The sequence below is a fragment of the Carassius carassius genome, chromosome 48 (genome assembly GCF_963082965.1).
Source record: "Carassius carassius chromosome 48, fCarCar2.1, whole genome shotgun sequence".
Lineage (NCBI taxonomy): Eukaryota > Metazoa > Chordata > Actinopteri > Cypriniformes > Cyprinidae > Carassius > Carassius carassius.
The window spans coordinates 7576265-7720443 of NC_081802.1; the positions used below are offsets into that span (position 1 = coordinate 7576265).

The window sequence follows — 144179 nt, forward strand, 5'->3', positions numbered from 1 at the left end:
AATTACAGATACATATAGTTATAAAGATAAGAATCAAAATAAATAAAAGTGCCAACTTATAACTATATATATATATATATATATTTTTTTTTTTTTTTTTTTTTTTGTGTATATACTGAAGAGTTAAAGCACTTAATGCTTTATTATTATATATGTATACACTTCTTTCTTTTTTTAGCATTCAGGAATTATTATTTTTATTTTTTATTTTTTTACATTTTGGTGTAAAATGCCAGCAAACTACTTGTTTCTCTCAGAGATCAATATATAAAAAGAAGAAAATATTGCTCCATAAAATCATCCAGAAGAACAATCACAGCTTGCTCTTCATTTAATAGTGCCTCATAAACTAAAAAGGCTCGTGTAGTGGGTCTCGTAAAAAGCCAGTAATTATGCTTATGATAATGGCAGTTTTCCTACAAGACCAGCTTCATTGTCCAGCGCCCATCTTCAGAAAACACAATTGATTTTGCACACTGCTATATTTAAAAGGTATTTAAACATAAAGAGATTAGCGCCTGACGCTTTCACATCTGTGCATCCTCCAATACATTCTTGCCACATTTTCCCATCTAATTTTTCTTGTGACTAATACCGCTTGCCTACGAGTGCTTATGGGTAATCACAGTTGGCAGCCTCAGCTGTGTTGTGGATAATCTTTTTAGCTTTTTTCTTGTTCTTGTTCAATTTGTAGGAGTGCTGTGGATCCAAACCAGCCAATAAGCAGGCCAATATTTGCAGAGATGTTTTGTGAGGGTTTGTGAAAGCTTGGCTCGGTTTTATCATTTATCAATAAATGTAAATTATTAAAGTGTTTATGGCTTGCTGACACTCAGTACGCTGCACCCCAGTCTGTAACATCAGTACAGTGCTGCCAAGCACAGAATATGTTTTGTCAAGGCTTTTATGAAAGTATTTTTTCATTCTGCGAATGCAACTTGGTATGATGTGCGGAGCAAATACTGCATCGTGGAAAGAAAAATATTGCTCATAATAATCTATAAAACATAATCTGCTTTGAAAAACTGGCTACTTTATGAATGTTATGCATGGCTATTTCAGTTTATTTGTAATTTTTAAATGATTGGTTTGTTTCTGGTTTATAAGCCGTTTGTTTGATTACGTAATTTACATTTTTTTGGTAACACTTTACTTGAAGGGGTGTGCATAAGACTGACATGACACCATCATAATCATGACATGACAGATGCCATAAATGTGAAGGAGGTCTTATGCATGTTTATGACAACTGTCATTAAGTGTCATTCGCTCAATTATGACATTTTTAAAGCAAATATGACATTGTTTGAGATGTCTTTGTTATGACAACTTGACATAAACCAATACATCATAACCTGTCAGTGTCTTTGTCATTACAACTTGACATTACCAAGACAACATAAATTGTCATAAATATGTCATAAACATGACATAGCAGATTAACTATCAAATTTAAAGGGATAGTTCACCAAAAAAGGAAAATTCTGTCATCATTTACTCACCCTCAAGTTGTTTCAAACCTGTATGATTTTTTTTTTTCTGCTGAACACAAAAGAAGATATTTTGAAAAATGTCGGTAACCAAACAGTTGATGGACCCCATTGACTTCCATAGTAGGAAAAAAAAAATACTATGGAAGTCAATGGGGTCCATCAACTGTTTGGTTACCGAAATTTTTCAAAATATCTTCTTTTGTGTTCAGCAGAAAAAAGAAACTCATACAGGTTTGAAACAACTTGAGGGTGAGTAAATGAGAACAGAATTTTCATTTTTGGGCGAACTATCCCTTTAAGAAACCACTAGCTTTATGGGTTAACATTACATAAAACTGTCATGTGATTGGTTTTGACATTGGCTGTCATGAGGCCATTATAACTGTGTCATGAATGTTTTTCTTGACCTCAACTACAGTGGTACAAATTTAATTTGTCATTAAAATGTTATAATGGCTTCATGACAGCCAATGTCAAAACCAACCACATGACAGTTTAATGAAATGTTAACCCATAAAGCTAAGTGTTTGATAATTAATCTGCTATGTCATGTTTATGACATATTTATGACAGGTTGTGTTGTCTTAGTAAAGTCAAGTTGTCATAACAAAGACATCTCAAACAATGTAATGTTTGCATTAAAAATGTCATAATTGAGCGAATGACACTTAATGACATTTGTCATAAACATGCATAAAACCTCCTTCATATTCATGACATGTGTTATGTCATGATTATGATGGTGTCATGTCAGTCTTATGCACACCCCTTCAAGTAAAGTGTTACCATTTTTTTAATATGTAATTTTATATTGTGTATGACGACATTAAACGTTTGGGGGGGAAAGCCTAATAATAATAATAATTATTATTATTATTATTTTTATTATTACTATTCATTTATTTATATTGTATAACATGCCCTTGTGTGTTTGAAAAGAGCCACATTTTATTTTTTATTTTTTGTGTGTGTGTGTGTGTGTGTGTTTGTAAGGAGACATTCATTGTTTGAAAATAATAATTATTATTATTATTTAGTTATGTAATTTTGAGTGTCTCAAAAGAGCCAAATAATTTAATTTGTATACGTCCTTCAGTGTTTAAAAAAATATTTATTTATTAATCATTTTATATTTATTTACTTACGTGATATAATATTGTGTAATTGGTCCTTAAATGTTTGGGGAAAAAAACAATCTATTTTATTTGTTTGTTTGTCATTTTATATTGTGTTAAGTGTCCTTGAGTGTCATGAAAAGAGCTAAATAAAAAAATATATTTTTTGTTTATTATTATTGTTATTTACACCTTCAAGTGCACAGGTTTAAACATGACATAAAAAGGAAACTTTTTTGTTTTATGTTTCATGTAAATCAGGTCTCTTCCCATTTAATTGGATGGTTTTTTGTCAAATAACCTGCAGTGGACCAACCTCAAATGGATGTACGTACTGTATAGTACGATTATAATACCAAATACACTTCACTGCTTCAGGTAAATGCAGTATGTTATTTGTGGCCTGATATTTTGTGCTCTAATATTCCTGTTTTTGTCTAATTCCCAGTGCTGCCAAATACGATATTGCTATTGGGTATGCATAATATTTCTGACAACACAGAAATGGTTTTGTTTTCCCACAGATGGAAAGTGGCAGACTTAAAATCAGTCTACAGAAATGTCATAGCACTGAGAGCACGGGTCAGTTAATTTCCTGGAGCACATTTTCATAGCATATTGAAAATTTGTGCACCAACAATACTGCCAATAGGCACCCTGCAGAGGATACCAATGACTTAGCATCTCTAGAGTCATATGTCAGCTTACGTTTCGAAGCATGCTGCAGTATAAATGTTGGTTATTAATTTCAGCCTAACAGTCATTCTAAATTTCCCCTCGGGGGTCAATAAAGTGCCTTTATAAACAAATCCAGTCTCATTGGAGGAGCCAAATTCAAAGGAATTTGTAAAATGACCGATATGTGCCTGCATGGCTGCACCTCGATTGGATTTTATATTAATATTCCACGGCTGCGACAAACCATTAGCCTCACAAAGATATATGCAGGTCACATTTCTACCCAAAATCCAAAGCAGAAAAACTTTTTTTTAATAAGATATTTTTTGCATAATAAAATAAGCCCCTTTCCCACCCCCCATCATGACAGTTAAGGGTTATATTCTCCTTAAATTCTCATTACAGTAATGTGACAGGGCATTTTTTACTTTCAAGACCATTCATTAAGCATAAATGCATATTTATATAGATTTTCATATATATTTATATAAAAAAATATTGTATAATAATTTTGTGCGGAAGTGAAAGTTTGAGGTGAAAACGTACACAAAATAATAATAATAACCCTCAAAGGGATTAATTTTCCTCGTATAAATATGATTTCAAAAATAATTAAGATTATATACATTTAAATTATATACAAAATTAAAACAATACTATATGCTATAATAAAAAAAATTCAATTTCATTACTAAAATGTGTGTATATCTAATTTTATTGTATTATATGCAATGAGAATAAAAGGAAATTGAATATACAAACACACAATGACACCTTCTCATTACACATAAGTGACACAGTAACACATAACACAGAACGCAAGTGATTTTATAGCCATGTACGGTGACTCATACTCAGAATTTGTGCTCTGCATTAAACCCATCCAAGTGCACAAACACAGTAGTGAACACACACTCTGTGAACACACACCCGGAGCAGTGAGCAAGCATATTGCTTCAGCGTCTCACCTCAGTCGTGGTATTGAGGGTGGAGAGAGCGTTGGTTATTCACTAAACCCCCCACCCATAATATATTATTCTCATAATGTTTTAAAAATTTTGCATTTAATATTTTATCCAGTATATTAAGACAAATATGATGGGAGACGTGAGAATACTAGAAAGTATGAGTCATTTCATCAAAAACTTTTTCAACCTTTCTTTCACCTTCAAGGAGGTAGAGCTTTTTCACATTTGGCTCCCAAACTCTGGAATAGCCTTCCTGATAATGTTCGGGGTTCAGACACACTCTCTCTGTTTAAATCTAGATTAAAAACGCATCTCTTTCGCCAAGCATTCGAATAATGTATCTCTTAAATTGTGAGTGTAGTTGCATCTGCATTTTTATTCTTTAGCTTGGGTTAAACTAATTTTACTTTGTTGGATCAGCAGCTATGCTAATGATGTCTCTATCTTGTTTCTATGTTTTGCCACGGGATTTACATCCCGTGGTAACTAGGATTTACACAAGCTCCAGTCTGGATCCAGAACACCTGAGAAGAGATGATGCTGACCCTCAGAGGACCCCAGATGATCCTAACCTTGAATCAACAAACAGAACTAACAATTATTGCTACATGTGTGACTGCATCATATAATTACTATTAATTAATAATATTGATAGTTCATCATCTAGCTGACTACGTCTTGTATTATTATTATTATTTTTAATTTTCTGTAAAGTTGCTTTGTAACGATTTGTATTGTAAAAAGCGCTATACAAATACACTTGAATTGAATTGAATTGAATTGAACCTCTGATGCTCCTAGATACAGCTCCAGTCCATATCATCATCATTTAGCACAATTCCTCAACCACACGATTTTAATTTCTAATGCACTCCTTCTGACATTATGTGACGCAAATTGAATTGAATCCTGTCTTCCCATGCATCTTTTTCTGGCCTTCAGGGCAACTGATTCGTTCTCTAATTAGAGGAAGTGGGAGGGGTTCTTTGGCTTTGACGAAGCCTCTTGGTGCTTTCCATATTGACAAGCAATATAGATAAATATGCTCGGGACTGCGCATTTTCATCAAGATCCATATCCCATCCAATTAACAACATCAGCACTAACTGAATTACACTCATACATGTGTAAATGTCTTAATATCGCTTATAAATTATCGCCAGGGTGCAGGATATCATGAATATGCAACATCCGTTACACATCTAACATTTGAAGCATGACACTAAAGAGGTTGTGCATGCAAATGTTAATAATTCATGAACGCACAAAAGAGTAGCCTTTTGTTCTCATCAAAAACTTCAAAAGTACAAATATCAAAACTTTTAAACCCAATATGGGATGTAACGCGTGACCCTGAGATCAAGACATCAGAGTTCAACTGACTGGGAAAAAAACACTAAGGCCTTTTAGAAGCTGTATTCAAACATTGTTCTAAAACTCATTCAAGTTAATAATAAATGTGAGGCATGTGTTTAAATGATGGTTTGGATAAAGAGGTAATTTAGCAACAGTAGATCAATCTATTTTTATGCAGGCAACTGAATTCCCACCAGGTTTCCATATGCTCCCGGTGATAAAAGAAACTGCTTCTGTTGCAGGAAGCTGTGTAGAGTTCAATGATATTAAAGTATGCATAAAAGTACAGAATAAAAGTCATTAGAATTGTAAACTAGCCACTTTATTGCAATTCAAAAAATCCACTCAATGCAGAAGAAAAACAATATTGCACATCAATATTTCTATCAAAATAAAAATTCATTTTTGAACAAATCTAAAGGCTGCAAAAACAAACAATAATAAGATAAAAATACCACCCCTTAAAGTTAACTTTATCAAGTTATATCAATGCATGTACAGTTTACTAAAGTGTCATGAAGATTTAGTCAGATTTGTTTGAGTCTTCGCTAGTGTGGACGATGAGCCAATATCATTTTTTTTCTCTTGGGTTGTGGACTTTGAAGAAGGACCAGCATCTGTAGAAAGAAGAATAAAAGGTACTTTACAGTGGGTATGGAAAGTATTCAGAAAGTATTTGCTCTGACATGCACTGTAAACTGTAAGGTCTTATATAGACCGGTGTGTGGCTTTCCTAATCAAGTCCAATCAGTATAATCAAACACAGCTGGACTCAAATGAAGGTGTAGAATCTCAAGGATGATCAGAAGAAATGGACAGCACCTGAGTTAAATATATGAGTGTCACAGCAAAGGGTCTGAATACTTAGGACCATGTGATATTTCAGTTTTTCTTTTTTAATAAATGTGCAAAATAATTTCTGTCAATATGGGGTGCTGTGTGTACATTAATGAGGGAAAAAATGAACAAATTATTTTAGCAAATGGCTACAATATAACAAAGAGTGAAAAATTTAAGGGGGTCTGAATACTTTCCATACCCACTGTATATGCATGTATTCAGATTTAAGCAAGGCTTCTGCCTACAACTTATTCGGAAATTATGTTCATTTATTTGTTTTTTGTGAAGAACTGTCTGTAAGGACCGAAATTAACATGATTTAATTTAATTTACAATATTAGAGGCCAGATACAATGCTAAAGGTGAATTGTGTCATTTGTACAAAATTGCTTATGATATATGTGGTCTTATATAAATAATATTTTATGTATATTATTTAATTGATACTAAAACAATTGTCAAACATATGTTGTTCTGTTGTTGTTGTTGCTGCTGTTTTTTCAGTTATCTTACAAACCAACTGGTTAACCAATCAATTTTGCATTCCATTAGCCGATTAGCTTAGCATAAAGATAGCAATTTAACTTGCAAGTATAACAGAATAACTAATTACCCTGCATTTTTAAGATACAACTAAAAAGATTACATTGCTAGATTAGTATCACTAGCCAATTAGCCTGCTATCTTATCAGAACTCAAAAACTGGTTAGCTGATTAGCTCGATCACTAGCTACCACTTCACTGCTACAAATGGGAACATTGGTTTTCTTCAGTTAGTTAACCGATTAGCTTTGCTTGCTGTTAACTGATTAACCTTGTATCCTAACATACCCGTAACAGATTAGCCTGAAAGATTAACCTATCACTAGCCAATTACCCTGTCAGCTTATATTTCACTGCTACAAACAGGAGCATTTGGTGTGTTTTTCTAGTTAGTTCACTTGTTAGCTGATTAGTTTGACAGTTTAGCATATCATTAGCTGATTAACCAGCTAGCTAAGCTTTTACTGCAACAAACAGTATCATTTGTTGTTTTTTTACATTCTGTTAGCTATTATTCTGCTATTATATTAGCATATCATATATTAGCCACTTAACCTGCTAGCTTAGCTTTGACTGCTTCACAAAAAAAAAAAAAAAAAAAAGCCTTGGAAATTTTTTAGTACAAATTTGGGACAAACAAATTGAATTGAGGATATATGAAAGCTTAAAATAGATTTTGAAATTGATATTTTCTCCAGGTCTGTTTGACCTTCTGAAGTTTGACAAATGAAGTTATATTAAAGGTCCCATGACATGAATATTTCACTTTTTACAAGGTTTTTTAACATTAATATGAGTTTCCCTAGCCTGTTTATGGTCCCCCAGTGGCTAGAAATTTCGATAGGTGTAAGCCAAGCCCTGGGTGTCCTGCTCTGCCTTTGAGAAAACGAGAGCTCAGACGGGCCGATCTAGAATCTTCCCCTTATGTCGTCATAAGGGGAAAGGTTACCTCCCCTTTCTCTGCTTTGCCCACCCAGAGAATTTGGAGAAATGGATTACATTTATTTTTTACATTTAATTCAGTCACAATGTCAGCACAGGCGTTACAGACTCAATGCTATAATCAACACTTCCACGATTCGTTAATCTCGACAGCTGTAATAGTAAAAAAAAAAAAAAAAAACTTGTAAAAGTATTTGAGAGGGGTTCCACATGTAATACGCATTTTGAATGCAAAGATGTCAGCCAATCACAACAGCTGGCGTTTACTCTGAGTCTCACAGCAGACACGCCCCTTCAAACAGAGCATTCAAGCCAGAGGACTAAAATCAGGATATAAAAATTCCTTTTATTTCTAAGTTTTAAATGTAAAAATTATACTAACAATATAAAGTACACCTCAGGAAACATTCAAAATCCACATAATGGGACCTTTAAAAGATATCTTCCTAGCTTTATACACCTAGGATGGCTCGAGGGTGAGTAAATAATGGAGTTTTTTTACATTTATGGTTGAACTACCCTTTTAAGTAAAAAAATTAATGACAAAAACTGTTCAAAGACAGTCGCTGGTCATCTTTACCTCGTGAAGTCTGGTTTTCTAGTTGAGCCTCAGGTTGATCCACCCACAGTTTGTGTTTTGGGTTGTTTGGGAACCTTTTGGTCAGTCCACAGCTTAAACATCGCACAATAGTCTTACGTTGTCGCCTCGGTCCTCCTTCAATAAGAAGATTTAATATACATTGTTGATGCTTTAAATATATAGATCGATAGAGAGACTTACTTTTTTGTCGTACAGTTGATGTGACACCTGGTATTAGTAAAGTGCAGCATTTTTTGCAAATGGTTCTCTTTACTGATGGATCTCTGGAAGGAAACGAAGCGTCGTCGTCGTTTATATTTGATTATTTAACATCCGCGATATTAAAGAGAAAAGGCCACTCACTGTCTGAGCACCAGTCGTTTGGAGATGGTCTTCTGGGTGAAGCAGTAAAATCTTGCCAGTTCGATGTTCTCTGGATTTTGACCCAAAACGCAGTGAGCAGCCTGGGATCCATCGTGAGAAAATATCATGAGAAGATATTTAACTTAATTAAACAGAACACGACCTCACTTACCTGATAGAGGAAGTTCAAGCGTTGATATGCTTCTTTATCTTTTATATTCCCGGCCATGTTTCTTTATAGACGTTTTTCTGTGTTTAAAACTCCAAAGTGTAAACTTGTGCTGAATAACATGACAACAGCATGCTGGTTTTATTCCTTCTGCTTCTCAGCGGCCGGTAAAATCACTGTATTTTTGCGGTATATCGCCATCTAGTGAAACAGCGATGAAACGATATATTTTTTCTAATGCAACATGAGATAACCAAACTGCGCCTCTGAGCGGCTTGGCAATTCTATTGCGTTTCTGGTCTTGGAGTTTGTAGCTGTATGCATAGTTAGAGCTGAATATTAAAATTATAGCATGACATGTATGTATAGCTTATTATTATTTATCTGCTGTATGCACGGTCTATGTGTTGAAAATGTGCATCATTGATTTGTTTGTATTGCTAGGAGAGCATTTAATATTCAGTAGACAAAATCGAGTGGTTGTTTACACCTATTTTCATCTATTTCCCATTTTAATTTTATTAAATCAATGTTTTCAAACATTTTGTGTGAGGATTGAGGAAAAGTATTTATGCTTTTGGAATTAGGTGTTTAAAAAAAAAAGTAAAATGTCCAAAAGTGTTGTAACCCTTTAACTGCCCCACCAAGAAAAAGGCATTTGAAAAAAACAATTCTCCTTCTCTTATCTCCTTATGTCGCTCGTTACCATACTCACCATACTTTTTAACACATCCCATAATTTTTTTAAATATCGCACTCTACCTAAAATGGTTGATATGTCACTTTATGGTAAAATTACCGGAATTCATACACATACTATGGAAATCAGAAAATATTAACTATAATACTAATTTATTTAACAATATAATCAAAATAAAATAGTTTTGTTTATTGAATCTTCTTTATATTCTTTATATTGCAAAAGAACAAAGAAAAGGTTCACATGGCAGGAATGATTTCTTTCTCTCTGACATCCATCAAAGAAGGAGTGTTGTGACAAGTGCTGTTGATTCACACTCTGACAGATATAGTTGATTTTTTTTTTTTTATCTATCTATCTATCTATCTATCTATCTATCTATCTATCTATCTATCTATCTATCTATCTATCTATCTCTGTCAAAGGGAGGGGGTCTGGAGTGGGTGTTGGGCGCACAAAACTACCATTCAGAAGTCTCTTTCTCCACATTGGGAGAGAGAGAGAGAGAGAGAGAGAGAGAGAGAGAGAGAGAGAGAGAGAGAGAGAGAGAGAGAGAGAGACCTTCCTCACATGTCTCCTGACCATTCTGTCAAATCACGCAACATGTGAAGCCCCTGCGATCCAACAGCCCGTAAAACGTTCTCTCTGGATACTTAATTAAGCGGCTTTAAATGTGCATCTTTTCCGGATAACACTTTTGACTTGTCTTGGGGGCTTTTTTCTTTCTGATACATTGGCTCAGAGGGCTTTCTGTGGACTGAGATGGTGCAATGCTCCGCGGGACAGCACCGCGTGTATGTTGGCTGTGGATCCTGCTCTCCAGTGTGTTGATCTGGAGAGTTCACTGCGCCAGCGCGCAGAGCTGTCATGAGGTTAAAACCGCTTTCCAGCTGCGCCAAGTCGGTTCATTAAGATTGGTTCCGGAGACCGCAGCAACAGGTTCGTTTATAAATACCGAGGGTTACTGTGAGAAGCAGAGCAGCCTATTATATATCTGACCATTCATATTCTCCATACTATTTACAATGGTTTATTTGTTTCTTTATTGTTTCACTCTACACAATTATTGCCTAAGAAAAAAGTTACAGCCAACTTATCGCACTGACCAATAGAGAGGGGCATGTTGTCACAATGGTTTAAGCGGTCGTAAAGTTAGACATTAAAAAGCTAACTAAATGTAAGCCGTTTAATTATTACTGGAATGCAAAACAATGCATGGAAATAGTATAGAAAAATAACAAAACGTTACATTGTAATTAAGAATAAATGTAAATGCATGGGTTGCCGCAAACTTACGTGTCTAAAAAAAGCACGTGACCTTTTCATCAAAATATAGCTAACTACTTTAAAAAAAAAAAAAGTTTATACTGTGACTTAACCTTTTTTTTCTTTTTCTTTTTCTTTTTTCTTTTCTTTTTTGTGGCCGTTTTGACCACCTTTTCCATTTAATTTAATTTAATTTAATTTAATTAGTTCTGTTAGGTGGTTTAGTTTTTAGGTCATCTTAACTGCATGTAGGTCCATAATGCTCTTAATAAAGAATAAGAATATTTTGTTTAAAAATGTGAGTTCGTTTATATGAGTTACAGGCTCTCAGAAAGTGGCATTGGACAAAAATGATCCAGAAAATATTTACATATCAATTTATAAGTATCCCTGTAAACATTTACATACATTAGACATGTTGTACTATGTCAACTGAAAAAGTCAAATAAGTCATTTTGATGACAGAGCATAAATCAGAAATGTCAGTGTGTTGACAAAATTAACGTGACTGTAGGATAGGCTGTCAAATGTTTTTCATGTTCCACATTTCTTGTTAAATCAAAAGCACATTCCTGAATAGAAGTCATCTAAAAAATGTTTGGGAGTTGCTATGAAATTGTAAGCTGGGCATATATTCGGTTTGTCTCAAGTTCTTGTTTATGGAAAGGATACAAGATTTATTCTTAGTATGCAAGTTTCAAGGCATGGGTCCATGCTTATTGAGAGGTGACAGAGTTCAGCAGAATGCCGGTAATCACAGTCAGCTGTTCTAATGCATGTCTTATGGGGTCCCGTCAGTGTAAATTTGGTCACATAGGATAGGGCATGGTAGATATCGTCTGTCTTTATCACATGTGCTGTGCTCTCTTACATGCACTTTCTTACCATACAACCACTGTTATTTTGGACACATATGATTATTTCAAAGACAAAATTTTTATTGTAGTTTTAAAGAACTTATTATAGTAGCTGTAACATTTTTGTTGAGTCACTTAGTTTTTTTTCCCCTTAATTTGAGTGTTGAAAGGTCACTAGGTTCATCTATATTTTAGCTTTTTCTTTGTAATAAAGTTGCAAAAACTGTTAAAATCAGGGAAATTGTCTCTTTGTAACTTTTTTAATGGTAACTGCCATTAAACAGCTAAATGTCAACTATATTTGAACAATTACAATATGCAAAACCTAACCTGAAATGCCAAAAATGAAAAAAGATAACATACCAAAAAGCAAACCAAAAACTGGTACCAGTGAAATCCATTTTCACAACTTTATCGCAAGACAGACATAGTTTGGAAAGGTTTTGTTAAGGTTTCAAGTAGTCAAAAATGTCCCTAGAATTGAATCACCTTCTATGATCAATCCTCCATAGATGCAGATCTTCTCATCTGCAAACACCAGGGTCCCACGTGCTGCACCCGCAAGATGGAGGAGAGCTACTACGCTGCTGCCCAGAGAGACACACTCCAGAACATTCTCTCCTACAGCTTCGAACTCAAATATCTCATCCTGGGCCATGCCTCTTCCTTCCAGGGTACATATAGATATCAAGTGAAGCTTACTGGTTGAATAAATACTAGGCTGTGTGCTGTTTGCATTTGTTACAGGAGAGGTCATGGGATCAAGTCCCTGCCACAGCAGGTTCACACGTTCACTGCATGCTGTTGCTTTGTACTCATGTATGGGAGACACTGGGGTGATGTTATGAATCGTACACTGTGACTTTTCCAAGGGTTGCATTCAAACTTGTTTTTTGTCCACTGAATGATCCTTTATCTGTCTGAGCTCTCCTGTGAAGCAGTACATGTGCTTTTTAGAGGTTGATTGGCGCTTTAGGATTAGGGCCTTTTTTAGAATCAGTGTACAAAAAAAGATGTTTCTCTCACACACACACACTTAGACCGACTCCATGCATGTCATTATTTACTCCAGTGCATGTTTATGTATTACATAAGACGTTATAAACCATAATAGCTTCAAATTTACAACTCGAAGTCCTAGCCCAACCAAATATTTAAGTTCATCCAATTTGTCCACCCAGACTTGCACAAAAACCCTTTCAGGTTCACAAGGAAAGGGCACTGTTGCCATCCCCACTGTCTTTGCTGCCAGCCAAGTGAATATTTAACAAGTTAAAAGCAAACAAAAAGAAAAATGTTAAAATTCTTGGCGTATCCGTGGAGATCCGCCTCAGTGCACTTCAATGTATTGCTCTATAATGAGAGCTTTTGAAAAGATCAGTTGTTCTTTTCTGCTGCTTTTCGCATGGTTGTAGCTGGTGTCCAGTTTAAAAGAATGAAGGTCTGCAAAGTGTTTTTCATTCCCACGTGAAGGAGGATTTTTAATGTAGACCGCTTTTTGTCTATATGCCTGTGTGTTTAAGGGTAAAGTAATAATTCAAGTATGAATCTTGTGGACTCTCTTGGTAATGTGTCTAAGAGTTAGTTCACAAAAAACTTCTATTCTTATCAGTATGATTCTCTTTATTCCATGGAGGACAAAAGTAGCTTGCAGAATATCTCTGTCTCTCAGTCTTAATGGGGACAAGGACTGTCTGTCAAGGTCCAAAAACTACGCCAATGATGAGACATGTGAGAACCAAAGATGTTTAAGATTGCTGACATCAAACCTGCCCTAAAATGCAGGTAGGATGATCTCTTAAATATTTGAGAGTGAGTACATGTATCGGTGAACAATTTCTTCGAAAAGTTCTCTCTATTTCTTTGAAAACTAATTTCACTGTAAAGCAAATCCAACATATGGTATTCACATACCATCTGTCCCATAAAGCCCGACTATCCTCTCCAACCTAAAATGCACTAAAAATACTGTGTGCTACCTTCTCTTCATCTAAATTCAGTCCTGGACTGGGTACAGTCAGTGGAGTTATTCTGACACTGATCTTTTTTTCTAAATTAGGACCTACATCAAATCCAGTAGGGACTGAGTTAATAAAATGATCAGGGGTCTAGTCATCCTAGTTGACCCTACTATCCATCTTCTCAGAACATCCTGCTGTCTTAGAGGTGAAAGGTCAATTGTGGGGGATCATGGGCACCCCCTGTGACCCCTGTGATCTGCATGACCTCTCCCCACATGTCTTCATGGCCCAGAACCATATGAGAAGAACCCCATTATGCAATCTGGTCACAATCCCTTGCCATGACACCTGATACTGAGGTGTTTGGATGTATTTTTTAAGATACACCCTAGTCTGAATTTTTAGCCATGTAGTGCTACAAGGGTTTGATTTGAACCATTTTTAACCTGTAATGCTTCCTAATCATTCATACAAACCACCCATCCCGACTATTATGTATGGGGCTTAATTGAAGGGATCTAGATACAGTTCTTGACCTGAAAAGGTTACTTACATATTGTTGTTGGAGTTACAGATCCCAGAATGCCACCAAGAGATGTGAATACCAGCACTGACGCAATATTTCAGAATCTCTGCAGCAAAACCTCAAAGGCTTGTTATAGAGAGATTCTTATGGGTGTCTTTTAGTATCGTAAGCCATACAGGTGTTCTATTGTTTCTCCATCGATAAAGAGCAATCATAACTTTCAGCTTGCATGCATGTCATTCACAGAGAAACAAGACAGAGCTGGAATGCTTTGGTCGTTATGAATGAGATGGCATTAAAGCAAACTGCACTTTAAAGGGTTCTACCATCAGTCAACTTAAGTACCCGTCTGACACATGTCACACAAAAGTTAATATGCCATTGTAAATAATGCATATAGTACAAATGACTATGATCCTCAACTTCCATTTGCAACCCAGAGGCATAGTGAAGTATAAGATGTCGCCCTGACTGCTAAAATTGGTGATAAGCTAGTCGCATGTGTCACATATCTCCAAACTAACCTTCAGCCCAATAGCGCCAGCCCAAAAGATCCATGGATTAAGTGTTGTCAACTCCCATTAATCCAATGGAAAGAGAGATTAGATGTATAAGAAAGAGTTGTAAGCAATGCCAAACAAGGCAGGGGTGTACATTGATGGACTAGTATGTTTGACCCTTTCATAAATGTAAAAAAAAATGACAGCAATTGTTGGTCCTATCATGTTACAAATGTTTATATCTAGGTTGACTATGAAATAGCTGTTTAGGGATATAAAGTTTAGCGCTCGTTCAGTCCAGAATTTCTCTATTTCCTCTTCCTACAGATACCTTCCATTCCCTGCTCTCCTTCACACTAAATCATACCTACTCGCTCTTCGACAGCACATATCAGACAATCTCTCACGACGCGAAACCCTTGGTGTCTACCCTCTTCTCTGACCTTGAGCTCTATCTCCGTGGTGATGCTAGGATCTCTGTGGAATACTCAGTCCAAAGTTTCTACGACAAACTTTTCCCATTGGTATACCAGCACCTGGTCAATCCTGGCTTGGGCTCAAATGTTTCTACCTGGTCCTCTGAAGGAAGCAAGTGCCTACGTGCCACTCGGCATGACGTCAAGCCCTTTGGCCCTCACCCGCAAGAACTTGCTCAGGGACTGTCTAGGGCACTAGTGGCTGGTCGTGCCCTCAGTAGGGCACTGAAGGTGGGTGCTGAGGTTCTGAATGCTACCGAGTTGGTGGGGATGGCGCGGCAATGTGGACGTGCACTGGTGCGGATGCAGTTCTGTCCGCACTGCCGTGGATTGACCCTCATCCGGCCTTGTGGAGGCCTGTGTCTCAATGTGATGCGGGGTTGCCTCGCAGGATTTGCTGAACTGGATGGGCCCTGGAGACGTTATGTAGCATTAATGGAGCGGCTGAGCGGGGCACTAGCAGGAGGATACGAACTGGAACTGGCACTTCTACGAATCCGGGAAAGAATTAATGATGCCATCCTTACTGCGCAACTCCATGGACCGCATCTCAGCGCCGTGGTGAGTCATGCTTCTTTGATTCATAGAACATGTTTATTTTTATTCCACAAACGAGCTGCACCATATGCTGGACTAATCAGTTCTAGCATGCAAAACGCTTCCAGCAGCATGTTCAGTGACTGGTGCATATCAAATGTCTAGCCCAATCAGGCTGCACAGTTGCAAGGCTACAGTTTTGCACATGCTAAACTCTTATTTTTGCATGTACTTAAATCACAAATTGATAATTATAAATTAGCATTTAGCCTAAAAAATATGGTCTGTTCTCAATGGTGTAATGAAGCCCTGCAAAGAGTTTATTATTAGCTCAGTGATTAGGAGCTTGATTATGTGGTAATATGACACGTACTTTAAAAAATGTGTCAGTCATGACAGTGTGACTATGGCTGTCTGTAAGTGAATACCCAGCCGCCCACCCTGAATCTATTCATACCATCAATGCCAGAGTCTGTGTGCACTACAGAGGACGACCGTCAGCCGGTCTCTCTCACTCGATTCTTTCACTGGAATCATGGCTAAATGGACCACAGGGGTCAAGGATTTTGTGACCGCTCGGCTTTGCACCCGTCATGTCCTGGTGATAACAGCTCTGTATGGGTAGGTCAAGTTTGAGACCGCATTCCCACAAATCTCTCTCACAGAGCATAGACTTAACAGTCAAAATGGGAGATATTATTACTTAAGCCCACAACTGCAGCCCCTATAAACTCCTCTACTGCTCTACAATGAAGGCTGCTTGTGAGAGTTTGACCGCCCCTTAAATGCTCCTTCACTGGCTCAAATCATTCAAATCACTGATGCCATGATGGGTTTGTGTTACCTGGTCTAGACCCAGGCTTAATGGACAGAGCACTAACAAAGTTGTTTGCTGCAACCCTAAACAAATTTATCAGTAGAGTGATCACTGGAGTTATATTTGGCTAAAACAAAAACTACACCAGTGCCTCTGCTTTGTGATAACGAATTAAGGCCTACATTGGACATCAAGTGGCAGCCCAACAACGATGCAATGTTACTAAAATTTGTATTTTGATTTGTGTTTTATGCTATTAGAAGCCTTTAATTCACTGCACAGACTATTTGTATCATCATTGCAAGTGACGTGGTCTTTATTTACCTGCATTCCATAGATCTGTTCATTGTTTTTGAGGACAGGGCCCAAAACAGGTTATGCTACTTGTCCATGGCAAGCTTCTGCTAAGTTATGGATGAATTAGCAAAAATTGTGCAGAGCAGTTTTATTCACCACATTGCTATATTTACTATAACTCACCACAGCAATTATTTATGCTAATGTCGCTAATTACGATAATCATTTAAGAAATAATTATGCTAATGTCACTATATAGGGCCCCTTATGCAGCGGTCAGAATGTAATTTATACCAGTGTTGTGTTACAAATTGCATTCAGTAACATTTCAGAACACAACAACGTACTGAGCTTGCGTAGCTAGAAGCATTTCCGCTAACATATTAGCATAGAGTAGGCCTATTTTTGGGGTCTTAGAGGTATGCTTTATTGTTGACGCTCTATAAATGGAATCGGGTTCGTTCCATGTTGTTGCTAATTGTAAAAACAATGAGATTTTGAAGAATAACTTGTGATATCTTTATTGTTTATAAGATGTCTATATGTGGCGCCCAGCTCTGGCATTGACATGGAGGACTATAGGGCCTCTCGAGTCTCTCACGCTGCATGTGGTCTGGCGCTATCTTGGTGGTGCTTGAGTTGTTTGGGTGTTGTCTAGTCCCAATCAGCCTGATGTCCTGCATGCAAATTCACCTCTGGACAAAGACGGCTTCCGTGAACCGGCCGGCCCCTTCCCAAAATGCAGTGCAGCTAGTGAGGGGCCAGAGCAGGGGAATGAGAAAGCTCGGCTAATCCTTAGATAAATAAAGCTCTGTATGAGATATATATATACAAACACATTTACACATGCTCGCATAAATAATGTTTTCAGTCCTTATTCCATTTTATAATTTCTGGAATATAGCTGAAATATGTCAACGGACTATGATTATCCTTTTTTTTTTTTTTTTTTTTTGAGATGATGAGAGGCTGAATAAAATAAAATATATATTTTATGTATATAAAGAAGTTAATGTATAATAATTCAGCATCCAGTGCAGTTAAATACAGTGAAGGCTTATTGTACTGTTAGTTTCAATTTTAAATCAATTATATTGTAAATATTACTAGAGTGATATTATGCCACTTATTAGTGGCCACTAGATGGAGTAATCTCTTTGAATTGGTGTGAGTCAATTCAAACTGGCCTAAATTGTCATTCACCATGATTTTTTTTTCTCTTACATATGTTTTCAAACCCATAATAATTCCTCATCTCTATCTTTCAGGTGGGTAAAGTTTGTGGTTCCTTGACTGAACCCGTTTCCTCCACTCCAGTCAGTCCCACCTCTAGAAGTTTGAGTCCTTCACTACACCCAACCATCGAACTCCAAACCTCAGTCACATCTTCCAGTCCTACAACGCTACCTGACACAGACAACCAACATGAGCACATTACACTAAAAAGAAGGTGAGGAAATCCCATGTATCCACTGCATATATAATTGCTGACCATATCTTGAACCTTCAAGATATTCAAATCCTTACGAATCAGATATTTCAGATCATATATATAGTAACGGTCCTGCTTTTTGCCTTTCTTTCTTCTGTTTTCCTTCCTCCCAATTCTTCACCTGTCAATGACCTCAGGTCTCTGCCTCTGAAACCATCCAAAAACGACAAACCCAGAAGCCTGAAAAAGATTTCAAAGTAAGCGTGCATTAGCGAAGACTAACATTTTAAAGCAGTAGCAATTCAGCTACCAGGTTACCAATATTTATTTATTTATTCATGACATTGGCTGTCAGCCTAAGAATGTTCTAAAGATTTAATCCCACATCAAATAAACGTGTGCGAGCAAGGAAGAACACTATCAGCATTAATAATCATAAATAGTCACAAACAAGTACAGAAGGCCAATCTGCCGCTTGTGTCTATCAGTGTTTAGGCATGTTTGATTAGAGCAGTGTGATGAATGGGGCAGAACTGGTTGTACTGTATAATTAGGCCTGGTTTGATGGTTTTTGATAACTTCCTGAAAGCCTGAACTTCCTGCAGGGAGTTCATGGGCTACATCCAGCGGTACAAATCATTCTTCTCCACGCTGCCGGTGATGCTGTGCGAGGGCGAGGTGGTGATGGATGAAAACACCTGCTGGAGTGGAGAAGATGTGGTGGAGAGGTAAGCTTGTCCTGTCAGAGGAGGGCTTGAACTCAAATTTATGTATTTATGCATGGACTAATATGGGTCTATGACATGGCACTCATTTTTTTGTCCAAATACCTTAAAAGTGCACACAATGCTAAATGATTTGACAAAGCAGTTTTAGCTTGTAAATTAGTCATTTATTATAATATAGATAAATATTAAACACATTCACATATTTAAACTATGTAAAAAATAATGTTTTAAAATTAAAACTTATTAAATTGCATATGGCTAAACCAATAAATAAATAAAATCTGATAATTTCATAAATATGTATACATCTTTGAGTGGCTCTTTATATTTTCAGGCTGGCTGAAGACTTGTTCTTCACAAACATGAGAATGTTTCTGTTTTCCCACACAAATTGATTGTAATTGAAGGCATTCAGATCAGATATCTCTCCAGAAAGGTCTCTATTTACTCTGTGAGGTCAAGAGGTTCATAAGATGGCCAAGAGGAGTGATGGTTGCCATGGATTAGCGTGGCTTTTCTCCAGTCCTCTTCCGGACAGAAGCTTCGTTCAGAAGGTTCTGGAGCTCTATTGTGACACAAATGAGATTCCCTGAAAAACATACACTCAAAATAAATGTTTACATATCGGCGGTTCTGCTATCAGCATATGTTCATTTATTCTCTTTTGACTTTTGCATCACAAAATGACCATGATCACTTTGCTTGAAAGGACATAGGTTTATAATTCCAGATATATCCCAATTCTGGCCTCATTTGCTGCTCAGCTTTGGCTCAGAGGTTAGAGATCCCACTCCCCATCCACCCCCTGGACAAATTGCCACATCTCCGTCCACACTACGGCAGTAACACAGGGCGGGCACCATCCATACTTGGGGCCCCCAATGGCACAAACACTGGGTAGCCCTGGAAACAGGCCATTGTTACCATGGAGCAAACTGACTAGCTTGCTAATCCTTTTTTTGGTTTCTGAAATCTCTGTATTAAGACAAGACCAGTTTTTATCATGTCAACCCTGCTTTGTCTAAAAGATAAATGTTTACTGGTTCCCTAAATGTCATCAATTGGTTGCAGAGAGGTCCAATACAAAATGTAAACATTAAATTTAGAGAAAGCCACATTTTGGCCACATGGCATTTAGGTGACCTCTAATCTTTATCTTTCAGACAAAGTAACTCAGTTTGACATTATAAAAACTTGCTTTGTATTTTCTAGTACAGAAATTCCACAAACAAAAACAGATTAGCAAGCTAGACCATTTTCTCTACGGTAACAGTCACAGAAATCAATGGTCACACTCTTCATTTGTTGGTACAAAGACTATTGGAACAAATTTCTGCGCAGTATATACTGCCTTCTGTTTTAGAAATGTGAAACAGAACATGCGAAGTGTCAAGATTCAAAATGGTAGTATACTACATTTTGTATTAGCTTTCTATGTAGCCTACTGAATAATGCTAGCACATGCTGAACACATTAATCAACAAAACATTTTTCAAACAGTAGTACACTATATTGCTTGTAGTGAGTTGCAAACACTTTTCTTAGAAAATAGGCCTAAACATCAGTTTGCTAGTATCCTTTTTGTGTAAAATGTCTTAAAAATAATAAGTGAAGAAAGAGATATCATAATATACTTCATTCATCACATTGAAAAATGGAGTCAAGTTAAGTGCAGTGCATTATTCGATTCCTTGCTGTCCGCTCTGATGTATAGCCCCTTGAAGTTTTGATGTAGGAGGTATGTAGATCGTTTGCATTCTGTGCTCAGTATGCTATACAGAAATATTGAAATTAGCATATTAGCATGCTATTATGGGCATAGCATATATCCCTGTGAGCACAACACTCTTCAAATAAGTTAACACTGCCCCCTTTTGGACAATGCATATTTGCATATTAAACCATGTTTTCTGAGGCAAAAATCCCAAATAGCCATCTACATATATTCTGCCACTTGGTCATCATAAACATTTGGGTCAAATAAACACACTGAGGAAAACATGTGTTCACAAGATGACAACGCTTTCACCCCGAGTTCAGTCCAAAACATGCATTTTTTTTTTTTTTTTTAGAATTTTTAGGTCCATTTGGATAGCTACGTAACATTTCAAATTGAGCGAACAAGGTGATTTAAGAAGAAGCTTAGCTGACTTTGTGGTTCGCCTCCCACTGCACAGTGAAGTGTATGAATAGATGTTTTAGGATGGTGGAGTAAACCAAGGAAATGTTAGCATGACTTATAATTGGTGTCAGCCAGACTCCAAACGACTGGATTACTGGTTACTGTGGGAACCGTTTGTTTTTGTTTTCAATTTTAGGCGACTGCCGTCTGTGGTCAAAGTCCTTTTGGGTTGTTCTTAGTTTCTTTCTTTTTCTCTCTCACATTTTATCCATTGCTGATGCCACTGTCGAACCTTAACCCACATAAAACGGTGAACAGATTGGAAAAGTGTAAATCGTCACGAAACACTTCTCAGTTGTGTCCATGACTGATTTTACATGCTTAGTTTTCCTTTACTCTGTGGTCTCTGCTACTCTGTGTTTTCACTGAGGACTCTCCCTTGTGCTCACTATAACACTTCATTTGGTTTTTAAGAGCTTAAAACTGAACATGCTACAAACAATGGTAGTTTAAAGTGGTTTAGCTGGTCTCCCAGCGTGATTAAGCTAATGTTTAGCTGTATGATTGGCCTTAAACTTGTAGCTATGTTTCAGAATATGATAACTTGTTTATATCCAATCTAAGATGGTTATTAGTTAGTCCAAGTATTAACTAGTTCCATCTGATTAGCTAATTCAACATGGTAAACAAGCAAATGTTTCAAAAACCACCCTGACCGCCTTAAACCAGAATGAACAGCTGTTATCTGGATTCTTGCTAATCTCAGATTGTCTACCATGTTCAAAAACACAGCTACTATCTTAAAATGGATTTTCAGATGTTGCAAAAAACCTGTATATGTTGGTTAGGTATGTTTTGAAGCATGGTTTGAGCAGGTCATGAGCTGGTTTAAGATGGTCATATGCTAGTCCTTAGCTAGTCCTGAGCAGGAGTTTTTTAGGACCATTTTAGGACCAGCACATGACCAGTTTAAACATGCTAAAGACCATCTTAAAACAGCAGCCATGCTTCAAAACAGGGAAGTGACTGAAAATGGTGAAAAAACTTTTAAGTAGACCAGTGAAAACTGGATAATTGTGGCCATTGCTGCTTTGTTTGAACAGGATTTGTTTAAAAACATTGGTTTGAGCCACCTCAGATAGCACACATACAGTACAGTATGTCTGCGAGATGTCTTCATCTGGAAAGCATCTGCTGTGTACAAACATCTGATAGACATCTCAACGATATCATTTTAGATCACAAACATCTTAAGACATCATCTAAATCTGATAGGAAACGTTCTATAGATGTCTTGCAGATGTAAATGCAGATATCAAAAAGACGTCTCCGTGATGTACCTGTGCTATCAGTAGATTCTCCACTTAGGCCAAAACCTATAGAACTATCTATCTAGTATTTCATTGATGGGCTTAGTGCTGTCTAAATAGGTTTCGATACATAGCATACAAATACTACATAATACACTAATATTTGCAGTATTTATAGTGGCTGACATGAAAACCTGTAATAGATACTGTAACTGCATATAGGATATCCAGTGCTTGTATTAATTAATAATAATAATTCATTATATTTATATAGCGCTTTTCTAGGCACTCAAAGCGCTTTACATAGTCAGGGGGTATCTCCTCATCCACCACCAGTGTGCAGCATCCATCTGGATGATGCGACGGCAGCCATATTGCGCCAGAACGCCCACCACACACCAGCTTATTGGTGGAGAGGAGACAGAGTGATGAAGCCAATCAGCAGATATGGGGATTGTTAGGAGGCCATGATGGTCAGAGGCCAATGGGCGAATTTAGCCAGGATGCCGAGGTCACACCTCTACTCTTTTCGAAAGACATCCTGGGATTTTTAATGACCACAGAGAGTCAGGACCTCGGTTTGACGTCTCATCCGAAGGACGGTGCTTGTTGACAGTACAGTGTCCCCATCACTACACTGGGGCGCTAGGACCCACACAGACCACAGGGTGAGCACCCCCTGCTGGCCTCACTAGCACCTCTTCCTGCAGCAACCTAGTTTTCACAGGAGGTCTCCCATCCAGGTACTGACCAGGCTCAGCCCTGCTTAGCTTCAGTGGGAAACCGGTCTTGGGCTCCAGGGTGATATGGCTGCCGGCAACTTATGGCAACTTATTACAACTTATTATTGAACCACTCCATTCTAAACAGCTGCTTTAATATACAGAAAGCGCTGTAAGCTCTGTGCAACTCCAAGCTGAATAGATATATTACAGCTGTCCTACATAAGCATGTGCCCTTCCTAACTTCATAGACCACAGACAATAAATAGGATGGAAAACTAGCAACCAGAAGGCCTTACACCCAATTATTACACACATGAGAAGGCACACAGCTGAATTCATGCTGACGTAAATCAGGATAGCATAGTTTACTCCAATGCTATACTCAAGAGTTGTGTATTCTATAGAAAAGGACTTGTTGAAATATTAATATTATCCGTTTAGGCTGTCAAAAGGCAATAACTTGTGGAAAAGCTGTTCTAAAGAAAGAAAAAAACTCTAATGCTCAGTTCATGAAGAACAGATATTGCTAGCTTATTAGGCACTGAGTTTCATAACCTTGTGAGCAAACAAATGAGCTAATCCAATATAACAGATGAATTTAATTGGAGCTTTACTCCTCACAGGGGTATGTGTGTGTGGTTTCTAGGGGGAAATAAGCAGCGTTTAGTCAAAGGGGAACTCCAGACTCTATGGTCTTGAGCTGGGTAATTATTTTTCTCTGACTTTTTTCTGGTTTGGATTCGTTTAGCTGCTAATTATTGTGAGAAATGTGGGGGACTGCAGTGACAGGCCCACCGCACTGCAATGTAAGACCCATGTTCTCGCTAACACATCTGTTTAAAGAGCCTGATGTTCTTCTGTAGTTTATTTGAAACAGTTTGTCAGTGTCATAATCAAAGTAATTCATTAGGTGGCTTGTTTGTTGTGGTCTTTCTTTTGTGTAAGAAATCTTTTCAGGAAGAACAGGACTTGATTTTATGGGTATTTGATTGGATTGTGTAGAGATGAAACGTGGTAGGTTATGCTTATATTAGAGACAATTTGAATTAACAATTGCTTATATTTGTGCTAAAGCACACTGAAGTATTGATAGAAAGTTCCAGTCTTGAACTGTGTCTAGAATCTTATGAAGACTTTAGAGTGTGTTTTTTCACTTGGTCCAGTACACAACCAGTACAAAACTCTAGCAACACTAAATTTAGTTAGTTTAATTAGTTTGGTTAGTTTAGTTAATTCAGTACTGACTTCACCAAGACAAGGACATTGTTGTTGATCTTCCATCTCTTCTAAGGAGTTTCTTGAGTCTGGACTTTACTTGGTTCAGAACACAATCACCCAAGCCAAGTACAACCCAACTGCCTGCAGCCAGTACCATCTCGACCACTGGACCTGTGTCACAGCATAGAGGATTGGTGTCCAGTGTGGCCACTAATACATGCATAAAACAGTATGCAGTACAATACAAAAAATGCATTTCATAGAAAGGTCTGGCTATAAATTAATGAAGTAATTTCCTATGGGCAGTATGTGTCTGTTTCATAGTGACTTCCAGTGGGGTGAGGTGAATACCATTGGGCCATAAAAGCTATGAAATCTTGCTTAGGTGTACAGGCTGCCATTGTAACTAGTGTTTTGGTCTGTCGTTCACAGACGTCCCAGCACCCAGTATGATTGTTGAGTGAGAGGTCTGTTTGATTATTTGTTAAATATAAAAAAATAATAATATATCTGATTTGTCCATCCATTACACTACACTACACTACAAAGGCCAGGCTCAAACAAAAGGTGAACTAACAGACACAACAGGAACAGGGAAAATGCTTCAACAAAAGTCCAACACCGACACAGGGAATATATAACAAAATCTAATTAATTCAGTTAATGTAGTTCATTCAATGCTGACTGTAACAAAATTTTGAACATTTAAGACACTCAGCTATTCAATTGATATTTGAGGCCACTGATAGACTTGTAAGTGAAAGTGAAGTGAAAATCGTGACATTTGCCAAGTATGGTAACTGTTACGGCCTAAGCCTTCTGAGTGTTGTATCTGTATGTTGTGTGTATTTGTTTGTGATCTGATTAGTCTTTTATCTTCTGAGTGTTAGGCTCCGCCCCTGCACACCTGTGTCCTGTTGCTCTGATGGCTCATCTAGAGTATATAAGAGAAGTGTGAACCAGAATGAGATCATGCAGCGGTGAATTCCGTGCACATCATGATGTCCAGCCAGCCTTTGAAGAAAGCTGTGTTCTATGTGATGTTTTTTTGGTTTGATCTATTTGTCAGTGTCTGTTAATTAAATTCTTTGACTTTGGTATAGTTTAATTGTTATTGTTACATGTGGAGAGTTGAGATGAATGAGAGATGTGAGATTGAGTAATCATTTATTAGTCCTATAATAAATGGTTAAATTGCTGTTGGCCTCACAATTCATTCATGTTGTGGACCCCTTTCTCAATGAGCATCTTATAACAGGGGTTCGTAACAGTAACCCATACTCGGAATTGGTGCTCTGCATTTAACCCATCCAAGTGCACACACACAGCAGTGAGTAGAGAACACACACACTGTAAACACACACCCATTAATGTCTCATCAAAAATCCAATACGCTCAGAGAGAAATAAGACTAGCAGCCATTTCAACAGTGCTGCTATAGAAAATTTCCCTAAAATCTATCTTTGTAATGATCAGGGTCTTACGGTTGGCTATATGTTTATTGAAACACATCGAGCAGATTATTTCCTCTTTAATTATGTGCATATGGAGCACATTTGGCTCACAGAAGAAAGAATGAGCCAGTAAAAATGACAGTATCCACAGACAGCTCATTCTTCTTTTAGATAAGCCACATAATCCACTCCTCTTATGTAATGAATACTCACATATTTCATCTCTACTGTAACTGCCGCCCAAATGCATTTACTCCTGACAGCTAAAAAGCACAAACCAGCAAACAAGTCTGTCTCACATCGGTTCCTAACAAAAAGTGCTTCCACCTTGCAAAGTGAGATGTGTGTTCGAATGCTGTTTGAATGCAGTATGAGGTGTCTGGGGTCATGGTTTATTCACTTAGGATAGCTGTGGTGAAAACAGTGGGGCAGTTCTCAAACAAGCACTCATTTATTGATGCGCGTGCACACAGCTGCATTATTCTGCCCTCCTGCTGTGCTTTATCTGGCCTCCACTGTTAATGCTTTGATCCGTCTGTCTGACTGTCTGTCTGCCCGTCTGTTTCAAGGTCACTGGTGCTGGAAATCTAGCAATTGCAAAAAAAAATTTGTGTATCACATTAAGTCTATATTTGCATTTTGCACCAGAAAGTTGCCACCTAGCAACACCCTTGCACCCACAACCAGCAACATTTTAGATATGATACATAAAGTTTTTAAGTGCCTTTTGGACATTTTAATTGTGGGCTTTAAAATTGGGTTCACTTGACTTGGACCAGAAAGTAACCACCTAGCAACCACATGGCAACATTCTATATATGATACATATCATATTAAGTTTTATGGGAATTTACTCAGAAAGTAACCACCCTCTCAACCACATAGCAACATTCTGTCAACCATCATTGCATTGAGTTGAGTTGAGTTGTTTTTCATTGAATACTGTTTAGTGGGTAAGCATGTTGTGTGGCATGCCTTGGTTGCACTGACTTGGTCTTTGTTGAAGGATGCCCTCCATTCACCTCCTTTAAAATCTCTAATGAAAGGATGCAGGGTCAATACCTACATTTGCAGCAAAGTTGTGTCTTCAGGCTTCCCCGCAGGCTTCATAATGAATCATTTATGTGGGTGAAAAGGCTGTCTGAACATCCGATCAATCCTTGGTCCTGTTTCTAATAGATGAGCGTTGAGCATTCCCTACATTTTTAGTACTCCAGAACTCAGAATTGGGAGATCATTATGATCAGTCCAAAGAGTGCTTGATTTATGTACTGGTAACTAATCTCTTGATCTGTTTCCACCGCAGTTATACAGGTCATGTGGTGGGGAATGGACTGCAAGCCCAGAGGCACAACCCAGAGATAAAAGTCAGAAGTGTGGATCCAATCCTTATCAACGTTAAGGAAAAGCTAGAGCACTTCAACCAGGTAGGTCAAAAAAAAAACCATCAGAACAATCATCCTTCGACATTTAGAACCAAACATAGGTTTTTAACCCTTACCCTCTAAGCTTAAGCTCAAACCTTAAACCTAAACCTTAAGTTTGCTGAGATATTGGTGACAGCTGTGAGGAATTTGGATGAGATTATTTTGGACATCAGGATCGTTTTAATCAGGACGTTTGAACACAAATCAGTTGAATTGACATTCCTTGATTGTCCAAAATGTTCAGGTTAGGTTAAAGATGGTGGGAGCTTGTAATACACCATACAAATGTACAAGTTTGAACAATTTCCACCTGATTTCCTTTGAAGCGAGAAAAAAAAATCAGTTGGTACAAGTCAGTTTAGTCAGTCAATTTTATTGGGACAAATCGATAGAACTAAAAACTTTAGTTTTAACTAAAGTTAAAATCGTGCATGTACATCCATCTTTAGTGATAAGCTTTACAATGAATCTTAAGGAAGATCTTACAATCTGACAGGGTGTGAGTTCTGCACAACAATTTCTTACAATGTTTCTACAACAACTTTCTACCAAGGAACCAATCAGTGCACAGCAAGCGCTTGTTTGTATTTTCGTGCTAATTTTGCTTGTCAGTGAGGCTGTCAAAACACAAATGATAAGTCAATGCTTTCAGTCATGACTTTAGTTTGAACTATAAGTCCTAAAGTCAAAGACCATTAATACTCTGTTTTATCTTTAACCAAAGTTCATATCGTACAATCTGACAAATGGCAATCAGAAAGAAAAAGTACAGCTATGGCTTGCGTGTTAATTTTTATAAAACTATTCATGAATGTGTGCTTTCTGAGCCAAAAAGAAGACATTAAGAACCACCTGAAGTGCTAGTTTCAAGCTTGCCCACCAAACAAAAATATTCCAACTAAATGCCAGTGCACAAGTCAAGAGTGGTGAGATGGTGTCATTAGTCCAAGATTTGCTCTGTGATCACACTGCAGCAAGATCAAACCCAGCATCCTCAGCGGGAGTGTTGAAGACCTCTTTGGCATGACGACAAAGTCTGTCGCTACTGCAGCTGCGTTTGGGAGGGGATGGAGGGCAGCTCAGTTGGCCCTCTTTGCTCTATTAAAACCAGACGTTTTGGTTCCACATTATGTCCAAACCCGACTCAGCCCTGGCCACATTGCTTTTCTGTGAGAAATTTCATCACTAGACATCAAGAAAGCTGGGAAAGTACATTAGATTTTTGTCAGGGGATGAGGAGTAGGTCACTTTGAACTTCTTGTGAACTATTCCCGTTATTTCCTTAGGTCTCCAGCCCCTGGTGAGGTCTATTTTGCTTGACCTGTGGTAGTTTTTAGTGGCTGATTGGTATCTAATTAACCTATCCTGTGTAAAACCTGATAGATAAAATACGTCATTGGTGTACAACTAATGGCAATGCATATAACCTTGAGATGCTTGCAGATGGAATCAGTTATTGATTAGATCTTGAAAAGTGATGAATGAATAGAAGCTTGGGCACGTTTTTGTGGATAGGTTGGAAAATTTACTTAAAACATAGTATTCTTGCTGTATAGCAGGAAAAGTATTATGCTAGCATGTTATTATAAATTTAGCCATATTCTACGCAAGTTCGCCTGCTTGATTTTATGCTAGTTGATAATGCAATGCCAGTACATTTTATGTATTTCCGCAAAGGGTGCTATAGCAAGTAGCTATTAGTATAAACTGTTTTTTCTTTTGTTTTTCAGCTTAACTATTGTCATGCTAGAAAATCTTGCTAAGTCAGTTAGATAAAATGCTAATATTTTTATCTAGGTTAAAGTGCCCCTATTATGCCATTTTTACGGTTCCTAATATTGTTTTGGTAGTCTCCTACAACAGGATCACATGCATGCAAGGTCAAAAAAGACTTTTCGTTTTCTCAAAATATGCATTTAATATCACATAATTTTCCAGCTATTCTCAAATGATTCATTCAAAGCAGTTCAAAGACTCAGTCTCGCTAAACCCCTCCTTTCCGTGAGCCTGCTCTGCTCTGGTTGGTCAGATTGCCTAGTCTGTTGTGATTGGTCTACGGCATACAACGCATGTCAGAAACGATATGCCTATTTCAATAGTTCTGTATTTTGAACGCCCTATAGAAAATATAAACATTGCAGTGTTCTGCATGTTGTTGCCATTACGGATCCTTTTCAGAAGTCTTTTATATGCAGCTCATATAAAGTGTCCTGAAAAACTAGGACATGTGTTGGACACTGAATAGCACAGAAAGTGTGACAGGACGTCATGACAACCTGGCATCTTAAGTGTCACTTTATGTCTTCAGAGGTGTGTGAGATCTCCTGACCAGCACTGATCTGATGACCAGCACATTTCAAGTAAAAACCACAGCCTTCAGTCCGTCTCTGATCAAGGCTCATTGAGAAATTCATATTGCAACGCCGTATCCCAAGAGTGAGTCATCTAGCACTATAGGAAAGATTTATGCGTCTCATGGTTGAATTTGCATCAAAGGTCATCTTTTTTTCTGAATCTTCTGTGCATCCTTAGCTTTGAGCAGACAGTGTGATGTACTCTTTTACATGAAGCCAAGTAATTTATGAAGCCTCACTGCAAAAATGGCGAATGAAGAAAACCCCAGGCTGGACTTGCACAGCTCTATAAGCAGAGATGTGTCAGGCACGGATGCTAATAATGAGTATGAATGCCTTCATAACCCGCTATCTAATGCAAACATACATCAACACACAAACACTAACACAACATATAACACATGCAAGTGGATTTGTGCATCAAATTTCAATGCAATCTGAAGACATCCAAGTCCGTGTTGCTCATTAATTGTTATAGATAATTCACCAAAAGATTTTTGAAGGCATATTTTTTTCAAATAGCAACAAATGTCAAGTGCCAAAATAGTCCAAAAAACACTACAAAAGCACCATAAAAGTAGTCGACATGACTTGTGTGCTATATTTTGAAACTTCTGAAGTCATGGGATAAAATTTGCAAGGATATTCATTTAAATCTTCCCCTCCATGTAGCTGATAATTAAAGTTCTACATTGTGCATATTTGACCTAGACTGTGGCATTTGCTTGCAAAACAAAATCAGTGGCATTTTTTAGTCTATGATATCAAGTATTAAACAACGCATAAAAGGTCCAATTTATTATGATATTAAATTAATGTGAAACGTGAGTATCTGTAAATAACGACTACAATTCCGGAAAAGAATTCTGTAAAATCTAAAGAGGGTTTCTACTTTTGCATTCTAAATAAAAATAAATTGCAAACAAATTTGGAACGATACAATAGTGATTTTTTTTTTAATCTATTTAAATTTCTTTACAATAGTGTTTGAATGTTTGATATACAGTATGTCTGTTTTTTCTGACTAGACCTAAACAAAAATGTTATTTAAACTTTTCATTAATTTCAGTTAGTTGCCAAGGCAACATTTCTTATTTTCATTACTAAAATGACTAAAATTGAAATAAAAATAATTAAATCTAAATAATCAAAGACAAGACAGAAATAAAAATGACAAAAGCACATAACAAAATTACTCAAATTAAAAAATGTAATTACACTGAAAATATAAAAATAAAAGCTGTAAATAAATAGTATGTCAATTCTGATTTTAATTTTCTCTTTTAGAGGCAGCAGCTGTAATTCCTTTGCAGTTCTGTCCAGATGTTATTGCTCTGTTGCCCTGCCAAACGTGCTTCTGTATCGCTTTCGCTTGACCATTAGAGGTGTATCTCAGTCCAGTTGATGAGCCTGATGTCAAGGAGACACGGTTTGGCAACAAAGACCCCCAATGCATCCTATCGATCCGTTTACATGAATGGGGTCTTAAACCTGCCCCAGATATTAGGGAATTTGTGTCCCAAATGACTCAGAAAATCCTGCTGCAGAAAAGCAAGCTTTTTGGAGACGTAATGAAGACTGACCATGGAGAGCTCTGAATATTAATATACCTGTTGTTTCAGACGCTGTGTTTGATCAATCGCTTAAAGATTTTAGTATGTGCCCTATTTTGCACTGCAGTTGATTGCATAAGAAGTGGATGCCCTCTGGAGAGAAATGAAATTTTATATGAAATCATGATGGGAATTGTAACTTTTTTCAGAGATAATATTCTCACTCCATAGAATCCTAAAACAGGTTTTTGTTTTAGCCAATCAGAAATGCTTTTTGCCTGTCATTTATCATTTTAGTTTGCTGACAGGTCTTTTAGAGGCAGGGTTTAGTAGAGGATGTGGAGAAAATGCCCGCTTTTGACAATCCAGTCCAAAAGCCAATCCAAAATGACTTTTTCTTTAATTGTTTATGTTCTCTTATCATAAACAAAACTATTAAAAATTAATGTGCAGCTAAATTGAATAATGAACCAGGTAAGGCAAAAAAGAAAGCACTAATAATTATGTTGCTATTGTATCTTAATGAAAGGGGGTGTATGCACTGGAAGAGGACAGTCTGTTCTGTCTGTTGTTGGCATGGTGTTTGCCTGATGCATGGCATATTTAATTATACGGTAGTTAATTAACAGTCCCCTGGGGGGCGTTTTCCACAGTCACTGTGGAATTTAATTGCATTGTGTTCCTCCCGTCTGGGAGGAATGGAATGCCATTGCAAGGAAATTTAATTCAGAGTGTGCTTGAATATAGTCAATGTAATCTGGCAATATTTGTCATTCTGACATTCTGACATTGACATTTTCCTATATACTATTTTTTTTTTAAATTATTAGTATTATTATTCAACAAATTATTAATTATTTGAATAATATTACATTTGAAGAATTATTAAAATATTTTTTGTTTAAAACTTTTTATTGTTAATGTTTGTGTGTGTGTGTGTGTGTGTGTGTGTGTGTGTGTGTGTGTGTGTGTGTGTGTGTGTGTGTCTATATATATATATATATATATATATATATTAGTGGTGGGCATAGATTAGTTTTTTAATCTAGAATAATCTCACTGTAATCTAGATTAATCTAGATTAAAATGGCTAATTTGAATTCTGCCAAAGGCATTCAGCATATGTGGGCTACCCAAATAAAATATTGGACAAACAGTAAGTCTTTGAGAAGGGCTAGTAAGTCTTTGAGAAAAGCTAGGTGGTGCATTAGACCAGGGGCTCATCTCCTGTTTCCAAAATGCATCACAAACTGCTTGAGAAAGTGGTAAACTAATTCCACATTGCACAAGGTGCAAACAACCTTATGCCTGTTTCACACATACTCCGTCTGCACTGCGTATGCATTGCATATTTTTTACGCACCCATGTTAACGGATTCCAGTTGTGTTCCAGGAGCGTGGCGTCTGCAGCAGTGCAGCGATCGTTTATGTACCGAGTAGCGGACTGCAAACGTGTCCTGTGTGAAAGCACATCGAGTCCATGCTGCACCACAGTCTTGTCGAGGTTTCCATTGGGAAGCTTCTTTTAAAAAAAAAAAATCCCTGAAGCAAACCCAGCGGCTTCAGCTGCATCCATGTTAGCACGTCTTCTTCTTCTTCTTTGATTTTAATGGCGGGTTGCATGTTAGCACGTCACGTTTGATGTGGTAATTTCACAGTAGGCATACACACAGGTTTAAAGACTCGTTCTTGCCCCCTACAGATTCGGCTAGGTATACATCCGCGCTAAGATATCAAGGTGAAAGTCATCATAGCTCGCCTAGTATAGACCCAGCTCCCAACCCAACTTTGAGAATATTTTTTTATCGCCGGATAAGAGTCTCCCGTTAACGCAGCACGTTAACGGCGATAACGGCCCACCACTAATATATACAACCCGAATTCCGGAAAAGTTTTTTAAATTTTAATAAAATGAAAACTAAAGGAATTTCAAATCACATGAGCCAATATTTTATTCACAATAGAACATAGATAACATAGCAAATGTTGAAACTGAGAAATTTTACACTTTTATCCACTTAATTAGCTCATTTAAAATTTAATGCCTGCTACAGGTCTCAAAAAAGTTGGCACGGGGGCAACAAATGGCTAAAAAAGCAGGCAGTTTTGAAAAGATTCAGCTGGGAGAACATCTAGTGATTAATTAAGTTAATTGATATCAGGTCTGTAACATGATTAGCTATAAAAGCTTTGTCTTAGAGAAGCAGAGTCTCTCAGAAGTAAAGATGGGCAGAGGCTCTCCAATCTGTGAAAGACTGCGTAAAAAAATTGTGGAAAACTTTAAAAACAATGTTCCTCAACGTCAAATTGCAAAGGCTTTGCAAATCTCATCATCTACAGTGCATAACATCATCAAAAGATTCAGAGAAACTGGAGAATTCTCTGTGGGTAAGGGACAAGGCCAGAGACCTTTATTGGATGCCCGTGGTCTTCGGGCTCTCAGACGACACTGCATCACTCATCGGCATGATTGTGTCAATGACATTACTAAATGGGCCCAGGAATACTTTCAGAAACCACTGTCGGTAAACACAATCGGCCGTGCCATCAGCAGATGCCAACTAAAGATCTATCATGCAAAAAGGAAGCCATATGTGAACATGGTCCAGAAGCGCCGTCGTGTCCTGTGGGCCAAGGCTCATTTAAAATGGACTATTTCAAAGTGGAATAGTGTTTTATGGTCAGACGAGTCCAAATTTGACATTCTTGTTGGAAATCACGGACGCCGTGTCCTCCGGGCTAAAGAGGAGGGAGACCTTCCAGCATGTTATCAGCGTTCAGTTCAAAAGCCAGCATCTCTGATGGTATGGGGGTGCATAAGTGCATACGGTATGGGCAGCTTGCATGTTTTGGAAGGCTCTGTGAATGCTGAAAGGTATATAAAGGTTTTAGAGCAACATATGCTTCCCTCCAAACAACGTCTATTTCAGGGAAGGCCTTGTTTATTTCAGCAGGACAATGCAAAACCACATACTGCAGCTATAACAACAGCATGGCTTCGTCGTAGAAGAGTCCGGGTGCTAACCTGGCCTGCCTGCAGTCCAGATCTTTCACCTTTAGAGAACATTTGGTGCATCATTAAACGAAAAATACGTCAAAGACGACCACAAACTCTTCAGCAGCTGGAAATCTATATAAGGCAAGAATGGGACCAAATTCCAACAGCAAAACTCCAGCAACTCATAGCCTCAATGCCCAGACGTCTTCAAACTGTTTTGAAAAGAAAAGGAGATGCTACAACATGGTAAACATGCCCCGTCCCAACTATTTTGAGACCTGTAGCAGAAATCAAAATTGAAATGAGCTCATTTTGTGCATAAAATTGTAAACTTTCTCAGTTTAAACATTTGCTATGTTATCTATGTTCTATTGTGAATAAAATATTGGCTCATGTGATTTGAAAGTCTTTTAGTTTTCATTTTATTAAAATTTAAAAAACGTCCCAACTTTTCCGGAATTCGGGTTGTACATATACACACACACCAACTTACACTTTATGTGAGGAGGAACTTCCCCCGGAGGAAAATATATTTGTAAATAGCACAAATAATAGAATCAATGTTTGGGAAACACTGTGTTGTGTGTCTGTGTGTGTGTGTATATATATATAAATAGAAAGCGAGACAGAATATGAGATCAGAAACCATGAGGGAGCCAGAAACTAACTTAGTTAAAGGGTTAGTTCACCCAGATAGTAAAATTATGTAATTAATAACTTACCCTTATGTTGTTTCAAACCCGTAAGACCTCCGTTTATCTTTGGAACACAGTTTAAGATATTTTAGATTTAGTCCGAGAGCTCTCAGTCCCTCCATTGAAGCTGTGTGTACGGTATACTGTCCATTTCCAGAAAGGTAAGAAAAACATCATCAAAGTAGTCCATGTGACATCAGAGGGTCGGTTAGAATTTTATGAAGCATCGAAAATACATTTTGGTCCAAAAATAGCAAAAACGACGACTTTATTCAGCATTGTCTTCTCTTCCGTGTCTGTTGTGAGAGAGTTCAAAACAAAGCAGTCTGGATATCCGGTTCGCGAACGAATCATTCAGTTCACCAAATCGAACTGAATCGTTTTAAACGGTTCGCATCTCTAATACGCATTAATCCACAAATGACTTAAGCTGTTAACTTTTTAATGTGGCTTACACTCCCTCTGAGTTCAAACAAACCAATATCCCGGAGCAATGCATGCACTCAAACAGTACACTGACTGAACTGCTGTGAAGAGAGAACTGAAGATGAACACCGAGCCGAGCCAGATAAGAAGAATCGAGGAGCTGATGATACTGCGCATGTGTGATTCAGCGTGAAGCAGACTGACACACAGAGCGTCTGAACCGAACTGATTCTTTTGGTGATTGATTCTGAACTGATTCTGTGCTAGTGTTATGAGCGCGGGTAAACCGAAGGCTTGAGTCATGGGCAATCATCGCAAATGACGCCATTACGTAGAGCGCAAAAGAACCGGTGAAACGTTTTCTTCAACCGGTTTATTGAATCGAACTGTCCGAAAGAACTACTGGTGATCCGAAAACCGATGCAACTGGTTCTTGACTCGTGAATGAGTCAGTCTTTTGTTCGTTATCAGTATACCGTACACACAGTTTCAATGGAGGGACTGAGAGCTCTCGGATTAAATCTAAAATATCTTAAACTGTGTTCCAAAGATAAACGGAGATCTTACGGGTTTGGAACAACATGAGGGTAAGTTATTAATTACATAATTTTGCTATCTGGGTGAACTAACCCTTTAAGATGTTATGAATTACGCACTTTTGCAATTCCCTGAGCTGTTTTTCTAAACAGTTTTTAAATGCCCCACAACTGCACGTGTTTAATATTCTCTCGCTGTGAGAGTGGAATGTGCACTTGAGTGGATCCATGTTTAGTGTGCTGGAATGCTGTTGTTATGAGCCTTGACGTCTTGCCTGGAAGCCTTTGTAGGAACACAAGGGGCTATTTGGACGTGATGGGTGATCTCCGCTCACTTCAGAGGGAGTCATTTCAGTACAATTCCACTATTACAGCTTGAGAATTTGAGAACCGCTGTAGCTGTTATGCTGGCGCAACTCCAGCATTATCAGATCATTGCTAGGAAAAAAGGGAATAGTATAGTGTTAGTGCTTTATATTAACTTCCGATTTGTATTTAGAAACATTTCAAATAAACTAGTAATTAACAGCTATTATAAGATATATATATATGTGTGTGTGTGTGTGTGTGTTTGTGAAAGTGTGTATTTTATTTTTTAATTTAATGGTTTCATTAAATGTACTGTAAACATTTATATTTGAAATATTTAATATAATTTTTTATATACATTTTTTTCTAATTTACTAATTATTAAGTTATTAATTAAATTGTATTGTTATTCGGGGTATCATATAATTAAACTTTTGATGGAATCTCATAAGAATCTGTCTACTGTCGTGTGATTTATGTTTCGTTCCAGGAGATGTGGGGAGACGTGGGTTTGGGAACAGATGGTGGTGAGGATGTGGAGACCAGCAGCGGTGATGCAGCAGAAGGCAGCGGTGAGTGCGATGATGAAGACGGCTGTCAAGGATCGGGCCATGGTGAAGACAAGACTGGTGAGTTCATTCGTCCACTACATCTCAGCTCAAAGACAACTGTCTCTCTGCGTTTACCTGATCTACAGTTCCCAGGAGAGACATCAGCCTCATGATGCTTAGAAACCCAGAGCCATTTACTGTCTCGTGTTTGTTTTAGGAGGTCGGTCTCTTCTTGTTATTAACACTGCCGATCACAACACGGCCATTCAGACTGGTTTTGTCGCATTCAAATGATCTGCTCCAGATCTTGTGTGTCCAGATATCCAGTTCTTTGTTTAAATCAGTAAATGTAACTTGCAGTAATTTTAATAATAATCCCTAAAGGGCAGTATGAATTAATTTGCCAAAAAGTATAAATCAAAGCAAATTTGAATGAGGTTTATAACAATAACAAACAAGCAAAAAAACTAAAACATATAAACTATTTTCCAGTGTGGTATGAAAAAGGAATTTGTTTTTACTTGTTGTAAGCATAAATCAAAACAAATTTGAATGAAGTTTATGGTAAAAACAATGGAAAAAGCGACCAATTTCCAAATGCGTTAAGAAAAATATTTTTTTTCTTGTTTTAAATTATTTTAAAGCAAAATTGAATGTAGTTTATCTTAAAAACAAACAAGCAAACAAAAACAATTTCCCAGTGTGTGGTAAGAAAAATAAACCTGTTTTTCGTTGTTTTAAGCATTAATCAAGCTAAATTTAATAAGATTTATGTTAGAAAGAAAGAAAGAAAGAAAGAAAGAAAGAAAGAAAGAAAGAAAGAAAGAAAGAAAGAGAAAAATTTCCAATGTGGTACGAAAAATAAACTTTTTAAGCATAAATTCATGCATAATTGAATAAGAGTTATGTTAAAAAGAAACAATCAAACAAAAAACTTCTCAGTGTGGGAACAAAAATGAAAATTTTAAGCATAAATCAAAGCAAAATTGAATGAGATTTATGAGAAAGAAAGATCAAACAAACATCAGTTTCCCAGTTTAATAAGAAAAAAGAACTTGGTTTTTCATCTTTTAAACATAAAACTAAACAAAACTGAATCAAGTTTATATAAAAAAAGGTTGCCAAGTAAAAAAAACCTTCAAAATTCAAAATACATTCTGTGAAAACCAGTCTTGTCTTACAAAAGTTTGCTTCTACACAAAATAAACCAATGAGGTTGTTTTCAGTTTACTATATTATTTATAATTTAACATTATATTTTATCAATTATAAAAATTATAAAAATTGACAGAGCCAGATATGTCTAGTTTGGTATTATTTGTAGATCTGCTGCACTAGCATGCTGGATGCACTCATGGGTTTGGACAAAATAGTGGATTTCACCTATTTTGGCTAAGGCTGTGTGCTGTACTTTTGTTTTATTATTCTGTATAATTATTCCCAGTCCTTGATTAAATGTATTTCTCCAACTATGGACACTCTTTGCCTTTTTTATTTATTTATTCATTTATTTATTTAGTTATTTTACCATATTTATTAATGTATGTGTTATTTATACATATTTATATTATTTATTTATTAAATTTCTTAAATTTATTTTTGTGATTTTTTTTTTTAATTTATCAAGTGATTTATTTGTATTTTAAAAGTGTATATTTATTTTATGACACAGTTTTAGTAAATGTTTTATGTTCAAAGTTTTAAAAAAAGAGTTCCATAGTTCAAGATTGTAAATCTGGGTCTGGTAAAGAGTAAATCCATAAAGTCAAACTTTAAATGCATTTGCAAAATAATAAACCAACATTTTTTGTAAATAAAAATGAAGACTTGAAAAAAAAAACACCAAACAAAGAATAAATGACTCTGATCTGACCCCAGCTCCCTTAAACATCTTTTCATTTCACATTTGACTATTGTCCTTCCCCTGTCACCCATGCTGACTTTTTTTTTTTACAAGAGCTGCTGAAGAGGAATTACAGATGTTAACAATTCAAGAAAAGTTATCGTTACACTATTTGACACTTTTACCTCTTCAGGTAGCCTAGTGATTTTTTGAATCTGTTTTTCTTTTCCCAACACCAATTGCCCACTAAAATAAATTCCTGGCCATGCCGTTTTAAATCCCTCAATTGCCAAAGTTGATGAAAAACTGAATTGCTGAATGACAGTGCGTCTCATCCGGGGTCACGGAGGTATAGTTTCCCCTACAGCAACCACAGAGCTGGTCACAATCAATCAATTATTCATTTGGCAGGAAACGGTTCATTAACAGAGACCAGAGCGTTATGATACCCACCGCTCCGTCTCCCTCGTCTTTCTCCTCATGCTTGATGTCTCTGTCCAGTGATGTGGAGATAAGCACACAGACACAAGACGTGCAGTTCGCATTGTTTGTTTTCATCAAGCAAACCTCGACTCAGTTGACCGTGACTGCGACACACACAAATAAGCATTGCTGCAGTTTCAGCTCGGCCTCGGATGGATGAAGACCAAAGCCGATGTCTGTTCTCGGATGTGCTTCTGAGCATGGCACGGGAATGTTCTTTTTGGGGGATTTTTGCATGCATGCGCCTCCTTCGAGATCCATTAAATCCCTCATTGATCGTTTCCTGCAGAACCCCAGAGAGTCAGATCTGAGGCGTTTGCAGTCGCTGTCTGTGCCAATAATCTTAATAGAGTTTGTTGAGGATGGAAACTGTTGTGTTTAGACTCGAAGCCTGTTTTCTTGAACTGTTTCCCTGGTTGCACTCCAAATTATTGTGTTTGGGGTCAAGGTGGGCTTTATCTTTCAATCCATGATGTTTAAAATTTGAAGCAAATCTCAGTTTTGTTCATACTTGGGGCTAAGGATAATGGAAATGGGACATGTTGCATGTCAGAACCATGTGGATCGCTTATGCATAATGGCCTTTTATATATATATATATATATATATATATAAACATCAAGAATTATGATTAAATAAGATACGAATATGAGAATTAGGTGGTATATTTTTTGTAACTGGCCACATAAATGTGTTTTGAAAAAAAAAATTATTCACCTGTTTGGTGATCATGTGATGTCAGAAATGTAGTTTTTAAAAAACTACAAATGTTTGATGTAGACTCATTTATATGAGGTCATTGAGGCTGCTTGCATAATGATCATAAACGAGAGAGAGAAAGATCTTAAACCATTTAAAACATTAGTTACTATTTATAAGCATTATATATCTTATATATATCTTTAAAAATATATATGTTTTATTTTCATATATAATATTTAGAAAAATTGCCAACGATGTTTAAAATGGTTTTAGATGGAGTATAGCGTATCACACCATAGGACACACACACCGGACCAGTTTATCTGTTTTCTTGTTGATTTATTTCACTTTTGTCCCAGTTTTGTCCTTCCCCGTCCGTCAGTAGACCTCTGACTCTGCAGTGATGTGCTGTTTGAAATGTAACTCTATCCGGTTGTTTATGGAACCAGAGTCTGATAAGCACTTGCTGAGGCTGTAGGCAGCCAAATAAAATGATATCTTGTCAAACAGGTGTGTGTGTGTGTGTGTGTGTGTGTGTGTGTGTTTACTGTTTGTGTCCCCTAATCTGCAATGTGTGAGCTTACAAAGTATAATATAGAAAACAAAGCCAGTAAAACTTATTCGATGATGCTACTTTGAAACTGTAACTCTATCTATCTATCTATCTATCTATCTATCTATCTATCTATCTATCTATCTATCTATCTATCTATCTATCTATCTATCTATCTGTCTATCTGTCTGTCTGTCTGTCTTACTGTCTGTCTGTCTGTCTGTCTATCTACTGTATCTGTCCATCTACTGTATCTGTCTATCTTTCTGTTTGTCTGTCTGTCTGCCGATCAGGGTTTGCGCGATATATCGAAATGATCAAAATATCGCAAATGTTCACTAAATATCACGATATGTGTATCGTAACGGCATGCTTTATGTGAATTATTTCAATAATAGGCTTTTTTTTTGTTAAGTCAATGCATATAGTAGAGAATAGACTAGGCACTCGACTGTTACTTACGTGACTTGCTTGAGGCTAAAAAGAGTTGCAAGAAAACAACTCCTTGCGGTCTCATGCTTGTGTGCACAAGCAGCCTCTCTCTCGGACAGCGTCTGATCCGTTCAGTCTTCCTGTGCACCTGATTACTCTCAAACAGTCAAATACACACACAGTTATGTCAAAATGTTAGTTATGTCTTAAGTAGGTCTGCACAATTAAACAAAACTGAATCGAAATCATGATTAAATAGTCCGGTTTAGTGCGATTATGAAATCTTGAAAGCTGTTATGCACAGCTTGTCAGTGTGGCATTGTGATCCATTTTACAATACTTATTTTGTAATATTTTATTTTATTTTTTACATAATTACAAAAATGTATGCAATTTTTTTATGTAATAATGATTTTATATGTTTAATATATATTTTTATATTTTGTAAGTATAAATTATTTCTCTTTTTTTTTTTTAGATTATTTTTGGTCTTGTGCATTAATTAGGACAATTGAAACAGTGACAGGAAGTGATAGGAGAGGAGAGAGAGGAACAGAATCGGGAAAGGGGCGAAAAATGAAGGTCTGGGATTGTGCTGGCCACCAGACCGTCCTCCAGTGTGATTAATTAAGTGACATCTACACCCTCGCTATTGAATGGCTGTTGTTGAGAGTGAGCGAAGGCTCATTACTTAATCTGCCAACTCAGGAGCCCAGTGAAGCAGATCACTCCAGCGTAATATATCAGTCAATGCTGTTAATGTGCACGGATGAATTACAAAAGCAGCGGTTTGGCTTGGTAATGCACTCAAGCGGGTATGTGTTGGTTCTGTCGTGGGAACCGTGTTTTGGGTAATGAAGGACTCATTACTGATTCAAGAAGGACTGCGAGAGATACCTTTACACCCCCAACCTCAAGCCTCTAGTGAAGGTCAAACAATACCAGAGTGTGTGTACGTTTATGCAAATTATCATCCTTTTTAGCACGACAGTGTGCGATTCAACTCATTTTAATTCTATAATATGAGTTTTTAAAATGTGAGTGGTATTTAATTGTATCTATTGGTAATCACTCACCCCAGACACAACCTATTAGCACGTCTCCCCTCAGGCAGACACTATAGATCTCTGTGCAGAACATCTAGACATAAAAACAGAGACTTTTTTCCCTCATTCCATCTCCAGCTTAAACAGCTAACACATGAATCATTACCTGTGTTCTGTAATTCATTTACTTAAATCATTCTACATCTTAAATTATTGCCTTTCTCAAGTATTATGTAAATACATGTACATATCTCATAAAGGTTAAAATCTGTACATAAATCAATCTACTGTTCCAGATTCATACAAATTATTTCTTGCGAAGTCTTGCTAAATGTATTTGTATTTTTTGTTCTCATGTCAGATGTGTATGTAAGCATGTACCAGGAGCACCTTAAAAAAAAAAATCCTTGTGTGTTTGCGCACACCTGGCGAATAAAGCTAATTCTGATTCCGCTAAAGCTAATTCTGATTGGGTTGTGATAAGTCAATGGTAAAAAAAAATGTCAGAGTCGAAATAAAAGGGATTCATGATGTCAGGTGACAAGGAAAGTCATTTTGGAGGTTTATTTATGTATTTATTCTTATTAAACATTGAACACTGGTACACAGAATGCTCTCAAGCAGTACATATGACAAAATCTATTTATATTATTTAATATTTGAGTAATCATTTTATATTATTTTTGTAATATTTTACTTATTTCTATTATATTATATTATATTATATTATATTATATTATATTATATTATATTATATTATATTATATTATATTATATTATATTATATTATAGAGAAATTCATGATGCCATAGAAGAGGATGTTTTTTATGTATAGTACATAACATGGATTTTACAACTTTATTATTCATTTTTCTATATTTGTTTCATGTCATATTAGCAGATGGAGCATTTTGGTCAAATATAACAAACACTTTTTTTTTAGATGTAAAATAATTTAAACCAATAAATTTTACATGTAAGGAAAATGTATGGAAATGTATTATAATTTAAAATTGATTAGAAAGATCAAAAGATTTTTGGGTATTGCAATAATTTATAATTTTTGTCTCTTGAAAACTGTGTAAATGTAAACATCCACAATACAATACAATATAAATATAGTACAAATAATGCAATACTAATACAATCAGGTCCAGGATGAATTGCAAGTGAAAAAGTTTATTTAAAAATCATGACCGTTGTTTGTTTGTCACACACTGGCAGTTGCACTCATGTTACTGCACTGGCATTCATGCGTGTCTGGGTACGTAATTATCAGATTAGTTTCCCAGAACCAGACATTGGAGCAGGCAAGCTCTGACAGCTTGGTAAACTCTGATTAAGGTGACCTGATCTCATGTGAATGTGCTGTCGCTTGTTTGTCAGCACCTGCTTCTTTCTCCTTTATACAGTAAATATCTGTTTTCATATATTACAATCACAAGCAGCATTTTCTGGACTAGATGTCAGCACAACTAATGCTAACATAATTCCAGATCAATTGCTTTTCTTCACCCTTCCCCCAGCAACACAGGTAGGGCAGAGGGGATGAAGATTAGATTGACTCCCAAAGGTAAAACCAGTTTCCACCTCCAGCTGCAGGAGATATTGCAGGTGTTGTGTCAGATAGAGTAGGTTTACTTACCTTTAGCCCCTCTTAATAAAAACATTGTTCCTTTGACAAGGTGTTGGCCATGTCAGTGTTCGCAGGGTATTCGATCAGGCTTGTGTTTTTATTTGTTATATTAAGTTGTGCTACAGTATACTTAGTTTCCCAACTTACAGTTTATGGCAAGAAACTAAACAAGTGCATTAGCTACTAGGGATGCACAATCATGATTTTTCATGGCTGATTCCGATACGGATTTCCTTTTTTAAACAACAAACAAGAAAGAAGGAAAGTGTGCATAAACAAGATGTTTATTTAATAGCCCAAACTGGCTTTTGGCTATTGAAAACAATAACCGTAACCATGTGAAATTAAGGCAGTATCTGCACAGTAAGTAGCCTACATTCAATACAAACTTAGATGATACAGACATCAGCATTTAGCTTTTGTATTTGATTTGGGTTGAAACTACATAGAACTGGCCTTAAATGAAAAGATTAACTGTAATCATGTGAAATTAAAGGCAATAACTGCATAGTTCTGCAATCCAAACAACACAGTCAACACACATTCATAATAAGAGGTTTCTTAATCGGCATTCAGTATTTTAGTTTTTACATTTGGTTTAAAAAAAAAAGGTCTTTACCAATGAGACTAAATAAAAGTATGCTATATAAATAAATTATTCCAAAATGTTAAAATCAAATAATGTTGGTACAAAAATGCAAAGTGTTTCATTCATCCAATTAAAAAAAAATTAGGGCAATGATTCACATATTTTTTTTACTTGAGCCAGTGAAAAATTAATAACTTTTGTCTCAAGTTAAAAAATATATATGTCCCAAATTTGTTTTAATTGGATTAATTAAACACTTTTTTTCAGTGTGCTACAGCAGGTGATTTTAAAATAAAATTAAGTCGATGTAATTTTAAGGTAAACTAAAAATAATAATCCTATACAGAACTGACGTTTACTTCTGGCTTTTCAAACGTGTATGCAAGTTCTAATTTACAAAAAAAAAAAAAAAAAAGGCGCGGACAGGTACAGATCATGGTACAGATACACTCGCGCAGCTTCAGTGAGCGCTGGAAAGGGACTCTTATTTTGTGCAGTCGGCTGTTCGCTTCCTGCTATCTGTGCCTCAGACGTGTAGCTCTGCACTTCCAGTGCTGATCGCTTGCCCGTGTCCTGCGCACATATTTCGAAGTACTTCCACACAAATGACATGATAGCGAATGATTACTATGTAGTCTGTGCACGCTGGTGCACTTCCGGGAAAATCGGCCGAAAAAAAGACCAAAAATCGACCGATTGCCGATCGCGTATTTTAATCAAAAACCGGCCGGTTCCGCATCCCTACTAGTTACAAGGATTATCCAGAAAAATAAAAAAATTTCCCACTAAATTTATGATGCCATTATTTATAAATTTCAATCTGAATTTTAAATGCATTATGTGAACATAAACTCAACAGTTTTGGTGATTTTAGTATTTCGTGGTATTTCCCCATGTTCAGTTAAATACCCAGGTAACAGGGAACATTCTGACGACTTTTTGTAGTTATATAAATGTTAGGACAAAAAGTTCTTAAAAAAATGTTTATGGAACATTCTTATAACATTAATATTTGCTGTACATTTTCATAACGTTCTGAGATCAACATCCTTGGAACGTTTTTGAAAAGTTTTTTTTAAAACCTTTAAATAATGGACATGTTTAATGTTCTTAGAATATTAAAAATAAAAAAGTGAAATAATGTTATATTTTGGCTGAAAATAACGTTAGTAGAACATTGTAAGAAACGTTTTTGTAACCTTTAAATAAAGTTATAAGCACAGCAAGAAAACATTTGGACATTTTAACGTTCTACTAAAACTATAAATAAATGTTTAAGTAATGTTATATTTTGGGTAAAAGAATGTATACAATGTTCTAAGAAACGATTTTGTAACCTTGACAAGAAATATCTTGTGAGTTTTCATGACAAGAAAACTGGATATTTTAGAAACCTTTTGAAACAATTATAACCTGAATTTAATACTCTGTGGCATTTACAAGATGGCCGCTGGGCTAGGACTTTCAGCAAAGTCAGGCTTTTTGAATATAAAATTTATTTGCGTACTAACCCTATTATAATTTTTTTACACCAGCACTAAACACTTTTTCGGTATGTGAACATAACTTTATATTCTCTAGACACCATGATTATAAAGCAATGTTTCCAGAACCAATTTTTTTTTCTAGTTGGGACTACATACTGATACTATATAAAGAAAATGCAAATGTTTCAACAAATTGTATGTTGCTGACACATGGCCAGTTATTTAAAAATTTTATCTAAATTTTGAGTAAAATGACGACATTTTGCAGTTAGATCTTAAAAATGCGATGAATAAAAAATTGTATATTCTCGATCATTCATCACACTGAAAATGGAAGCTCACGTCAAATGCTTACAGAAAATTAGCATACTGTGCGCATTAAAGTTACAAGAGTAGTATGTTAGCTTGCTCTTCTGAAGACTAGCATTAGTGCACCATTAACACAACTAACATGAATCGTTCTCAAAACGTTCTGCCAATGTTTTCTTAAACATTCTTCCAGTAAAGTTAGTCAAATTTACGTGGTCTTTAAAAAAAATTCTCAAAACGTTATGATCCGTTTAAACATTAATTAACCATAATTCATGGAACATTTTTTGGAAACATTAAAACATTTTTAGACATTACTGATGGTGGAACATTCAAAAGTAACATTCCCATAATGTCTGCGCATTGATCAAATGGAACGTTCCCTTAATGTTTTCTCCAACATTGACATAACCAAGAAAAGCTAGACTTTCGGGGAACATTTAGACTAAATGCTTTCATAACTTAATGACCTGCGGAAGCGTGTTCCTGCAACAGCTAGAGGTTCATGGGAAAAATTCATAAAATGCAATCATTCTTTCTGTCATGTGTGGTCATGCTTCACCTCCGTGTTTGATAGACAGAAGGTAAACGGTTTTACGGAGGCGTAATTATACTGTTTGCCTTAGTCTTACGAATGAGCGGCCACATGCAAAGCAGTTACGGGTCTAGGTACATTGTGCCGTTGGCGCATGTTGGCCTTTATCAACTCACTGAGAGTAGAAATTGTATGCATATTTACTATCCGTTTGATAAAACATTTAATCCTGAGATATAGTTATAAAGATGTCTGTCAGATTTTTGACTTTCAGTATAACATCTGCTCCACGCTGCAGCTTTTTCAGAGCAAGAACCACCAGTTAAACAGTAATATTGAGAAAATGTATTGCAATGTAAAATAACTGGTTTCCTTTTGATTGTTTTTTTCATGTAAATTATTCCTGTAATGGAAAAGCTGAATTTTCAGCAGCCACTACTTAAGACTTCCGTGTCACATGATCTTTCAGAAATAATTCTAATATGCTGATTTACTGCATATTATTTACTTACTTTGAAATAGAAATCTTTTGTAATATCATAAATGTTTTTCTGTCATTTTTGATCAATTTAATGCATCCTTACTTAATGAAAAGATTAATTTGTATTTCAAAAATCTTACATAGAGTAGTGCATGTAAATGTTTTATGCTAATTTTGTCCTTATTTATTTAAATAAACATCAACAATAACTCTTTATGTTTCTGGTTTCTTACTTGCTGATATAAATAAACTTTTACACTGATGTAGCAATGATAATATTATGTTTTTTTTTAAAATGATGTTTAAACTATTTCACAAATATATTTCGTTTTTACAACAGGTGATTCATGTTGAAAATAAAATAGTATTATTTTATTATTTCGTTTAATTAATTAATTATTTAATATTTTAAAATTACTAATATTTTAAATGCCTAAATATTTTTATATAACATTATTTTATATAGCATTATATTTTTATTGAGATGTTTTTGTGTATATATATATATATATATATATATATATATATATATATTTATATATATAGTATTGAATTATATATAACTTATGTCTATTTATAAAATAACATTTAATTTATATTTTATATTATAATTTCATTTATATTTATTTTGTAAGTATTATTTATCTTTTTTATATTATTAGGCATTCAAAAATGTACATATTGCCTAACACCATAGCACCCTGCTAATGCTGTTGTTTCCAGAGGCAAATGAAAAAACAATATGCTAAATAATTTTTTTATATTTAGATTCTCTAACATTTTCACTTTCAGCATCAGCAAGAATCCTCAGTTTTATATGACTGCTACATATAATGTGTTTGATATTATTTAACAATTGTGATCATTCCCACACATCTTTCCTGTCAATGCCAACAAGCCTGCAAGTGTTCTCTCTCCAGTCACAAATCAGATCAATTTAACATTTTAATTGACATGAATAGATCTCCTCGAGGTGATTGTAAATAAATGAACACTTTGTGTATTGTACACATGGCACAATGGCTATTGTATGAGAATCTCAGGTTGGATTTCACTGGGAACAGGTGTGACTGTTGTTTTCGTCTTGCCTTGCCTTGTTGCGTCTGGGTCAATTTTGTTGTAAAATTAGATAAACTGATGCCTCTGAAACATCAAACAATGAATGTGTTTGTTTGGGCCCAGACATCCTCGCGTTAAATCATTTGTTTGTGTCCGTATGGACACTATGCATCATTTCATTGTGACACGTTAATGTGTTGCCGTCTGTTGGTTTGTGTTCGCAAGCGCGGCGGCTCTCGGCTCGTAGCCTGGTGCTGATATATGGCCCTGCTCATCTGCTGTGCAATGCACATATGCTCAACCGAGAACATTATTGTGTGTGTAGATGCACAAAGTGCATTTGTCAATGAAAGCACAATGGATTTGCTCTCAAAGTGGTCTTTCTTTTGTTAAAGGATTGTTTTTTTTTTGTTTTTGTTTTTTGTGCACTCATAAATATAAATATTCCAAAAACGTGTTTTCACAGCGATGCTATAGAAGAACCGTTTAGGGTTCCCCAAAGATCCGTTCATAATAGTATTTAGAAAAGGTTCTTTATTGGCATTGATGGTTCCATGAAGAACCATCTATGGAACCATTCCATTGCACAAAAGGTTATTTAAGAGAAAAAGCTTCTTTAGATTAAAATTTTCCTGACACTAAGAAAAAAGATGGTTCACTGTTTATTGAAAGGTTCTTTTGAGAACTATAAAAGGTTCTCCTACGCATTCTTGTGAAAACTCTCTTTTCCTTTATTTTTAAAAGTGTAGATTATTAAAATGTTCTTCACATCACACTCATAAATATTAAATTTCTTTATTGACATTGATAGCTTCACAAAGCATCCATAGAACCTTTCCATTGCACAAAAGTTTTTTTATAATGGAGAAAGGTTCTTTAAATTAATGAAATTTCCTTTACACTAAGAAAATAGTAGTTCTTTCAAGAACAGTTCAATTAAAGGTTCTTTGTTGAACCCAAAATGGGTTTGTTAAAAAAACTCTTAACTCTTCCTTTTAAAACTCTGATCCTTAAAAAATAAAATGATTTTTATTGGCATTGATGGTTCCATGAAGAACTTTTAATATCCATGGAAACTTTCCATTCCAAAAAAGGTTCATTATAGTGAAAAATTTTAATTTTTAAAATGGCTGGCAGCCATATCACCCTGGAGCCCAAGACCGGTTTCCCACTGAAGCTAAACAGGGCTAAGACTGGTCAGTACCTGTATTGGATTCCTCCTGTGAAAACTAGGTTGCTGCTGGAAGAGGTGCTAGTGAGGCCAGCAGGGGGTGCTCACTCTGTGGTCTGTGTGGGTCCTAGCGCCCCAGTGTAGTGATGGGGACAGTCGCTAGTGGGGTGAAAGGTGGTGACGATTATAGGGGCCCACGGATGAGGGGGGGGGCCCCCAGCGATCTCAACCGACTGGCTGAGGTCAGATTAAAAAGTTGCTCAGGACAGTTGACGGGCCACTGCTGCGCATCGTCACGAAAGCTTATATTTTTCACGTGTTTTTAAGCCTTACCACTTGTCGAGTTAAACATTAAAGCATCCAAACACAAGACGCGAAGAAGCTTAACAGAGTAGCTGTTTACTCGCGCGCTGTGTTTGGTGCGCACGCAGAGACAGAGTCGCATATCACGGACAGCGACACTGAACCAAGCTCTCTTCTGCGAAGTTCTCCTCGAAGTCCCTCCTGCACCTGGACGAACAAATACAAATCGCAGTTTGAACAAACAAAAAGATGTGAAAGAGCCTAATTCAGCACCACTGTGTTCTGGTGTTCAGGGCTCACGCAGAGAAAGCGTCTCAAAACACTTGAACACCGAATCTGCTTCTTTTTGCTCTTGTGCCGACAAATACATACAAAATATGTCAAAATACCCGCCTTAGAAAGTATGCTCGAAAAACTGTCAGTTATTTCTTAAGTGAAAGTAAACAGTTGAGGAAAGAAATGGGATGTGTATTATATTGGATGCGTTCATCGTCTCTTAAAGTGACCGCGCATAATTTAGCTACTGGCTGCTGTAATGTTAAACCAAGAAAATGAAAGAAAATCACTCACTGCTCTTGACTGAATTACTTTGTAGTTTTAAAAAGAATTAATGCACAGTCAAACCAAAAATTATTCAGAAACCAGATATAATTTTTGATATATTTGACTAGTAGTTACAGGACACTATAATACATTTATGTAAGTGAGTATAGCCAAATTAAGTGAACTGTGACATATTATACCCGAAGAATCTTCATACAGTTAACTACTAGTGAAATTGATAAAAAATTGTATATCAAAAATTATTCAGCACCTTATAAAGCACCATGTATTGCTGTGTTTTTTTTTCTGAATTGCTAATGCAACCTTTTCACACGACAGTCTGAACAAAATGAAGCATTGCTTGGTAATTGTTCAACAAAGTATTGATGGTAATGTAAATATTGTCATAATAACAGTTGTCTGTAGTTTTGGTTGATTGTAATCCATTACATACATTTCTATCAAAGTTATGACATTATCAAGACAAATTTGTTCTGACACAGTTTAACTCTAAGTTCTTGTCATATTTTAGAACCATTTTACAAGCGATAGCAAATAAACTGTAATAATGTGAGAAATGTTTAAGGGCTCTGAATAAATTTTGGTTTGATTGTATATTTCAAGACTATCCAGTGCTATTTTACATTTAATTATTCAGTTTCTGTACCTTGACACCTACAAACTTGAAGAAAAAAAAACATAAACATTGTGTAAATAGCACAAATAAATAAAAACGAACGAACATACAAATTAAACAATTTCAAACAGGGCCCATTGGTACAACCTCACAGGGGCCCCACTGACACCAGCTACGGCCCTGGGGACACTATACTGTCAACAAGCACCGTCCTTCGGATGAGACGTTAAACCGAGGTCCCGACTCTCTGTGGTCATTAAAAATCCCAGGATGTCTTTCGAAAAGAGTAGAGGTGTGACCTCTGCATCCTGGCTAAATTCGCCCATTGGCCTCTGACCATCATGGCCTGCTGATTGGCTTCATCGCTCTGTCTCCTCTCCACCAATAAGCTGATGTGTGGTGTGTGTTCTGGCGCACTATGGCTGCCGTCGCATCATCCAGGTGGATGCTGCACACTGGTGGTAGATGAGGAGATACCCCCTGACAAATGTAAAGCTCTTTGAGTGCCTAGAAAAGCGCTATATAAATGTAAGGAATTATTATTAATATTATTATAAATCTTCAAATAAATGGTTGTTTCACTATTCACTGAAAGGTTCTTGGGAAACCAAAAATGGATCTTCCATGGCATCGTTGTGAAAACCCAATTTTGAAACCTTTATAGTGCAAAAATTTTCTTCACACTGAGAGAAAACGATTCCCAAAACTGTTCTTCTATTGCATCGCATTGAAAATCTTGTTTAAATGTGATATCTGCATCTAATTCTTCCACATTTTGTTCATTTTTCTTGCTTCTTCCTACAGTGCTCACTAATAAGGAAGTCCGTGTACTAAATCGACCACAGGAAGCCATTATCCCAATCCAGCCCCCCAACTCCAGACCCAAACCGGGTGCGCACAGTAGTGGAGTCGTCCACATCCCAAACATCTCATCCGTCTTATTTCTTCCTCTCTTACTCAAAATACAGCTCCTTCTTTGGCCCGATGGATTCTGATGCACAGTAAAAAGACTGAACGATTCAAGCATGCATTTGCACTAGGCCCTTAGAAGTCTGCACATTTGTCTTCTGATCTCATCAGATGCTCAGTAAGTTCTCATGTCGGCCCCCCCACAGGATGTTACTATTCAAAAACTGGTTATTCGTTTGCTCTGGCTGTTTGAAAGGGTTTTATGTAGCTATTGAGTAGTGTCAGACATAAATGTGTGATCAAGTTACACCATCATTTCTTTGGTGGTTTTACTGTCATAATTTATAGTGCTGCTGTTTTGAAACTTTATTCAATACGGATTTACAAATATGTTTGTCTGGTTCAGTACATTTTAGAGTAACACATCACATCCTGAATTCATTTACACCCTCCTGCAGGAATTATGTGGAAAGGCTGTTTTGTTTTTATACATGCGTGAGTATTATTGTGGATTATATTCAAGAAAGAATGAGCTGTTTTAATTCTCCTGTATCATTGTACCTGGGTGAATTTTACAAAGGTTGTATTTACCCCAATATATATAAAATTACATTAATAATGAAATGATTTTAGAGTTAGGAAAATTTATACCAATTGTGCAAGATTAAGATTTTTCCCAATTCTTATTTCTATAGTCTGAAAAAATAAATAAATGAAATAAAATTAAACAAATTCCCCAAAATACAGTAATGACAATTATAATTATTTGCATCACAGAGGAAAATCGACATAATTGGCATTAAAATAATACAAGTAATGCAATAAATAAATCTTAATTGTCTGCCAAAAAAAAGGCAATTGTCATTACATAAAATATTATATTTTCTTCCCTTTGATTTTGAGATGGAAAATGACCCAGTTTTTGTAAGATTGACCCACCTTCTTGTGCAATTGGGCTTTCTTGTAAAAAGTCAAACTGTACATTTAACATATTTATACTGAAATATCTGTAAAGATGTGTGTATATGATAGTCGGGCTGTGCTTTTGAATAACTCTAGGACACTGAAACACTTTATTTTTAGTACAATCTTTCATAACATTGGCATGTAACCCTTCTAGATTCTACATTTTCCTACATATGCATATTGTTTATTTTGACAGCTCGCCGTGACGTCACAGTCTTAAACTTTCGTTTGAATTCATTAATGTCACTTTACATGTAGCTCTGACTGCGCCGCTTGTCATTTGTTACTGTAAGTGCTCGCACATAAATCGATCAATAAAATATCATATTTTCATTGTTTCTTTTTGATCTTTCTCTCGCGCTCTCACTCTTGCTCTTTGAAATTGACATTTTAGTTTCTATCCTAAAACCTCTCTTTTTCCTGAAAAGTTATATCTCAATTCTGAATAGTTGATTGGAATGTTGTTCCAGGATCAACAAGGATCTTGATTTAGGAACATGTTGTACTTGGTGAAATCACTCTCCCCGCAGGGACACACAGGCCCTCCAGGACCCCTGAGATATAAAGCATACTGACAGAAAGACAAAGGATTTGCTGAAAGATACACAATCTTCCAGCCTAGCATAATTTGGGACAAATATAATGTGATTTTATGGAAAACCATGTGAGTGAAATGTTGTTCAGCTGAATGTAAGCAAACTGTTAGCTGAAATATCCAGCAGCAGCAGAGTTTATTGTCTTATTGTGCTTATGGTCATTATGAAATAACTCTTCTTTTTTTAAGCAGCTGTGAAACCCCATGTAATTGAAACAACTACCACCTCTTTATTCAGTCACAGGGCTGGACTTGTTCAGTAATGTTTGGAAATTCATTGGAAATTCGAACGAACGGATCGTTTCAGTGAATCGACTCATTTGATTCATCGCCTCAAAATGCTCCTAGAATTTTTTTTTATTTTTTATAAAATACATTTTTACGTTTTACGTCTGAAAATGTGCCAAAAACACACCATTCAGATCTATGGATCCCGTTTCTGCCAATATTTAGCCTATCTCACAATTCTGACGGTTTTCTCAGAACTTTGCAAGATAATTTTCTATTTTATTTTTTGGCAATGAAACTGATGAAAAAATTTTTCTTACAATTCGGAGTTTAAATTTCGCAACAGACTTTTTTCATCAGAAGTCCAAATTCTATTTTGAATTTCGGTTTGTTTTGTTGTTGTTGTTTTATTTACTTTTTTCCATCATAGAAAAATAAAGTAATTGCACATTTTTATTTCACAATTCCGTGTTAACACCTTGCAATTCTGAGTTTAATATCGAATTTTTTTTCTTTCTTTCTCATGATAAAATGTCAGATTTGTGAGACATAAACTCAGAATTACATTCATTCATGCATGCATTTACTCTATTTTTATTCTATTTTTATTCATTGGCATATTATTAATTATATTTACGGCCATCAATACAGACATATTTTGGAGAAGCGAACCATCTCACACTCGTTTTTCGCCAAGGAAAGCATCGTTTCTATTACAGAACATGTTGCGAATCGATTCCTCTGAATCGTTCAAAGGAGCCGATTCAAAAGAACGACTCGCAAATCAGACATCACTATTGTTCAGTGAGAACGGGACAGTAGAGAGACAGTCAGCACAGGAGCGCACAGCAGCAGCAGCACTGTGCGCTTTGTCCCGCTGTTCCTACAACAGTGTTTACTGTTCAGACTATACAAGCTAGCCTACTTAGAGGGATATTATTAATTATGCATTAGTGCGTAAAGACATGAGCACCAGAAACAGATCGCCACCGGACTGATCAATAACACACATCCTCTTTCATTAGGAACCACGGACGCGTGTTTACGTGTTCCCTAAACAGGTGGATTTTATTCTCTATCCTGCTGCTGTAGAGAGAGTCTGGTTTGTTGTATTTAAGTGTAGCGCATCAGCGTCAGTGGACTTCATCCTCCTCTCCATCTCAGTCTCTGGATCGGGACCCAATGGATCTGACAGCGCTCGCGCTGCTCGTGTTGCTCATCTCCGTGACTCTGTCTGCGGGTGAAGCGGGCGCTAAAAAGCGGAGCTGCGCGGACATGCGCCAGTTCTACACCGGCAAAGGCTTCACGTTAAAAGGCGTCCCGGGGAACGAGATATCAGGTATGAATTAACGGTAACAGAGGTCATTGTTATCTATCTATCTATCTATCTATCTATCTATCTATCTATCTATCTATCTATCTATCTATCTATCTATCTATCTATCTATCTATCTATCTATCTATCTATCTATCTATCTATCTGTCTGTCTATCTGTCTGTCTGTCTGTCTGTCTGTCTATTTATCTATCCCATTGTCATCTGCCTGTCTTTTTTGTTGTTTACCATCAACAATGTTTACCTTTTTTGCACCTGACACGTTCGAGGTGCGTGTTCTTATTGTCAAGTTCAGGAAGCGCGTGCACAAGATGGAGGGTCCCAAACTATGAGGCGCCGTGTAGGATTTAAATCAAACTTTGCTTATCAATACATACATAAAACACGTGCATATACACATATAAATTACTCACATATACATGCATACTAATGGATGTTCAAAAATACATACATAAAATACATACACGTGAACACTTATATGAAATCATACTTACTGTAGGCCTACACCTACAGTGCACTTGCACATACATATAAACTTGATCCGTGCATAAACACCTATTACAGTTTTTCACAATTGCTTTGGCACATTTTTCGAAACAGTCTTAACATTCTCTAAACTGTGAGTTCAAATGTCACAACTGTTTGCAGGAACTTCAAAACTTTAGCATGTCTGCAAAATGTAGTTACTCACCCAAAACATTTAATATTTAAATGTAACATTTGTATTTTTACAGTGTTTATTTTTGTACTTCATGTGTATATACACAATACAAGTGTATTTACTGTACATGTAAAGTAACTGACAAGAGTAACAAGATTTCACTTTACATTTCATATTTGTGTATTACCACAAATACACAAACAAATAACATTCATGAAAAAAAAAAAAAATATTATTCTTGGTGGACATCTTGTCGCTCACGTCGGTCAGGCCAAAGATTTTCATCAACATCACATTTGATGTTTTCCATTGCCACACACCGCGGAAAAAATCTCCTTGAATGCCGCACCCATCCCCTGCAATGGTCAGCTGTGATGTCCTCACATGCAGCATTCATGGCATCCAACAAAGACATCTGATTTTGTGGTCTATGATTATACACTTTCCACCTCCATGCTGAAAAAAACTCTTCTATTGGATTTAGGAATGGAGAGTATGGTGGAAGGAATTCCACTGTTATCCTTTCATGTGCAGAAAACCAGTCCCTAACACTGTTGGTTCGGTGGAAGCTGACATTATCCCAGACAACAACATAATTAGGCAAATGTGGTCTAACTAAATCTCTTTCTTGTTCTGGAATCAGGTCTCTGTAAAGTGCATTTAGGAAGGCCAGGAGAAGTTGGGTATTATAGGGCCCAATGTGTGGAATATGTGTGCTCACACCGTTCTCTGAAATGGCAGCACACATTGTAATATTGGCCCCACGTTGGCCTGGTGTGTCAATTGTGGCTCGGTGTCCAATGAGATTGCGACCACGTCTCCGGCCTTTGGACAGATTAAACCCAGCCTCGTCCACAAAAACAAGAATGTGGGTCGTTTCATGTACTTCTAACTCCATGATTCTCTATGAAGAAACACAGAAAAAAATGTAACAGTAAATGTATTTTGTTATGGGTTTCTGAAACTTACAGTAAAGTAATACAGGCATCTTAGAATAACAGGAAAACTCACTAAGTGCACACCAGTGGTTTACCTGGACATACTGGTACCACAACGCCTTGACTCTTTCACGGTATATATATACTCCCAAAGTTGATTGGTTAAATGGTTAAATGGTTGATTCATATTAGAGGTCATTTGCAATTAGATTGCGAATGCAATTAGAGGTCATGTGCCAATTTAGCAGACATTACAAATAATGTCAATGTCAGATATATTTTAGAATATACATTCATGTATACTAATTATGATAATTGAATAGATCGTTTTGAATGTGATGGCTTACACAATAAAAAATGTCTGAGAAGTTCTGAAGTGTTTGACAGTGTACGTGAGAATCGAGTCATCAGTTTTGATCAACAAGCCATATGCAATTATTTGTTGTCCAAACTGCAGACAGTTGTATGTACTCTTTGCACACATGTGCCAAAGCATTTGCAATTTGCTCAAATCAATAAGAAATTCCAATCTGATGTGAAAAAGAAGCAAATTGTTCAGAGATCTGAACTTAATGTTTTGGAAAATAAAAAAATCATTTGAGAACTGAGCCAAAGCAATTGAGAAAAACTGTAAACACTCGCACATACATATAAACTCGATGCGCGTATACACATCCATAAAACACTTGCGCATACATAAAAAATAACATTTACTTAATTATACAGTTCAGATGAGAAAAACATGCATTATTTGTGTACACACACAAACACACACACACACACACACATATATATATATATATATATATGTATATACAAGTGATTTCATATGTGGATGTGCGTGAATTTTCAGTGTAAACGGAAGTCATTTCAGTGTAAAAGGAAGTCGTTTAAGCGTGAACGGAAGTAACCGCATTTGCAATCATGGACAGAGATCTGTGTCATTCTTAATCGTTTGCTCAATCATTTAAAAAAAAAAGTGTTAATAAAACGAAAGCTGAATGTTTTTTAATACACACATGAACTGGAATATAAAGATTCTTAATCTCTCTATTTTATTTTTTTTTCATTTTATTTTTGCCCCAAAATGATACATTTATTAGATAAAATGTAGGGGAGAGGGGGGTAAGTTGTCACATGGGTAAGTTGTCACACTGTTCATAACTCCAAAACTTGAGGCTCTATCTCAAAAATCAAATAGCCACTTTGTGTGACTTCTTCTTCTATAATCAATTTCCTGCTCAAATGTGGTCAAGATCGCTCTAATCTGAGTTTAGCAGCAAGTCTGTTCTGTCTAGCATGCCCAGTTATGCTTCTGCTATCACCAGATATGAAAATGTAATGAAAACAACATATGTGCCCAAGACTTCATTCTTTCATTTGGTATGACATTTATATCATTTTGATCTACGATGCTCATTAAATGTTAGACAGTTTGAAAAGTGTGGAAACTTACCCCGCACTCCCCTACTATATAGTTGTAAAATGTCTTTATACTCTTTGTTTTTGTCTTTAATTATATACTGCATTGTGGTGCACCTTGAGATGAATTATCCACGGACCATGCTATCACCAGAATATCCACCAACATGATCTTTTTTACTAAACCCTTTATCCACGAAACATTATTTATAAGGTTGTGCTTGATTTGATTACCTTTGATCATCTTGATTTCTAAAGTGTGGATTTCAGGAACAGAATGTAGTAAAAATTCAAAACTGGTTAATAATACAATATTTGTATCAAATAGTATACAAGTTTTTATTTTTTATTTGCATATGATGTTTAACTATTACACTGATAAAGATCCACCATCCACCATCCCCTGCATTAGATAAAAAACCAAAAGTTAATTCTGAGAATGTTTACCCATGTATGTGTGCAATAGTGACTAATAGTGCAATAGTGAAATTCTCACCTTTTTCTAGATCAAACTGCCAGTTACCTTACTGCTGCTGGCGAGTGTGATATTATGTTCCATGAACTCGCCGGTGTTCTGAAATGTTCAGTACCTTTTAAAAACAAAAAGGTAATCAAATCAAGCACAACCTTATAAATCATGTTTCGTGGATAAAGGGTTTAGTAAAAAAAGATCATGTTGGTGGATATTCTGGTGATAGCATGGTCCGTGGATAATTCATCTCAAAGTGCACCACAATGCAGTATATGATTAAAGACAAAAACAAAGTGTATAAAGACATTTTACAACCTTTTTATAACTTAGTACATTTTATCTACTAAATGTATCATTTTGGGGCAAAAAAAAATTTAAATAAAAAAATAGAGAGATTAAGAATCTTTATAAGATCTTTATATTCCAGTTCATGTGTGTATTAAAAAACATTCAGCTTTCACTTTGTTCTTAAAACTTTTTTTTTTAAATGATTGAGCAAACGATTAGGAATGACACAGATCTCTGTCCATGATTGCAAATGCGGTTACTTCCGTTCACGCTTAAAAACGACTTCCTTTTACACTGAAATGACTTCCGTTAACACTGAAAATTCACGCACATCCACATATGAAATCACTTGCATATATATATATATATATATATATATATGTGTGTGTGTGTGTGTGTGTGTGTGTGTGTGTGTGTGTGTGTGTGTGTGTGTGTGTGTGTGTGTGTGTGTGTGTGTGTACGTACACAAATAATGCATATGTTTTTCTCATCTGAACTGTATAATTTAGTAAATGTTATTTTTTATGTATGCGAGAGTGTTTTATGGATGTGTATGCGCGCATCGAGTTTATATGTATGTGCGAATGTTTAATAGGTGTTTATGCACGGATCAAGTTTATATGTATGTGCGAGTATGTGCAGGTGTGTTTGTATGCAGCGAGTTTATATGTATGTGCGAGTGTTTAATAGGTTTTTTGCACGGATCAAGTTTATATGTATGTGCGAGTATGTGCAGGTGTGTTTGTATGCAGCGAGTTTATATGTATGTGCGAGTGTTTAATAGGTTTTTATGCACGGATCAAGTTTATATGTATGTGCGAGTATGTGCAGGTGTGTTTGTATGCAGCGAGTTTATATGTATGTGCGAGTGTTTAATAGGTCTGTATGCACAGATCAAGTTTATATGTAGCCTATATGCGAGTGTCTGTAGGTGTATGCACACATCAAGTTTATATGTATACGCAAGTTATTCACAAGTATGGGAGGCCGTTTGATTACCAACAAATACCTCATTTTTTAAACAAGTTTGGAAGGAGCCATATACGTGGAGAATATTTGAGCTATAACTTCCTGTTGCAATGAAACGACTTTTGGACACATTGAAAATGTTTATGCTCTCTCACACGCGAGAATGTTTGAAAGTGCAGTCTTTGTGCAGGCACAACAGTATATGGGCGATTACAGGGCATATGCAAAGAGTTCCTATGTAACCGCATGTCTTTCATATATTTGCAAAGATATATAGTGTTTCACATGTATGCGCAAGTAATTCACTTGTGCACAAAAGTGTTTCAGTGTGTATTGCAAGTGTTTCAGTGTGTATCGCAAGTGTTGTAGTGTGTATCGCAAGTGATTCACTTGTACACGCAAGTGTTTCAGTGTGTATCGCAAGTGTTTCAGTGTGTATCGCAAGTGTTTCACTTGTACGACAAGTGTTTCAGTGTGTATCACAAGTGTTGTAGTGTGTATCGCAAGTGATTCACTTGTACGACAAGTGTTTCAGTGTGTATCACAAGTGTTTCAGTGTGTATCGCAAGTGATTCACTTGTACGACAAGTGTTTCAGTGTGTATCAGAAGTGTTTCAGTGTGTATCACAAGTGTTGTAGTGTGTATCGCAAGTGATTCACCTGTACGACAAGTGTTTCAGTGTGTATCACAAGTGTTTCAGTGTGTATCGCAAGTGATTCACTTGTACGACAAGTGTTTCAGTGTGTATCACAAGTTTTCAATTGGATTCGTCTAAAACGGCCTCCCATACACAAGTGTGTATGCATACATTGCTAACATTATATGTATTGGTATCGATTTCATATTAGTGTTCACGTGTATTTTATACATGTATTTTTGAACATCCAGTAGTATGCATGTATATATGAGTAATTTATAGGTGAATATGCACGTGTTTTATGTATGTATTGATAAGCGAAGTTTGATTTAAATCCTACACGGCGCCTCATACCAAACCAAAGCTCTACTCGCAGCACCGAAAAGAACAATAGACAGAACTGTAACTGCTGAAACGGGGCTACACCTGTCCGAATGCTGTTCACGAGCGAATTCCCCTTTAAAAATGACCTTTCGGTTCATTCATCAGTTCTATAGACACACACACACACCTGATGTCTGGATGCCCATGTGGTTTGAAAGAGCATGTCCTGGAGCTGATCCCCAGCAGTATGTGGTCCCTGTAGGTAATGTTATGCAGTTTTGCAGTTTAGGAGTAAAAACCTCACTGTAATTGTAATATATGTGGATTGTCTGCCATTTGTAGTATTAATAAGGAGTGGTGGTATAACTATAGATATAGGCTTTGTACACCAAAGTGAAGTTCACAAATTACGTCATTTTGTGAGCAAATCTCATGATATCTTTGTCATTTGCAAGTAACAAGCATTGACTGTAATCCGTGCAGTCAGAAAGTGATTCGTAGCTCAAGCATGTGATTTTTAATATTCTCATTAGAGGCCCCAAAAAAAATTTTTGTCCAATTTTCTGTCCAATGCATGCTGGGCAGTATGAAATCTGCCATCAGCCTTTATGACACAGCCATATTTATGATAAGAGGTCGCACATTATAACCGGTAATATGTCACCAATCAGTGTGCATAAACATGCAATTATATCAATCCATGATGCGCTCCCAGTTTTTTTCTCCCAAGAATTCCTCTGGGATCCATAAATCTAATTGTGCTTGTGTGCCCAAGAAGCTAAAGGAGATAAATGGTTGCACATGTGCCACACTCACAAGCATAAACAAATGTAAAATAAAGCAGCAATGAAACACAATTTGTACAACATCGCCATTATTCAGTGCCATTTTTCTATTAGACAATGAAAATATATCTGTACAATATATATTCTGCCTTCCAGTTGTGTTCAACACCCAAAAACCCCCACTACACACAAACATCACCACAGCAGCCCCCTTCACTAATAAGTGTTCCTTAAAAGGAATCCTCAGCACATTTGAGAGGTTGAGAGAAACAAAGAGTTCCTATTGGCCGAGAGGAAATTCTCAAGGTCATCGCCTGCGGTCTATGACAGAAGGGGGAGATGATGTGCCAGGCACCCACCGCGGTCTCCACATCTTTTATTCATTGTTCAAACCTTAGGAATAAGTTGTTCGTTTAAAAGCCTAAAAGTGGTTAGAGGCAAGATTGTTCTTGTCTGCTTGAAGTTCAGGTTTATTTCTAGCTGATGCTTTAGGCTATAAGTGGTTAAATATAAATGGTTTGAAATATTGAGTTGTGTTTAATTGTATTTTTTACTTTGAAAAAAAAATTAATTAGTTTTTATTTAATGTTAAATTAATTTACTATATTTTGGTGCTTGACAGTTATCTAAAAAAATAAATAATATAATAAATCTTATGGAATGCGCTGTATTCAAACTCAATGCATTTCAAAAAACTTTATTTTTATTGTGAAACACAAAAGGAGATATTTATAGCATGATGTCTTTCCATACAATGAAAATGAATTGGATTGGAACTACGGCTCTTAAAGGGGTAATTCACCCAAAAGTTAAAATGTCATCGTCATTTACTCAACCTCGAGTTATTCCAAACCTGTATGAGTTTCTTTCCTCTGTTGAACACAGAAGAAGATATTTTGAAGAATATTGGTAACCAAACAGTGGATGGTCTGCACTGAGTAGTATGGAAAAAAAATACTATGGAAGTCAGTGCGGGACCATTGACTGTTTGGTTACCAACATTTTTCAAAAATGTTTTTTGTGTTCAACTGGCATGGAGCAACTTGAGGATGAGTTTGAGTGATCCCTTAAGCAAGGTTTCTGTCAAATAAATGTCCATCTGTTCTTCATACACAGCTTGAGAAATCTTGGAATATAGCGCACAAGTCACCTGAACTACTTTTTTGATGATTTTTGTGCTTTTTAGAACTTGACAGCCCCAGTCCCATTCACTTTCATTGTAAAGCCTGTGTTATACTTTCCGCATGAGCAATTCTGACGCGCACACAGACAGTATTTATACTCCGAGTTATTGCACATCTGGGTGTCTTTATATTGTTTTATTGACATATTGTAAAGGTTTGAGTAGCAAAGGGCTTCTTCACACAGACTGCGCATCTGCAGTGGTGCTTTTGAAGCCTACTGAACTGGACCGCTAGGTAGGCGTGACGTAAAAATCATCATCGGAGAGTGTGCGCGGAGGCTCTGAGCAGACGACCGTGTGCCTCCCCTTTTTTGTGAACGTGCGGACAAGTACACATGGTCGCAAAAAATGGGAGGCACACGGTCATCCCCTCAGAGCCTCCACGCACACTCTCCGATGACGATTTTTACGTCACGCCTTCCTAGCGGTCCATAGCAGACTCGCGGATGCGGAAAGTATAACACAGGCTTAAGGTGAAAGTGCAGCATGAACATGCTTCAAAACATCTCCCTTTGTGCTCCACAGAAGAGAGAAAGTCACAGCATGAGGATGAGTAAATGATGATAGGATTTTCATTATTTGACTGATGTCACGTTACACAAGTAAAATGGGTTGCAAACAAAAATTTTAGACACGTATTCTTAGTTAATTTGTATTAACTTGCTGCATACTTCTTAGATTACTTTAAGGCATTAAACAAAATTTGACTTTCATTATAAATTGCATGATTATGTTATTGTACAAAATTTTGACTACAGACAATAATATTGTTGTAACGTTAGCAAACCGTTGTTTGAATGTTGAACTTATGTTCTAGGTAGCTGTCATCTCCTCCTCAGATTATTACAATAATTGTTATTTTGAGGTCAGTTTGACGGGTGTGACCGTGATACCCACCTTGTGCATTTTGAGTTGAATGGTCTGAGGTTTCTGCCACGTTTTGTTTTAGCATATTGGCGTGTTTTAGAAAGAGCTGATCTTAAAGCATTACCTAAAGGTCAGAGAGGAACCAGAGCTGAATGCTGCTGTCTAGAATTACCGATGCAACTAGTGTGTCTGCCATTTTTATGAACACATATTGTTCAGTGGTGGGGGGGGGGGGCTACATGACACTTCGAGCCCTGCGGTGACTCTAAACAATGACAATCTCACATTTCGCTCAAGTAGGCCATGAAGATGGGAAGCGGGTATATGTGCGATCTCGCATTTGTTTGCAATCGTAACTTTGTTATTTTAAGAGATTTATTTCCAGGTTTTGAAAGCGAGATCTAAGTGTCTGCGGTGTTGATGGATTTGTGATGTTTGGATGCTTGTAACCTGTAGCCTGGTTTCAGAGCTCAGCTTTGGCTCATGTTTGCTGCTCTTCTATACAGCGAGGCACACACCCATGAACCCTGTGTGTGTTGAAAGCGGCACACACCCATGTTCTCAGCCACATTGCCACAGGCACATCCAACCCCCATGCAAACCATGTGGAGGCACACGGGCTGATTTGGTTAAGCTTTTTGCATATATTAAAACCGTTTGCACATGCAAATTCAATAATATAGTCGTTCAGTGGAGAGTGACAATCAAATTCGCTCATTTGAAATTGTTTAATTAATTATACGCATCTAATTTCTGTTTGCACGACTGACAGAAACTTTAATCCAGTAGTAATTCCTCAAAAATGATGGAAGTATTAGACAGAAACTACCAGATAAATAATGAAGTATGAACTGATCTAATATATAATTAAAATATCATTGATAAATGTGTATATGTATATGTGTGTGTGTGTGTGTGTGTGTGTATATATGCATGTATATGCATATACACACACACACAAAAAAAAAAAAAAAAAAATATATATATATATATATATATATATATATATATATATATATATATATATGTATATGCTTTATATGATCTAAATTCACAAGTTTTATTCAATTTAAAAAAATATATAATTTTACTGTGTCAACCTGGCTATATTAGTTTGGATTAAATTATTAGGTATGAAGTTATTGTATTTAATGTTTTTATATATTGAGATTTAATATATTTTACACATTGGTAATGTAAACTAAAAATAAAAATATTTTATTCAATTAAAAAAAATTGTAATATGACTGAATCAACATGGCTATAAAATGTATTAAATTAAATAGAAACGTAATTATAATTACTATGAAAAGTATATTATACATTCAAATATGATTTATTATTAATAATAATATTGTTTATTTAAAAATCATATTTATAATATTTAATTTTTATTGTTATTTAATAATTAATATGATTATATTTATTATTATAAATTATTGTTATATTTAAAAAATATTATAAATTAAGATTGCAGGGAAAATGTTCTGTCATGAAAACCAAAAATGTGCTTCATCTGACAACATTTAAATTAGTTAAAAAGAAACAAATAAAGTTTTATTTAAAGTTTTAATTCAAAAATAATATTTACTGGTTAAATTAGGTGACATCAACAAAAGTCTTTTTAAAGGTTAAATCATGCAGAAATAGCTCCAAGTTATAACTGCACATTTCTCCATACCAGTTTTAGACATTTGAGGTTGTGCTAATGCTCATGTTCTTGCTGATGAATTGTCGACTCGTGATTATGTGAGCATAATTACACCTTCTCCCACACAGTTTCTCTCCCTCTGGCCCACTGATTGTTCTTTTGGAGTGTGGGAGTGTTTCTCCTCCACGTCTCAGCGGGGATCTGCAGTGCACTGTGGTGCTTGTTAAGAGCCGAGATCATGCAGGTCTGATCAGGGCTGAAACATGCCACCGCACTCTCAATCTTCCACCCTTATGCCCTGCCGCTGATCATGAATAAAAGCACAGCTGTTCTCAGAGGTACACCCAACAACACCTGGAACGACTGAATGGTCTGCTTTTGTTCGGGTGCACTGGAATGGTTGTAAAAGTTGGGTTGTACATGTCAAAGTTTTTTACTGTGTTCTAAAAAGTGTGGAGGGTAGATATTTCTTTGAAATAAAAATATGTTTTTGACAACAGCTTAATGAACTTCATTAAACATTTATGTGTAGTTGCAGCTGGAGTGCATTGTTTAAGCTATTCTGTTAGCACCTCCAGCTAATTAAATACATGAAATGACTCCATTTGTGATTAGTCTTCTGCAGCCTCCGACAAGTGTTCATCACCTCGTGCTGAATGCTCGCTAGCAGCAGTCTTGTGAATAATTCACAGTAGCGCTGGGCGTTTCTCCAACCACTTAACTCTGTCAATATCAACTGCATGTTGCATGTTCTAAGTTGCTGTCAGGTTATCTCGCTGCCAACACGTTGGTGAAAGGAAAGAGAAGTGAGTGATAAAGATGGAGATGTGATTATTATCTGGCAGCATAAAGATTTGAACATGGTTCGAATTTTGAAAGAATAGTTCACTTTTTGGGTGACCTATTCTTTTAATGAATTTGGATATAACCTTTTTACAGCCTTTCGTCACTTAGCATAACGTATGTTCATGCAAATTTGGTGCGTATGCATGCTTAGTAAATGAGACCCCCTGTCTTTTATCCTGTGTCCTGACAACAGGTCATGTCACATTAGGGAAGGTTTGAACGCTGGACATCATTCCTCTGTTGATTGTATTAGTCAGGTAATCTCATTAGTGTATTGACATTGAGTAAATGATCAGTTCTTTACCATTTACTCATTAAGTGTCTCCTTGTAATTGGATCTAAGGGAGAAGAAGGCCTGTCAGAGTCTATTAAAGGTGAAAGTGTGACATCAGGCACATGCTATGCATGTAAAAATGGCAAGAGTTGTGCTAAGGTTTAGTTTGATTCACGACAAACAGGCAGCTAAAACTCAAAGCCTCCCATTAGCTACATTAACTGTTAGCAAAAGTGTTCCCTTTACTATTAATGTGTTTTCAGTGTATTCAACGCCTGAAATGAAGGTATTTTTTGGTACAAAACAATGCTAACAATTGTATGATGGTGCAACACAATGCTAACAATGGTACAAAACAATGCTATCAATTTTATGATGGTACAAAACAATGCTAACCATGCTAAATGCAAAAATTAAACTGCAACCATATAGTCAAGAGTTGTTAGAATAGCAAAATAATTAAGCTGATCAAAAGAGAGAAGAAAACGTCATGTTTCGTTGATGTCAAAGACAGTGTGTCCTAATCTATAACATGTTGGGGCAAATTCATCTGTCACTTGGGAGAAGCTAGTCAAATTAAGCAGATGCTAACATTGGCATATCTTCTAAAATCATTGAAAACTATGCAACACAAAAGAAAACAACCCAGACAGGTCAAAAATCACTCTGATATCTGAAATTAAAGGTCAAATCTGAGGATGTAAATTCTGCACTTGATTAGCATGGAGTGGAACCACCAATGCTAAATGCTACAAGCGCAAATTAATGATGTCTCTCAATTTGAAAATAAAACATGTATGTGCTCTGTTAAAGACATGCTTGACATCTTGGGGATTAGGATTTCTTTAAGACTCAAATACTCGTAATCCAGGGGCCCATAATCCAGATTTTAGCAGCAGCTGGCATGGCAATTTGAGCACATCTCAATGACCTTGTTAGACAGCAAGGAATTTAAATGAAAGGAAAGCACTCAGAGGACCCCTTTACCTGGCATTAGCATTCATTTTCATTGATCCGATGACAGTTGGATAGCACTTGAGCTTTTCCGTTTTTTCTCTCTGTTTTTATTTGTGGTTAAAGTATGCTTTTGTGGATTCTTGCCTTTTAAATATTTACCTTTTGCTCTCATAATTTGAATAGGTTTTATTAAATAAACACTAATTTATATAATCATATTAATGTAATAATAAAAATAAGCAAAAAAATCCTGATTATATGACTGCCCAAACACACTCTAATCTGTTCTATCTGTTCTTGGTGTGTTTTGTTCATTTTTCTTGACCCTGTCAGCCAATGCGACAGCCCATTAGGCTGATTAGATTTATTTAAAGTGACATTTTTCATAGTTTGAGTGGAAGCAATTATGAATAACTTGTTATTTTGCATAATGACTTGTCAATTACACAGCACAGCACGTTTTCCTCACTCACAGAAAGAACCTCATGCACCGAATGACAGCTACTATGGTCTATAAAATTCAGTGAGGGATTATAAAATTAATGCATCACATTGAGAATTACGGGACATGATCATTTGCTGCTTTTATAGTCTACTAAGTAAGCACATTATCTCTTTCTCTCTCTCCAATCCTTGCAAAAAGCCTTGTGATTTATCAATTTTCCTCCAAGTTTTCTCTTTCTATGATTATCTGGTTTAACCTCTAGTAACGTGTACATACCAGTGGTGATTACTTTAAAGCTACACAGAAAGTACAGTACAAATAATCAGTATTTATTGCTAATATTTTAAGTGAATGTTAGCATTTTAACAAATAAAAATTTGAACTTTATTTATTATAATTTATGAATGCAACAAATTTTTAGCTTTTTTTTTTCTTCTACACAAATATGTCCATAATTAGTGAGTGCAATTCATACATCCCTTAGTGGTGGGGATGAGTCATTGTGAAAAATAACATATACAAATTAAACCAATGTCTTGTAGAAAAGAGTCAGCCATGACTTTAATTTTAATTTTTATTATTAGATATTTACAAGTCTGTTAAGTTAATATGAAATGCATCCCAAATGTAAGAATCAAGTATACAAATTTCACTACACCATATTTCAGATTGGAGCGTCATTCAATAAGAAACAAATGTAAGATGGAATGAGATTTTATTGATCAGGTTTTGATTTGAGCATGAAATGTTTTACTAAATATGATGCATTTTTCCAGCATATCTTCCAGCCCTTCGTCTAGAAGACCTGTTTCACTTCATTCTACATTTTACCACACAACTTGAATAGTGTTTTAAATGTTGGTGTTGCCCTTATCGTTAAATTTGAATATCTAAGATATGCTACCTATATAACACTAAGCTGTACTTTTTCTTTTATTAGTTTCCCAAAGTGTGCCTGTATATTATGTACTAAATATAAAGTCAACAGGGTTGTATTTTCCGTTTGAACCCTCTCATATACTCTGTGTTATAGGATCACAGCAGCTCATTAGACCAACCTGTAATAGCCTTTATATTTCACACTCCCTTCAGCTTCCTCAATTCCTCTGGGTCATAAAACTGTAAACACGCATATGAGAGCAGACCATGTGCAAACTAAATCAAAGACAGGCCTGGGCTATTTTCATCGCCGATTATGGCCAAACCCCAGACGTACCTCAGCTTGATGATCCTACCCATTTACCAAAGAAATTAAGGGCTGGCATCCCAGGTCTACCTAGGAAATCAATTAAAAGGTGCTTTCCAGTGTTTTATAAGCCATACCGGAGCTTGCTCTGAAGTCGACTCTTTTAGCACATAAAGCAAGTAAGTGGCTGTCAATGGCCTTTATTGCATCTCCGTGCAAGGCCAGGTTCAGGGGTCACAAGCTCTTAGTGTAAGACGGCACGGCGCCTGGGACGCTCGGGACTCTTTGAGCAGTCCTACGACTCAGCAGGGTAGCGGATAAGAGAGACCAGAAGCAGATGGTTAAGAGAGTGCGAGAAACCTGACAGGAGGGGTGTAATGAGTGCTAATGGGCATAGGAAGAGGTTGAAAGAAAGGTCACCTGGAAATGGGGTAGAAGACCATAATAGGAGCGGAGATTAAAAGAGTCAGCCAGAGGTGACAAACCCCCAGATTATTTTTATACTGTCAGTAGTATAAGGACTTAATCCTTCATCAGTTTTCATTCCCTAACAGGGTACCTCCATGTATACAGGAACAGATTATGAAGTCCAGATGTCCTGGGCATGGATGCCATACACCATGGGCAAGAGACACATTAAGATATTACGTAACTAAAGATGTCCCAAAATTAACGGCCTTTATGTGTAGACAGTTTAGGTTTATCGTGACAAGTATAAAGCAGTGGCAGACCAATTTGTTTGGCTTATTAAATTCAGATAATTGCTACACAATTCTTGATTTGTTTGTTCCAGCTTTGTTTTCTGTACTTCTGCTAAATTCATTTGTGTTGATACTACATCAGTCGATTACTACATCAGCAATTGCTGTGTAACATATGCAGTTGGTTGTTATTGCTAGTTAGAAACTACTGTAGCTAGCCTGTTCCTCAGACAAACCTAGTGTTTGTCTTCAGAATACATTTGCATCCTTTTCTGAAGCTTGAAAGCATGTTTCTTTTAAATGACCAAGTTTGTTTCAAGATAGCTTGCTCATTTTGCAGATATTTATAAGAACTGTACTTTGATGCACGGTTTCTACAGCTCCTCAGGGCCCCCTGCTGGTCTGGAACCCTGGGAAAATCCGTCCATGTTTAAATTTGAATTTGTGTTGCTGACACATATACAAAGGTGTTTGGCACACTTCTTTGACAAATACATTTCCTCTAGGTTACACGCTTCCTCCCCCATCTCTCTTTGTCTTCCTAACCTAATTTTTCCTGTCCGCATTTTCCCAGTGTCCTCCGAGGACTGGTCTGCAGGGGATTACAGAGATATTGCATTGTGTTCATTAAAGGCAGCTTATCCTCTCAGTTGAGACCAATGTTTGGGCAAAGCGCCATGTAACCCATGACCCCATATTTAAAAAAGAAGGTCAGATTCAGAGATTAGTGGAGAATAGTGGCGAGCATAGCATTTTCTGTACCATAGATGTCATCATGATTTCAAAATTTCAAAAATATTGTAATTTGGCATGCAAAAATCAGAGGAAAGTAATAACAAATTAGTCATTCATATATAAGCATATATTCATATTCACATTAATTCTTTCACAGCTTGTTCCTGAGAATTGTGGTATGAGGTACTTGTGGTAACGCGGGTGTGGTGTTTCTAAGTCTTCCAGAAGGGCTTGGTTGGGAAGCAAGCTTACCAAAGACTTTCTCATTCCTCAGAGACATACTTTTAATCAGGCACAGAGGACATGAGTGTGTTTTTTGGCACACCGGCTCACCTGTAGATCCTTGTGCACCTGCTGCTGGTAAACCGGTGCCTGAGGCAGCCTTTGCCCTCATCTCAAAGGAGTGCACTCAAATCCTCTCCCAGGAAAAGAAGATGAGAAAATAAAAGAACTATTCACATTGGTATGTCAGGGGCTTTAAAGATAAACTTGAAGAGCATCCCCCAAAATAAACTTCCTCTTTGGTTGTTCCCTTTAAAACAAGGCCTCGCGGTTTTCTTCAGAAGTCAGTCCAAGTCAGTTTTCAAAAGTCAGTCCAGAAGGCATGAAGGTGTTCTAGTCCGTTGTGTCAACATCAGTGCTTTGTAATGAATTAGCACCAATTTTTCTGTTGGAATGTGGTCTACACAACACTATTAGAAAATCTGTCAACATACTGCAATTCACAACATGAGACTTTGAAAATCCATCATAAATATTGTTTTCTTTTACCATGTGCCCTGTGTAAATGATAAAAATTATTTTTATATAACACAAATGAGCTATGCTAGCTATTTGTGGTTTGGCAGAAACCTTTAAGATTAACTAATTTTCTACATTTTATGAAGAAAATGTAAGTGGTGTTTACCCATTCAAAGACTGTTGTAGTGATGCTAGGATGCTGTAGGCAGTTGCCAAGGCATTGCTATGAGGTTGCTAGGGTGTTCCAGATGGCTGCCTGAGCATTGCAAAGCACTTACTACGATGTTCTCTCTGGTTACTAGATTGTTACGGTGTGATTTCTAAAGTGTTCTGACTGGTTTCCAGAGCGTTGCTATGTGGTTATTATGCATTTGCTATAGTGATCTGTCAGGTTGGCAAAGCACTGCTTTACATATTCTAAAGTGTTCTGGCTGATATATTCCAGAGCTCTACCATGCATTTGCTACCATGCATTTGCTAAACAAGTGTTCCCATGGAAATGGGCTACGTTTATACTGTTGCCAGAGGAAAAAGCAATGTTAATAGCTACTTGCAAGGAAGAAGAATGGAAAAATAGCTCTCAGCACTATACCGCATGGAGCATTTCTTTGATTAAATAGTCACAGGCCCTGAAGGGATCACACCAGTTTGTTTGAAAGCTACTGACTAACAATTTAACTTGAAGGGATTTATTTCATCTGACAACACTCAAGGTTTCTCCACCATCTAGGCCTGTTTGTCATTCTGCCTGACTATTTGTCTAGCTGTCAATCTCAAACAATTAGGCTGTTTGAAGAAACCCTTGATTTTTCTTCAGGAAAGATGGATGCAGCTTACAGGTGATTCTCTGTCAGGCTTTGATTCAGGGTCTTGTTCCGTTGGCAGCCTGTCGATTTCCATCCAACACACGGACAGCACAATTAGGCTCAAACAATGTTAATGTTAAAAAAGAGAGAGAGAGAGAGAGAGAGAGAGAGAGAGATAATTCCTCTGGATTTATTTTTAGCTTATTCAAAATATTGCCCTGGCTAGCATCCTACATTCATAAATATATGCATCATCTCTTGATCTGCCTAGAATTATGAGAGGTTCAGTTTGCACATACACACACAAGATCCATTTCTGTTAGTCTCTCTCCCTTTCTGCATTCAAGTTAGTAAGCGTAATGCTTACTAAGCAGTATGCACTATATACCTTAACAATGTTGCATTTTAAAAATGAATTATTCCAAAGGTTGGCACTAGAAGCACTATTAGGACTCTGTTGCCCCCTGAAGTACTGGAGCTAACGCCACAGAAATAGCATTCGAATAGAGTATATGTACGTATGTGTGTAGATATTGTTTGCAATAATCAAAGATGAAAGATGAAAATATAATGCAATTGTCAATTATATTCGTAATTATAAAATTTTTAATCTCATTTAATTTAAATTCAAACTTTTTATATGAACACAGAATTATGAGATATAAACTCAGGATTGCAAGATTTATACTTTTCTGCATTTACACAGTCTCACAATTTTTTTTTTTTGTTTCCGCCAATTCTGATGTTTTTTCTAGCAGTTGCAAGTTTTTACCTCACAATTCTGATTTTTCTTTCTTTCTCTCTAAATTTATATTTCGAATTATAAGATAAAAAGTTGCAATTACCTTTTTTATTTATTTTTTTAAATTGCAATTCAGATTTTTTTTTCTCAAAATTGCAAATTTTTATCTCACAATTGTGGGATTATATCTGAAATTGTAAAATAGAAAGTTGCGATTTTTTTTTAATCCTGAGGAAGAAACCAGCTTCCATAGGAAATGCATTGTGAGATACAGTAATTCATCTAGTGTGCTTTGGTTGTTTCTTCTTTTACTTTCACACGCTTTCTTTTCATATGTGTTTAGTAGTTAACAGATTCTTGCTTTGTGTGCCAGAGTGGGAAGAAAAGCGTCATCTGTCTTATGTCTCGTGGTCCCTCGTCAATGTGCATTGCTATGCAAGCCACAGGCCTGTGCTGCTTACGGACTGCAATAGAAGGCCTGGGATGCGATGCGTAATGACACCGAAGGCTCTTTAAAGGGATACTCCACCCAAAAATGAAAATTTTGTCATTAATCACTTACCCTCATGTCGTTCCAAACCCTTAAAAGTTTAGTTCATCTTCAGAACATAATTTAAGATATTTTTGGACTAACATAAATTTTTATTTTGGGGTGGATTAACCTTTTAACAATATGAGATGCAGAGAAATCTATCTATCTATCTATCTATCTATCTATCTATCTATCTATCTATCTATCTATCTATCTATCTATCTATCTATCTATCTATCTATCTATCTATCTATATTTATGGGGAAGTCGTGGCCTAATGGTTAGAGAGTCGGACTCCCAATCGAAAGGTTGTGAGTTCGAGTCTCGGGCCGGCAGGAATTGTGGGTGGGGGGAGTGCATGTACAGTTCTCTCTCCACCCTCAATACCACGACTTAGGTGCCCTTGAGCAAGGCATCGAACCCCCAACTGCTCCCCGGGCGCCGCAGCATAAATGGCTGCCCACTGCTCCGGGTGTGTGCTCACAGTGTGTGTGTGTGTTCACTGCTCTGTGTGTGTGCATTTCGGATGGGTTAAATGCAGAGCACAAATTCTGAGTATGGGTTACCATACTTGGCTGAATGTCACTTTCACTTCACATCTACAGTCGTGGCCAAAAATTTTGAGAATTACATAAATATTAGTTTTCAAAAAGTTTGCTGCTAAACTGCTTTTAGTTGTTTGTTTCAGTTGTTTCTGTGATGTACTGAAATATAATTACAAGCACTTCATACGTTTCAAAGGCTTTTATCGACAATTAAATGATATTTATGCAAAGAGTCAGTATTTGCAGTGTTGGCCCTTCTTTTTCAGGACCTCTGCAATTCGACTGGGCATGCTCTCAATCAACTTCTGGGCCAAATCCTGACTGATAGCAACCAATTCTTTCATAATCACTTCTTGGAATTTGTCAGAATTAGTGGGTTTTTGTTTGTCTACCCGCCTCTTGAGGATTGACCACAAGTTCTCAATGGGATTAAGATCTGGGGAGTTTCCAGGCCATGGACCCAAAATTTCAACATTCTGGTCCCCGAGCCCCTTAGTTATCACTTTTGCCTTATGGCACGGTGCTCCATCGTGCTGGAAAATGCATTGTTCTTCACCAAACTGTTGTTGGATTGTTGGAAGAAGTTGCTGTTGGAGGGTGTTTTGGTACCATTCTTTATTCATGGCTATGTTTTTGGGCAGAATTGTGAGTGAGCCCACTCCCTTGGATGAGAAGCAACCCCACACATGAATGGTGTCAGGATGCTTTACTGTTGGCATGACACAGGACTGATGGTAGCGCTCACCTTTTCTTCTCCAGACAAGCCTTTTTCCAGATGCCCCAAACAATCGGAAAGGGGCTTCATCGGAGAATATGACTTTGCCTCAGTCCTCAGCAGTCCATTCACTATGCTTTCTGCAGAAGATCAATCTGTCCCTGATGTTTTTTTTGGAGAGAAGTGGCTTCTTTGCTGCCCTTCTTGACACCAGGCCATCTTCCAAAAGTCTTGGCCTCACTGTGCGTGCAGATGCGCTCACACCTGCCTGCTGCCATTCCTGAGCAAGCTCTGCACTGGTGGCACTCCGATCCCGCAGCTGAATCCTCTTTAGGAGATGATCCTGGCGCTTGCTGGACTTTCTTGGACGCCCTGAAGCCTTCTTTACAAGAATTGAACCTCTTTCCTTGAAGTTCTTGATGATCCTATAAATCGTTGATTTAGGTGCAATCTTAGTAGCCACAATATCCTTGCCTGTGAAGCCATTTTTATGCAACGCAATGATGGCTGCACGCGTTTCTTTGCAGGTCACCATGGTTAACAATGGAAGAACATTGATTTCAAGCATCACCCTCTTTTTAACATGTCAAGTCTGCCATTCTAACCCAATCAGCCTGACATAATGATCTCCTCCAGCCTTGTGCTCGTCAACATTCTCACCTGAGTTAACAAGACGATTACTGAAATGATCTCAGCAGGTCCTTTAATGACAGCAATGAAATGCAGTGGAAAGGTTTTTTGGGGATTAAGTTAATTTTCATGGCAAAGAAGGACTATGCAATTCATCTGATCACTCTTCATAACATTCTGGAGTATATGCAAATTGCTATTATAAAAACTTAAGCAGCAATCTTTCCAATTTCCAATATTTATGTAATTCTCAAAACTTTTGGCCACGACTGTATATGCAGAAGTGTTCAGTATAAGTTAATTATAATTTATATAATATTTAACTTATATTTCTATAATTATACTGTATATTTATATAACACTATTATAGTATTAAATAATATTTTGAATGAGCTTTTTTATATTTTCAGATTTCATTTTAATTTATTTTAATTGATGTTTTAATCAGTTTTTTAGGAGGCGCAACAATAATGTAGATTATGTTGAAAATAATGTGTTTTTTTTAACCTTAAACCATATAAACACATTGCATTACACCAAATACACAAAATAATGTTCTTATTAGCAATGTCATATGGCCCCTTTTAAGGTGACAACATAAAGCAATAAAACTATTAAACAACAAAAAACTTAAACTTCAAAACGTGTTTAGTTTAACTGTACACTTATTTGTTTACAGGGGCAATGCACATTAATAAACATGGCTGTAAATGTGCCAGAATTAGCCAAAAAGGCTATTTTTAATCTGTAGACCCTTGACAGAATGTAAAAAATATATTTAAAAAATATATATTTATCCAGTCTTGTAATTGTTGATGGGATGGAGTTCCATTCCCTTGCTGCTTTGAATGAAAATACTGCTAAATAAAATTTAGATTTCCTGAGAGGAATAATACAGTCCCCTTTTTCCTCACCCCTTGTGGACAGATGAGTTGTTCTGATATTCACAAACTGTTTTAACTGTTAAGTCAGGTCATAAACATATGACAAACATTTACATATTTGATCAAGTTATCCCTGCTTATCAAATGTTTTTTTTTTTAGAATTGAGCAATGAAATTGAACCGATTTCTTATTAAGAGTTGTTAGTGATTGTTTATATGAATATTCCAATGGTTTCAGAGTAGTTATACTAGCTTGTGACCAATTTGTTAAAAAATAAGTGGAATGAGAAATAATCATGGAATGTACATACATCAAAGCGACATATAATCTGTTGACATATAATCACAAATAAATCAAAAATTTGACGAACTAAATTTGACCCAGTTAGAGACATTTTTAACCTGAGGCTTAAAAGAATGTCTGGAATCAAGCAAAACTCTAAGGTTCTGATACAACTTGTAGTCTCCCATGAGACACTGCTTCTGTGTATATAGATAACAGTGTCATCCACATACATCTGGATGTAAGTGTTGGGACAAACGGATGGAAAGTAATTGATTGACAATGTGTAAAGCAATGGACCCAGAACAGATCCTTGGGGAACACCTGTGAATATACTTAAGGGGGCTAACTTACAATTATGTATTCTGACAAACTGTGAGTGACCGGACAAATATGATTCAATCCATTTCAAAAACTAATAATTAAGACATAAGAAAATATATGTTCTACTGTGTCAGAAGCCTTCTTGAGGTCAAGTGAAGTAGCAGTTTGTCATCTCAATTGAATAGTTTGCTCCGAAGCCAAATTGCATTGGGTGCAAATAAATTAACTGGTATTCAGATAATTAGCGATTTGCACAGCCATCATTTTCTCTGCTACCTTTGAGACTATAGGTCAAATACTAATAGGGCTGTAATTATTAGCAGAATAAGAATCACTGCTGAATATATTCACAATAACGGATGACTTACAAATATATATTTTTTGTGTTATATTTTGCATGAGTCTCTCACAAATAAAAGACACAAAGCAGTGTGTGAGATCCATCTGTCTTTGTTTATGCTTTTCATGGAAGTATGACATCATTTCACCTTTTCAGGCATCAGTCTAAATTTTTATGGAGCTTGATATATGATATTATTGGACTAATTGGCATCTTTGGTGCCATAACTAGGTTAAAAACTCTGCTTAAATCATATTATCTTTCCACTGAATTTGCAGGCGCATATCTCCGCATCTGCCCGAATGTTAACACCTGCTGCACCATTAAAATGGAGGAGAGACTGTCGGATCTGAGCCACCAAGAGATTAAAGGCCTGGTTAGGGAAGCAGGACTCTCCATTCAAGCCTCACTCAATGCCCAGTACAGGACCTTCAACAGTGAGTCCAAAACTCAAATGCATTCAGTCTTGTAGCTGGTTGCGTTTTTGTATATTTTGTTTCACAGCTGCTAAGATGATTTTCGATTAACCCAAATGTGTCATGATTCTGCCTTCATGTCCTGATTTTTCTCTAGTCTTGTGGCAGGATCATGACAGGCCCGTGTTTTGTGTACAAGCACATGGCCTTGTCTTTGGGCCATGTGCTTGTGTTGTCTCGTTTCCTTGCCCCGCCCCCCTTGTTACCCTAGTTTTGTCATCATTGATTTACCTGTTCCACCTGTTGTGTTCATTAGTAGCCTCCCTTTATTACCTCGTGTGTTTCTCTGTCCCTTTGTCGGTTCATTGCTAAATGTTGTCTAACGTTATCATATACTGTCAAGTCTTGCCAAGTGTTGTGAAGCTTTGTCTCTGTCTTTCTTTAATGATATCTTGCTGTGAGTATTTTGTCTAGAGTTCTGTTCTACGTATAATGTTATTTGTTTTGTTGTTAGTGTAGTCTTCGTCAAGTCTTAGTCAAGTCCTAGTCGAGGCTTTTGCCTTTTTGTTTTGTTTTGCCCCCTCGTGGGTTTTGTTTTCCTATTTTTTGTACAATAAACTGTGTTGCTGTGACTACTGTCTGCATTTGGGTTCATCCTCCTTCATCTCCGTGACAGAATGAACCGACCAGCAAGGAACCCAGCAGACAGTATGTCCTCCTTTGTTGAGCACAACCCTGACGACCTTGCACAATGGTGGCAGAGGACTATGGACGATGCACAGAATGGCAAGCTGCCAATTCCTCCCCAAGGAGAGCGGACCCTGAGAGAGTACGCTCGGGTCACGAACGAGAGGAGGCTGTTCTTACCTGATATCCTCCTCAACCGCTAACTCATAGCGGGTCTCAACGCTCCTCCACCCCTGGCAGAACGGGAGAAGCTGGTCTGCTGCTCGTTTGGTGACATGGTGGATTGTTTGTCGCTAAGGGAGTCGCGGGGTTCCACTTTGTCGTCACCATCACCCAAGCTATCAGTGATCCCGGAGGGTCGTGTCCTGGCTGTGGTTACCCAGGGGAATCAGGCTGGCTCCACTTCCACCCCTGAGGCTTCAGTCGTCCCCGAAAGTCTCCGTGGCAAACGAGGGAGACGGATTTCGTGGGATTCTTCGTCGGAGTCATCCTCAGCTGAGTCAGCGCTGTCTGAGACTGCCCGTCCAACGCAAGTCACAGATCCCGCTGAGCCTCACCCACCGGTCACTTGTCCGGCTCTGTCTACCACACCGCGACCAAAGAGGAAGAGGAGGAGAAAGGGAGCCTCTCGCCCTTCATCTCTGCCAGTCCCAGAGCCCGCTACTGCAAGCGCTGTCCTGAGCGCTGTTCCAGAGCCCGCTACTGCAAGCGCTGTTCCAGAGCCCGCTACTGCAAGCGCGGTTCCCGAGCCCGCAGTTGTGAGCGCTGAGGAGAGAGCCGCGGCCGACACTGCAGCAGAAGCAGTGTTGCAGTCTGTCTCGGCTCGTCAGGAGATGCCTGTGGCCATTGCTGCCAGGACCCTGTCCGATTACTTGTCTTGTCAAAATTCTTGAAGTCCCCGTCATGTCCAGTCCTGAGTCCGTGAGCGCCGAACCCCAGTCAGCTGCCGTGAGCGCCGAACCCCAGTCAGCTGCCGTGAGCGCCGAAACCCAGTCTGCTGCAGACGATGATCTCCCCGAGTCAGAGATGGGGAGCTCTATACCTTTTTCTGCTCCAAGGTCACCCGCAGTATCTCCTGTCGTCTTGTCTCCTGTTGTGTCCCCCCCTGTCTCCCCTGTCAAGTTGCCTACTGTTTCCCCCAAGTCATCCCCTCATGTGTCTCCAGCCAAATTCCCCCGGAGTCCCAGTCCTCAGTCCTCGTCCCGGAGACCCAAGAACCCCAGTCCTCCCATCCACCCTGGACTGCCCCCTAAGAACTTTGTACTTCCCCCACCTCCTCTGCCTTGTTTATTGTTTTTGATTTTGCACCCTAACCCTGTGATTTGTTTTTTCATGTTTGCCCTTAGTGTTATTAGTCATGTCTTGTTGGTTTGTGTCTCTGTCCCAGTCAGTCGTGTCCCGTGTTTGATGTTCCCTTGAGGAGCGTCTAGTAGCCGCTCCTTAGGGGAGGGGTTCTGTCATGATTCTGCCTTCATGTCCTGATTTTTCTCTAGTCTTGTGGCAGGATCATGACGGGCCCGTGTTTTGTGTACAAGCACATGGCCTTGTCTTTGGGCCATGTGCTTGTGTTGTCTCGTTTCCTTGCCCCGCCCCCCTTGTTACCCTAGTTTTGTCATAATTGATTTACCTGTTCCACCTGTTGTGTTCATTAGTAGCCTCCCTTTATTACCTCGTGTGTTTCTCTGTCCCTTTGTCGGTTCATTGCTAAATGTTGTCTAACGTTGTCATATACGGTCAAGTCTTGCCAAGTGTTGTGAAGCTTTGTCTCTGTCTTTCTTTAATGATATCTTGCTGTGAGTATTTTGTCTAGAGTTCTGTTCTACGTATAATGTTATTTGTTTTGTTGTTAGTGTAGTCTTAGTCAAGTCCTAGTCGAGGCTTTTGCCTTTTTGTTTTGTTTTGCCCCCTCGTGGGTTTTGTTTTCCTATTTTTTTTTTTTGTACAATAAACTGTGTTGCTGTGACTACTGTCTGCATTTGGGTTCATCCTCCTTCATCTCCGTGACAAAATGATTAAGTTTTCATTTCTCCACCCAAAGTGTAAAGCTGAAGAAGAATAGAGTAGCAACTGCAGAAACTCTAAGAGGAAATGAGATTTAGAGGTTTTACAGTGTACTTGTACTGTCACAGACAGCTGTCTTATCCAGGGTATTTTTTAATGAAACATCTGTTTTTAGTTAACATTTTCCTTTACCCGTCTGCGGATTTAACTGCATCAGGGTTAATGAATTTGACGGGTTAAAGAGTTGCAGCACATTGAAGCCCAAACTCTCTGCTGGTTTGTGTCATTGTGAGCTTAGATAAAAGGAAACCTCTAAAGTTCATATGCTTTCACATAATGGGTCCTCACAGGGCAATTAAAGTGGGTTTTTAATGGCCTTTTACTGCAGTGCATGATAAACTGTATTGACGCACATTAATGATGAGATTTTGATGTAATTATTCAGTTTCCTGACCCTAATTAGATACTTTCTACAAGCCACAAAATTAGAATGCATACGTTATGTATAATTAAACTAAGTTAAAACTAAATAAAAATAAATATATATATCAACTTATTTTTATATTTCACTTTTATAAAATCTGTGGAGAAAATATGAAAAATATAAAATAATATTATTAAAACTGCCACGTCAATCAAATTTTCCACAGAAATGAATACTTTTTGATTTTTAATTCAATTTAAAGCCATGTAAAAATGCTGTTGTCAGGGAACTTGTATGTTGTTTTACTGAAATCTGCAACTACACTGGCAAACAGTAGTCAGGAGACACAGTTGTATGTGATTTCTTTATTAGTTTCACTCTGTGATAAGCGACTTCCTTTATTTCCCACACAGCATATTTTCTGGAACTCCTAAATGGCTCTAAACGGTGGTTAGAGGAGGCCTTTGTAGCCTCTTTGGGGGATTTGTACCGGCCTAATGCTGGACTATTTCATGATCTTTACACTGACCTCCATCGATATTACGGCGGTACCTCCCTGAACCTCGAGGAGGTCTTGGACGATTTCTGGATGAAGCTCCTGGAGCGTCTTTTGAAGGCATCTGACCCTGAGACCACCACCTTGCTCTCTGACGACTTCCTGGAGTGTGCCTCCAAGCAGACTGAAACCCTGCGTCCATTTGGAGATGCTCCACTGGAGCTGAAGACCAAGCTCGTGCAGGCATTCATCTCTGTTCGGGCATTTGTCCAGGGCCTTACTGTGGCTGGAGAGATTGTACAGAAGGCATCTCAGGTATAGTGGATTATTTTTCTTTTTTAGGATGGGTGTGAAGTAGAGATTAAGGCTCAGGGCTGGTAACATGAAACATGCCATGTGCCAAGACCGAACTACCCTTGAGCAAAGCAATTAATCCCAGGTTGCTCAAGGGTGACAGATAGCATTCGTGCATGAAAGTTAAAAACAAGCGTTCTACTAAATAAGTTATAAATAAAACCCCTAGAGTGTACACTTAGTAAGACCACCTTTGGCAATATTTCCAGTCCCTACCAGCATTGGCATCTTAATGGCGAAATAGGATTGGGACGATTTAGGGCAAGATTTCAAAGGTGATCAACTGAACCAAGGTCTAATTTTCTTGATTTTAATACTCACCATGTGTCTTTTACATCTTCGTCTTGTTAAAATATGACTCGTATGTAAATAATCATAGCATATTTTGCTCCAGAAACTCAACTGACATTAATATTTCCAAATGAGTATTCCAGTGTGAGCTCCTGGGTTTATTTTTTCACCAAATATAGCATTTCACATCAAAGTTTTAAAGTTTAGTTAAGGTTTCATTAGACCAGGGTTCTTTGATATACCTTCTGGGGCGAACAACAGTAAAATTCTAAAAACTTTCTTCTTCCACCTCCTTATATGCCAGATTTATGAAGTGTTCTTGCTCTTGAAGCCCTATTGTTGCCTTACACGACAGTAACTGTTTAGCGTTGCCAAACTCTTCTTGTTCAGACACCCAGTTCTGGCAAAGGTTCAACTCTTTGCAGATGCGCAGTTGTTCCATATTTTCTCACCTTTATAATGACAAGCCTCACAGTGCTTCAAGGTGTGTTTAACATGAATTATATCCTTGCCCTAACTGGTATTTTTCAAGAATCCTGCATAAGATCTGCTTATAATGATCCTTGGGTTCTGCGGTAGGGGGTTTCCTCAGAAATGAAGTGTGTATTCTCCTAGACACAGGTGTATTTGACATTAGAGTCATGCCACGATGGGAAAAATTCTTTAGTTAATCATTGTTCCATGGTGTAACACTGTGCCATTGTGTGACAGCCCAAGGACCCCAAAGACTATATGTGGCTTAAACTCAAATATGTTGTTCTTTGATTTTATGTGCCTATATGTACTAAACCATACATACCCTTGAGTGCCATACTCTCTGTAGGTGGTCTGGTTGCACTAAAAGCAAGCAGTAACTTTGAGTGCCCTAGTTACCTAGAAAGTCAATCAACGGATACTCCCAAATTCACAGTACAAATGCCAACACTGCAGCGTTCCCGAAGATGTTTGCCCCATACCATACACGTGGAAAATTAGTCCAAGTCCTTAGTGGCTACCCTACCCTTCCTTAGAACTCCCTGCTGCTTTGACAAATGAAAGTAGGGCGCAATGATACCTCTACATTCTTTAAGGGATTTCTTACAGAAATGGATTCAATCTCCTGGTGCCAAACTCTCTGGAGATACCTGCTAAGCAGACCTAAATTCTTGCTGATGTTGGGAATATATCAGTTCGGAATATTGCGTGTCTTGTTTAAGTGGTCTTATGTTAACATATATAAAAAGTGAATCCACTGCATGGCATATTCTGAAGGATTATAATGAAAAATGAATGCATTTAGTAGCTGTTGGGAAGTTTGAATTAGTTGCATGAGCAGCAGGTTCACACACGGTCGCAGTAAAATAATTAAATTAAAGTTGCCTTCGGCTAATATAGAGCATAGATTACTCTACCTTCCAAACTTGGCTTTTCCAAAAGACAGATTTACATTACATTTACATTTATTCATTTAGCAGACGCTTTTATCCAAAGCGACTTACAAATGAGATAACAAAGAAAATCAAGCTAGCTCACTTATCTTTACCAACATTAATGGAAAATGAAAACGAAATTGTTCAGCTTATGCTAAAAGGTCTTGCAGAGCGTTTATTACAAGAACAGTTCTCCTAAAGTGATGCTGTTAATTGTTTTGCTCACAATAGTGTTCGCTCATGGATAATTGCCTAATGGTCACTTTTCCCACAGGTTCCTTTGAGCGAGGAGTGTAGTCATGCCATTGTGAAACTGGTGTACTGCCCTCATTGCCAAGGTCTGGGATCAGTTAAACCTTGCGTCAACTACTGCAAGAACGTCATGAAGGGTTGCCTGGCTAATCAGGCTGACCTGGACACTGAGTGGCAGAGCCTTATAGGTAAAGCAGAGATTATACCACACAAACTCTTACTCTTTTGTTGGTTGCTTGATTTCTGTTTATGTTGCATCACACTGAGGAGAGCTTTCACTTTGCTAAATACAGTATTTCAGTTTCAGCCTTGGCATGAAACCTTCTTGACACTGATCATTTATTTGCACACTTGGGCGGAAGTGGTTAAGTGGTTCATGTAGGTTGTCCATAAACCAGAAGGTTGGTGGTTCAATCCCTGGCTCCACCTGACCAAGTGTCGAGATGTCCTTGAGCAAGACACCTAACCCCAGCTGCTCCCGACTAGCTGGATGGCGCCTTGCATGGTTGACACCACCGCCATCGGTGTATAAATGAGTGAATGTGAGGCAACTTGTAAAGTACTTTTGATGGCCATGGGTCTGTTGAAAGCGCTATATAAATGCAGTCCATTTACCACTCTCTTTTCCTCAATCAGAAACCATGCTACAGGTGGCCTCCAGCTTTGGTGCTGAGCCCAGTATGGACAAGGTGATCTATTCAATTCCTGTGCGAATCTCAGAGGCTGTTCTCACCCTGCAGGAGAACATGGAGATCTATACCAGCAAGGTTAGGACACTGAAATAAGCATCTATTTTAAACTTGTGGGATTAGGTTGTATTCATTCAGTTTAAACAGTTTAAAGATTTATTCATCAGGTAAGGACCGTTTATACAACTATAAACGTAAGTTGGGGTTGCGTTTCAGGTTTTCAAGGCCTGTGGGGACAGTGGTGAGAAAGGAACACAGAGTTCAATATCTGAGGAGTCGAAAAAGAAAGGAAGTACAGTTACTGCCCTGGATTACAAACCTAGCCCCATATCTGCAGCAAGACTGGAGGTGCAGGTTTGTGCATATGTGGCAGTATCCACTTTTGGCCAACTTTTATGAGTTTTATGCAATGTTATTGAAGTGCGTGTGCAATTCCCAGGTCACAGACGTGTCCGGTAAACTGAAGGAAATGCAGTTTTACTGGATCCAACTCCCTTCGGCTCTGTGCAGTGGTAGAACAGCATCTTCAACCAGCAGTGAAAAGTGCTGGAACGGCAACACAAAAGACAGGTATTACATTATAATAGAAAATATATGATGAGAGGTGTCTATTCAACTGGTCAGAATGTGTTATTTGGGGATAATCTTTATATAATCAATCAATTTATGTGCTTTTCAAGGCAAAAAGTTGTGCAGGATTTTGATGGATGACTTTTAAGATGTACACACATTATGAATTTATAGATTGTTACTCATGGTCAATGATGATAGACTTCTGAAAACTGCTTGGTCTCACTTTTTGCAGCCAAATTCGTTAAATTGATTGTTTAGCTATCACTGCCACAGAACTGAACTCCCATGGCCCGTGATTGAAATGGTTCTGGAAAATGGATTTTTCTGCAGATACCTCCAAGAGGTCGTAGGCAATGGACTGGCCAATCAGTTTGAAAACCCAGAGGTAGAGATTGACATCACCATGCCCGACAGGACTATACGTCAACAGATCATGCTGCTGAAGATCATGTCAAACCGCCTGAAAAACGCACTCAATGGCAACGATGTGGATTTCCAAGACACAAGTAAGCAGCTAAAAATGCTAAAGAGCTAACTAAAAATAAAAGACGTGATAATTATACAGTTGGCTTCGTGAAACAAAATAACAAATTTGTGTAAATCATTCAGCATCAACTGAATTTATTCAGTTCACTAGTTTCACTAGTTTGATTTACTATTGTTAATAGAATGAGTTCAGTGATGCTAAATTCAGTGATGCTAAATTAATAGTGATTTTGTCTCCTTGGATATGCTGCAATTTCATGTAAATTAGATATTGCATAGCAAACATTACTTCTGTGACCTGTTTTGCAACAAAGTATTCATCTTTTTTTTTCCGTGATGTGTTTCTAGGTGATGGTTTCAGTGGTTCAGGAAGCGGCTTGTGTGTGGACTACCTGTGTGATACACCTCCAGTCATTGGGACGAAAATTGTCCATACTAGACTCCTTGAAAACAAAAGAGTCATTGGATCCGGGAACCAGATTCAGCCTTCCATCATTTTACTGGTTCTGTTACTCGCGACTCTACTGCTGAGACGATAATGGAGATGCTAAATTGAGTCAGGAAAGGGATAGGACAAGGAATGTTTCAAAAGAATAGATAAACATTTAAAAAGGTACGCATAAAAATTGCCAAAAGAAAAAAAAAGGAACCTTTTGAGGGAATGGACATTTTAATTTCTCTTGAATATGACAAGAATAGGTGGAAAAGGAAGTTTGTTTCTGTGTATTTTTATGTTTTGTAATATACATCAGATTTAAGAGCTGACTTGTTACATCAATTAACATCTTGCTTTTTTTTTACCTTTGAATGTAAAAAAATGAATTGAAATACAGAATTGCTGAATATCTGATGAATTACCGTAATTCCTCAAATAAAAACCGGTATTCAAATAAATGCCGGGCCTGTGATAGTGGCCGGGGGCGTGGTCAACACGGACAAATAAAGGCCGGGGGAAAATTTGTGCAGCAGAGCCAGATAACGAACGTACACGCCCACTGCCAGAGCATTTCACGTTCTCGAGTCAAGAACCGGTTCCATCGGTTTTCGGATCACCTGTACACTGAACCGAGAACCGTTTCTGTTGGACGCGTCTGATTCGAGAACCGAGGAGCTGATGATACTGTGCATGTGTGATTCAGCGTGAAGCAGACCGACAGAGAGCGCGTCTGAACCAAACTGGTTCTTTTGGTGATTGATTCTGAACTGATTCTGTGCTAATGTTATGATCTCTGTCCACTGGAACGCTATCGCTTTTAATTTAAAACGGGTTATTTAAAACAATTACTTATCAAACAGATGGAATTACAAATAAAGGCCTGCCTCTAATAAAAGCCTGCTTCAAATAAAAGCCTGTTACCTTCTGCAGTTCAGGTAAAAAAAAGGCCCAGCTTTTATTGAAGGAATTACGGTATGTAATTGGAATTATGTATGGTGTTTTTTGGGGGGTTTTTAACTGTGATTCACTTGGTTGAGCAATTATTTTTTATGATAGCAAGCTGCAATAATAGATCAGGATCTGTCAGGAAATGTTTTCACACCAACATCAAAAGAAAAAAGAAATGATTTTGCATAAAAGAAAATATAGCTGGTTTTTATTGCATTTCTTAGTAATTATTTTCATAATCATTATTTAAACTTTTATTAATATTTCCCAAATTTTCCACATCGAAACATTTTAAAAATAAGCAAAATTATTTACATTTTTGTTCGATTTATGCTTTAAATAAATATTTGCCGATAGGAGAACCATCATAAGAAGAAGAATTTATTTTCAATTGTTTCATAATTTTTCTAATTTAGCAGAAAAAAATCACACAAGAACACATAATGGTAGTTTATTATTATTATTATTATTTATACCGATTTTTTTTTTTTTTTTTTTTTATATTGTTTCCAAATAGGATTATTTTCATTATAATATGAATTTTTCTCTTTACATTAATAAAAAAAATTAATTAGAACTTGACTTGTTATTGATTTAAATATCATGAAAAACATTAGAATGTTAAGCTAATTAATTAATATAATAATAAAAGAAAGAAAGAAAAGAAATAGGCTTTATTTTTAATACAAAATATTTTTTTTCCACTGATTTTGGTGAGAAATATGACAGAGACATGTATTTCTCTTGAAAGAAATCTAAATGTAAAACAATTAGTGTCTGAATGACAGGAATGCAAAAAATATTTGCTTCTCTCAACCCAATGCAAACCTGCATTTGAAAACTCATGGCTGCGTACAAATTCATATTTTTAATGTCACGTCTGGAGTATTTTAAGCACTGATGGCAAGTTAAATAGAAGCATGTGTCAGCCTTGAATATGATTTGCCTTGAATGGAATTTCATTATAGCCAAAGCCAATGGGAAGCAGTCATTTACAGAATTTACTTTTAAAATAAAAAGTCACCTTTAATAAAAGCTTGTAAGGCATAGTGACAATTTCACGACTGATTCCAGAGCAATATGATTAATTAGACTTGTGGCAGTGACGCTTTAAAACATTTCCAAGGAGCTGAATCAGATATACAAACACAATGTTACGATTTTTCTGAATGTTTGATCAGACAAAAAAAAAAAACATTCCTACAAAATGTCTTACACTATATCAGCATATAGACACTGTTGCATTTAAAAGTGTTAAACGATTTACATGTTTCTTAAATTTTTTAAAGCACAACTAGAGCTGAATGCACAAGGACATGGTTTTGTCAGATACAACATGTAAAAAGTTGTGGTAAGTAAACGCAGTTGAGAATGTACATGAAATATCGGTTGTCCAATATAAATGAAAAGCAAACTCTAAGTCGATCGCATGACTCAATGAATGGACATTGAGAAGGACTCAAACACAAGCATAATGTGTTTCATATGACAGTGACAGATTGAGCACACACTCATTCACCCAAGGCCATTCAGAGATGTAGATTATGGAACATCTGATTTTTTTCATATTTCAGCACTAGCATTTTATTTGAGGTATGGTTTTATAAATTTGGTCTATTTTATATAATAAACATGCACATTTGTTCAAATAAATTGTCTGTGTTTTTTAATCATTTCCTTTCATTTCTACCAGACCATGAACTTGCACAAGTCAAAGTCTCATTTTTTTCAGAAAATTTGAAATGTGACGCTGTAACATTTTACACAGCTAATGTTTCACTGGCCTTTGAAACATGTTCTAAATAAAACTGTAATTCTCGTTCGGGTCATATTCCTGTATTTCTGGGGTCATGCTCAGGTGGAAGGTCTTGCCTTTAGTGTCTTTGGTGGACAGAGGTGAACATGGTCCGATAGATGCACATTTATCTCTGAAGCTTTTTCCACTGACCGCTGTGAAAACAACAAAAACATTATGCATTACATTAGTTAATTATAATAAACCAATATTCTGGCCAATTAATCAGCTGATATTTAGCCATTTTGAGATTATAATTCCCATTGTATCAGATCCTGAATAAATAGAAAATATTGGTTATGTATTTTCTATCAAGAGTAAAATGAAATCCCATAAGACCGTTACTCTGCTTTAAAAACAAATCCTCTAACAAATCTGCTTCATATAGTGCATACAAACCTTCTCTCATCATTTATTTGTAAATTATTTCATGGCAGAATTCATTTATTCCTGTGATGCAAAGTTACATTTTCAGCAGCTATTACTCGTATCCTTCAGAAATCATTCAAAAAAATCCAAACTTTTGATGTATAATATCACGTTTGACCCACAAGGTAATACAAATAAAACATTTATTAATATATAAAATATGTATTCCTGAAAAACAATTATTATCTTATGCAACTAACCTTGTTTAAAGGACAGATTTTTATGGATTTAATTAATTACAGGTAAATCATTTTTATTTTCATAATTGTAACTAATTTCATGCATGTCCACATATTAGTATGTTTAAATTATTTATTTCATTTATACGGATTGTACTTTTTTTATACATGAATAAAATGCCAATATTTCACATTAATGAGAATATTGTGAGAAATGTTTTAATTTGAATAATGCATAATAATTATATATACATTCATCTAATTCATCAATACATCAATAATTGTATACACATACATACATACACACACACACAGGTGCTGGTCATATAATTCGAATATCATCAAAACATTGATTTATTTCACTAATTCCACTCAAAAAGTGAAACTTGTAAATTATATTCATTCATTACACAAAGACTGATATGTTTCAAATGTTTATTTCTTTTAATTTTGATGAATATAACTGACAACTAAGGAAAATCCCAAATTCAGTATCTCAGAAAATTAGAATATTGTGAAAAGGTTTAATATTGAAGACACCTGGTGCCACACTCTAATCAGCTAATTAACTCAAAACACCTGCAAAGCCTTTAAAGGTCTCTCAGTTTAGTTCTGTAGGCTACACAATCATGGGGAAGACTGCTGACTTGAAAGTTGTCCAAAAGACGATCATCGACACCTTGCACAAGGAGCGCAAGACACAAAAGGTCATTGCAAAAGAGGCTGGCTGTTCACAGAGCTCTGTGTCTAAGCACATTAATAGAGAGGAGAAGGGAAGGAAAAGATGTGGTAGAAAAAACGTGTACAAGCAACAGGGATAATCGCACCCTGAAGAGGATTGTGAAACAAAACCCATTCAAAAATGTGGGGGAGATTCACAAAAAGTGGACAGCAGCTGGAGTCAATGCTTCAAAAACCACTACGCACAGACGTATGCAAGACATTAGTTTCATCTGTCGCATTACTTGTGTCAAGCCACTCTTGAACCACAGACAGCGTCAGAAGCGTCTCGCTTCAAAAAGGACTGGACTGCTGCTGAGTGGTCCACAGTTATATTCTCTGATGAAAGTAAATTCAGGATTTCCTTTGGATATCAGGGTCCCAGAGTCTGGAGGAAGAGAGGCACACAGTCCACGTTGCTTGAGGTAATATTGGTAATATTACTAGAAAATATTATAGAAAATATCCTTATTTATATTACTAGAAAATATCCTTGGTAATATTATTAGAAAATACGGAATTAGCTTCCACTGTTATGCTGATGATACTCAGCTATATATCTCAACGAGACCAGATGAAACTTCTAAATTATCTAAGCTAACAGAGTGTGTTAAAAATGTAAAAGATTGGATGACAAATAATTTTCTCCAATTAAACTCGGATAAGACAGAGATAATAATTATTGGACCAAAAAACACTACACATAATCTTGTAGATTACATACAATCTGCAACTAGACGGATGTACTGTTACTTCCTCTACAATCAAAAATCTGGGTGTTATATTAGACAGCAATTTGTCTTTTGAAAATCATATTTCCCATGTTACAAAAACTGCATTCTTCCATCTTAGAAACATTGCCAAGCTAAGAAACATGTTATCTGTTTCTGATGCAGAAAAGCTAGTTCATGCTTTCATGACCTCTAGACTGGACTATTGTAATGGACTTCTAGGTGGTTGTCCTGCTTCGTCAATAAACAAGCTACAGGTAGTCCAAAATGCAGCGGCTAGAGTCCTTACCAGGTCAAGAAAATATGATCATATTACCCCAATTTTACAGTCTCTGCACTGGCTACCTATTAAGTTCCGTATCAGTTACAAATTATCATTACTTACCTATAAGGCCCTAAATGGTTTAACTCCTGCGTACCTAACTAGTCTTCTACCACGCTACAACCCATCACGCACCCTAAGGTCACAAAACACTGGACTTTTGGTAGTTCCTAGGATAGCAAAGTCCACTAAAGGAGGTAGAGCTTTCTCACATTTGGCTCCCAAACTCTGGAATAGCCTTCCTGATAATGTTCGGGGTTCAGACACACTCTCTCTGTTTAAATCTAGATAAAAACACATCTCTTTCGCCAAGCATTCGAATAATGCATCCCTTAAATATTGACTTAAGTTGTATCTGATCAAATGTGCATTCTTATTCATTAGCTTGGGTTAAACTAATTTTACTTTGTTGGATCAGCAGCTATGCTAATTATGTCTCTATTTGTTTCTATGTTTTGTGTAACTAGGATTTACACAAGCTCCAGTCTGGATCCAGAACATCTAAGAAGAGATGATGCTGACCCTCAGAGGACCCCAGATGATGCTAACCCTGAATCAACAACAGAACTAACAAATATTGCTACAAGTGTGACTGCATCATATAATAATTATTAATTAATAATATTAATAACGTTCATCATCTGGCTGACTACGTCTTGTATTATTTTTTTCTAAAAATCCTGTCATTCGTGCACAAACTGACAGTCACCACTTATAAGCTACTACTAAATATTGTAGAAACATAATTTTCTGTAAAGTAGCTTTGTAACGATTTGTATTGTAAAAAGCGCTATACAAATAAACTTGAATTGAGGTCCAGTGTAAAGTTTCCACAGTCTGTGATGGTTTGGGGTGCCATGTCATCTGCTGGTGTTGGTCCACTGTGTTTTCTGAGATCCAAGCTCAACACAGCCGTATACCAGGAAGTTTTAGAGCACTTCATGCTTCCTGCTGCTGACCAACTTTATGGAGATGAAGATTTCATTTTCCAACAGGACTTGACCCCAGCACACAGTGCCAAAGCTAAAAGTACCTTGTTTAAGGACCATGGTATCCCTGTTCTTAATTGGCCAGCAAATTCGCCTGACCTTAACCCCACAGACTTTCTATGGGGTATTGTGAAGAGGAAGATGCGATATGCCAGACCCAACAATGCAGAAGAGCCGAAGGCCACTATCAGAGCAACCTGGGCTCTCATAACACCTGAACAGTGCCACAGACTGATCGACTCCATGCCAAGCCGCATTGCTGCAGTAATTCAGGCAAAAGAGCCCCAACTATGTATTGAGTGCTGTTCATGCTCATACTTTTCATGTTCATACCTTTCAGCTGGACAAGATTTCTAAAAATCCTTTCTTTGTATTGGTCTTAAGTAATATTTTAATTGTCTGAGATAATGAATTTGGAATTTTTCTTAGTTGTCAGTTATAATCATCAAAATTAAAAGAAACTTTTTTTTTTTTACTATTATCATATGTAATTTAAATAAATGTGTTCTTGTTTTAAGTGTGTTTTATGCTGGAAAACAAGACCAAGTCGATTGAGACCTACTACCAACCTGGCACACGGACACACTCGTCTCTGTGGCGCTCATCCCACGCTTTCGTTTTGCAGGTCTTGCTACAGTAAAAGACCTCACGACAGCGGCTACAGGCCGACAGCTGCACACCCACTGATCGGCCGCACTCATAGCAGTATTTGAAGCGTTGCTTTCTGAAAGACACACAGTTAACACAAACAGCACAGACGAAAAAAAAACACTTTGGTTTGCAGCAGTGTGTAATAGTGAAGTACCTCTGCACTCTCTGACTGATGCGTTTATTAAAGAGGGTCCTGTTGTTCTCCTCAGGAGAGCTCAGCAGACTCTGTGTCATTCCTGATCTGGAGCATAGAAGCTTCTCTGTGGGACTGACACCTCAAACAACACAAACACACAAATTAGCAACCTGGGATTTGTCAACTGAGTGAAACTTAAAGTGAGTTTTGCTTCTTTGAACACAGATGATCCTGTAAAAGGCTTGAAAAGTCCAGCATGTCCCCAAATAATGTTCCATTAAATCTATTTATTTTATTTAAATATATTTTCAATTATTATTATTATTATTATCACAATTACTACATTTATAAAAAAAAAATTATAACAATTGTTATTTATAAAATTATAGAAAGATACAAGTTTGTTAATATATTTAGAATAATATTTAGTAATTAAAATATTTTAGAATATGATTATTACTGTTATTATGTATAATTATTATTAAAAAGTACATTTTTATAACATTATTAAATCATCCAAAAGGAAGGCATATTAGGCGTATATATTATTTTTATTATTCAGAATATAAAGAATATTTTAATGAATGTTCATTAATATATTCGTAATCATGACTAATTATATTCTTATTTATTAATTAAAAATAAATTATCTTTATTACTTATTATTAATTATTCTATTATTTAGAATATATTAAATAATTAAATGTATGTTCATTAAATGAAAATTCATCTAATTATATAAATTAGAATAAGTATATTTATAATAACTTATAAATGTATAAAAATGTACCTATAAAATAAAGTCATTATAAATAATTTAGAATGATGTTTCTAAAATATTTTATTAATTGTATATTTAATTTATCTAATTATTATAAATACTACTACTACTACTAATAATAATAATAATAATAATAATCCTGATCCGGTAGATACAACCTTGTCTGTAGGGCTGACACCTGGAACAACAGACAAACACAAAAGTGAGCATCCTGTGATTTCAACTAAACACTAACTCCTGACACTAACTGACACTAACTCCTTTGAACGGATGCACAAACCCTGAAAGCAGTGAGACAAAATCCATAAAGTGCTGTGCATTTATAGAAACGATCAGCCAGTCTCACTGAGTACATCTTGGCTCCGTTCCTTCTCCATTCTTATCACCGCCTGTCTCAGCAGATCTCCCATGAGGCTTAGCAACTGCCGGCGGGTGTTATAGACTTGTCTCTCATGCTTGTTGAGGGCATGGTACGGGGTGTGGGCCATGCGCTGGTTCTGGTGGGAAAGCAGAACCGGTCTGGTGAGGGGATCATAATTGCTTGAGGTGATAAATGAGATTTGAAATGATCTGGAACATGGGATGAAGTGGCGATGAAAAGCTGCACCTGTTGGAATGCGCAGTGTGCGTAATCCACGACTGTTCCCACAGCGCACCTGCGGCCCTCGCCCACCACGACAGGCATGAGGATGTCAGCGCCCGCTTTGATCAACTTCTCCAGCTTAACCAAGTGAAACAGAAACAAACAGAGTACAGTGATTGGAAATAACTACATTTATTTTTCTCTATTTCTTTGATTGACTAGCTTTTGAGGTGCTAAATTGTTCCTGTACATGAGTCGACTGATCAACTTGATCTTGTGTAAAAGAAAGACATGAATGGATTCTGAGAAACATTAAATGCAAAACATGTCTATCAATATCAGAAATAACCATTTTATTGTTTTTTTCAGAATAATTCAGTGTAACAAATTTCAAGTAAGGGCAATTTTAGTCTCTTATTTTAAATTTCATTAACATTTTTGTCACTTTTGGTGCCATTTTTTTGCTCCAAGCTGCTTATATCTCTCACACCATTTCCAGTTTCCAGGTTAAATAAAAAAGAAAAAAATAAGAAAGAAAAAAAAAGAAAAAAAAAATACAGATGATGCTTTAATAACTGTAAACAGTCATGTATATCTCCAAATAACGTTATATTATAATCATTATATTATATAATTATTATATAATACATTATAATCTACTTATTTATTTTATGAAATTAATTTAAAATATACATTTATTTTCACAATCAAATATTATAAAATCAGTAAATATATTTTTATAATATATAATAATTTATATATTTCTAATTTCTATATTCTTATTATTACATTAATGAACATAAGTTATTCCATATATTGCACACAAAAAATATATATATTATTATTATTAAATATATGAAATAATATTTTGTTATAAATGTTTCTGTTAAATCAACAAACAAGAGTGAATTTTTCCTAAACCTAACTACATTTAAATTAATATTTTGACTTTTATTTTGTAATGCACAGTGCAACTACAGAGCCACTATGCAAAAACATAAGTGACCCTGGACCAAAAACCAGTCATAAGGGTCAATTTTTTCAACTTTCTTTTTTCTATTGATGTATGGTTTGTTATGATCAGACAATATTTAGCCGAGATACAGCTATTTGAAAATCGTCAAACTTTTTTGAAAAAGTGTGATACATTTAAGGTAGGAAATTTACAAAATATCTTCATGGAACATGATCTTTACTTAATATACTAATGATTTTTGGCATAAAAGAAAAATCAATAATTCTGACCCATACAATGTATTTTTGTCTATTGCTACAAATATACCCCAGAGACTTAAGACTGATTTTGTGCTCCAGGGTCACATATTTCATGTATGCACAGTCACGTACTTTCTTTTAAGACTAGATAGGATAATCAGTTGAGCAAAATCACCAGCTTGACTTGGTTGCGTGGATGTGGCCCACGGTCGTAGCTGATGTTGGCAAGGGCACAGAGAGCGCTGCCCACATGACGAGTGAGAGGAAGATTAGGATCAGCCCCTCCAGCGAGCAGTTCATCCACAGCCTGGGAAAACAGCAGTGATAATATACATGGCACGTCAACGCAATGCCATAACGTTCTCACCCTCATCCTTCAGTAATGATGACTAATTATTCCACATTCATTCTGTGTCTTCACACAGACAGTATTTAATTATCCCATAAAAGACGACTCCTTGCAAATAGATGCACTGCAAATGATTCAGTCGGAATAAGTGATGTCAGAAATTATTACATACAAGGTCGTTGCCTCTCGAAATGGCCAGAGACAGGGGTGAATGGCCACTCCACACATTATTGGGGTTTGCGTTGTGAGAAAGGAGAAGTGCCACCACATCTCTAGCATTCTGAAAGAAAAATAATGCTTCTTCTTATTGTTGTTATTCACAAATAAATTCCAATTAATTTAACTGAATCCTCCATTGAAATTTACATTTTTAAATATTAGTCTACTTCATTTATGTAACACGTCATATCTTCAGAAGCAGGGAGCCAGACGAAAATCCAAAGAGAGAGGTTTTAATGATGATAATAGCAAAAAACAAACACATACATAACTAAACCTGGCTGTACACTATGATACTTTACACTACCTTACTTCAAGGACTGACAAACCTAGAACTAAACAGACCGGGCTTATTAACACAAAGGAAGTAATCAGGAGAACAGAAACAGGAGGGGAGTAATCAATTAACTAAACAAGAAAAGCTAATGACCAAATAAGGAAAACTCAAAACTCTTTAGCTGCTAAATGCATATATATATATATATATATATATATATATTAGTGGTGGACCGTTATCGGCGTTAGACTCTTATCGGGCGATAAAAAAAATATCGCCGTCAATCTATTCTCAAAGTTGAGTTGGGAGCTGGGTCTATACTAGGCGAGCTATGATGACTTTCACCTTGATATCTTAGCGCGGATGTATACCTAGCCGAATCTGTAGGGGGCGAAAACGAGTCTTTAAACCTGTGTGTATGCCTACTGTGAAATTACCACATCAAACGTGACGTGCTAACATGCAACCCGCCATTAAAATCAAAGAAGAAGAAGACGTGCTAACATGGGTGCAGCTAAGATTCCGGGTTTGCTTCAGGGAATTTTTTTTTTTTAAAGAAGCTTCCCAATGGAAACCTCGACAAGACGCACGCATGTTTCACACATACTCCGTCTCCGTCTGCAGTGCATATGCAGTCCGTGTGCGTAACGTATGTGGTGCAGAAGCAGCATGGACTCATACTCATTGTGCTTTCAGACAGGACACATTTGATGTCCGCTACTCGGTACGTGAACGATCGCTGTACTGCTGCAGACGCACTGCTCCTGGAACGCACTGACGGACCGCAACCACGTGAACGCTGGAATCCGTTAACATGGGTGCGTAAAAAAATACAAAACGCAGATGGATTATGTGTGAAACAGGCGTAAGGTTGTTTGCACCTTGTGCAATGTGGAATTAGTTTACAGCTTTCTCAAGCAGTTTGTGATGCATTCTGGAAACAGGAGATGAGCCCCTGGTCTAATGCACCACCTAGCTTGATAAACCCCTTCTCAAAGACTTAACGTTACTTTTAGTCATTATTTTATTTGGGTAGCACACATATTCTGAATGCCTTAGGCAGAAGTCAAATGAGCCATTTTAATCTAGATTAATTCCAAGATTACAGTGAGATTAATCTAGATTAAAAAAATTAATCTATGCCCACCTCTAGTATATATGTATATATATATGTATAAATTTATATATATATATATATATATATATATATATATATATATATACACTCACCTAAAGGATTATTAGGAACACCTGTCCAATTTCTCATTAATGCAATTATCTAATCAACCAATCACATGGCAGTTGCTTCAATGCATTTAGGGGTGTGGTCCTGGTCGAGACAATCTCCTGAACTCCAAACTGAATGTCAGAATGGGAAAGAAAGGTGATTTAAGCAATTTTGAGCGTGGCATGGTTGTTGGTGCCAGACGGGCCGGTCTGAGTATTTCACAATCTGCTCAGTTACTGGGATTTTGACGCACAACCATTTCTAGGGTTTACAATCAATGGTGTGTGCATCCCACAAATCTCCATCAACTGCAAGATGCTGTCCTATCAATATGGGCCAACAGTTGTAAAGAATGCTTTCAGCACCTTGTTGAATCAATGCCACGTAGAATTAAGGCAGTTTTGAAGGCGAAAGGGGGTCAAACACAGTATTAGTATGGTGTTCCTTCCTAATAATCCTTTAGGTGAGTGTGTATATACGTGTATATATATATACTGCTCAAAAAAATAAAGGGAACACTTGTGGGTTACATCGTGTGTTTAAGTGTTCCCTTTATTTTTTTGAGCAGTATATATATATATATATATATATATAAATATATATATATACACACAGTTTTTTACCAAGGAGCATCATGTTGTTTTAGTGTTCATGTTGTATTCTTACTGTATATTCACTGTCTCTTTGGCAGGCCACATGTAGTGGTGTTCTCCCGCCTTCCTGAGGAAGTTCATTAGGGGCTCCACTGAATTTAGCCACGGGTCCAGGGGCCATGAGATGCTGATTTTTAAAGGTCTGGGACTCAAATGTGTCCTGAGGGTTTATGTTTCTTTGATTAGAGATGTTAAAAAAAAAGTTGTGTTGCAACATATTTATACACAACTTTTACTCAGACCTTATCGAGCTCATAGACTTCATGGGCATCCTGATCTTTGACGTCGGGATCTGCCAGAGCGTGCAGGAGAAGCTCTGTGATTTCAGGACCTTCTGCTCCACATAAACCCGCTGCTATGTGAAGGGGGTACAGACCCTTTTGCTGTCATGAACACAGAGAGAAGAAATAAATATGACCAAATAGATGCCTTGCTATTGATATTCTAGTCAAATGTAAATAAAGTGACGTGACATTCAGCCAAGTATGGTGACCCATACTCAGAATTTGTGCTCTGCATTTAACCCATCCGAAATGCACACACACAGAGCAGTGAACACACACACACACTGTGAGCACACACCCGGAGCAGTGGGCAGCCATTTATGCTGCGGCGCCCGGGGAGCAGTTGGGGGTTCAGTGCCTTGCTCAAGGGCACCTAAGTCGTGGTATTGAAGGTGGAGAGAGAACTGTACATGCACTCCCCCCACCCACAATTCCTGCCGGCCCGGGACTCGAACTCACAACCTTTCGATTGGGAGTCCGACTCTCTAACCATTAGGCCACGACTTCCCCGTGATTCATTAGTGATAATGAATACTAAAAAATTATATAAATTAAATGACATTAAATCGGAGGTACCTCTGGAAGTAGAGGGATGTCTGTACGAGCCCCACACTCCAAAAGACGACAGACACCCTTGACATGGGCAGCTTTGATAGCCAGGAAGATGACAGGCATGGGGACGGTAGAGGCATTTGGGTCTGCTCCTCTCTCCAACAGAAGCTTAATTGTAGTCCATCGATTCCTGTGTCTTTCAGACCATACAGTCGCCGATTACAAAACAACAACTTTCAAATCTTCATTAAAATCATGCGGGTTTGGAGCACCAAATAATAACATTCACGTCATAATTCATGCAGTTTACATAAACAAATCTCATTCTAAATTTTCATTTATATATATATATATATATATATAATATTATATTACATAAAAAACTTACATCATATTATGTATTAAAAAAGTTGTTTTTAATTAATATTATTTTAAAAAATATATATTTTTTTTCTTGTTTAAAATTTTAATAAGAAACTAAAAACACTAAATATTTTTTGAATATTATTATAAAAAATATTTATTCACATTACACTCGTAAGATATTTTGGGTAAAATATGCTTAGCTGTCATGAAAAAAAATTCATTTCATTTTATTTATTATTTTTTTTAATTACCCATATATAATTTTGTGAGATTCAGATACAGTAAATACATCTGTAAAAAACTACTGACTCTGTTTTCAGAAGAGCAATTTTCCGGACTGTCTCCTGGGTGTCTGTTGGAGTCACTGTTGCTGTCTGGCACAGGATCTCAGCACTCTTCTGTAGGATCTCCTCTGTGACGTCAATGTCAAAACTAGCCATAGAACATGCAGAATCAAAGGTAGGATCATCTGACCTGATGCTCCTCTCCAAGTTTTCATCAGTCTCCGGATTTGTCATCTCTTGCTCAGGTTCAGCTTCTGTCTTTGCGTCCTTCTCTCGCCATGATACTAAACCCAATGGGATTTTATCATCAAAGACTTGAATAGATTTTGACATGATCACAACATGCGGTTCTTCTGTAGGTCTGTCTTGTTTATATTCAAGCTGAAGGAATATCTCCTTATTTGGGTCTGTATTTTCATTGATCTGATAATGAAGTTGAGGTTCCTCAGAGTTGCTGAAACCTTCGAGTTGGTCAGGCCGAGGAACTATCCCATCTTCATTTATTTCCTCATTTACTTGAGCTTCAAGTTTCTCCAGGTCATTGAGGTTCTCTGGTTCAAGACCGTGGTCGAATTGGTTGCTTTCTCTTGGCGTCTCAAATGTCTCTTGGTCGCTTTCATCTTTGGTTGTTCCTGTCACTGGATCTGAAGAAGTTTCATGGGAGACGTCTTCCACAGGTTTGATCTTTAGCGTAACGGACAGAAGAAGAAAAAATTGGAGCAAGAATGAAGGAGAAAAATGATCCGACTTAAAATGCTTGAAAAACAAGCAAACCAAAACACCCATTAGGAATCCTTAATGTTTTCTCTGTATTATTACCTGTGGCTCTGGGCTGATATTCTGTGTCACTCTCTCAGCCAGCGTCTCATGTAAAGACTGAAGAGGGTAGTAGAGGACATGACAGACAGCCAGAGCAGACATGCCTTCCTCATTTAACTTATTAACATCGGCCCCGCTGTCCAGCAGCATGTGGATGACATCATCATGACAGTTAACCTACACAGACACACAACAAACCTCACTGATCATCAGCAAGCATGCATTTAATGTGGGTCATTATTAAAGATCTGAAACCTGTTGTTTATCCATTCCTGTGAAAAAATAAAAATCAATGCTGCCACCTTCTGGCAAATATTAGTCACTGTTTACATGACAAGAAGCATTTTACAATTAGCATTTTCTACTGAGATCTTGCTTAAACTGAAGCTTACCGTGGCTGCTATGAGAGCCGTATGTCCCCGTGCGTCACTCACGTCAGGATGGACTTTTCCATCTCTGAGAATTCGGTAAACATTCCTGCATTCACCACTTGAAGCTTTCTTGATCAGCTTCTCGGAGTTCAGCTCCAAGGGACCTTTGGGTCCAAACTCAGTCCTGGTCATATTCAGCACTGCTGCTACATCCCAGTCTAATGTGCCTGTCTCAAATCTGTGAGAGAAAAAAAATGATATGGATAAAATAAAGGTATATGTAAAAAAAAAAATAATAATAATATATATATATATATATATATATATATACATACAATTGTGTTTTATTTAATATTTTAATCCATTATATATATATATATATAATGAATTAAAATATTAAATTAAATAAAATTGTCTGCCAAATAAATTTAAATATAACTACTTCTAAAATCTACATTTAAAATATATTTAAAATATTTTTAACTATTTAAAAAAAAAATTAATAGTACTAAATACTGAATAAATTAAATTAAAATAAAATAAAAATAAATAAATCATTCATCTCACCTGTGTCTCTGAATCTGTGCATTCATGCGCTGCTGTAGCGGCAAGGCTGTCAGTGGTGACTGCTGCTCTGTGCTGATATCACTCGTACCAAAAAAGTGAAGGTCCAGTTCCTGGCGTAGACTCCTGGGGACGGGTAGGTGGTCTGAATCTGTGGAATATCTCTCAATGTCTGGAGGCAGGATGAAACGGTCCTCGTCGTCTGACAGACCCTGATCAGTGTCTCTACTTGACTCCATATCGAGAGGACGTTGAGGTTGTTTCAGGTGTGTATTTGGCAGTCTGGTCATGTGTTCTGGGAAATCCTCGAGACTGAAGCCGCCCTCCAGTGTGGTGCAGAGTTGCAGTAACCTCTCTCTGTGCCAAAGACCCACATCCTGCCGCCCATCAGGGTAAGTCAGGACCCCAGGGCCAAAGCGTTCATCAGCGTGATACAGACCCTGTAGAGGAGTAGAAGAGATTATCTTTCACTATCTATTATTTGATAAAAGCAGCCTTATTGTTAGTGAGCTATGAATTATTTACCTCAAAAGTTGATCCATCTGGGAAAACCTGTATTCCGTATCCCTCTTTTCGGTTCAAATAAAACTTTCCTGTGTATTTGGATCCATCAGGCCAGGAATACAGGCCTTTCCCATGACGATAATCCTTAAAAAATGAACCTTTGTAGAACTGAAATAAAACATGACAATAATTTAGTGTCAAAGTGGAAAGTACTAAATGATTTTTACAGTGAAGAGTAGAGCAATAAAAATATGCTTTTAATAGATAGATAGATAGATAGATAGATAGATAGATAGATAGATAGATAGATAGATAGATAGATAGATAGATAGATAGATAGATGGGGCAGAAATACACCATTTGATTATATACACACACACACACACATATCAAATGGTGTATTTCTGCCCCTTTCCATGAATAAGGTACAAAAAGGGCCTGCAAATATAAATTAATTAAAATGAATGATTTTTCAACTACAACTAAATATTATCTGAACTGGTTTATTTTATATTTATTCCAATTTGTTGATTTTGCAATAAATAAAAAATAAATAAATAAAAACGGGCTTGAACATTATTACTCAGTGTTTATTTTTGTAATATATAAATCAATGAAAATTTTAAAATACAAAATAAGACTAAAAAATTATCAAATTAAAAATTATTTAAAAAATGTTTATATTATTTGAAATTTTTACAAAAAAAAAAAAAAGATAATAATATTTGGTATTTTTATTCTAATAACTGAATATATAAATTCAGCAGCCTGTGAAAATGATGACACTGTTGATTGTAATTATTAGATCCAGTTAAGATCTGGAAGGTCATACTGGACGTTTTTAAAATAAGCTCCGTAACATTACGTTGTATAATTGTTTATCAAACATGTTAGTGCAACAATTAATGTGTAATAATGAGTTCACAACTTAAAACTTTATCTTAGAATCAACAGACCATAATAAGTTATCATGTTACATGTAGTGAAACATACCTCTCCACTCGGCCATGTGAAGACACCAGTGCCATGCTTCAGGTTATTCACGAATTCTCCTTCATATTTACATCCATCCGGCCATTCCTGGATGTCATGTCCATTTCTTTTACAAAAACTCTCTCTTCCCCACATTACTGTTTTATCTTTCTTATTCAGTTCATATCATAAACTCTTATTCACACAGAGCGTGAGCGCTAGGAAACATACAATTTATTGTTTAACTTCGGATGGTTACCATGACGAGGCGACTCACTCGTAAAAATTGCTCGTCGTGAGTCAAATGCTACACGTCAGGCGAAAATAAAGTCCTCAATTAATTGACTTCTTCTGTAAGATAAGGTACTCCAGATGGTCTATTCATGGCATAATATACATGACAAAGGTCGGCTACCCTTTTCAAATCAACACGTGTCTATCGTTGGTATGTTTTTGTGTCTCGGGTGACCTGCTGCAGTAGATCAACGCCGCGCAACTAAGCAACCGCGACGCGCGTGCACGCGCAAGCTTTTTCTCGCGCGCTCTCTCTCACACGCAGGCACGCGCACATCCACATCCATAGCTGCGCCAGTAATTAAATTAAAATTAAATTAAATTTATGCATTTAGCAGACGCTTTTATCCAAAGCGATTTACAGTGCATTCGGGCTATCAATTTTTACTTATCTAAATGACGTACTACATAATTAATCTGCTTTCTTGACCCGTTTGGCGTCTGTCAGGTGTGTAAGAACATGATACGCGCCAGGTTATACATTACAAGTGGCTGAACGCACTTGAGTGGCCTTACAAAGAGATGAACATTTAATTAAGAATCAATGATATTCTGAGACTGTCGAATAAAGAGCTGAAATAAAGACTACGATAGGCCACTCCAATTAAGAAAAACAATTTTGATGGTCCGGGTGCTTTTACCACCTAAATATACTTTAGACCAGCCTGAAAGTCCAATTAAACCCAATAAGTCCAATAATTTATAATATATCATTGCCACAATTATGTGTGACACTTAGTGATAATGAATGTCCTTACATTATGTATGTATGTATATATATATATATATATATATATATATATATATATATATATATATATATATATATATATATATAAATATATATATATATATATATATATATATATATATATATATATACATAATTTAAGGCCAAGATGTAAAAGCAACAAAGTAGCAAATTTCTTAGGTTTAGTTTGATGGTTTTAGAGAGAGTTTTGGCACTTGTTTGCTAATCTGTTCATTTAAAGGCCAGACTGGAAGACTAGCTAAACCATGATAAACCATCTTAAACCTGTAAAATGATGAAAAGAATCATGGACTATGATATTTATATGGTATTCCAAGGTATCTAGAAGAAATAACATGGAATTCTTGGGTTTCATGTATGATCTGTCCATTTATTGACCAACCACAGTAAAAAGCTAATATTTACAATGTTTTTTCTTTTCTTTTCTTAACCAGAATTTAGGAAGTATAATCTGGAAGTATATTTAAATTCATGCCCACAGGCACAACACATTCTGTCATTGTTATATTAAAATATCTGACATTGTCCAGCAGGTTTTTCCAGATGACAAACCTCTGTTCAGAATGTGTTGTGACAGAAATTTAAAAGCAGCATAGCGAAAAAGAACATCACAACAAAGAGACCAATGAGACACTATTCAATGACAATAAAATAAATGCTCTAATAACACCACCCATCTTTATGCTTTTATCTAGTAGCCAGGTGCAAAAGGAGGTGGATTTAGGTACTCCCGTGGTAATTCTCTATCTGTGAAGTTGAGAATCCCATCAGATGCCCGACGGCCAACATTTGTGGATTTTTCGGGTATCTCCTGATATTCATTTTCCTCCAATTGTTTAGGGTTCATGTTACTGCTCTCCAAAGCAGGAAAAGTTGCAATTTCCTGACACGCATCTTGAACGATCTCCTCATACATGTGATCCTTGGAGCGGTTCTTTTTAAGCTTTTTTTTAATTTGCGCCAGGCCCATGGCCACCGGTTTCAATGGTTGTTGGTTTTTCTGTTGGGTACGGCCTTCAACAGGTTTGTCGGGTGGGATCTGATGTCTGTCAGAGCTTACCGGCAACAGCCCTTGCGATCTGTCAGCCTCTGCGGTAGCTTGCAGACGATTTGGCAAGCTTGCTCTGGGTGGTAACTGTGGTGGAGTGTCACCTGTGGTGGTGTCATTTGGTGGTTTGGACATAAATATTGTTCTAGGCTTTAGAATAGGCTTTTTTGGCTGATCCTGAATTTAAAAATAAATCATTATTATTCTATAAGCAACCTGTTCCTTAAAATATAATCACATATACTGTCCTTTACAATGAATACTTTCTGAAAATGTACTCACCCTCAGGCCATCCGAGATGTAGATGAGTTTGTTTTGAACAGACTTGGAGAAATACATCATTGCATCACTTGTTCACCAATGGATCCTCTTTAGTGAATGGGTGCCGTCAGAATGAGAGTTTCTTACAAACATGCAGATTTTCACATTACAAAATTACAATTGACATACTGAAGTCATGTGGATTACTTGTTGTTTATTGTGATGTTTTTATCAGCTGTTTGGACTCTTATTCTGACGGCACCCATTCACTGCAGAGGATCCTTTGGTGAGCAAGTGATGTAATGCTAAATTTCTCCAAATCTGTTATGAGGAAGTACCAAACTTATCTACATCTTGAAAGTGCCTGAGGGTGAGTGAATTTTCAATTTTGGGTGAGCTATTCTTTTAACTACAAGAAAATGATATAATTTGTAATTTTATAAATATAATCAATCATATAATCTGTTGATGTTGTATTACCACACTCTGTAGATTCAAAGAGCTCAATTCCATCTCCAAGCTGGGATACAGTCTCGCAGAAGGACTTGTAGGTAGCGTAAATGATTCGTTTTGGAGCGGCGAAGTCGGGTTGTGTTCAGCGATATTTGAATGAGCTGTATGTGTTGGAGTTGAAAAATGTATCCGTTCAACCTTTCCAGGTTTTACATCTTTCTTTTGAGGAAACAACAACTCAGCGTAGTTATTTTTGTCACCCTGCACACAAATGGGACCACACACATATAAAAAAGGCCAGATATCTTACAGCCAGACATAAAAAGATAACGGTTAAAGTGGATGGTAAAAATAAAACATTGACTCTTTCCCCTATACTATTTAACAATGCAAAAGTGTACTAAACTTAATATTATTTTGGTAGTGGTCCATGACTGTTGAACAGCTTGACTGTTTGGTGTCTATCTGGTTGATCTTGATGTATAACCATAACCAAACTGTTTGTGGTATATCTAGCTAAAAACAAGCTAGCATGTAACTCTATACCTGTTCGCAGGCCACAGTGAGCAAGTCATTGTAGGGGAGAATGATGTTTCTACGATGAAAGGCCACCAAGTCATGAAGGGAGCAGAAGTGTGTCTTTTCTCCCACTATAATGTACTGGTTATCTGGCAATACGTCAATCATGAAGTGTCTGCAGCGATCTTCAGCTCTAGGAGAAAGATTTATCGATGACCCTTTGATTCGTGAACTCATTCATGTACAGTACTTATGAATCAAACGTCCTCATAGTGACGTTTATTAACTGACAACAATGGCCACATTGACACAGACTTACCGATAAGTTAATGTATAACCCACCCTGCTCTCGCTAACACGGATAAGGAAGTAACCAGGAGGTTTGAACATCAGCATTTCCTCTGCAGCCCTACAATAAAGAAGTATTTTATCTGATAGGTATCAGTAACCTGATTTTCTGCTCTATGATGTCACTGTGTTCATGATAAAACATAGTCTGTGCATTCATGCTTAGTTTTGTAACATAACACAAAATTCAATCCATTACTTCCTGGATATTATCCCATGGAACCATTCTGGAACAATTCCATTCTTCAAAATGCAGCTGCGCTGGAATTCAGTGAACCAGTCCAATGTTGCATTAATGCTGTCATGTGGTAAAGGCGCAGCCATGGCATCCAGTGTGTCCTAAATCCACAAACAATTTGATGGAAAAATGCACACTTTTAACATGAATGAATGTAGGCCCTTTTGTGTCAGTTTTGTCTTCCTAATTATTTTCAAATATAATTCAGACAATGACTTAAATACACCACTTCTATGATGAACATGTATTCAACATCTAAATTAAATCCTTCCCTTTATCTTTTTTCCCCCTTTTTAATCTAGGTGAACTCTCCAGAGATTACAATAAAAAATAAAGTGTCAACAGATATAAATAAATGAATACATAACGATTAAATGTTAAGTTAAATAAGAACAAATCACATATAGGAAGTTATAAATATTTAAAATCTGTCAAACCGATCAGTAGTTTAATGACTCACAAAATCTTGAATACTCACTCGTTCATGACCAAACTAGTTTAATGTTGATTTAACAAAAATGAAAGTTCTATTACTTTTAGCGCGCTTTTTTGCTTATATTTAAACATTAGTCTAGATTCTGTAATACATAGTTTACGTAAAGGTGTTTTTAAAAGACTGCCGCTATTACAAACAAGAATACATAGAAAAATTTAATGTTTTCATAAGGCTTAACTCACCTGGCGAGCCACAGTACAGGTATAGTGACGGCAGCTGACGTGACCTCACCTGTTAAAACTGGGTTGGGGTGTGGTTTAAACAAAAGTTCAACGACAACGACACATTTCAGATCATGAACTATTCATATCTAATGCTTTGTACGTTTAAATCATCAATCGGTGTCTGGTAAAAACATATAATCAGTTTACAGACTGGTTATATAGACTACAGAGAAGCTACAGCTGATTTGTGAACGACGCATAGTATGGCGTTTGACTTGATATAATGAATATTAATTACGTCTTGTTTACTTTCCTGGGTAGTCCGGTAACTTAATTAATATTCATTAGGCAAGCCATTCAGCGAATCAGGAAAGCCTGCCTGACATAACGTAATAAATATTAACGCTTAACCTTTGCCTCTCGGCAAATCAGGTAGGTCTGCTCGAAGAACGTCACGGAACTTAATTAATATGTATGAGAAAACTTTCGCTTATGTGGGATTCGTATGTTTACATAATGGACATGTCATAAAGGTTCAGATATAATTTGTTTGTGTTTTGTTTTGTTTTATGTCAGGTGGTCATTTACTGATATTCAATTGCTGTACCACTTTAAGGCGAGATGATTCTCCCAGGCACCGCAGAAGAAATAAAAACAGGCAGAAATTAGTTTATAACTTGGAAGTCTGTAAATAAATATGAAGCTTATCGTTCATGTAATTGGAGTGTACTGGGCAATAATCAAACACAAACAGGCTTTTTATAAAAATGTATTACACAGAAAGTGGAAAAGAAACGTTTGAGGCATTTTGAAATACTCATTTGACAGGAAAAAAGCAAGAACGCATTCACAAAAAAATGGGAAGAGCTAATATTTCTTTGGTCTTTGTTTGGGCCGCTTTATGTTGTGGTTACACAATATGCCATGGTACTGTGTGCATGTCAAAAATACCATCTTTTTAAAAAATATATGAGAAAAATAAAATGCAAAAAAAGAAGTATCAGTGGAGTAATGTACTGCAGTGCATCACGTGGCCAGGAGATGGAGCGCATGATGTACACAAGAGCAACACTGCAATGAAAGCACCATCATTAAAGTCTTCATTTGACCGGAATACATTAATAGCGAAACTTCAAGGGAATTTCTGCTCAGCACATTAAATATTCACTTTCCATGCGGTATGGCATTTATTAAACTACTTATAACCGTGTTTTAGTGGGAAAACTCGGATATAGCACCTCAGGAAGTTTGGCTATTTTAGCAAATAGCGATATCGAACTTGTATAAAAGCGCAAAAGAAATACCTCAGATGAAAAATTAAATTATTAACCTATTCTGAAGAAAACAGAGCTCAATAGATTGCGATTTGGAATGAAAGAAAGTATTTGTGGAATGATGCAAGATGGACGTCGTTCTCTCTCATCGTGTCTCTTATAAGCTGTTGAGCTCCTGAAGCGTCTGATCCAGCACTTGATGCATTCCGAGGTTTTCTTCTTTTGCAGTAGATAATTTTTCTAAAAGCAAAAATGAAAATAAGTCAAATGCTACTGCTGTAAATATGTATTCTGCACACATGTGAAAATAGACCTGCAGTCTTAGTTTAGTGCACTTCATCCACCACACAATCGTGAACATCACATTTTCATTTACTTGAATTGAATGGTGTGTTGGTGTTAATATCTGTAATGTTTGTTGAATTTGTATTTCAATAATTCACAGAGATAATTCATAATAATTCACGTTCAACAAACATTACAATATCAAATTAAGATGGCGTGTATGTCTACAGAATAACTTTTTTAATGTGAAGATTAGTAAAATATCTTTAAGTGGGAAATCAGTCAGAACTGTAATGTAACCTCACCTTTGTGGACATCAGAATGTTATAAGAGAGGAGCAGGAATGTTTATATATTTAACATTTTAATATAGGCTAGTTATAGCTAGTCTAGCTAATACCAAATTCTGATACTTTTTGAGAAATGAATTTCCAAGACCTTTCCAGTCATTGGTGATTAATGGGTAATGAGAAGAAAATCTATTGAATTCAGGCAGATTCACTAAAGAATACAAATTTGTGAACAAATTTGAACATTGGAACACTGGAGTCAAGAGAACAATTCGCTCACAAATGAGACATCACTACGTCTTACAAGAAAGTTAAATATTTCATCTACTGTAGGTCTAAAATTCCTCATATTTCAATGATTTTCACCACTGTAGGGGCCCTTCTCAATATTAAAAACAAATCATTAAGAACTAAAACAGAAGACTGAGAGGCTGAAATGAAACAACAGGGGTGTTTTATTGAGACTAGCAAAGGCACATTGAAGAAAATGAAGCAAACATGAAGAAAGTGTCTAGAAATCTGAGATACAGTAGCAGGAAGTGCAGCAGAGTGGGACAGAGATGGATCTACAGGGAGGTCATGTCATTTAGAGCATGGTCCAGCTCCTCAGAAATGGCTTTATACTTCAGCTTCTGAGCATAGAGTTCATCTGAAGATTGGCAGGAAGAACAGGAAAGCGAAGGATGAGAAGCAGCAATGGACAGAAACCAATTGAAAAAGAGAAAGACAAGAAGTTAATGGATGTATGAAGATTAAACCAGCTATGAAGATCACATTCTACCAGGAACAATAAAAAAAATCATGTGCAAACCAACAATGACCGTAAAATTTCCATCTGGCCAACAGAAGATATGCTCCCTAGTTAATTTACTTGTCATATATACTTTTAATGAGCAAATGCAGAGTTTGGTCTCATAAAGAGTTGACTTGAATGCGCTGTAAGAAACCAACATACTTCATTTCTCTTGGGACAGGAGCTATACCAGGCTTGTTCAAACCGACTCCATATACTGAGCCGAATATATCATCTTCCAGTGAAAGGTTCAAGCAGCTGAAATACGAGCTTCCCGGAACTCTGACAAAATTACTCTAAAACAATATGGTGTTGTGTGTTTCAAAAGATTTTATAGCCCTTATACAGACGGGGAGCATGACCCGCCTGTGACCTGTAAAATCCCATTCACACAAAACTTTTCAATGTGTCCTGCTTCGCCACTGGTCATTTCTGAAGGTAAAAAGTTAATTTAGCCACTTCCTCACGTTCATGTTCGTTTTCATAAACTATAGTCAGAAATAACCCTTTATAAAAAGTTGTTAGCTGCATCATAGTTTACAAATAAAGTATATTCAACATATTTTTTAATTCAAGTTCTTTCCATCTGTACCAGTTAATTTTGATTGAATGCAACCATTTGCAAAAAACGAACCTCCCAAACCAATCCAATCTAATTTTTGAACCACTTCATTCCATCAGAATGAAGTGATTCACTAAAATGGACCACCCAAATAAATCAAATCTAGTTTTTGAACTAGTTCTTTTTTTCTGAGTGAAGCGATTCACTAAAACGGGCCACCCAAACCAATCAAATCAGTTAGCTGCTTCTAAACAAAGCCATTTTTACAACTGCCCAAACCAATCAAACTAAAATGAATCATATTTCCCTATGTTTTTGTTGTGCTAATCTCATTTTACTGGTGAAAATATCTCATTCCTGAAAAAGTAACACTGCTTTGAAAGCAGCTACTGTGAATCTATATGAACAAGTTCACTGAAATAAACTATTTGAACAAAGTAATTTACTTCAGCAAATCATCCGAAGGAGCAGATGCACTGGAGGGCATCAACATGTTGTCATGCTACACAGCTACAACAGTAGTCATTGCTAATTACTGGAAAAGCTACAGTACAGTGTTTTGAAAACAGCTCACTTGCACTTTTACAAAATGTAGTTAAGCAGACGCTCTATGTTCATTGTGTTACTCCCCAATATTGCTTAACAGTTTCAGTTGAACTATTGGCTCCACTGCAAACTTGTTTATAAAGAACTCAGTTAAAACACAGATTACTGTGTTAGTACCTTCCAGGTCATCGATGGATTTTTCCAGTTTGGCCACTGTCCTCTCTGCAAACTCTGCGCGGGTCTCAGCCTGAAAAAACAATAAGGACGTTGAAAAAAGACATTTGGGGGTGAAAAGGGGCAGCTTATCTTTGACCCTTGTCTCATTTATTGCAGCCCTTACCTCCTTCAGCTTGTCACTAAGAACTTTAATTTCCTCTTCATACTTGTCTTCTTTTTCTGAGTACTGAAACATGCAAACAAAGACAGATACAGAAAATCTATTTCACTTTCTGTCAACATTGAATACACTCTGTATTGTCCTCAGAACTATTATGTTATGAGAACTTGAACCGTAAATTACTGTGTTTTAGTTTCAAAGCAATTATCAGGCTCTGAAGTCGAGTGATGATTATTATAAAGGTTTAAAATTGTGACTTTGTGAACATTAGCAGATAAAAGAGAGATGTTGACTTACTTTCTCTGCCTGAGCCTCTAGGGATTTAAGGTTGTTGGTAACGTTTTTCAATTCCTCCTCCAAATCACTAGCTTTGCTGGAGGTGTTTGAGAAGAAAACAATGTTTAACTGGTCAACCAACAAACATTCCAATCTTAGGCTACATCCACACGAAGCCAGAGTTTTCCCTATCCAATCTATTTTTTTTTGCTTATCTCAAGAAATATCTGTGTCCACACGAAACCACAAAACCGACATAAAACTATGTAGTGTACATGCCAGACCAGCATGTGGTGCTGTAATTCTGCCACAGAGATACACTAAACCTTGTGCGCGGTATACAAACGAACATGGAACAAAACATTTATTGATTGGTGTTAATGTTAGTTAATGAAAAAATAGTTCAGTGTTTGTTCATGTTTTTGTCGCTGTTACGTGACGTAGCTGTGACTGACTAGGCTGATGACATAATAATAATTTCAGAAAATATACGGATTCGCTGTCCACACGTAAACAGAAGGGTGCCATTTTCAAATGTATCCACTCTGGGACCCAGTTTCAAAAAATGTTGGTTTCACTCTCCCAAAACGCCTGAACTTTGTGGACGAAACGCCTATACGATACAAAATTTATGCGTATACAGTGAAACGCGTCTCTGTGTGGACGGGGCCTCAGTCTACTTAAAGTGTGAGAATAGGCAGATGATACCATTCAGCGACTTCTGCTCTCTCCTCAGCTCGCTCCAGCTCGCCCTCAAGAATCACCAGTTTACGGGCCACCTGTAGCAAAGATGGTGTTCAGATAAAGAGCTTCAAACTTCACACATCTGGAAACGTTCTTTCAGACGCTTGAAACTCACCTCTTCGTATTTGCGGTCGGCCTCCTCGGCGATGTGTTTGGCCTCCTTCAGCTGCATCTCCTGGATCTCCATCTTCTCCTCGTCCTTCGTGGCACGGTTCTCGATTACCTTCATGCCTCTGGAGCAGAAAAAAAGCAGTCAGTTATTAGGTCATCAATAGGAGATGCAGATTATACAAATTTGTTGAGCTTTATTTCATAATCAATAGCATTCCTTTGGTCATGAAATCTGGAAATGTGAAATGACCAATGAATTTCCATGAGGTTTCTGATTGTTTGTCATTAGTGTACAATATTTTTTTCATGTATTTTGCTTATTAATCATTCAAAACAATTTGTGAACTGGTTTGAACAATGCATGGAACAGTAAGTCTGTTTCCATAGGTAAAACCCTCTTAGGACTTGACTTGAGAGATCCATGTAGTTTGTACCCAAAGCAACAAAGCAATTCATTTCTTCCACCATAATTTATAAATTAATGGTTTCCATTGACCTCTCGCTCTCGTCTGCTGCTTTCTCCGCCTCTTCCAGTTTCTGCAGTGCAGTTGCCAGCCTCTCCTGAGCACGATCCAGTTCCTCCTCCACCAGCTGAATCCTGCGGTTCAGACCCGCCACATCACCCTCAGCCTGACGACAAAATAAGGTCAAAGGTTACTTATATAGAATTATATACCGACTACCAAAATATGCATGTGGGATCTAAAATATCGTTTTAATATTTTTCCATGTCTGTGGGGATTCCTCCAACGATGACGGCATTTTCGTAAAAAAAAAAATTCACAATTCACAATCAACTGCAGCAAAAAAAAACATTTTTACACCCTTTATGACCACCACCACCCGTTGTGACTCAAACAAAGATTGGTCTCAGAACAAGCACAATACTTCCTCTGTGACATTTCTCGGGTTTAAAGAGACCTCACAACCAAACCGCCCAGTTTGAGTCAGTTGCACTGATAATTGCAGCTATAATTATGACAGATATCACCATGGCTCTCTCTCAGTGCAGACGCTCAAGTGAGCCAGCACGCAATTCTCTCAGAACGGTAGGAAAATCTCACAGCCAGGAAACTGCATCTGGGTTTGAAAGAGGAGACAGAATAACATGGCATAGGGGAAAAGTAAAAGAGCAAATCGTCCATTTTCTGATCATATCTTTGTTTTGAGTCAGAGCTGCTATTACAGATTCTTTCTTACTCTACTGTCTTCTTTAAGGTCCAGTGGACAATTTGGAGCGTGAATGGTAGATCAAGGCTGACATACCAAACTTTATCCACCTTATTTTTCAATGTTGAATGAAGTAAGCTGTTTTCTGTGAATGTGCGAGACTTTTGGTTCAAATAACGAGAAGAATAACAAAGTGCAATAAACAGTCAAATTATTTGTGCCACAACCCAGTGTGTTTATATTAAAATAATATAGTAAGAAACACCAGTTTGCAGTATCAAGCTGCGAAAATTAGCTGTTTTGTATAGCTAAATATAGCTGGAAGCAGATAAAACTGGAAGCCAGACACATCAAAAGACCGCGCCCACTCTTAAGGGAAAAACGTTTTTCTCACAATTGTGACTTTACTGTATATCTCACATTACAACTTTATATCTCGCATTTACAATAACTTTTGAACAAATTCAAACCAACCATAAATGTGACTATAATAGAAGTTTTTATCTCGCAATTAAGGGAAATAAAGTTGGAATTGTGATTTTACTCACAATACAACTATCTCACAAATATGAGAAATATAGCTGTAGTTGCGAGATATGTTTTATTTCAAGATAAAACTTATTTCTTATAATTGCTACTTTTTTCTCATAACTGTGACTTTGTATCTCAAAATAGGACTTTATATTTTGCAGTGTGCCAGTTTGTATCTTGCAGTTAAATGCTATTTAAATATGCTATTCAATATTGACATCAATAAAGAAGGGGTCAAATGAACATTTATTCACACATATTTAACCAAGACATCAATGGAGGAGGAAGCTGACCCCCTTTCGAATAAAAGAGAGATAGAGAGGGGAGGAGAAAAATGCACAGGAAATGGACACACTCCACATCCTCTCCCCTCCCAAAATGCTCATTCAGTTCAGGGTCAGGATACTCCCTCATGAGCCATGCCCTTTCCTTAGTCACCGCGTTCCCTGGCTGCTTTAGATGCAAGCCATATATGGTAAAACAAGCTCTGGAGAATGCTAGTCGTGAAGTGCCCAAATGATTTAAAGGCTAAAGAATAGCAATAACACAGCCATATGTTATCAAGAAGTGTCTGGATGCAGCCTTGAACATTTTATCACATACAAGACGAACCCAAACGTCTATATGTGTGATGTGTGACGGCGACATTCCTTCCCTCTGTGGATTCCCAGGCTCACTTAAAACACAGAGCACTCAGATCTTGTTAGAGAACCAAGATCTGACGTTCGTATCCAATTATACAATTTAAGGTTGAAATGTGCGGGAAACACCTGGGACTGCTGTTGACTTCCTGAAGCACAGTACTATTGTACAGTATGTGAGCAGACATTGAGACAAACCTTATCAGTGTTATAACCTTTTTATGGGCTGATATTATGAAAATAAGACCTATCGAATGAAAACAAACAGTGGAAATAAAGTAAGGAAGAAGGACATGAAGTCTCATTTTCATCTTCATATTAGAAACCTTACTGGTAAAAGAGCCCCCCAAAAAGTTGCAGATGCAAAATGATTGGTGATTTCTTACCAAATGCAAAGAAAAGCAGAAGATTTTGGGACTATTGTAAAGTAAGTGACCACTTGTGTGGCTAAACTTTAAAAAGATATGCAAACGAGGTCTTGATATCATTTCTAACGCCATGGGAACCTGTCAATGCAAATTTGAGGAGCCTAATAGTTTTTGTGCAGGCTTCACATATGTTCCTGATCATGTTCTTGACCTTTAACCCTACTGTGAATTGACCTACATAAATAAGGACCGTCATGGAGAGTTCATTAGTCACGTCATGACCAAGTCCAGCATCATTCTGTCACACTAAGGGTGAGAAAAACTTCCAATTATGAAAGCAAAGCCAGCAAAATTTGTATGACTAACGTATTTCTCGACTCCACAAAATTGAAAGAAGGAAGTTGATGTCGGAGAAGGATGTGACCAACAACCTCCCTAACATTTCTGAAGATCTCCATTACACGTAAAAGTCAACAGGTCCAAAACAATAGACACACTTTTAGTCTACAGACACTTGAAGAACAGGACTTTTTTTAAGCAGTGCCAGCTTCCTGCATATCTGCATAGTCATCTGAATACGAAGAGGGTCCACAGGAAACTCCAGCGTGGAACAAGAGACAACATCCTGACTCAGTTCCTTTGGGATCTCAGGATGGGACATCCTTTGGGTCTTTCTTGAGTACAGCAAAATCTAATACTTAAGTTCTATGAAAGATCTAACAATTTTTCATTGTCTAAACCAAAACTGGAGATCATTCACATTTCCTACAGTTCTATTTCAGAGAGTTAATATCAGAAGAGACAGACTGAAGGGTTCTGGCTGTATTTCCTCACAGCAGCTTGAACATTAAGTGCTCCACACGGGATGGTCAAAAAATTTCATAAAATGGAAATCCACCAAGGACTGTGGGGGAGGAAGGCTTCCTTGACAAGCATCTTCACATCAAGGAAAACTTCCTGACATACAACATTTTGTCATATGCTTCATCTAAAGTAAGGGGTTTATTGAAAAGTATCATTTAATATGTCCAAATGAATCTGATTACACCAACAGTTGAGGTTGAAATTGCTCCCTAATGTAAGCAGATATATAATGAAACTGTATTAGACTAGACAAAAACGTAGCAATTGTTAGTTACAAAAAATAAATCGTTAATTGTGTAAATTAATTCAAATAACGGTAAAATGGTGTAATAGTGTCGCGTGAGAAAACACTGAGGCCTAACAACTGCACAAAAGTAGATTTGGGGGTCGGACTGTCCCTTTGGACCAACGCCTTTCATTCCACAACCTCACGTCTGCATCCAGGTCTCATTGTTCACCTAAACACACAATTATAGTCTTGAGAGGAGCCCGGGAGCTTTTACAGAAGCCTGCGTTCACAGAGGGAGTGCGTAGAAGAGTCCGGAGAGTGTAAAGACAACAAGCAAGAAGAAAGAAAGAAGATCTGTCTCACTTTTTCCCGGAGCTCGCGCTCATTGTCCAGCTCGCGCTGTAGAACCAAAGCTCGATCTTCTGCGTCATCCGCCTGCTGCTGCAAAGTCTGGATCTTTCTCTTCACTGCGTCCAAAGAAGTCACACCTGTCATTTTAGATACTTAACTATATTATATTTACTACTAAAAAGCGAAACTAACTGCGACTGTGGTCAGGAAAAATAAAAACTATGCGCAAAAACAACGCTTAACTTTTCAAAAGGCTATAAAAAAAAAAAATACATCAGAATGTAAATACCAGAAACATATATATAATTCCGAATATAGGGATGTTACAAAAATAACGGTTGCTAAGGTACTTGAATGGCCAGTGCAAAAAAGAAAAGAAAAAAAGGAGTGAAAACGACACGAAATGTGCAATCCAAATCCTTCTCAATCCGGATTAATACAAAACGGTTCAGTGAACAAAAAAGTCTTCGCTGGAGGTTATTTATGTCTCATGGAGACATTGGAATGTGAGGAAGCAGAACTTCTGCAGAAAAGTTTCAATGTAACTGTGGAAAAGTGAGGTCCGAGTGACGTCATAGTGGGCGGGGCCTCCACTGAGTCACAATTCAGTCATATTTTATGTTAATTTCGTTTTTGTATAAAGTTTCACAACTCTAAACCATAGAAAGTAATACTATTTTGGTTTATATTTACTCGTATTTTGTTAATATTTTATATATTTTAATTACTTTATGCTACACTGTCAAATTATACATTAAAATAACCACAAATTATTTCTTAATTCTATAGACGTTTCGACAACTGTATGTTTAAAAGCTATGGGGTCACATACAAATAATGTTATAAACCTTGATTTTAGCTGTTATGATTTTAATTAAGTTATATTATAACATCTTATTAATAACCTAACATCATCTTGTTTCCCTCTTGGCATTTTTTGGAGGCCTCTTCTTTGAGAAACACTGTTATTTCTGCCTGACCTCCATTAAAAATTCTTAAGCTGATGTAACTTAATATATTCAGGTTGATTCAATCATATCAAATAATATTTTTGAATAAGACCATACAGTTTAATTTTTTTTACATTACCTTTCAAAACATTTTTAGAGTATATCAAAAATAATTTACATGGCAAAATGTTTTTACTCACATAAATGTTTTTGTTTGCCTTAATTTGTCAATTGTTTGATTTTCATTTAAATTCTAAAAAATTTTAATTCAAAGTCACTGCAGATTGTGACTTGCCACCACTTGGTAATTCAACACATCAATCAAATTCAAGTTTTTAATTACAACCCCCACAATTAAATCATCCACTTTTGAAGTTACACACCATTTCATGTTTTACACATTTTCCTCAGAAGTGTTCTTTTGTTCTAAAGACGAGCCAGCGATCTCAGAGCATTGATTTCATTAGTCAAAAGAGTGTTTGCTTTAGCTACATTCTTTGGATTCCTGGGCTGCTGCATGGCAACCGAAGTCCCAGACTCCTCTGCTGTTCACTGACTTATCAGTAACAGGCCTTGAAAATCCCTCGCTCATTGAGAGTATCATACCTACTTCTTTGATGTTGCGAATGCAGATGTATAATTAGTTTACAATTTCCCCTAATGCATGACATGTGGTAGGCTTGTCTGGAGCAAATTTCAGTTCACTTCTCCAAGGAACTCGAAATGTGTTTGTATCCCAAGTTTCAGGCTTCTCAGTCTGCCTAAAGAAACCTAGAACATTCTACAGAAAATGAAGCTAACTCAAAAATTACTCAAAAAAACTCATTTGTCCTCTTATTAAATAGTTTGGTGGCTTGAAGAATTTTTTTGTGGTCAACGATAACATGAAGAACACCTCTCTTTAAATGGATTTACCCTCATGCTGAAATCATTAAGGACTGACAAAGAACTGATTTTCCCCTCCTTAGCTTTCCTTCAAACTATGCAATCATTTCCTTTGAGGTCACATTGTGAGGACTAACCCAAGCTTATCAGAGCAGCGGACAAGATGGACCACTTCAGACCAATACAGGTGTGATTACGGCAATTTTCTCACTTGTTCCAAGGCCAAATACATTTCTACAGGTGAAACACGTTGTACTTCATTTCAGCTTCAAGGGATTGTTCAATTTTAAATTAAAATTGGCAGAAAATTAACTTACCCTCATGCAAGATGAGTTTGTTTCTTCATTGGAACAGATTTTGAGAAAGTTAGTATTACTTGCACTTTGCAGTGAATAGGTGCCTTCAGAATGAGAGTCCAAACAGCTGATAAAAACATCACAATAATCCACAAGTAATCCACACAGCTTCAGTCCATCAATTTATGTCTTGTAAAATAAAATATGCATGTTTGTAAGAAGCAAATCCATCATTAAGATGTTTTTAAACTTTAAACCATTGCTTCTGGCTAAAATATCAGTCCTCTATCCATAATTTTGCTTTTTCTCCTTGTGTACTTGGATGGGTTAAATGCAGAGCACAAATTCCGAGTATGGGTTACCATACTCGGCAAATGTCATGACTTTTACTTTCATTCTGATGGCACCCATTTACTACAGAGGATCCATTGATGAGAAAGTAAAGTAATGCTACATTTCTACAAATCTGTTCCCATGAAGAAACAAACTCATCTTATTTTACATCTTGGATGGGCTGTGGGGTAAGCAAATTCTGAGTAAATATAAATTTTGGTGTGAGCTATTCCCAATTGCCCAATTTGTGTGTTTAAACCTGAACATTATCTTTTCAGTAAGTGATGTGTCAGTTTCAAGGCATTACAGAAGTAAACCTGAGGAAGATGTATTTTAAAAGATTTATGTCTTGTGATGACATGTTTTATTGAGGTAAAGCTTTTTATTGCCCTATAAATTCCCATTTGAAACACTTTGAAATGGTGCCGTGACCCTGAAATGGACCAGCTGGGATGAGAGCTGCAGTGACAGGAAGTAAAAGCATCATAACAAAGCTTAAATGACTCAAGTTGTTTATCATAGATGAATCATGTCTGGTTCTGTTTCATTGAACCCTAAAGGAATATGTCACTTACATCAGCAGCTTTTTTCTCAGACATTTCCAGTTTCTCTTGGGCATCTTTAAGGGCCTCTGAGTACTTGTCCAGTTCATCTTCAGTCTGTTTGAGCTTTTTCTGCAGGCCGACCAGTTCATCCTCCAGCTGTATGAGGAAAAGTGAGTTAACATATCAGAGCACTGCATATAACTTAAGGGAATATATCCCAGACGTCCAAACAAAAATCTGTCTGGAGTGCATATAGTAACATTGAGAGTACTATCAACAATTAACACACACACAAAATTATCAAACATTTTTATAGCAAAACAACTGTAATAGGGAAAATATATTTATAGTGCATAATATTATTTAAAAAGATATTAACGTATATAATATATACTTTGCATAATAATTAAAATTATATTTTATTGCTGTAGTCATATATATAGTCATATACATTTATAAGACATACACACAAAAAAGTTTATATATATATATATAATATATATATATATATATATATATATATAAATATATACGTTTATGCATTTTATGACTTCTATTTATATACTTATATTTATATGACCGTAAAAGTAATAATAATAATAACCTTAATAAAAAAAATTATATCCATCACACATAAGTTATTTTTATTGTTGTAGTCTAATCACTTTATGTCAGAATAAAACAATAATATAATTGTAATAATAAATGTAATTATATTGCTGTATAGTGGTCGTTTTGCAATATGTCTAAAAGACAAAAAATACATGAGCATTATTAATGTCATTTTTATGCATTTTATGTCACATATAATTAAAATCATGTTATTCATAATGTTTTTTATTAATGTCAAAGAGTACAACAATTAAATAATAATTAAAATATTTAATGCATATCAGAAAAGGTTTCGGTAGCCCATATTGAAATCATAGGCCTGCTCTCTTGACAGAAGATAAGTATAATTAATTTTAGTCTGAGGTAGGCTGTCATATGCCAGTAAGTGAGATAAACACTCACGAACACTTTGCTATCTGTGGCTATCAGTTTGGCTGGGTTCTTGAGTTTAAGAGTGACGAGGGGTGTTTAAGGGATTCCAGACACACTTCTCTTCTCCATTTAGTTAGTTTAGTTAGTTAGTTCAATATAAATGTTCCTTAGAAAGAAAAAGAAAATATTACTGGTGGGCATCTTGAGACAAAACAATGGAAGTGATATATATAAGTTTCTTTCAGATAAAACAGCTAAGATATGCATTTTAGTCGGACTAGACTTAAACCTTGTTTGTGAAACAAGTGGTAAGTGTTTTAAATAGTGTAAGACAGACATACTGATGGTTTGACTTACAACCAAATATTCATGATAAGAGTAAGATTTCCACATTGACTTTCTAAAGTACAGTCTAATATATACAAGTATATTTTATGAAGTATATACAATTATAACAATATCCCAATTTACAATATTTGTTTACAGAATATATTATTCATGATTAAAGTTAATTTTGAATGTATTCAGTTATTGTTCTTTTTTTTCAACTTATGTTAACCTATACACCTTTTAACATTAAAAAGTATTAGCATATGAAAAAATACATTAATCAAGATTAATAAATGCCTTTAAAGTATTGTTCATTTTCTGGTTTGAATTTTTTTATTGGTTTCCTACATAGTTGTACAAAATAAGTAGCCACGCTTGTGAAAGAACCAGAATTGCAGCGCAAATGCATACTTGGTTTTCAAGTATGAGGTCTTGGCTCACTTCACATTGATTACAATCATACAGTCCAGCCTTGACTGATGCTGTTGCCAGCACTTTTGTTAGGACTTCTTACATTTTTCACTTCACTCTCCTCTATCTGCATTCCTACCTGAATTTCTTAGATCTTACCTGCTTGCATTTGTCCTCAGCAGCTTTCTGTTCCGTCTCGGCCTGCTCAGCTCGGTCAATGGCATTCTCCTTGTCCAGTTTGAGCATCTGCATCTTCTTCTTGATGGCCTCCATGGTTGCAGGTTGATCTAGGTGTCTGGGTTGAATATGAAATTCAAAGGAGCTACGAACAAAGTGCAGTTCTCGGTCCTTCAGTCAAAACTGTGGTCAGGCTATTGGATGCAAGGGATTTAGGAGAGGAGAAGAATGTAGCTGATGCTGCCTACAACCAATGGTGGATCACTTTACATAACCCAACCAAAGTCTAAAACACCCCCCACCCACACCCGTCTCCATATCTAAACACTTGAGAAGGAATGGCCTGGACCAAACACAGTCAGAAGCACTTCTCCTTATTTGGAGTGGTGCATACTGTTTTTAAAAAAGGACCCAGGGATGGAGAGGTGAGCAGATAGGACCTGCGCACAGATTTAACCCTTTAATTGGGCATAAGTGTGAAAAGAACCTTTAACATTCATGGAATCTTTCCATTGCACAAATGTTCTTTATTGTTTAAATGAACAAAAAATAAATAAATAAATAAATAAAAAAAAAACACTTTAGAAGCTTTATTTTTAGAAATGTATGTGATATGCATAAATAAATGAGTCTAATGATCTCATCCTAATGCAAGTATCAGTAATATTATTATTAAAATTTATGGTTATGTACTCCTAACTCTAAGCAGACATAAATTATACATCTAATTGTGCGGTTTTCTAAGAGAAGGCACTATTATTATTTTTATTTTGCAGCTCTGTGGAATGCTCAAATCTTATTGGTTACTCGCAGCATTCTGCGATAAGATAGTTATAGTATTCACTGTTTTTCATGGCAAAGGCTTATTCGAACCACTCAATGCAACTGGTGTCATCTAGATTCTCAGTTACTGACTGTAGTGACCTTGAGGCATTTCAGACGACATTTGTTTTGTTGTTAGGCCAATCATTTTGTACATTGGAATGGAATTCTTTTTTTTTTTTACCTTAACACAAGCTTTATTATAAAATTGTAAAATAATTTCAATTCAAATCAATATTACATGTTCACTTTTTTTTTTTTTATTCCGTGAGTAACTTATTGTTTGTTGTTTGAATCTACCGGCTAATAAAATGGCCAGAAATCATGTGGGAAATTCTGAATTCGGTTAGTAGCAACCACCACAGCAAAACACAAAGACCTTATCAGAATGCATTTGTAACCGTACATCAAATCTCTGGCAACCACTGAAAATTTAACATTAAATAAATAATATTGAGATAAGTAAATCTTCAAATACAAAGGAGGAGGAAAATGTTTTTAAAAAAGTAAAAAAATAAATAAAAAAAACGATAAATCTAGGGGAAAATTTCATACAAGGGTTAATTATACCTACACTGAAAGCAAACAAATTTATTTCTATTCACTTCATACCTTGTTCAGTCAAGTCTGACATAAAGCAATTGCACACACTTGATTTAGAGTTGTTGAGACCCAAAGTGCAAAATGGTCAAACTGTTGGTTTTAACTGCTTTGGCACTAAAATCTAGAGCAGACGTGCAGAATGTATCACTCTCCTCCGACTGGCTCTCTTAACTGCTATTGGAAACCAGCCATTCTATTAGACATTTGTGAATTACAAATAACAGTCATCTAGCTTCTTTTAAACTTGGTTTTCAGTTTTATTTTTGCTCATAAGTTCTCTTTAGGTTTACCTAAACAAATCCTTGAATTTCCGGCATGCCAAAAACCACAACTTTAGCATCAAGGTGATAAAACTGCGAGACATGTTCAACATGTACCTCAGACATACTCGTGTGTCAAATAGATGATTCACTCTCCTGGATGACATTCTGAGAAGAGTTTCCAAAAACACCTGTGCTCCAGACAAACAGTTTCTCTGACGCCTTCCGCGTGTCATCATTATATATGACGTCATAGCAATACACAGTGTGCTCTGTCTTTGTTGGCCTCCTTTATGCACTGACGTAATGAGATTTTGCTTTCGTTCAGCATTACTTACTCATGCCTGCCCTGCTGAGCTTTAAGGATGAAGGGAAGTATGAACGTGTGTCGTTATTGGGCAGTGCCCCATCATGGAAGAAGTTTAACGGACGAGTACAACACAAAGTGTACTTTATAAATTCAGCTAATGGACAAGAACATGTTATGAAAATTCTTTAATGCAGCAGAAAGCAAAAAATTATCAGCAATGTTCCAAGTTAAATACAGGTTAAACTTTCAAAGATAGTAATTATTTGATCTGTACAGTATATATATTATAAAATGTAAAATTGTATAAAAATAAACATGAGAAGTGAAAAGTCTAAGTTGTGACAGGACTTATTTATTTATTGACAAAAATAGTTGTAAAAATCTTTTGGAAAGTGTAAACTTGTGTAAAGAAAAAAATCATATTTTTGTGGTGGGACTACCTATTATTTATCAACAAATAAATTATTATTTCTTGATAAGAACGTAAAAAGTAAGTAAAACGTCTTGTGTTCTATGGTAACAATAATTTTTAAGTCTTGTGACTATACTTTCGAAACTGTATTTTAACTCTCAATTCATTTAGTTTCCACTGAAAGTGGTTTACTGTAAACACAGTTCTGTTTTGATAAAACTGAGGTAATTACTTTTCTGTAGTAATTAACATGCTTTAAATACTATTCATAGGTATTAACATTCCTTTAAACTAAGCTTAAATTGATGGAATTTACATACGAGCTCAATAAGTAGTGTGCTATCATTACTAAAACATGTTGACATGCCAAAAGGGAGTAAACCACACTAAACACAAAAGGAAAATTCGCAAGGAGTGTCTCTTTTCTCCGGATGATCAGCTAACTAAAATTAGTACCACTAACTTAACCACATTTTTCCGCAACGTGACAGTAGTCCAGCTATGTTTACAAAATAATATTGCTTTTCCTTTAACAAGCTAGCTTTTTAACAATTATTGTAGCATATACAGTAGCATGACAAAGTATTATGCAGTCGGTCTGTTTTTTCACTACTAGAACTATTTGGATATGACTAAAGCCAAGATGGCGTTCCATGTCATTCTATGTTGACATCTAAGTTTTAGGTCACTAAAAATGAACATTCTGAAGAGAACTTTTTCACAAGCTTGTCAAGCCAAAGTAGCTTCTCCGAAACTAGCATGTACATATGCTTAACACACACACACATTTATTTTAACTTCCCTCTCAGCTGTTGATGTATTTGCATGCTTCTTTTAACTGCAGAATGATCTGTTCTGTGTGAAATGCAGGCATTCAGCTGGAGATAAGACAAGAGGAGATGACTGAGTGAGTGATTGTGAGTGACTGAGAGAGAAACAGAGGCAGAATATCACAGGCCCCTCCCACAGGAAACCCTAGTTCAGCTCAGCATGACCTTTTATGGTAAAAATTCCCCAAACCGCTGGCTGCCTGTCTTGGGAATAGCTGTTATAAGATATAACTCGATTTAAAGAAACAAGAGCACACAAAGTGCAGCCACAAGTTTGATTCTAACAGTAGCAAAGAGAAAGATAAAAGACAAAAACAGCCACATAGTAATAGTGGTGATCTCCTGTTATTTAAAAGTGATTAAAACGTGACAGGAAAAACAACACTGCTATCTGTGATAATGTAGTTCACAATTACATTTGCTTTACAAAGGTTTGGTATTAATTATAATTAAACATTACATTCAAATTTATCCTCAAACGTTCCCACATGCTAGTTCAGGTAAAAAAATAAAAAATAAAAAAAAAAACCTTTAGTTTATTTGAAACGCTCTGTCACTAACAGTTATGCAGACATTAACGACTGATTCTAACTGCACTAGGAAAAACTAAAGTGCCCCCTTGTGGTGTGTAAGGGTCTCTAGTTTGACCACAAACTGCCTTTCCATGTGCAAGAACGACTCTTGGTGAGCAGCCGAACTGCCTGAAAGAGAAGCGCCTGGGAGCTCGACTTCCGGTGGAGGAGCTGACTAGCTGTTTTTGTTTTGCTGTGTCGTTGGTCTTATTGACTAGTTATCCACAGTTTAATTTGTTTGTTCAGTGAGGTTTGTTTGTGAGTAGAGAGTATTTAGCGGGAGTATCGGCCGACGGCCTGTATAGGTCCGGTATACGATACGCTTGCTTATATTCTCTATCATGGCAAGCAGTCAGGAAGATAGTTGCTGTAGTATGGATGATTTGGAACAAGATGAAGGGAATTGGCAGACAAGGAGGAGAAATAAAGCAAAGCGGAGTAGAGGATTGAAAGACGGTGATGAGAATTGGAATGTTGTTGTGAGGTTTGAAGAGCCAGGAGTGAAGAATTTGGATCCATTAAAATTGACGAAAATAATTAAGAATCAGGTTGGCGAGGTTAAATATGCTAGAGTTCTAAATGATGGTAATTTACTAATTGGATGTATCTCTGAAGAGCAGGTGGGAAGAGCTTTAAAACTGCAAACGGTTGGGAAAGTAGTGGTAGTAAAAGTGGTGAAAGTAGGTGAACAACAAGGAAGTAAAGGAGTGATTTATGGGATTTCTTTTAGCAGTTGAGATGAAGGAACTGGTCAAAAACTTAAAAGAAAAATATGATTTTGTTCAGAGCGCAAAGCGTTTAACCAAGGGGGTTGAGAAAAAAGAATCTGAGTCAGTGTTGATACAATTCAGCTCAAAAGAATCGCCTACAGAATTACACTTTGGGTATATGAGATATAGAGTAAGAGAGTTCACTCATAAACCAACAAGATGTTACAAATGTCAGAAGTTTGGTCATGTTGCTAATCTGTGCAAAGGGATTAAAAGGTGTGCTAGATGTGGTGGGGAGCATGATTATGGGGAATGTGGAGAGGGGGTTAGACCTAAATGTTGTAACTGTGGAGGAGGACACAGTGCGGCTTACTGGGGGTGTGAAGTAATGAGAAGGGAGACTGAGATTCAGAATGTGAAAAGGAAGGAAAGAGTTCCTTACGCAGAAGCAATTAAAAAAGTGGAGCAAACAAAGGGGATTAATGAAGGAAATGATAGAAGAGAAATAACAACAGGGAATGTATTGGATTCAGAGGCAAGAACTTAGAGAACAGGAGGAAAAAAAATGGAGGGAAAAGAGGGACTTTGTTATCTTTATTGCAGGAGTAATTAATGCAACAGCAGAGGTCAAATCTAAAACAGAAAGGATTCAGATTGTTACAAAGGCAGCAATTCAGCATTTGGGTATGATACAATTAAAATGGGAAGAAATTAGGGACTGTCTTATTGTACATTCAAGCCAAGAAGCAGGTAAAGGATGATCTTATTTATTATGCTCATTCTACAATGGAATGCAAGGAGTTTGTTGGCAAATGGACAAGATTTTAAACAGTTTATAGAGAGTAGAAGTGTAAAACCAGATGTAATGTGTATTCAAGAAACGTGGTTAAAACCTAGATTTGATTTTGTGTTAGCTAATTATATTGTTATCAGACGAGACAGAGAGCAAGGAAATGGTGGGGGTTGTGCTACTTTTGTAAAGAAGGGTGTACCTTGTAGGGTGTTGGGTACAGGAAAGGAGCAAGAATATGTGGTAATGGAAGTATGGGCAGACAAAAAGAAAATAGTAGTAATAAATTATTATAACCCTTGTAAACAGCTAGAATTAAGTGAACTAGAGGAAATAGAAGGCCATGATAGGGATAATGTGGTATGGTGTGGTGATTTTAATGCTCATAATACACTGTGGGGAGGGGGGAAAACCGATAATAATGGGAAGGTGATTGAAGAACTAATGAATGAGAGAAACTTAGTTTGTGTAAATGATGGTAGAGGGACTAGAATTGATGTTAGAACTGGGAAAGAGTCAGTATTAGATCTCACATTTTTATCTAGCAGAATGGCATCAAAGTGTGAGTGGGAAGTGCATGGAGAAGGCACTATTGGAAGTGATCACTACCCAATTATATGTAAATTGGATGTTGATGTAAGGGTGAGTACAGAAGATCGTCATGGAAAGTGGATTTTTAAAAAAGCAGACTGGGAGAGATTTACGGAGGCAAGTGATTTGTATATTAGTTTAATCCAAGAAACAAATAATGTTGAAAGGAATGAAATTGAGTTGAGACAAAGTATTTATATGGCTGCAGTGGATACAATACCAAAAAGTTCAGGAAAACTAGTTAGAAAAGTGGTTCCATGGTGGAATGTTAAATGTGATGAGGTAGTTAGGGAAAGGAACAGAGCTTTTAGAAGGTTAAAAAGAACTCATAACTTTCAACATTTGATTGAATATAAGCAGGCACAAGCAATGGTGAGAAAGACCATAAGGCAAAGAAAAAGATCATACTGGAGAGAATATTGTAGCTCAATTGGAAGTAATATAAGTATAAATAATGTGTGGCAAATGATCAAGAAAATGGATGGTAATAGAAGAGAGTGGAATTATCCAATCCTTTTAGATGGTGAACAGGTGGCTATAACAAACCTAGAGAAAGCAAAAATGATGGTGAATACACTGAGAAAGGTACATAGTTCCAGTAATTTATCAGAAGAAGAAAGAAGGGGTAGGGAAGAAACAAGGAGTTTATATGCTGGGGTTATTCAAAAGAAGGGAAAAATAAAGGATAAATATAATGTTCCATTCACAAGTGAAGTGAAGTGACATTCAGCCAAGTATGGTGACCCATACTCAGAATTTGTGCTCTGCATTTAACCCATCCGAAATGCACACACACAGAGCAGTGAACACACACACACACACACACACTGTGAGCACACACCCGGAGCAGTGGGCAGCCATTTATGCTGCGGCGCCCGGGGAGCAGTTGGGGGTTCGATGCCTTGCTCAAGGGCACCTAAGTCGTGGTATTGAAGGTGGAGAGAGAACTGTACATGCACTCCCCCCACCCACAATTCCTGCCAGCCCGGGACTCGAACTCACAACCTTTCGATTGGGAGTCCGACTCTCTAACCATTAGGCCACGACTTCCCTGTGAGAGAAATGAGACATGACAATGAGAGAGTTAAGAAATGCGTTGGATAAGTGTAGGAATTCAGCTCCTGGTAAAGATGAAATTTGTTATAGCATGTTAAGAAAGTTGAGTGAGAAGGGAATTCAGAAGGTTTTAAGTGTATTTAATAAAGTTTGGGAGGAAGGAAAGATTCCAGCAGGATGGAAGGAGGCAGTTATTATTCCAATAAGAAAACCTGGAAAAGATCCTAGTAATCCAGTAAGCTATAGACCAATAGCGTTGACTTCTCACTTAGGTAAGTTAATGGAAAGATTGGTGAATGAAAGGTTAATGCACTTCATGGAAGAAAGGGGGCTGATGGTTAGTTGTCAGAGTGGTTTTAGAAAGGGAAGAAGCACTATTGATTCTATTATATGTCTTGAGGATGAAATAAGAAAAGCACAGTTAAAAAAAGAGACTGTTGTGGCAGTATTTTTAGATGTGGAAAAAGCGTACGACATGTTATGGGTAGAGGGTCTTTTAATCAAAATGCATATGCTTGGAGTTAAGGGAAATATGTTTAACTGGGTAATGAACTTTTTAAATAATAGAAGTATCCAGGTGAAAATTGGGATGGAAACATCTAGAAGATGTTTGGTAGAAAATGGGACACCTCAAGGTAGTGTCATTAGTCCATTATTGTTCAACATAATGATTAATGATGTTTTTTCTAATGTTCAGCCAGAAATTGGAAAGTCACTATTTGCAGATGATAGTAGCATATGAAAAAAGGGGAGAAATGTGAGGTATACTGTGAAGAAGGTACAGGAAGCTCTAACCATAGTGGAGGAGTGGGGAAGGAAGACTAAGGTTATATTTTTTACTAGGAAGAAAGTTGATGAAAGTATACAATTGGAGTTGTATGGTAGGAATTTGGAAAGGGTTAAAAGTTTTAAATTTCTTGGGGTGGTCTTTGACACTAGACTTACATGGAGGGAGCATGTATCAAAAGTAATAGAGAAATGTAAAAAGGTAATGAATTTAATGAGATGTCTGGCTGGAACAGAATGGGGAGCAGATGTAGGTTCTTTGAAGCAAATTTATATATATTTAATCAGAGCAAGAATTGAATATGGGTGTTTGGTTTATGGATCTGCAGCAAAGTCAGTTTTAGCTGAGTTAGATATAGTCCAAGCTAAGCATTAAGAATATGTACAGGAGCTGTGCGATCTTCTCCAGTATGTTCATTACAGGTAGAATTAGGAGAAATGCCACTCTTTTTAAGAAGAAAGCAGCTGCAGGCTAATTATTGGATCAACGTGATGGGTCAAAGGATTGATCATCCAGTTAAAATAGCATTTCAGTCAAGCTGGGAGAGAGAGGTGGCAAGACTTCCTAGTTTTGGATGGACGGGTGAGGCATTGGCACAGGAAATGTCTATACATGATAAGAATTTTTGTCCAGGAGTACTGTGGCCTTCAGTTCCTTTATGGCAGATGGAGGTTCCAAAGACTGACTTAGAGATACTTGGGATTAAGTTAGAAAATCCAGAGTCAAATTTGGTACATGAGTTCCAGCATCATATAAGAGAAAGATATCAGGAATACATATTAATTTTCACTGATGGGTCTAAGGATCAAGAAACGGGTGCTACAGGAGCAGCTTTTGTTGTTCAGAGGTGGAATGTCCAAGCTTTTAAGAGAACATCAAATTTTCTAAGTGTATTTACAGTTGAATTATATGCAATCTTAATGGCAGTACAATGGACTGAACAGATTCAAAATCAAAAAGTGTTAATATGTAGTGACTCTGTGTCAGCTATTAATAGTATTGAGAAAGGATCATCAAAGAGTCGGCAAGATCTTGTGTATGATATTCTTTTGGCAATTAGAGATGTGAAAATTAGAGGGGTAGAAATATCATTCATATGGGTCCCAGCTCATGTAGGTATTGTGACAAATGAAAGGGTTGACAAGTTGGCCAAAGAAGCTGCTCAAAAGGAAACTATAGATGTTAATATAAACTTATCCAAGGGGGAGGGTAAAAGTATTGTGTGGCAGGAAACAATTTTAAAATGGCAACAGATCTGGGAACAAGAAAACAAAGGGAGGCACTTATTTTCATTGTCTAGTAGGGTAAGTGACTCAGTTAATGTTTTTAAAAGAGAAGGAATGAAACGTAAAGAGCAGGTGATATTTTCCAGAATGAGGATAGGTCACACGTTGCTAAACAGCACTTTATTTATTTTAGGAAAACACCAGAGTGGCTTGTGTTCATGTAAGGAATCTGAGACGGTACAACATGTTTTGATATATTGTAAAAATTATGATCTCCAAAGACAAGTTCTTATTAGAGAATTGTGTGAATTTGGTTTAAAAGAAGTGTCTTTGAAAAGTATTTTAGAAATAGGGTCAAGTGGGAGGGGAAAACATTGTTTTTTAAAATTTTTATTAGACACTGGGCTTTATAGCCGAATATAGTACGATGAGATATTAGCCCCGTAGATGGCAGCAATGCACCTTTTTTGGATTCCGGCTGCCGTAAAATCCCAAAGAAGAAGAAGAAGAAGAAGAAGAAGAAGAAGAAGAACGACTCTGGTTCATATTTTCAAAGGCCAATTCCGCCATCATGTGAACAAAGTAAGTGACTACATGATCTAACGCACTTAGGAGAAAAAAATATGTACTGCAACATGACAAATAGGCGTAACTGAAAAAAAATACAGCAACAAGAAGTAAGTAGTTTGATTCCAAGTATAAAATTGTGCTGTTATAGCCGTTTTTCGCAAAAGGGAAACTTATTGCTTCATGAGCATTTGGATTTTTTTCATGGAGGTAATTAAGTAGGCACTTAATTTTAAAATATTTAATAAATAAGTCATATTTCTGTCGGTGAGAGGTCCAAATCATAACAATGATGAAAACCTTGACTTTAGGCTCTCTCTTTGTCCAACTAATGGCAGACAGGTGGAGCCACCATCGCCATTATTACATGCATGCAGCTGTTGGTACAGACATGACGTGCTTAATGAAAAACACGAATAATCAACTTGACTAAGTAATGGAACTATTAAAGTAGACTCGCCAACATAAATCTCTTTCAAATCTGTCAACCTAATTCCAAAAGTTAATCCATCCTGTTCCCAACTGAGCTCTCCGCTTGCATGCAAAGACATTCTTCCAGTTGCTCTGTTCTCTGAAAACAATCAGAGGTCCCTGCATCCTTCCTGAAGACACGCGTTCAAACCAGAACAGTAACTGGTGTTCTTAGTGAAGTCTCTATCGGTCAAGAAACTCATGCCCATGAAAGCTGCTACATAAGATATGTCAAACTTTCAACGATTACTCACAAGATGCACACACACACACAAACTTGTAGAGACAGGTTAATATCACAGGTGAAGGTATCTTCAGAGGTTTTTTGATGCCAAATAGTGTTATGGGTACTCTGAAACTGCTGTATTCACACTCAGTTTTTTTAGTTTGTATAAATGAACTGCTCAAACAAGGCAGTTAGCTCAAATGAATCAATAATGAGATTTTTAATGAATAACGACATTTGATTGTACGAGTTGTAACCTTTTCCTCACAAAGCTATCAAAATGGTTTTAAAAGACTTCAAATATAGCATTCAAGCTATTTTTATTGTGTTTTATATATTTATTTTTTATTCATTGTGTCTATTCAGAAGCAAAGCCATATTAATACGGACATTTACTATCCTGTGATCTTTTATTCATTTATTTTTGTGTCCCTGGAATGACCCAAAATATGTTCCTAGAACGTTCACATTAAGTTATTTAAAAAAAAGTATTTCAGAATTTTTTTTTTTGTTAACATTAGAAAAGAAACAAAAAAGATTAAAATGTTTTTCAATTTGATAATTTTGCAACAGTTTGAGAACATTACTTTTGTAAGTTCTGAACAATCTTTTGCTTTTGAACCATCTGAAATAAGCAGCAAGTAATGTAAAAAAAAAAAAAAAAAATGTTTTAGACAAATGGTTCATGAACAATGTATAAATAACTTTTTTGGGTTAACGTTTTGATAAATTCTCTAAACCGAACTTTACAGACACTTTTCCGTGAGTAGTACAAAGGTTGCATTGATTTTGCAATTGCATGAAGCTTTCTCAAATTACAGAGAAATTCTTCTGAGAGTTATGGCAAAACATGCATGACATATGAAGCTTCTCGTTTCATGCTTTACGTAGGCCTAACACGTGGCATAACATATGTGGCATATGAAACAGAGATCTCTATGCTCTGGTGGGAACAATGGAGGATGTACAGCAAGAGTATTGCTGAAATAAACATAACTCATAGACCCCTACAGACAGCTGTGTTATTCCAAAAGAAACAGTGCTACACTGCATTCAACACCACATGACCTGATGTGTCGCTTGTGCTGTCTTGAATGAATCACTTTTAAAAGTTACAGAACTGATTCATGTCACAACGAGGATTAAAGTCAACTGTAGGTGTCTTTTTTTGGTCTGATTTTTCAATATCCAAAATAATAGTCTGTATTTGCCCTGTCAGAATGTCTAAACACCTCCTGAATTAATCTAAATACATTGATTAAGTAGGACATTAGTAAAAATTTACTTTTTTTGTAATCTTACGATATAGCAAAAATGTCAGTTTTTTTACTGAATGCTAGAATTTTGCAGGCCTCTTTTTATTTAGATTTTAATTATTTAGGAATTTACTTGACTAAAGTATTACTTAAAAGTCTTAAAACATGTCCCTGGTTATGCATAAACACTGTTGCCATTATACACACACCTAAAGGATTATTAGGAACACCTGTTCAATTTCTCATTAATGCAATTATCTAATCAACCAATCACATGGCAGTTGCTTCAATGCATTTAGGGGTGTGGTCCTGGTCAAGACAATCTCCTGAACTCCAAACTGAATGTCAGAACGGGAAAGAAAGGTGATTTAAGCAATTTTGAGTGTGGCATGGTTGTTGGTGCCAGACGGGCCGGTCTGAGTATTTCACAAAAATTCACTCAGTTACTGGGATTTCTACGCACAACCATTTCTAGGGTTTACAAAGAATGGTGTGAAAAGGGAAAAACATCCAGTATGCGGCAGTCCTGTGGGCGAAAATGCCTTGTTGATGCTAGAGGACAGAGGAGAATGGGCCGACTGATTCAAGCTGATAGAAGAGCAACTTTGACTGAAATAACCACTCGTTACAACCGAGGTATGCAGCAAAGCATTTGTGAAGCCACAACATGCACAACCTTGAGGCGGATGGGCTACAACAGCAGAAGACCCCATCAGGTACCACTCATCTCCACTACAAATAGGAAAAAGAGGCTACAATTTGCACGAGCTCACCAAAATTGGACAGTTGAAGACTGGAAAAATGTTGCCTGGTCTGATGAGTCTGGATTTCTGTTGAGACATTCAGATGGTAGAGTCAGAATTTGGCGTAAACAGAATGAGAACATGGATCCATCATGCCTTGTTACCACTGTGCAGGCTGGTGGTGGTTGTGTAATAGTGTAGGGGATGTTTTCTTGGCACACTTTAGGCCCCTTAGTGCCAATTGGGCATCGTTTAAATGCCACGGCCTACCTGAGCATTGTTTCTGACCATGTCCATCCCTTTATGACCACCATGTACCCATCCTCTGATGGCTACTTCCAGCAGGATAATGCAACATGTCACAAAGCTTGAATCAAATCTAATTGGTTTCTTGAACATGACAATGAGTTCACTGTACTAAAATGGCCCCCACAGTCACCCAGATCTCAACCCAATAGAGCATCTTTGGGATATGGTGGAACGGGAGCTTCGTGCCCTGGATGTGCATTAGGGCTGTCAAAATTGCTCAAAAATGACGTTCGAATATTCCCTCTAAAAAATACACGAATATTCGAACTATTCGAACATCTGGTTGCGCATATTGTCAGTGACGCGCATTACGTCAATAACAGGCAAAAATAATACAAAGAGACATAACTACTTGTATGGATAGTCTATTTAAGTTTAAACATATGTTATAGTCAGGCAGACTGATCATAACATAAAGTGACTACAAAGTCAGTTGGACTCATGTATCTAGGGTATTTATTAGACAATTGCCAAAACCAAAACAAAAGGAAGATTAACTACAATGAAACATAATATGTAGGAAGATCAACAAGCATGGTGGCTGCCTGGAACCCAAGTCATCTCTCTCTCTCCATGGAGTGCCTCTGCTTTTAAAAGGGTGTCTCTCCACCCACTCGTTACAAATCACACCTGCTCACAATAACACATGAATACATATTGCCACATAGCCAAACAATTAATAGAGGAAAACAGAGCCACCACAGGTAGTGGAGGGACATAACACACCCCCAAACCAAAATGGTGACTCCAGTCTCCATAATCAAAATATAAACAAGAAACATAATTTTAAAAAAAAATTGCGACCATACGTTACCAATTAACGGTAAACAGAAATACTGGACTAAGGTACTCTAGATAAGGCATCTGCCAAGACGTTATCAGTACCATGGATATGCTTGACCTCAATGTTAAAAGGCTGCAAGATCAAACTCCACCGCATCAGACGTTGATTGGCATTTCTCATCCGGCTTAGGAACTTCAGGGGGTCATGATCACTATAAACGATCGTTCTACCTGATGCACCCAGATTTACTTCAAAGTGTTGGACAGCAAGAACCAGGGCCAGCGCCTCCTTTTCGATGGTGGAGTACCACCGTTGATGTTGATTAAACTTCTTAGAGAAGTAGCAAATGGGGTGATGGACATGCTCCACTTCTTCTTGGAGGAGAACAGCGCCAGCACCTTGATCACTCGCGTCAACCATTAAAAAGAAAGGGTTCGCAAAGTCAGGTGCAGCCAACACAGGAGCTGAAATAAGCAATGCCTTTGCATTTTCAAAGGCACTTTGACACTAGTCAGACCACTGATATACCACCTTTGGACTAAGTAAATTAGTCAATGGAGCTACTACAGATGAGAAATTCTTGCAAAACCCTCGGTAGTAGCCCACCATACCAAGAAATCTGCGTAACTCACGACGATCAGCAGGAGGAGGAAAACTACAAATAGCTGAAACTTTGGCATCCAAAGCACGCACTTGACCACCTCCTACTACTCTACCCAAATAAGTGACTGTTGCTTTACCGATCTCGCATTTAGCCAAATTGATAGTCAAATTGGCTGAGGACAGTCGACAAAATAGCTTTCGGATCTGCTGAACATGTTCTGGCCATGACGCACTATAAAGGACCACACCGTCCAAATAGGCCTCACAGCCAGACATGCCAGACAGCACTATATTTATTAATCGCTGGAACGTTGCAGGAGCATTGCGCATTCCAAAAGCCATAACGTGATAATTCAGGAAGTCGTCGGGGGTAACAAATGCAGATATTTCTCTTGCACGACTGGTGAGGGGAATCTGCCAATAGCCTTTCAGCAAGTCAAACCTGCTAACAAAAACTGCAGAACCCACCTGATCAATACAATCATCCAACCTGGGCAATGATTTAGCAGGTGGTAATGTGTGGAACCGAGTGAGTTCGGAAATTCTCCCTCAAGTTGTTACCGTGCCTAACATAGCGGACCATGAGTGTGTAGAGAAAAATCCTGATGTTTTTCCTGCATGCGCGATTACTCGTGCTATGTCGAGGAAAGGAGGGCGCTCTATTTCTCCTGTTGAATATGAACTATCCGATTCTTTCTTTGTGAATCTTGAGTCTGAGACGTTTCCTGAGTCATCGGCTATTGATCTATCTAGGCCTGATAAGAAAATGAATCAAATCATGAGGGAGCCTGTGTGCTTGTCACGCACAAAGTTGATTGCTGCTCAAAAAGCTGATGTGTCGTTGGTCTCTTTATTCCGCTCTGCCTCATCTGATATTAACGTTGATGAGGAACTACAATGTCTTTTCTTTCAGGATGGAGTTTTAATGAGGAAATGGAGGCCTTACAATGTGTCAGACCATGGTAACTCTGTTTATCAGATTGTAGTACCCGTTGAGTACAGAGATAAAATCTTGAGTGTAGCTCATGACTGCGTAGCTGGTCATATGGGAGTCGCTAAAACACTAAACGTGTTAGTCAACATTTTTACTGGCCAGGGTTGAAGCGGGATGTAGCTAATTTTTGTAAAACTTGTAAGGTCTGCCAGGTGGTTGGCAAACCCAACCAGAAAATCACACCTGCACACAATAAAACATGAATACATATTGCCACACAGCCAAACAATTAATAGAGGAAAACAGAGCCACCACAGGTAGTGGAGGGACATAACAACATATATGACAACGTATTACATACACAAAAACAAGGAAATCAACTAATGGCCAAGACTGCAGACCTCACGCTCTCGCCCTCACGTTCTCTGCGCATAATGGTTTAAATGAACAAACAAATATTTGTGCAAGCAATTTAAGGTCGCGACTGTTGTCCTAAATATAGCAGGCTTCATTCAGTGGTTGAAACACATATCATTAATATTAATTGAAGTTTTACCGCATATAGAACTGACATTGAATGCTCCGAGCGAGCTGTGCTGTGGTAAACATGGAACTTTTCCTTGACATGAAACGATAAATAATCAAACCTCGGATCCTAGTGGTCGTGCTATGCTAACTGTATCTTAAATAGCTTGCATACAACAATCTCACGGGTCAACAATTTGACCTCATTTTCTCTGCTGCGGTCGAGTTGGGCTCTGCACTTGCTGGCATCTTCCATGAAGACGCGTCAACTTTCAGCAGTGATGCTGTGCCAGACAGTGCGACTCCTGTGAGGCTGTGACCTGTCCCTGAACCCTCAGGCGCTAGCGCGCCCACTCGCAAAGCAGACAGCCACGCCTCTACTACCGCGGGCCTTTTTTTCCACATTTTTTTTTTATTCGAATATTCATTTTCAACTTCGAAATTCGTTTTTTAAAACTATTCAAATACATATTCGAATTTAGAATATTCGTTGACAGCCCTAATGTGCATCCCACAAATCTCCATCAACTGCAAGATGCTGTCCTATCAATATGAGCCAACATTTCTAAAGAATGTTTTCAGCACCTTGTTGAATCAATGCCACGTAGAATTAAGGCAGTTCTGAAGGTGAAAGGGGGTCAAACACAGTATTAGTATGGTGTTCCTAATAATCCTTTAGGTGAGTGTATATATTCCATAACTTATTTAAATTCTTTTTTGTGTGTTTGTCAGTAGAGGGCGATGTTAAAATGTGAACCATTTTATATAAGATGCACTTTGTAGTTTTACAACTTCAAGCACAATAAATGAATATGCCAAAGTGGAATTACACATATGTATCTGTTAAAATAATATATATAAAAAATCTGTATCTTTATAAATCTTATTTTAACCAAAATTGCATTTTCATTGGTTTCCATGAATAACAGCTGCCTGACAATTCATATTCATTCTGCATCAATATTTATCATAATCCTCAATGGCCATAATTTCAACATGTCTTCCGATGAGTGATGCAAATGTAGTCTGCATTAAACATTCAATTAAAAAACGACTTACAATTATTTTTATAGACTCTTCACATCCTCTTACTATACGTGGGTAAAAAATTACTAAATGTATCATTTTCTTTCCTCAGAATGTACAGAATGCATTAAAATAAATACATGAAAATATATATTTTTTTTAATTCTTAAAATTAGAGTATTAAAAATAAATACATTAAATATTATTTATTTATATTATGATTCTTTTTTAATTATTTTAATCATTTGACAGCCCTAATAATATATATTTTATTATTTTAAAGTAGTAAACTTTTTAGGTTTCATAGGTTTAACAAGACAAAATCTAAATCTTACTACCCTTTTGAGGGTTTAAACAGACAAAGTTACAACATTCACAGCTGAAAGAGGCATTCGTTTCATGCCCACTGGGATCTTACTCTGCAATCCTAATGTTTCAGCATGAATGCAGCTAATGCAACTATCAAGAGACTCATGCACTGGCCTTATTTATGTAACTGAAAAACTTTGCTAACCTTGAGATGGGAATGAAGGAGAAGACTAAAGAGATAAAAGTCCTGGAAGTCACGGCCTTGACCAGATGGGCTTTATTTAGTGCTCTTGCTAACATTTGGAATCACTGTTAACATATAACTGTGTAAGATAAAAAGTGCAAATTTGTGAGTTTGATGTTGTTGTATTCAGTGCCACTATTTGCATTGCACTTTATACATGCAACAAATCTCATTTATTTAAACAATTGTAGTTAAACGTTATCATGCAAGTGCATACTGATATAGGCTACTCTTAATGTTCCAGAAATGAAATTCATGTAAAAACACAAATGTGGGGTTTTTTTTAAGTACAAAACAAACTGTGAAAGGTTTTATGTGGGAACTACATCTCAGTCTTTCATTAAAGAGCACTGCAAACTACCAAATTTTAACGTTGATTATTATGTGACTAAACCATAACCAGATTGTTAGGCATTTTCTGCTTTGGAATTTCTGGCTTAGGCCATTTAGGATGACTTAACTTTCCAAATTCAAAACTAATAAAAATTATTTTTAGCGGAATAGTTTACCCCCAAAATGAAAATGTAATCACCCTCAGGCCATCTAAAATGTAGATTATGCTTTTTCTTCATCGGAACAGATTTACAGAAATGTAGCATCACATCACTTGCTCACCAAAGGATCCTCTGCAGTGAATGGGTGCCGTCAGAATGAGAGTCCAAACTGCTGATAAAAACATTACGATAAACTGCAAGTAATCCACACAACTTCAGTAAAGCAAAAAGCAGTGTTAGTAAGAAGCAGATCCATCATTAAGGATTTCACTGGAGATAGCATTATTATAGATTATGGACTTTGGCCAGAACCAACAGTTTAAAGATAAAATGCCATTATGCTGAATTTGTATCTTACAAACTCACAGCTTTTCACTTCACAAGATGTTAATTGACAGGGGCGCTGCACAAGATCCCGGGCTCTATGCATAGGCAGTCCTAATGGGCCCCCCATGCCCCCCCCCCTTGAAAATATACATTCCTACACTTTTCAAGGGCCCTCTCTTAATATGACGTTCCAGAATTGCTCGGAAAAGTACAAGTTAGTACAGAGATATTTGATAGGCTATTTGTTTGTACCTGTATATTTGTTCTCAGAAAAGCCAGTGATTTGCTAAAACATTCGAAAGTCTTGGCTGTCTGTCAGCTCACTGCTGTCTGGCCAATAAGATGCAGGGTGGCTAAACACGCCCACTGACCGTCTCCCTGAATGGAAATCACACTGACATTTGTGACCCTCTTCCATGTGCTGCCAAGAGCAAGCTGTGATTGACACATGATTATGTTGTTGGTTTTTAAATTGGCAAATAATCAAGCAGGTGTATTTTTGTTCATTCTGTGTGAACAAAGTGTACAAATTTGGAATAAAAAGTATGATTTTAATTTGATGCAAAGTGCTGATCAAACAGTGTGGCCGATTTTATCAGTTGGTTGCGTTGACCTTGAGTAGACTGTGATGATCAAACAGGAATGCTTTCCGTAAATCTGAAAATCTACCCGAAATGTAGGAAAAGTCAGATTTGAAAAGCAGGAATATTGCTTACATTTAATTAGTAAATAATAAAATGCATAAAAAACATTTCATTATAGAAAAATCTACCACAACTTTGACAGAAGTCCTTGATTCTTTTTAAGATTTAATAAAATACCTAATTACAGTCATGTAATTCCGTTTAAATTTTTTTTTAAATCAGTTATAGATACTTTTAATTTGTGTACCTTTTAATTAAGAATGACTTTAATGTAAAAATTAAAAAGACTAATTTAAAAATATTAATCATAATTCATTAAGCATGACAAAATGACTTTGCAAAAAAAAAAAAAAAAAAAAGAAAAAAGAAAGTCCTTTTTCCTTTTTGAGAAATTGATTTGCTTGTAGACTCTCAGGGGCCTCACAATTTCACAGTTTTGTAAGTGATGAGTGAGTGTGGGGGTTCCTGGCCTTTTATTGGTCACATCAAGGCCTTATCCCCACCCCTCTCGACCAATAGAATTTCACTGATTTGCATGTGGTCCCGCACGGGAGGATAAAGGCAAGCTTGTAGCGGTACTGATTTAAACTCTTCAGAGAAACTTTGGACACCGGGCATCTTAAGAAGCTGCTACTCCAACTGGAATATTAACCTGCTGTAACTCTGTAAATACCAGAAAACAACGACATTTAGGCTTAATTTAATAAGTTGTTGCATCCTTTATCATTATAATTATATTAATATGGGGAGAGTAAGCAGCGCTTGTTTTATATATTGGACGTTTTTTGTCTACATTTCCTCGGGTTTTGCAACTAACGTTACGATTGAGCCGCCTAGTGAATTTACCACTTTTGGTAAGTATAAGCTTATTTGTTTTATAAACCATAGAATAAAACGTCTTTATATAGTTTAAAAGTGTTGTAGTTTCACGTTTCACGTTGCCTAACTTATAATATTTTAATGTGGAAGTCGAATAATAATAACTAATAATAATAATAATAATGAAGTTTATTTATAAAGCAAAAAAAATCTCAAAGTGCTACAGTAAGGCATAATAAAACAAGGCAATTTAAACTAAACAATGATTTTAACATTAAAAGGTTTAAAAGAAATCTAAACATTAAAATTCATATAAATATATGATATTATATGAAATAATGATATTCAAATAAATATAAATTTACTCAGATATCAGAAAGCGATGTTACTGCACCAGTATGACCACTAAAGTTATGTTCGAAACATGCCTTTTACTGCATTTTATTGTATTTTAAATGTATACTTCATCTTTCTATGAATTTGTACTTTTATATTTATGTAAACTTTTGTGTTTGAGAAGATAATGTTGGATTGTGCAAAATATTAGGATTTCACAAAGAAGTTTTCATATATACTGTATTTTAATTTATTAATTTTATACAGTTAAATATACATTTATATACTGTATTATTATTATTATTATGTCTCAAAAAACCATGTTGGTTTGTAGACTTTTAACAACAGTAATTCAGGTCAGAAAGTTGTTTGAGACTGTCTTTATTGCAGAAAAGTCAGTTATGAGCACATATTGAAGGACTTACAGTGAAATGTTCATGTTTAGTCAGTCAAGCACTGGGAAAGGATCCAAGCTTGCAATTTGGAAATAATTCATATACAAAATAAGGGAAAAGTATAAGCACATGCAAGATAAGCTTCTTTACAACTTCAATAATTAAAATTTTTATAAGCCTCTTACAAGAAAAAAAAAAGCATTTAAGGTAAGCATGCAGAACTTACCTTGCTAGCTGTTAAACTCATTGTTGATATGGTTTTTAACAGATGACATCATGGACAATGGCACAGAATGGATGACGGACTTCAGTGATATAGACTCCAAGTTTTCCTTCAGGACCAGCGAAGAACCCGAAGACGATCTGTGCTACATAGTTCCAGGTCAACCCGAAACCATCAGAGAATGTAACTTCAATCCAGATAACAAGACTTTCATAGTTATTCACGGATGGACGGTGAGTGATTCTGCAACACTTGCTGACTATCTTGAATTCATGTGCAAAGCAGTCCAAACCTTGACTACAATGATTTCATCTCAGGTTACGGGTATGTTCGAAAGCTGGGTTTCCAAACTGGTAACAGCCCTGTATGAACGAGAGCCAACAGCCAACGTGATTGTGGTGGACTGGTTATCCCGCGCGCAACAACACTACCCTACATCAGCCGCCTACACCAAACTAGTGGGAAGGGACGTGGCCAAGTTTGTCAACTGGTTACAGGTATGTCAAACACTCAGAGATGGTTTGTTCTACATCAAGGTGAAGAGCATTTGGTGAAGGTACAGAGTTTATTTTATTCAGTAAACTTTATCTTGTCTTGTTTCTTCATCCAGGCTGAGATTGACTATCCTTGGGAGAAGCTCCATCTGTTGGGCTACAGTCTTGGCGCTCATGTAGCAGGAATCACTGGTTTTCTCACCAAACATAAAGTTAACAGAATCACAGGTAACTTGATGTTGTTTCTTTGGGTGTCAGTTTTCTATTTTACCATTCGAGCCCTTAAATGCAAAGGCCAACCATTAAAATGGACCAATCTTCTTGGATCTTCAGGCATGGATCCTGCTGGCCCTAGTTTTGAGTATGCAGATGCCCAAAGCACTCTTTCCCCCGATGATGCCCTTTTTGTGGACGTTCTTCACACCAACACCCGTGGTTCCCCAGATCGCAGCATTGGGATTCAGAGGCCAGTGGGCCACATAGACATCTACCCCAATGGAGGAACATTCCAACCCGGCTGTGACCTCCAGAACACCGTGTTGATGGTGGCCACCAGTGGTTTAAGAAGTATGTTTCCATTATCCTCCTATGACGTTCTTTGATTTCAAAATCACAAATACAAGCTTCAATGTTTTTCTTGGTTCTCCACAGACATGGATCAGATCGTGAAGTGCTCCCACGAGCGCTCCATTCACCTGTTCATCGACTCGCTGGTGAACCAGGAGCAAGAAAGCTTGGCTTACCGTTGCAGCTCCAAAGACAGCTTCAACAAGGGCATGTGCCTCAGCTGCCGCAAGAACCGCTGCAACAAGGTGGGCTACGGAGTGAACAAAATCCGCACACGCAGGAGCAGCAAGATGTACATGAAGACCAGAGATGTTATGCCATATAAAGGTGAGAGGCACCAAAATTTATATATACAGTATATATAAAATATCATGTTAGATTATATTTATTATTTGAATAAATTGGTTTTTATTTGTTTCTAATGAAGTAAAGTAATATATTGAAAATGTGTTTTAGATTTTAAAACATAAAACATCAATATTTTATTTTTAGTGTTTTTTAAAAAATCTGTTCTAAATATAATGATCTTTCCTTAGTTTTCCATTATCAAGTGAAGGTGCACTTCTTCGGCAAGACAAAATTAAGCTACACTGATCAGCCCATGAAGATCTCATTGTACGGAATCCATGGCGAGAAGGAAAATATGCCCTACATTATGTAAGCTAGCAGCATTTCCTGATGGATACGTCAGGACTTAGTTCACATTAATTCAAAATTACCCAAAAATGCAACGTTAAGATGTTTACCAAGAAAGGTCGAGAGACTTTTCTTTGGCTTCAGTGATTTTGTGACATTATGTAGTAAAATTCAGGTCATGCAACTATTTTAGACCATGTTTTGCTTCAGACAGGACTCTGAGAACAGAGAAAGTGATAGAGATGTTTTTTGATTCCACAGGCCTGCTTTGAACACAAACGCCACCGTGTCTTTCCTGCTTACTACGGATGCAGACATCGGAGAGCTACTGATGGTAAAACTATTCTGGGAGAAAGACACCCTCATCAGCTGGCCATGGTGGAACCCAGATACCTTCCACATCCGTAAACTACGCGTCAAATCAGGAGAAACTCAGTCTAAGTACGTGTTTGTTTGTTTGGTTTTTTTTTAATACTTTTAAAACTTGTGCAGAATTCAAAATGTGTTTTTTTTAAAATCCAGAATCATCTTCAGAGCCAAAGAAGGTGAATTTTCCTACCTTTCCCGTGGAGGCGAGGCCGCGGTCTTCGTGAAAGACAAAGAAGCCCAGTCGAGCCGCAAAAACCAGAGGTAAATTAACTGTGCACCCGTCTGTTGACACGGCCCTCTAAAAGTGACCTTCCCTACTCAGTTATTATGTTCCTGTTTTATTTGTTGTGATGAGTTTTGTTTGACTAAACCCTTTGCACTTTACTCTGGCAGATTGCACAAGTTGAAGATGCATGGAAGTTCATTTAAACAGAGCACAGAGTAAAAACACACGTCCTAATCCACCTCTTCTGTGATCTGGCAAAGAATCTGCCTGGGAAACTGGATTGGTAGATGCTAACCTCTCCCAAAAATTCAGACTAGTAACCTTCACCCAAATTCAGAAACACATCCTGCAAGAAACCACATCTTGAAAACATTGCTGCTATGCTGTTCTAAAACAAAACAATTTCTTCTGATGCCACTCGAGAGATACATTGCAGTTCATCTGAGATCTGGCTAGACAATCTTTACTACGTCTTTAATCCATAAAAATGATAATCAAGTCTCTATGCAACATATTTATGCAAGTAATCAGTTCCAGTCTATCTAAAAATGACTTGCACTTAGTTAAAAGGATTGGCTAGTTCCCCACCGAAGAGACTCTTCTTTTGGAAAAAGATGCCACTTGAAACATGTTACTGTTTGTTTGATTTTTCAGTATTACTCTTGATATTCCACTTAGAGACTAAATAACTAGGTTATTCAGCCGTTTGTTGGGATATACTGTGAATTAGGTTTTACCAAAGCAGTTCTCTAGCTATGCTAATCCTCTTTGCCTCAGTTACTGAAAGTAAAACTTTCAAGATTTGCCTTTGTTTGCAACTGAAAA

At 36.8% G+C, this 144179-nt stretch overlaps 7 protein-coding genes across 10 annotated transcripts; 3 read left to right on the plus strand and 4 right to left on the minus strand.

Annotated features, from left to right (window-relative positions):
* Positions 1-5910: 5910 nt before the first annotated feature.
* LOC132131110 (ribonuclease P protein subunit p21-like) lies at positions 5911-9215 on the minus strand. Its single transcript, XM_059543052.1, has 5 exons — positions 9051-9215; positions 8879-8979; positions 8717-8799; positions 8516-8650; positions 5911-6227 (listed from the first exon to the last, which is right to left on the minus strand). The coding sequence occupies exons 1-5, from the start codon at positions 9105-9107 to the stop codon at positions 6124-6126; spliced, it is 480 nt and encodes a 159-aa protein (XP_059399035.1). The 5' UTR covers positions 9108-9215; the 3' UTR covers positions 5911-6123.
* A 1085-nt stretch (positions 9216-10300) lies between these two features.
* LOC132131755 (glypican-5-like) lies at positions 10301-52384 on the plus strand. The gene is made up of 9 exons (XM_059543849.1): positions 10301-10686; positions 12383-12544; positions 15185-15894; positions 18253-18434; positions 18614-18673; positions 19022-19144; positions 27280-27400; positions 36762-36960; positions 51472-52384. Exons 1-9 carry the CDS (start codon positions 10518-10520, stop codon positions 51624-51626), a joined length of 1881 nt encoding a protein of 626 aa, XP_059399832.1. The 5' UTR covers positions 10301-10517; the 3' UTR covers positions 51627-52384.
* A 1769-nt stretch (positions 52385-54153) lies between these two features.
* On the plus strand, positions 54154-85996 carry LOC132131722 (glypican-1-like). Its single transcript, XM_059543814.1, has 9 exons — positions 54154-54668; positions 76827-76985; positions 80490-80887; positions 82901-83066; positions 83515-83645; positions 83784-83921; positions 84007-84137; positions 84471-84646; positions 84975-85996. The coding sequence occupies exons 1-9, from the start codon at positions 54512-54514 to the stop codon at positions 85163-85165; spliced, it is 1647 nt and encodes a 548-aa protein (XP_059399797.1). The 5' UTR covers positions 54154-54511; the 3' UTR covers positions 85166-85996.
* Positions 85997-87588: 1592 nt separating this feature from the next.
* On the minus strand, positions 87589-102531 carry LOC132131728 (ankyrin repeat and MYND domain-containing protein 1-like). The gene is made up of 16 exons (XM_059543821.1): positions 102005-102531; positions 101033-101179; positions 100511-100947; positions 99965-100181; positions 99573-99749; positions 98779-99437; positions 98128-98299; positions 97510-97650; positions 97281-97427; positions 95063-95170; positions 94717-94848; positions 93351-93464; positions 93090-93240; positions 91981-92101; positions 91745-91899; positions 87589-87960 (listed from the first exon to the last, which is right to left on the minus strand). Exons 1-16 carry the CDS (start codon positions 102137-102139, stop codon positions 87809-87811), a joined length of 3165 nt encoding a protein of 1054 aa, XP_059399804.1. The 5' UTR covers positions 102140-102531; the 3' UTR covers positions 87589-87808.
* Positions 102532-103398: 867 nt separating this feature from the next.
* LOC132131108 (hematopoietic SH2 domain-containing protein homolog) lies at positions 103399-106851 on the minus strand. The gene is made up of 6 exons (XM_059543046.1): positions 106595-106851; positions 105878-106017; positions 105650-105739; positions 105358-105523; positions 104839-105072; positions 103399-104274 (listed from the first exon to the last, which is right to left on the minus strand). Exons 2-6 carry the CDS (start codon positions 106000-106002, stop codon positions 103741-103743), a joined length of 1149 nt encoding a protein of 382 aa, XP_059399029.1. The 5' UTR covers positions 106003-106017; positions 106595-106851; the 3' UTR covers positions 103399-103740.
* Positions 106852-107506: 655 nt separating this feature from the next.
* Positions 107507-121113, minus strand: LOC132131109 (tropomyosin alpha-1 chain). 4 transcript variants are annotated; one of them, XM_059543048.1, is made up of 9 exons: positions 120841-121113; positions 118987-119112; positions 112290-112423; positions 111798-111915; positions 111647-111717; positions 110960-111035; positions 110666-110728; positions 110503-110572; positions 107522-108090 (listed from the first exon to the last, which is right to left on the minus strand). In XM_059543048.1, exons 1-9 carry the CDS (start codon positions 120952-120954, stop codon positions 108008-108010), a joined length of 855 nt encoding a protein of 284 aa, XP_059399031.1. In that variant the 5' UTR covers positions 120955-121113; the 3' UTR covers positions 107522-108007. The 4 variants fall into 4 exon arrangements, with proteins under 4 accessions (XP_059399034.1, XP_059399031.1, XP_059399030.1 ...); XM_059543047.1 differs by lacking the exon at positions 107522-108090 and adding an exon at positions 108864-109073 and having other exon boundaries at positions 120841-121112; XM_059543051.1 differs by lacking the exons at positions 118987-119112; positions 120841-121113 and adding an exon at positions 115960-116432 and having other exon boundaries at positions 107507-108090.
* Positions 121114-139868: 18755 nt separating this feature from the next.
* LOC132131190 (lipoprotein lipase-like) lies at positions 139869-143756 on the plus strand. Its single transcript, XM_059543188.1, has 10 exons — positions 139869-140143; positions 141108-141295; positions 141380-141559; positions 141673-141784; positions 141890-142123; positions 142208-142450; positions 142660-142780; positions 143021-143200; positions 143282-143389; positions 143522-143756. The coding sequence occupies exons 1-10, from the start codon at positions 140032-140034 to the stop codon at positions 143571-143573; spliced, it is 1530 nt and encodes a 509-aa protein (XP_059399171.1). The 5' UTR covers positions 139869-140031; the 3' UTR covers positions 143574-143756.
* The last annotated feature ends 423 nt before the right edge of the window (positions 143757-144179 follow it).

Excerpts from the sequence above, each read along its gene's own strand:
- LOC132131728 (XM_059543821.1), bottom strand. The coding sequence starts at position 102,139 with ATGTGGGGAAGAGAGAGTTTTTGTAAAAGAAATGGACATGACATCCAG. Across the intron at positions 93,465-94,716 it reads CACGCAACCAAGTCAAGCTG|CTGGAGAAGTTGATCAAAGC; the intron begins GTGATTTTGCTC and ends CACTTGGTTAAG. Across the intron at positions 92,102-93,089 it reads ACGGAGCCAAGATGTACTCA|GTGTCAGTCCCACAGAGAAG; the intron begins GTGAGACTGGCT and ends GTGTTGTTTGAG.
- LOC132131110 (XM_059543052.1), bottom strand. The coding sequence starts at position 9,107 with ATGGCCGGGAATATAAAAGATAAAGAAGCATATCAACGCTTGAACTTC. Across the intron at positions 8,800-8,878 it reads AAACGACTGGTGCTCAGACA|AGATCCATCAGTAAAGAGAA; the intron begins GTGAGTGGCCTT and ends GTTTCCTTCCAG. Across the intron at positions 6,228-8,515 it reads AGAAAACCAGACTTCACGAG|ATGCTGGTCCTTCTTCAAAG; the intron begins GTAAAGATGACC and ends TTCTTTCTACAG.
- LOC132131190 (XM_059543188.1), top strand. The coding sequence starts at position 140,032 with ATGGGGAGAGTAAGCAGCGCTTGTTTTATATATTGGACGTTTTTTGTC. Across the intron at positions 141,296-141,379 it reads TAGTTATTCACGGATGGACG|GTTACGGGTATGTTCGAAAG; the intron begins GTGAGTGATTCT and ends ATTTCATCTCAG. Across the intron at positions 142,124-142,207 it reads GGCCACCAGTGGTTTAAGAA|ACATGGATCAGATCGTGAAG; the intron begins GTATGTTTCCAT and ends GGTTCTCCACAG.
- LOC132131722 (XM_059543814.1), top strand. The coding sequence starts at position 54,512 with ATGGATCTGACAGCGCTCGCGCTGCTCGTGTTGCTCATCTCCGTGACT. Across the intron at positions 83,067-83,514 it reads TGAGTGGCAGAGCCTTATAG|AAACCATGCTACAGGTGGCC; the intron begins GTAAAGCAGAGA and ends TTCCTCAATCAG. Across the intron at positions 83,646-83,783 it reads TGGAGATCTATACCAGCAAG|GTTTTCAAGGCCTGTGGGGA; the intron begins GTTAGGACACTG and ends GTTGCGTTTCAG.
- LOC132131109 (XM_059543048.1), bottom strand. The coding sequence starts at position 120,954 with ATGGAGGCCATCAAGAAGAAGATGCAGATGCTCAAACTGGACAAGGAG. Across the intron at positions 119,113-120,840 it reads CTGAGGACAAATGCAAGCAG|CTGGAGGATGAACTGGTCGG; the intron begins GTAAGATCTAAG and ends TTCCTCATACAG. Across the intron at positions 111,036-111,646 it reads AGAGCAGAAGTCGCTGAATG|CAAAGCTAGTGATTTGGAGG; the intron begins GTATCATCTGCC and ends AAACACCTCCAG.
- LOC132131108 (XM_059543046.1), bottom strand. The coding sequence starts at position 106,002 with ATGGCTGCGCCTTTACCACATGACAGCATTAATGCAACATTGGACTGG. Across the intron at positions 105,740-105,877 it reads CATGGGATAATATCCAGGAA|GGCTGCAGAGGAAATGCTGA; the intron begins GTAATGGATTGA and ends TCTTTATTGTAG. Across the intron at positions 105,073-105,357 it reads TCACTGTGGCCTGCGAACAG|GGTGACAAAAATAACTACGC; the intron begins GTATAGAGTTAC and ends ATTTGTGTGCAG.
- LOC132131755 (XM_059543849.1), top strand. The coding sequence starts at position 10,518 with ATGCTCCGCGGGACAGCACCGCGTGTATGTTGGCTGTGGATCCTGCTC. Across the intron at positions 12,545-15,184 it reads CCATGCCTCTTCCTTCCAGG|ATACCTTCCATTCCCTGCTC; the intron begins GTACATATAGAT and ends CTCTTCCTACAG. Across the intron at positions 36,961-51,471 it reads TGTCTCTCTGCGTTTACCTG|CACAGGAAGCCATTATCCCA; the intron begins ATCTACAGTTCC and ends TACTAAATCGAC.